This window comes from Ranitomeya imitator, chromosome 3 (assembly GCF_032444005.1).
Source record: "Ranitomeya imitator isolate aRanImi1 chromosome 3, aRanImi1.pri, whole genome shotgun sequence".
NCBI classification, from domain to species: domain Eukaryota; kingdom Metazoa; phylum Chordata; class Amphibia; order Anura; family Dendrobatidae; genus Ranitomeya; species Ranitomeya imitator.
The window spans coordinates 814,348,043-814,492,221 of record NC_091284.1 but is presented as its reverse complement, the minus strand read 5'-3'; the positions used below and the strand labels follow the sequence as shown (position 1 = coordinate 814,492,221).

The 144,179-nt window shown below is 42.5% G+C and overlaps 1 protein-coding gene across 1 annotated transcript; it reads right to left on the bottom strand.

The window, feature by feature from the left end:
* Nucleotides 1–22,865: 22,865 nt before the first annotated feature.
* Nucleotides 22,866–138,126, bottom strand: RAB30 (RAB30, member RAS oncogene family). Its single transcript, XM_069759338.1, has 5 exons — nucleotides 137,931–138,126; nucleotides 30,367–30,467; nucleotides 27,829–27,912; nucleotides 25,006–25,189; nucleotides 22,866–24,011 (listed from the first exon to the last, which is right to left on the bottom strand). Exons 2-5 carry the CDS (start codon nucleotides 30,457–30,459, stop codon nucleotides 23,761–23,763), a joined length of 612 nt encoding a protein of 203 aa, XP_069615439.1. The 5' UTR covers nucleotides 30,460–30,467; nucleotides 137,931–138,126; the 3' UTR covers nucleotides 22,866–23,760.
* Between the last annotated feature and the right edge of the window lie 6,053 nt (nucleotides 138,127–144,179).

The window sequence follows — 144,179 nt, the reverse complement described above, 5'->3', positions numbered from 1 at the left end:
TCACCTTCCCGGTTGCTCTAAGAATGAAGTGGGTGTTTGGAAATGGGTGGGTCTTGTGTCCGTCCTCGCAAAATCTGCCAAATTCTTGGTTTCTGTAAGTAAAACAAAGTGGTTGGCATCTATCCAAATGAACCAGTGCATTGATAACTCCAGGGAGGTCCCTCATGTGAGCAGATAAATTCTGCATTGGGTATCCTGCCAAACGGACTCACCAAAAACCTACCGGGCAACCGACTGTTGTGAATTCCGCTCTTGGGCTCCCTCCGGTGGTTGTAAGTGCCACTTTTGTGAGTTCTGCTCTTGGGCTCCCTCCGGTGGTTTTAAGTGGAATGGCTGTTCCTTGGATTTAGCAGTCTGCAGCTGCTTCCACTGATTGTCTTTCTGCTCGGCTATTTATGCCTGGCTCTTCCCTTCAGCCAGTGACACTTGTCAATGGTTCCTGGTTGAATTCACATCTCTCTTGGATTTCCCTGATATCCTGACCAGTTCAGCAAAGTTAAGTCCTTGCTTTGCTCTTTTCTGTCCACATGTTGTGGACTTATTCGTTCTGTGCATTCTATGTTTTGTCCAGCTTGTCAGTATGGATTAATTCAGTTAAGCTGGAAGCTCTGGGAAGCAGATTTACCCTCCACACCTTTAGTCAGGTGTGGAGATTTTTGTAAACTCTGTGTGGATTTTTGTAGTTTTTAATACTGACCGCACAGTATTCTATCCTGTCCTATCTATCTAGCTAGACTGGCCTCCTGTGCTACATCCTGGTTTCATTCTGTGTATGTCTTTTCCCTCTCCACTCACAGTCATTACTTGTGGGGGGCTATCTATCCTTTGGGGATTTTCTCTGAGGCAAGATAGTTTTCCTGTTTCTATCTTTAGGGGTAGTTTAGTCTCAGGCTGTGACGAGGTGCCTAGGGAGTGACAGGAGCATCCCACGGCTACTTCTAGTGTTGTGTTGAGCTTAGGGACTGCGGTCAGTACAGGTACCACCTCCTTCAGAGCTCATCCCATGTTGCTCCTAAACCACCAGTTCATAACACCGTCACTGCCCCGTGATCAGAGAGGCGGCATATATGTGCAGCTCAAAGCCAACAATCGGAAAAAACCTAGCCGCTGGGTCATCAATATCAATAAACATTTGCAACAGGTCTTCATGGGTCTGGTTTCTAGAATTTTGGGCAAAGAACCGATTTTGATGGTTGAAGTCTTGTCTGGCTGGACATGTTGTTACATGGTGCCCATTCGTGGACAACTCCAGTTCACCAAGCTTTTGATGGCTTCTTGGAGGAGGTTCCTGATCATAGGGGCATATGGACAGGTGTTAACAACCCCTTTAGGAAGGTGGACAGTCATCCTGGAGCACCTGTTGACTGTTTTTAGCACTTATGAGGCTGCATATATACTCCATTCCTTTATGGCTCGATCTCGCATGGTCTAGTAGGGTCTGCCATAAGCTCTCCCCATTCCTTTCATCTCATAAAAGCAGAGATTTTACTAAGTTCTCCAACTTTTTTGAAGTTTGCGGATATTTCTCTGGAGAGCAGGAAGCCATCATGGTTCCTGAATTTTACAGGAAGGCCTCCAAAGGAGCAATGGATGGTGGAACGTTGGGACTAACTTCTACAATTCTCTTTGGATACATCTATTATTTCTCGGGTCCAATTCAGCCACTACTTGGAAAGGGGAAAAAAAAATCTGACGTCTCCGGCTTTGCTCATGTGTGGTGGACCTGCTGCATATTAGTGTCTGGGTGCTGAAGATACAGAGAACATTTACGGCATTATCTCCTGATGCATCGTGGTGACAGCAGCGGATAGGTTGATATTATTGCATTATGTTGTCACATTGACCTTCAGACTGCATGAGTCAGATGTAGAGGCAGGAATCCTGGAGGCACCATGATGCCTCATGTGACATAGAGATCAGCCCGGAAAGGTTAATAGAATTTCACTTCACATGCAGCTTTGAATGGAATATGAGGAGGAGGAAACTAAGTATTAACACATTCAGTCCTACAATATGGATTCACCATGGCAATGGGCAGTGGGCATTGTCTGCACTAAGGAAAGAATGAATAGATGGACAACAAAAGTATATGAGGGTATATACACTAGACGTGTTACAGTAATTTCTGTAACCTTCCAGTTCATCTGAATAGGGATTGCAGAAATATATTTATGCAAAAATAATCCAATTAAATACACAAGAATATAACTACTATAATACTCCCCCTATGTACAAGAATATAACTACTATAATACTGCCCCCTATGTACAGGAATATAACTACTATAATACTGCCCCTATGTACACGAATATAACTACTATAATACTGCCCCTATGTACAGGAATATAACTACTATAATACTGCCCCTATGTGCACGGATATAACTACTATAATACTGCCCCTATGTACAAGAATATAACTACTATAATACTGCTCCTATGTACAAGAATATAACTACTGTAATACTGCCCCTATGTACAAGAATATAACTACTATAATACTGCCCCTATGTACAAGAATATAACTACTATAATACTGCTCCTATGTACAAGAATATAACTACTATAATACTGCCCCCTATGTACAGGAATATAACTACTATAATAATACCTCTATATACAAGAATATAACTACTATAATACTTCTCCTATGTACAAGAATATAACTGCTATAATACTGCTCCTATGTACAAGAATATAACTACTATAATACTGCTCCCATGTACAAGAATATAACTACTATAATACTGCTCCCATGTACAAGAATATAACTACTATAATACTGCTCCCATGTACAAGAATATAACTACTATAATACTGCTCCCATGTACAAGAATATAACTACTATAATACTGCTCCCATGTACAAGAATATAACTACTATAATACTGCTCCCATGTACAAGAATATAACTACTATAATACTGCTCCCATGTACAAGAATATAACTACTATAATACTGCTCCCATGTACAAGAATATAACTACTATAATACTGCTCCCATGTACAAGAATATAACTACTATAATACTGCTCCCATGTACAAGAATATAACTACTATAATACTGCCCATATGTACAATAATATAACTACTATAATACTGCCCCCTATGTACAGGAATATAACTACTATAATAATACCTCTATATACAAGAATATAACTACTATAATACTTCTCCTATGTACAAGAATATAACTGCTATAATACTGCTCCTGTGTACAAGAATATAACTACTATAATACTGCTCCCATGTACAAGAATATAACTACTATAATACTGCTCCCATATACAAGAATATAACTACTATAATACTGCTCCCATGTACAAGAATATAACTACTATAATACTGCTCCCATGTACAAGAATATAACTACTATAATACTGCTCCCATGTACAAGAATATAACTACTATAATATTGCTCCCATGTACAAGAATATAACTACTATAATACTGCCCCTATGTACAAGAATATAGCTACTATAATACTGCTCCCATGTACAAGAATATAACTGCTATAATACTGCTCCCATGTACAAGAATATAACTGCTATAATACTGCTCCCATGTACAAGAATATAACTACTATAATATTGCTCCCATGTACAAGAATATAACTACTATAATACTGCCCCTATGTACAAGAATATAACTACTATAATACTGCTCCTATGTACAAGAATATAACTACTATAACACTGTCCCTATGTACAAGAATATAACTACTATAACACTGCCCCTATGTACAAGAATATAACTACTATAATACTGCTCCCATGTACAAGAATATAACTACTATAATATTGCTCCCATGTACAAGAATATAACTACTATAATACTGCCCCTATGTACAAGAATATAACTACTATAATACTGCCCCTATGTACAAGAATATAACTACTATAATACTGCTCCTATGTACAAGAATATAACTACTATAACACTGTCCCTATGTACAAGAATATAACTACTATAACACTGCCCCTGTGTACAAGAATATAACTACTATAATATTGCTCCCATGTACAAGAATATAACTACTATAATATTGCTCCCATGTACAAGAATATAACTACTATAATACTGCCCCTATGTACAAGAATATAACTACTATAATACTGCCCCTATGTACAAGAATATAACTACTATAATACTGCCCCTATGTACAAGAATATAACTACTATAATACTGCTCCTATGTACAAGAATATAACTACTATAACACTGTCCCTATGTACAAGAATATAACTACTATAACACTGCCCCTATGTACAAGAATATAACTACTATAATACTGCCCCTATGTACAAGAATATAACTACTATAATACTGCCCCTATGTACAAGAATATAACTACTATAATACTGCCCCTATGTACAAGAATATAACTACTATAATACTGCTCCTATGTACAAGAATATAACTACTATAACACTGCCCCTATGTACAAGAATATAACTACTATAATACTGCTCCCATGTACAAGAATATAACTACTATAATACTGCCCCTATGTACAAGAATATAACTACTATAATACTGCTCCCATGTACAAGAATATAACTACTATAATACTGCTCCCATGTACAAGAATATAACTACTATAATACTGTTCCCATGTACAAGAATATAACTACTATAATACTGCTCCCATGTACAAGAATATAACTACTATAATACTGCTCCCATGTACAAGAATATAACTACTATAATACTGCTCCCATGTACAAGAATATAACTACTATAATACTGCTCCCATGTACAAGAATATAACTACTATAATACTGCTCCCATGTACAATAATATAACTACTATAATACTGCCCATATGTACAAGAATATAACTACTATAATACTGCCCCTATGTACAAGAATATAACTACTATAATACTGCTCCTATGTACAAGAATATAACTACTATAATATTGCTCCTATGTACAAGAATATAACTACTATAATACTGCCCCTATGTACAAGAATATAACTACTATAATACTGCTCCTATATACAAGAATATAACTACTATAATATTGCTCCTATGTACTATCACCTGAGAACTAGTTACCCTACTGTCATGTAATTCACCATATTCATAAGGTCTGTAACACCATCCCCACCACTGATTGGCAGTTTTCTGCCTGTACACAGGAAGCTGCCAATCAGTGGTGTGGGCGAGGTTATACAGAGCTCAGCATTCAGAGGACTGGCACATCTGCAGCAGATAAAGCTGATTTTATGGAAACTGAAGTCAGCAGCCCAGTAAGTAATACGCTGCTTACAAAAAAATAAAGGGAACACTTAAACAACAGAATATAACTCCAAGCAAATCAAACTTCTGTGAAATCAAACTGTCCACTTAGGAAGCAACACTGATTGACAATCAATTTCACATGCTGTTGTGCAAATGGAATAAACAGATGGAAATTATTGGCAATTATCAAGACTCCCTCAATAAAGGACCGGTTCTGCAAGTGGACACCACAGACCACATCTCAGTACCAATGCTTTCTGGCTGATGTTTTGGTCACATTTGAATGTTGGTTGTGCTTTCACACTCGTGGTAGCATGAGACGAACTTTACAACCCACACAAGTGGCTGAGGTAGTGCAGCCCATCCAGGATGGCACATCAATGTGAGCTGTGGCAAGAAGGTTTGCTGTCTGTCAGCTTTGTATCCAGTGTGTGAACATGTTCCTACAGACTTGTTCACTGTGCGGAGTAGCCCATGTGTTCCGGTTTCCATAATTGTTCTCTTGTGTCTACAAGACTAGGGAGTTACCCACCACTCCTCTTGGGCTGTCTGCACAAAAGCTGTTCCACTCAGCATGTCCACATGGACTTTTCCTCTCTGAACCCTGTTCACACAGGTTATATACAGATGATCAGGTTTTTAAATACATCAGATAGGGATTGCATACATCGGTTAGGACTGCTCTGATATAGGTATACCTTGACGATTGGTGGAGCAGCTTAGCATACATTTTTTGCAAATAACGTATCAACCAAATACCCTGTTTTTTACATCTGTTACTAGCACTTGCGGATTACTGTGATTTTTTGAAACTGAGTGTTTTTGGTTTTACTATTCTCTTTTGTGTCTTCAAGTTTCTTGGTGGTGTGTGAGCATGTTCCTACAGACTTGTTCACTGTGCAAGTAGCCCATGTGTTCCTGTGCATGTGTCTGCACAAACGGTTAGAAACTGACTCCATGAGGATGGTCTGAGTGCCCGACGTCCACAGATGGGGGATGTGCTCACAGCCCAACACCATGCAGGACGCTTGGCATTTGCCACAGAACACCAGGATTGGAAAATTCGTCACTGGCGCCCTGTGCTCTTCACAGATGAAAGCAGGTTCACACTGAGCACATGTGACAGAGTCTGGAGATGCCGTGGAGAGCGATCTGCTGCCTGCAACATCCTTCAGGATGACCGGTTTGGCAGTGGGTCAGTAATGGTGTGGGGTGGCATTTCTTTGGAGGGCCGCACAGCCCTCCCTGTGCTCGCCAGAGGTAGCCTGACTGCCATTAGGCACTGAGATGAGATCCGCAGACCCCTTGTGAGACCATATGCTGGTGCGGTTGGCCCTGGGTTCCTCCTAATGCAGGACAATGCCAGACCTCATGTGGCTGGAGTGTGTCAGCAGTTCCTGCAAGATTAAGGCATTGAAACTATGGACTGGCCCGCCCGTTCCCCAGACCTCAATCCGATTGAACACATCTGGGACATCATGTCTCGCTCCATCCACTAACGTCACGTTGCACCACAGACTGTCCAGGAGTTGGCAGATCCTTTAGTCCAGGTCTGGGAGGAGATCCCTCAGGAGACCATCCGCCGCCTCATCAGGAGCATGACCAGGCATTGTAGGGATACAGGCACATGGAGGCCACACACACTACTGAGCATCATTTCCTTGTCATGAGGCATTTCCACTGAAGTTGGATCAGCTTGTAATTTGATTTTCCACTTTGATTTTGAGTATCATTCCAAATCCAGACCTCCATGGGATATTCATTTTGCTTTACATTGATAATTGTTATGTTTCATTGTTATGAACATATTCCACTATGCAATGAATAAAAATTTGCAACTGGAATATTTCTTTCAGAGATATCTAGGATGTGGTATTTTAGTGTTCAATTTATTTATTTTTTTTTAGCAGCGTACATTGCTGGAATCAGGATCTCTGTCTCTACTTTATGCTGCTCTCAAATAGGGTAGCAAAAAGCTGGTGAAAAATTCCCTTTAAATTCAGATTACTCGAATAGTTGTGTAACAGAAGAATTCTGCAGGGTTGTTCCTTTTCCTAATGAATGATAGTGCGTCTTAGTCTCGCAATACAGATTTCTTTTAGTTTGCCAGGATCCTGACACATAAACAGTAAATGGAAATCACATGTGGAATACTCGGCCATAAGATCCCAGCGGCGCAGGCGTTGGAGGCTGCGGTTCTTGCAGGCGATTGTCCTGGCTGAGGTTGTGCAGTGTCTGCAGTTTGAGTTCCTTAATGACGGTTTCTCGGGGGGGAATAAGATCTGGGCATCGGAGGGTTTTTTGCTGATGTGCTAAGCTCATGAGGCTCCCTGCTGCCTTTCTTACCAGGGAAATATTTAATTTATAGACATATACATTTCACTCATGAGATTAAACCTTTCAAGTCTGTTCCTCCACATCTTCCTTATCTTTTTAATTTGTATGTAATAATTACATTTCTAATCAGAAAACTGAATCTTTTAAGCTGCTTAGCTAAGTCTAAGGCATCGCCCCATTCCTTCACCTAAACCTCCGCAATGAGATCTGACATTACTGGCGATTCTACTATCACGATGAACTAGATGGGAAGGAATGGAGATCATCAATGGATGGACAATCAGGGTAAATGATGTCTTTGAGTTGTCCAGGTCCAAACACGCTAATGCGCCACTTTACTTTCTGAGACCTCTGACAGTCATTTCCCACTTTTGTAGGGATTGGTGGAGTTGACCAAAAATAAAATTTGCAGGACTCTTGTCTAGTGGCCAGGTCATTAGTCCATTGCTACTAAACCAGAGCCCTGAAACTTCTTCTTACCTACCGGCATACACGGCACCTCTTCTGATCACTAGCACTGGCGAAACGTCATGAGCACGCTGCACCTGGCATACCAATCAGAAGAGGTACCCGAGATGCGTAAGTAGGAAGTTCACAGGGCTCAGTTCTAGCAGCCATGGACAACCAATGTGGCCTCTGGACTAGGGTCTGCAAATTTTTTGGATTACCATCCGGACTAGAGCCCTGCCAATCTCCTTCTACTTACCGTCATCCCCAGTACCTCTTCTGATTGGTTTGCCAGGTGCAGCATGTTCATGATATTGATCAGAAGAGGAGCCGGTTATACGAGAGATGAGTTAGGTGAGAGGAGATTTGCAGGCCTCTGGTCTAGCAGCCATGTACTATTAATGTGCACACTGGACCAGGGTCCTGCAAACATTTTAACTCGGCTATAGGAGTTGAGTATGCTGGTTGGTGCGCTGTGATGACCTCGGGGACCAGAGCAACTGAGGAAGCTTGATGAAACTGTCACTTGAGCCAAGTACCCTCTCCACTCTGGGCAGCCACAAGGTAGAATACTTGTAGGAAGCGCTGTGGAGATAATGGACTCCTATATACAGTAGCAGTGACTCAAGGAGGATATAGAAGTACACGCGCAATGTTGCACTAAGACACCCAAAGAATGATCGCTGATGGCAGCTGAAATATCATACGTAATAAGTTACCCTGCATGGCTAAGTTCTAAAGAAAAGATCTCTGTCATGACTCTTGTTTGGTGTCCTGGGACTTGGCCTCCTTCCCTGTTCCTAAGACTAGGGGCGCCCTAGCACGCTTTGTTACCCGGATTACACCTGATAGTGAAGACGCCGGGGCCACATAGGTTGCCTTAGCTCCTGAATCCACCCTCAGTCTGTACCCTTTCCCCACCCAGGAAAGAGAGGTGTAATAGTGTACTGTAATACACCAACCAGACTAACAAGGTAATACGAACAGGGATAAAGGAAAATACCAATAATACAAATATACTCCCATTAACAACAGAGGTAAACACCAGGAAGTGGAGGATGGAGAAAACCAAAAGAGGAGTATTAGCACACACCCAAAACCTATCAACAGTCTCATCCGTGCGCTGCTAAAAGAAACCTGCACCATTTAACTTGAAGGTGGAATGCTTCTAACCAGTGCAGGAGTAGGAGAAATCAGACGCTGCAGTCTTCTGCCTCCTCTCTGTTGCGGTAAACCTGTGACAATCTGTTCCTGAGCTAATACCACTGGGTCTATCCACATGAAACCTGGACCTCTGCTTAAAATCCAGTTTAGAAAACCCACGTCATTTACCAGGTAAATTCAAAGTAAATCGAGGTGGAGTCCCTAATTCGGGATCCTAGAATTGAGGACAGTAACACAGAGTGTCTCTCACCCTGGAAGACCAGTTCTGTCCTGCATTGAAAACAGACAGCCCAATAATATGAATTGACTCTGTGTAATGCTTCCTTTATCCTGTGGTGGCGCTGCAGGAAAATGGGACATTTGAAAGGTTGGAAATCAAAGCAGAGGGATTTGTGTGGTCAGACCTGATTCCATGAAGAATCCCTTTAACAAACTTTGTGGCCCCTTTATGGTAAGGATTAGTGGGGGTCCCGTTAGTCCTCCTATATGTCATCACTTTCTATGTTATCTTTTATTTTTCAGATAGGAATGGAGGAAAAATGTACTGCAACACCATGTATCCCAATGTATCTAAAAGGTGTAGTGATATGGAAAAGTACATAGATCAGTGACCCACAGAGGTATAATTAATGATATAGACCAAATTACAATAAATGAAGGAGCCGGAAAGCTGGGTTTCATGTTGCAGTCAAAAAAGACAACAACAATGATGTAAATTGCTTTTAAAAGTTGAAACATCCTCGGGATGGAGACTCGATGGGAGGCGTGAAGCTAAAGCTCGCCTCATTCCTTATGACAGAAAATTTACTCCAGTCAGGGACTGAAGTAAGATTACTGGTAAAGTGCACAGCAGTAGGCCTTACGGTATTGTATACGTACACATCCTTGTTGAACAAACGTTCCTCCTGAGCAGTTGTCTTGCGGGGTCTGCCGGACCTGGGCTTGTCAAACACATCTCCAGTCTCTTCACATCTTTTTTTCAATTCTTTGTACTTGACGCTGAGACACATTAAAGGGGCCAGCCACCTCTGCAGTGGATCTGGTCTTCAGCCTCTTGATAATCCAGGCTTTAGTCGCAGGGTGGATTTTTGGTATGTTGTCAGAGCTCAAGTTGCAGTTCAAGTGAAGGTCTGGGGTGCTGGGTTTCTTTTTATACACACACACTAATTAACTGATCACTTACTGAGCACAGGTGAGGATGTAAGCTAGGATTGGGTGCATTATATGACCAGGCGACAAAACTTTTGTCTTGCCAAAATCTGACCATTCTGTGTCCATTAACTGATCAATATTTCTGCATTGATGCAAATTTATTTTCTTAACCTAAACCACATTTTGGAGGGTTTCACCTTTCAGAAGAATAATTTATACAACCAATGGATGAATTTAACGTCAGGTTATAAGCTTTTATTTACATAACATGGATAAGCGACATAACTTCTGTCAGGGAGTGTACACATGAAGCCCTGATTCATCAAGATGGGCGATATTTAGGAACATCTGATAAGTGGCGTGCACCTCACCACAAGTCTTACTCCACTTCCTGGATATCCGGAGTAAGGAACTCCCGAGTTGCGCTCCCCATCTCATCCCAGCTCCGCCAATTTTGCCAAGGCTGGGAGACACTGGCTTGAAAACATCAAAAATAGCAACATTCTTGTGATTTTTCAAAGCTATTTATGACAGAATTCTGGAGAAATTGCTTTAATGAAAGGGCCCAAATATATAGAATGTCCGAAATCACACCAGTGAAAACTGGTTCCTTAGTTTAATGTGACGTCGAATAAACCCAAATAACTCATGTCACATACAAATGTAGTATTTTATAAGAATAAATGTGGCTGTAGGGTAAATACATTCTCCAAAGATGTCTTCTGTTGTGAATTCTGCTCTTGGGCTCCCTCCGGTGGTTATGAGTGGTAGTGCTGCGGTAGTTGGATCGCAGCATTTATCAGGTGTATCTATTTTTTGCAATTTGGGCTGGGCTATATAGCCTTGCTTGTTCCTTTAGTCAGTGCCAGTTGTCCATTGTTTTTGGAGGATTCACATCCCTTCTGGTCTCTCCTGTTCGCTGTGGTTTTCTTCAAAGATCAGTCCTGGCTTTGTTTTTGCTGTCCACCTGCTGTGGACCTTATAGTTCTGTGCATTTTTCATGTTTTGTCTTGTCCAGCTTTGTTGTGAAGGATTTTTTGCAGCCTAGCTGTGTCTCTGGAGATGCAGATATACCCTCCATGTCTTTAGTCAGATGTGGTGTTTTGTATTTTCTGTGGTGGATATTTTCTAGTGTTTTAATACTGACCGCATAGTACTCTGTTCTATCCTTTCTTTTTAGCTAGTATGGCCTCCTATGCTAAATCCTGATTTCATGTCTGCGTATGTTATTTCCCTCTCCTCTCACAGTCAATATTTGTGGGGGGCTATCTATCCTTTGGGGATTTTCTCTGAGGCAAGATAGGTTTCCTGTTTCTGTCTTTAGGGGTAGTTAATTCTTAGGCTGTGTCGAGGGTTCTAGGGAGCGTTAGGTACCCCCCACGGCTACTTCTAGTTGCGCTGCTAAGTTCAGGGTTTGCGGTCAGTACAGGTGCCACCTTCTCCAGAGTACGTCTCATGCTGCTCCAAGGCCACCAGATCATAACAGTCTTCATCTGCTGACAGAACCCCAGATGAAGGCAGATTGGCGAAACATGCATTGGGGTGGGAGACATTTCAACAGGTGACGGCCCCTCCTTGGAGTATGTATTATCTCTACATCCAGCTTTATTATTGTGACATAACACATTTGCACATAACATGAGTAATTTGGATTTACTCCATGTCACATTAAACTTTGGGATCAGTTAGAATCGGTAGCACTGTTTTCACTGGTGTGATTTCCGTCATTCTTATTTTTGATGTTTACATATACAATTCCATATATCTCTAATTTTCTATACTTGTTGCATGTATATTATATTGACTCGCGGCGTGCATTGTGCATTGTGCATTCTCCGTGTCCTCCCTGCTGATGTTGGACGCCATCTTACACTTTTCATGGCTGTTCTCTTTCTTGGCTGTGACATCTTATATTTTTCAGTACAGCCAGTCCCTTGTAGCAGAAAACCCCTTTAAATAACTGAGTACTTGGATCTGTAAGAACATTTCTTATAGTATTGGAGATAAGATAATTGATGTTGAACTCCTCAGGATGTCGTTGTTCTGGGTCCTGATACATCCGCGGAGTCGCATTACGGGGAGATGTTATTACGGAGCAGCTATTACATGTGCTGCAAAATGAGCAAGGAATACAGACTGGAATAATAACCTGTCACCCAGCGGAAAATGAGCTAATTTTACATTGCAGGCAGATTTATTACTAGTGATACACAAAACCTCATACTATTGGTAGACTGAAGATGACACATGGATCATAAGAAGGGTCATAATCCCATCCGTACCTCCATGAGGGTCATAATCTCATCCGAACCTCTATAAGGGTCATAATCTCATCCGAACCTCTATAAGGGTCATAATTCCATCCTAATGTCTATGAAGGTCATAATCTCATCCGAACCTCTATAAGGGTCATAATTCCATCCTAATGTCTATGAAGGTCATAATCTCATCCGAACCTCTATAAGGGTCATAATTCCATCCTAATGTCTATGAAGGTCATAATCTCATCCTGACTTCAATGAGGATCATAATCCAATCCGAACCTCTATGAGGGTTATAATCCCATCCTAACCTCTATGAGGGTCATAATTCCATCCTAATCTCTATGAAGGTCATAACCTCATCCTAACCTCTATGAGGGTCAGAATCTCAACCGTACCTCTATGAGGGTCATAATCTCATCCATACCTCCATGAGGGTCATAATGCCATCCTAACCTCTATGAATGTCATAATCCCATCCTAACCTCCATGAGGGTCATAATCCCATCCTAACCTCTATAAGGGTCATAATTCCATCCTAATCTCTATGAAGCTCATAATCTCATCCTAACCTCTATGAATGTCATAATCCCATCCGTACCTCCATGAGGGTCATAATGCCATCCTAACCTCTACGAGAGTTAGAATCCCATCCTAACCTCCATGAGGGTCATAATCCCATTTGAACCTCCATGAAGGTCATAATCCCATCCTAACCTCTCTGAGAGTCATCTTCCAATCCGAACCTCTATGGTAACAGGATCACAACAAGGTCCATGCCGGTGAGTTCCTCAGCTACCAAGAGGGTTTCAACAGTTTTACCTGCTATGAAGTCCATTTGAGTGGCATACTTTGTACTGCAACATTCCTTCATTTACCTCCTTACCTCATTTACCTCTTTACCTGCTGTAATGATCCTTCTCAAATAAACAGGAGCTCTCTTATTATCCCCTATTTGTTAGGCAATCCCTGCATGTGTTGCACCTGTTGAACGGCCGCGAGACATGCATCCACGGGGAATCAAGCACATTTTTCGAGCACGCCGAAGACACTCTGTTAGCACCCGAGCATGGTCTGATAACACCTTATCTCGGCACATTTCCTCATCACTAGGGCTCACTTTTAGTGTCTCTGCCCAAAGTTCTCTCTTTGTGCCTCAGTTTCCTATAAATAGTCACTGCCCACAAAATGCTAAACTGACTGGGCAGAGCTCTGCATTGCAAGTATAGAGCTACAGAGTGAACGTATAATTAATGCCCAGGGGCATGGGTGTAGGCCTGGCATAAAAGTGAGCAGCCTACTTTTCCATTCCTTGAGAGTGTACATCACGGCCTCCATTCTCAGACCTGCTTCTGTTGGGTAATAAAATGCCATAAATTTTCCAGATGAGACAACCCCTTTAATTGTTGGCAAAAGTTTCTTCTGATATTAAGGGGAAGGAGGGAGATGCTTCTGCAGTTTCTCTTCCTCATCCTGCCAACATAGCTCTTACACCACACCTGAGATTACTTATTTCGCCCATGCTTTGTCTAGACTCAAACAGTGCCCAGAAGGAACCATAAATTATCCACATATAGCCATAAATTAGCCACATAGAGCTACAAAATACCTAGTTATTACCATACTTTCCCCTCATATTTTCACTTACCAAAGTCCACAGTGATTCAATTAGTAGCCACCTCTAAACAATGCCTACATAAAGTCAAACATTGCCCTGAGAGTGCCATAAGTTGCCCACATGGAGCTACATAGTACCCAGTGTGTGCCATACTTTTCCCACGTAGTTCTGGAGAACCAAGAATCTAATACTTTCCCGGGATTAAGTCAGGGTGAAACAATAACAAAGTTTTGACAACGTTATGCTAGTCCCTAAAAAGTGCCCTTATTGAGTCCAATAGTGCCAGTTTTTGCCCAAGAAAGCATCACAGTCAGTTCGCCATATTCTTGGCCCACCGACTATTTAGCTCAGCCTCCTTGTTGCACTGTGAATGAAAGTTACACTGCCCCCGATGGCTGAAGATGGTAAAGCTCAATCAAATCTTTAATTTATTTTTTAATTAATATTTTGGCTTGTTTTTGTTTATTTTTAATTGAAAAAGTGGTAATGACAATTCTAATATTTTATGATCAGAATATTTTTATCTTTTAGGCATGCTAAACACCCGTCTTATAAAATTCACATCCTTGGTGTGCCTCGGTATTCACCTTCTATGCTGTATATAAAGACTTCAGTTCTCCGATGATGTTTTATAATATAGGATTTATGGCGTTTCAGCACGTTCACATAAAATTTCCACATAATAAGTGAATCTGTCACAATTATAATTTGTCGCCTCATTTCCCCGGAACAATCAATTTATTTAATGTTCATGGCTCTATTTTTATTCATGGTCACAGAGATCTGTAATTAATCCTGTTTTGTATTCTCGGGCAGCAGAAAACAAGCTTAATAGGACTGTAAATGGGATTTAACCGTGAGGCTTTCCGAGTCCGGAGTGTTACACTGATTACATTGTTCTCTGTCACTGCGTCATTTCGTCATATTACAAAAAAAAAGTTCAACTTTATTGCTAATCACTTATAATAGGAAAGTTTGGGAAAATCGTCTGGATAACTGGTCATTTCTAATTCACATTGTAGATATCATTACAAAAACAAGGCCACAATCCCTTTTTTTTTGCCAGTTGTAATACATTTTGGCTCCCCTCCTGATTTCTGTACATTGGGGGCGATGACTGGAATGTGGCTGGAGGTTCTCTTCTTCGTGTGGGTCAGCAAGGGGGAGCCGAACAGACTAACAGCTTTTATGTCATCCCAGAAAGAGCCTGCTAACTCAGCAGTCATGGAAGCCCAACTTTATAACTCTTCCCCTCTGTTTGCTATTAGTGTGACATTTGTATTGGTGCCTGCCCTTCCTGTCTCTGCTTCTGTCGCCATGCTCTTGTTCTAGGCTATAGTCCTAGTTCTGTGTCTTCTGGAACTTGTAGATCTGTCCATACTGGGAGATATAGAGTTGACTTCTGTCCATGTTTGCTGCCTGCTGTATGGTCTGGGTGAGGTTGCAAGCTATTTAACCTCCTGAAATCTTGCTGCTCACTGCCAGTTATTATCTGACTCGTTTCTGTGAACTTCTTGTTCACTTTTAACCTTGTTATTTAGTTATTATCTGAATTGTTTCTGTGAACTTCTTGTTCACTTTTAACCTTGTTATTTTCCCAATGGACATTCCTAAAATTGACCTCTGGTCTTGACTATTCTACTTCATTACGATTTTGTCCTTACACCGACCTCACGGTTCTGACCATTACCAGACCACTGTCTTGCTCTGGTTTGTTCCTCTAGACGGCAGCCCTTTCATGGATGATGGAAGCAACCATCGGACATCATTGTAAAACCAGATACCTATACAAGAGTTAAAGGGTGAAGGCCAGGGTTCTTCTGGTATCTGGCAGATGGAATGGCTTGAGCCAAGTCTGTCTGAGGTAGCCATTTTGAGCCTGAGGCCTCTGACAGATGTAACACTTAGGCCGGGGTCACACTTGCGAGAAACTCGCAGGAGTCTCGCGTCTCAATACCCAGCACTGCCGCCGGCACTCAGGACCGGAGTGTGCGGCTGCATGTATTTCTATGCAGCTAAGCGCTCCAGTCCGAGTGCCGGGTATTGAGACTCATGCGAGTTTCTGGCAAGTGTGGCCCCAGCCTTACTGTGTATAACTTTTTGAAAGTTTACAGAGAGCCTGTGAAAACATTGGACTACGAACTTCTTGGCCACTTTTTCCTTTTAAGATATATTACAAAGTTTTATATAGGATATTAATATATAGGAATGAATGAAGCTCAGCTGTTAAATATCATTGATTATTACAGTCTCCAGGAAGTGATTGGATAGAGTCCCCTCCCTCAGAAACCTGGGAGTGACAAGAGGGTGGCATACAGAGACTTATCAGTGTGTACAGTGTGCAACTATCCTGCCTTTTCTAAGCGTCCACCTATACAATAAAGCAGCCATTAACTCATCCACCTAATAATATTAATGAAATGACTCTGCTTACTCTGTCCCATTCTATACAACAAAACTGAAAAGAGACCTTTAGTAGCTAGCAGGAAAACTGCATTATATCAAGACCTTTTTGTGTGGATAGGTACATAAAAGTGACAAACAAACATTGTATAAATAACCAGATGGTTCCCAACATCAAGCTTTCTTTTTTTTCCTCCCTTTGGTACAGGACAATTTTAGCTGTACAACCGCTTGTTTTTTTTTTTGTGGGATAAATTGTAGTTTTGTATGATACCATTCACATTATTGTAAGATGAATTGGTGAAAAAAAAAAAACACAAAGTGCACCACAATTTTTAGGGTTTTATTGTTGTTTTCTTATATACATATATTTTACTAATTTAAACAAAATTCAAAATGTAAGAAAAAAATTGAGTTTGACCTATCCTGAGACTTGTTTTTTTTTAGTCGACGGAGCTGTATGATGAGTTTTTTTTTTGTACAGTTGTCATTTTGATTGACATACAACTTTTGGAATGGTTTTTATTGTTTTTTTTTTCCCTTATGAAATAAGGCGACCCCACCAAATAAAAAGCATAATGGCATTAATCATATAAGTCGAAAGGTAAAATGAAATATTTGGAAAAATTGGACATTTACGTATGCAGCGATAAGAAATATGGTTATTACATTTCTTGGGAATGGGAAAAAGAATGTGAAATAAACTATTAGATGTTTTCATATTTTGGAGAAAAAAAATCAAACTTTTTTTTTTTAGTTTTCCTCCAGAGCTTGAACCTGTGATCACCTGTACCAACCTGGCGCTAGCTATTACAATATTCCAAAAAATGAATCAGCAGACATTATCAGCGACTCACAAGCTTAATTGTGACTTTTTTTTATATTTTGATATCTATATATATATATATATATATATATATATATATAAACAATTGTGATCAAAGCTCCTAAGTAATACAGACAAATACATATCAAATACATTCATAATAAATGCAAAATAATACAAAGGATTTAACAGCTCGGTCTCTCGGAGTCCATCGCTCTCGGTGTGTTACTGGTAAATCGGTCGTTACACAAGCGCTAGAGTCCAAACGACGATGGTTTAATGGTCTGGACGATGCCGAATGTTAGGTAAGGAGGTAATTAATGGGAGAACAACACTGCGAAAGGTGCAGGAGGAACGCTGGACCCGTGCAATGTGGACAAATGGAGAATTATGTAAAATGTATATGTTGTAGTCCTAAGATTGTAGGCAGGTCTCGTCCGATTTGTTTAACCTCCCCAATGAGATGACATCAAAGGTTTTGGCCTAAAGTGATGAAGTTGGATGCACTGTGAGAGCCTGGTCAGTGGCCTTAAGGAGGTTGTTTAGGCTTGGGACTCAAGTCTTCAGTCATTCTATGGGACTGTAGACTTGTGAATCCTCACAAGTCATGTGACCGCAAGTTTGCACGCTTCTGGCCACATTCCGACTAGACGTGTCAGGTCTTGATCAATTGACTCATATCAAGAGATGCCGCACAAGTCTAGTCGGCATGTGACCGCACGTATACAAATCGCATACCTGTGCTCACTCAACCAGCTGCTCACTCCCAGCTCCGTCAATGTGACTGTAAACTTAAACCCCAAGTCTTGAGGATTTTAAAGAAGGAAAAATAAGAAGCTGACTATCCCATAGCCATTGAACTTTTTTCTGTTTTAAAAATGAATAATGGCACTAAAATAAAATAAAAATCACCTACTGGACCCCCATAAGTTCCTTTCTTCAGCTGCTTGTGGCCACAGACTGCGTGAAGCAGTGACCCTCCACCACCTGGGCCAGAAGATCATCGGGGAACAATGGTAGCAGTGCAGAGAAGCAGTGGGGGTCCAGTATGTATATGGTTTGGGCAGATTGTTTATTAAAAAATAAATAGTGGACAATCCCTTAAAGGCTACGGACTATTTTTTTTATTTTAAGAATGGGACCAGGACGACCCTTAAATTAAAAAAAAAAAACCTCATCTACCAGACCCAAGTTGTTCCTCGGCACTGTTGCCCGTGGCCACTGATTGGCTGCATCGTGACCTTACATCTGAGCCAATCCTTTCAAGGCTACGGACTATTATTTTTATTTTAAGAATGGGACCAGGATGACCCTTAAATGAAAAAAAAACCCTCATCTACCAGACCCAAGTTGTTCCTCGGCACTGTTGCCCGTGGCCACTGATTGGCTGCATCATGACTTTACATCTGAGCCTGAAAGATCGGCCTCCATCAGGAGACATGGTAGGCGGTGTAGAAGAACTGAGGGGATCAGATGGGTTAGTATAGGGTTTCCTTTAACTTTAAGGCCATTATTACTTTAAAGAAAAACACAGACTTAAGACTTTCCTATTAAAAATATTTTAGCAATGATAAAGTCCCGCGAAACCTCTTTAATGACAGCGAGACAACAGGACCGCATGGCCATAATGAAAATGCTTTTGCTTTCCAGCCATGGAACGGGGACTATACGGAAACGTTTGGCAGCTCAGGGTCAAGACTGAGTTCTTGTGGTGGGATCTGTTCATAGGACTAACCTGTGAGGAGAGTTGTCCACTTTTGGGGGGGGCAATGTTTTAGTTCTTACTTTAATACATGTATTTGGGGCTAAAAAAATCACTTTCGTTATTGGGTTTCATTAAAACTTTTGCACCATTTTGCTTTTACAAGTTCTTTGTTTTCCTCCACGTTCAACTTTGATGCAATCTGCGGTCATGAATCAGCGAGAGGAACAGAGAAAGGTAGACCATCATAATGAGCTCACGGAGGGAATCTCGGCTAACTAATTCTGGAGCCAGCTTTAGAGGTATAAAAAGCAAATGATGCAACATTTTTAATGGAACCCAATTGCAAAAATTATTTTTAGCCATAATTATGGGTAGTTAATTAACAATAAAAATGTCAGGAAAGCTGGAGAACCCCTGAAAGTGATTTTTTTGATAATGATCTTCGAAGCTCTATTTTGCACTACATTACTATGAAAGACATGGCATCAATTTGTGACATGCGCTAATGTGGATAATTTCCTTACTTGTGTAGATGCAGTAGATACACAATGATTTTTCCCACTGTTGAGATGTGTATCGATGATCCAAAGTAATGAGATATTGGCTAAAATTCCATTTTTCTGTAGCGCTCGTAAACAGTCTGTCGGTGGCGCTGTCGAGAACGGGCGCATCCACATGCTGTCTGGAGTAGAGAGACTAGCACACTTGAGGGGCTCTCTCCATTTTTTTTCTATGCACATTTGTGGATACCTCTACTTTACAGACATCTCAAAGGGTCTCCTTTCTCCAGATAGTGAGATAGGCCATAAACATGCCAGTTGGGAAGACCCCTTTAAAAAGCAAACCTATGCAGACGAAAGCGATCCTATCTGTTCCTGAACTCATCAGATACTTTCAATAAATTCCGTATTTTCTCCTTTGCTTCTTAGGCTTAAGGCTGAATGGATCTGGCAAATATTTGAAAACCATTTTTCTCAGAATTGTCCTAGGAAGAGTTGTCAGGTCTTGTCCTCTACAAACTAAAGGACGACAATACAACCAAGGGAAAAAAACTCCTTCCAGTAAGGAACGAGGAATTTTTCTTTTTTTTTTTTAGATATACAGTACAGACCAAAAGTTTGGACACACCTTCTCATTTAAAGATTTTTCTGTATTTTCATGACTATGAAAATTGTACATTCACACTGAAGGCATCAAAACCATGAATTAACACATGTGGAATTATATTCTTAACAAAAAAGTGTGAAACAACTGAAATTATGTCTTATATTCTAGGTTCTTCAAAGTAGCCACCTTTTGCTTTGATGATACAGAATAATCTTTAAATGAGAAGGTGTGTCCAAACTTTTGGTCTGCACTGTATGTTTAGGCTTTCTTAAATTGCTCAAAAATGTGTTGTAAACCTCTTGAGAACGTCAACCACCTCCAAAGTTAGGTACATGATCCAGTTGCTGGGCCAAACCAAAAATCGAGCAACGTGAAAACGAATTTTAGGGTTCCTGGGTCTAGACCTCTGACATTAAAAATTCTAAGAATGAGGCTCATTAATATGTCCCATTAAGGTATTTTTTATATGACCCCTTTGGTGTACATGGCTTCATGGGCAAGATTCATAAACGGGCAGTGATTCATTCCCAGTCTACAAAATCAAGCCCCAGGAATTGTTAACACCTCAGGCAGTCTATTCGGATTCCCTACCCCTTACAGAACCTTCATTGTTCTCTTCTAGTTATTTCTCATTAGCATACAATATAAAATATTTAATAAAAATTATCTTGGAGGCAGCAGATTGCATAGGTCTTTCGATTTTCCATCTTTGATTCAATACTGAACCAAAAAGTCAAAGAGAAACATGGTTGTAAGCTCCACTAAGGCAGGATTCAATTAGGATGGAGATATCAATAAGCGTGGGACTAGTTTTCGACAGGATGTCAATAGCTTGATAAAAATCTAGGGCTGCTTATATGGCTCTGAAAATTGAGACCTAGAAGACTTATGGAGATATTTGGCAATGGTTTCATAGCTTTTAAGGTTGAAGGTAGACATAAGTCCATTGAATTCAACCTATAGCCTAAGATGGTGATGGTAGACCGTAAAAGATGAGATCTACAAGAAGAACCTATGGTGGTCTATGAAGATGGAAGCTTAGGAGACGTATGAAGATGTATATCTTTGGTGGCCAACAAATGCTGAAGCCTAAAATAATTATCTATGATGGTCTAGGAATATTGAAGGTTAGAAGACTTATGGAGATATTTATCTATGATTGCCTACAAAAGATAAAGCCTAAAATAATAATCTATAATGGCCTATGAAGTTCAAAGCCTAAATGAGTTTAGGAGATGTTTATCTTTGGTGGCCTATGAAAGATGAAACCTTAAATAGTTATCTAAGGTTGGTTTATGAAGATTGAAGGCTAGAAGACTTATTGAGAAAATGTATTTGTGGTTTCCTACGAATCATGAAGCTTAGAATAGTTATTTATGATGGTCTATGAACACTGAAGCCTAAAAGATTTATGGAGAGTTTTATCTTTGGTGGCCTACGAAAGATGAAGCCTAGAATAGTTATCTATGATGATCTGTGAAGATTGAAGGCTATAAGACTTTTTAGGACATTAAACTATGGCGGCCTATGAAGGATTACGACTAGAGGATGTATCTATGATGGTCTATGAGGATCAGAGGCTAGAAGACTTATGGAGATGTTTGTTTATTGTGGACTATGAAGGATGACACATAGAATAGTCATCCATGGTTGTCTATGAAGATCAGATGCTAGAAGATTTTTGGAGAAAATGTGTCTATGGTTGCCTACGAAAGATCAAGCCTAGCATAGTTATCTGTGGTGGTCAATGACAATTGAAGCCAAAAGGACTTATGGAGATATCAATCTATGGTGGTTTACAAAATATGAAGCTTTGAATAGCTTTCTATGGTAGTTTATGAAGATCAAAGCCTAGAAAACTCATGGAAGCACATATATACAGCAGCCCTTGAAAAATGAAGTCTATAAGACATATAATGAAATAAGTCAAATGAACATATGAATACATATGAATATATGGGGGACTGTAAAGACTGACACCAAGATGACGTAAGAATCTAGGATGGCCAATGAATCTATGACAATTCGGGGGTAGAAGACTTACATAGACTTATGAATTTATGGTGGCCATCAAAGACTGAAGCCAAGATGACTATGTTTTCACGTAAGCCTAAAATGATATGTATATATAGGCATGTGTGATAGATAAGGAGCCTCTGAAGAATGGGAAGAAGCGAATTTATGATGGCTAATGAGGCTATGAAGACTATACTTAGAAGGCATATAAGTACACTTGCCATCTTTCTTGGAAAATCCAGAAGGTTACCAGAAAAGGGTGACACCTCCAACATTCCTGGAATATTTGGCAAGTCTCTCAGGCACCAAAGAAGCCTCAAAAATAGCTGTCCCTGAATTTTTTCTGTGTGTTCCATCAAGTTTCAGACCTACCCTCATTGAAAGGGCACGTCCTGCAAAAAAGCAGACTGAAGCCTAGAAGACATGACTATGATGACCCACGAGCCTATATAATTAAAGCAATAGTAAACATATAGACTATATGGTAGCCCAAAGAGAAAAGATTTTTTGTTTGCCATTCCACTAATGCTTATACTTGCTATCACCAAACCATGCATGTCAGATACATATTTCCTCTACAATGGTGGAGGGAGTCGAAGCCCACACAACTGTTTATTCATTAATTCAAGGGTATACCATTGTGAAATAGAAAAAAAAGACTTGTTTCTATGGGTTACAGTGTATAGTCCTCTTGCAAAATTCTACAGACATGATTAGGAAGGCTTGGTAGGTCCGCCCGTAAAACCATTAAATCCACCATCCCCTCTGTGGGATGATATTTTTGTACAAACAATGGCTCCTCTACTTAAGACCGTTCACAAAAGAACACATTTAATTCTTTTTGGCAAAAATAAAGATCCATACTGGCAGCCAAGATTTTATGCTGAATATCTTTTTGAAGAGTTATAAATGCAAAATAAAGAATAAAACGTTCATTCTTTTCCAGAGGAAGTCATGGAAAATTGCTCTTCTTTCTATCACTGTCATATGATATCCATAAAAATCGATGATTAAGATCTAAGAGAAGGTCTCGGTTGGGTCAAGGACCACCCTCTGTCTGAAAAAAGTTGCATTAAAAGTGGAGCTAGCATTCCAAATAATTATAATCTTCAGTTTTAGACTGCGACCGTTGTCTTCTGCTTCCTCGTTGATGCTTTTCTATCTACCATAAAAGAGAAATAAAAATGAACAAAAAATTCAAGAAGTAGAACATAATTTTCAAGCATGGTTCGCAGCATGTTGTTATATATGTATATTAGAGGGGTTATGTTCCAAGTTTGTATCGAAGACTTATCGACGGGACTCACAACTTTGTGTCCTCCTCTTGGCCGCCTGCCACCGAACCTTGGTGACTTGCGTATTGGTCCTCTGCCTCCGATGGCCAGAAATGAAGTAACATCAACCAGAGGGAATCCATCTGGTGAAAAGGCCTTCAGCCCATAGTGAATGTTTTTTTTCTTTTTTATTCTTTTTCCTGCCGATTAGTTGAAATTACAACAGTTCAAATAACTGATGGTTTTTCCTTCTCCCGGCAAAGAAGAGTCTACATTGTTCACCAACGCGTTTTGCCTGGCCTCGCTGATGAGGCGGCACGCTAAGTCCAGGAAGAGTTTCTCCACGTTGTCTGATTCTTTGGCCGAGGTTTCTAAGTAATACATGTTTTGGGATCCAGCAAATTCTTCAGCTCTTTGTTGGGAGACCTCCCTCCGCTCTGCCAGGTCAATCTTGTTTCCTGTATTTAGAGGTGAAGAACAAAGTGAGATGTGAAAATCTTTGTGGTCCATGAAGATCGGAACAAAATAAAAGTGTTAATGTGAGGGAATTAAATTCTGTACCTATTAACACAGAATAGTTTTTGCTCTACAAGATCTAGAAAACCAAGTAGTGAGAGTGATCAATGAGGGCAACAGGCGGCCACGAGAGGTGGTGAGTTCTCCTTCAATGGAAGGTTTCAAACAGAGGCTGGACAGTCCTCTTTCTGAGATGGTTTAGTGAATCCTGCTTTGAGCAGGGAGTTGGACACGATGACCCTGGAGGTCCCTTCCAACTCTAACATTCTAGGATTATATGAAATAGCCAAAAACTATCACAAAGCTGCTGTTGATGGAACTGTTTTAGTATAATTATCCTTATTTAGTACCTTGAGTACTCAAGGGTGTACTGAAGCAAAAAGGGCACACTTTAGATATCCATTTTCGAACCTATGTTATTTATTTTTTTTTTTTACAAAAGCCTATAAAATAATCTTAAATTAAAGGGCAGCAACACGTTTATAGACTTTTTTTTACTTAAATTCATGTATTCTTTGCTAAAAGCAAATTTAGCATTTCACTAAAAAATGTTGCGCTGTTTGGCTATTACAACGTATTACTTTCTGAAGAACAAGTAGACTAAAAATCTGTCAGTAAGCTCATTTTGACGTTCGTTTTTCTAACCCTTACCTGGCTCTTTCATAACTCTTCTATACTGTTTTATGACCACGGACCACATCAAAGTTGAGCTGAACTTTTATGTGGTCATAAATCAGTGCAGAGTAGCTCAGAAAAAGACAATCGTTACCAGCCCAACCATCAGATGGGCTCACTTATGTATGTCAATTAACTCATTCTACAGCCAGCAGTGTTCAGGGAAACAAAAGGGTGCAAAAATGGGAAGCAAGGGAGTGTTGGCATGGGAGAAGGTGGGGTATACAATATGGCGGTTTTAGGTTTAGGTTCCTGACTTACCCACTAGCACAGTGATGACTTCATTATTAGCGTACTGTTCAATCTCCCGCAGCCATTCCGGAAGGCAGCGAAAAGATTCCTCGCATGTAATGTCATAGGTTAAAATCAACGCGTTGGCACTGCGGTAATAACTTTGGGTGATGGAACGAAATCTTTCTTGGCCGGCGGTGTCCCATATCTGGAGCTAAGGAGCCCAAAAGAAGAGAAACGCAGAGGACCATTAGCATTGCCAAAATTAAGCGAGTCTGCTTGAATTAAAAATACACCGTAAGCTTCGACGGAAGTCCAGCTGGCAGAGATACTACGATCCAGCCGCTCTGTACCGCAAGATTTGCAGTGACTCTTAGGAAAACTTTGGACCAATTCAGCAAAACAACGAGCAACTCCTTTCAGATGTGCACAGAACAGGCAGGATCCGATCACAATTGCAAAATTGGACAGAAACCCCCATCAGCTCCCTGACGCCAGAATGAAAGACTCATCCAAAATAAAGCTGCATCTCTAGCGCCACCTATTGGACACAAATAATACATAATTTAAGCTACCTCCAATAGGTGGCACTGGAGAGAGAGCTTTCCTTCTTCTGGAGGAAGTGCTATTTTGCATCATTTTCCCAAGGAGCATTGCCTGACCAAGAATATTCACTACATCAGCTGGCGGTCTTTATTAAGAGGCATGAGGACAAGACTCAGTAAGGAGCCACAATCAGGTGTTCTTCTCTTCTTATAAGAAGTGTCAACACTAATGTCTTGATCTGTATAGTCAGAAAAGTTATGGTCCTGGCTCCAGCACCGAGCCTTGATCCCTTCTCCCATGACCGGCTCCCTCTGTACTAGTACGTGCCAGCTAACTCTAGTAACCTGTCAAGCAACTATGTTGTCTTCACCCAAGGCCTTTTACGGCTGACTCAGGCAGCCATGAGTTGCTGGAGTATTCAGGAAGTAAGCCTCCTTGCTACCATGGCTTTTTTTTTTGCAGGATTTAGCCTCGTCTTCCTCTTGACTGTGCTTCAGTCAGGTGGACATTTATCATCCCTCTGCAACTCCTGCCTGCTTTCCTAGTTCAGTCCAGTGACTATTGCAGCTATTGCTCTCTGGGCGCTACTGTGCTCATCTCTGCTATCAAGGTAGCAGTTTAGTTATTCCCTGCTGTTTTGTTGGTGCTTTTACACACTATTATTCTATTGTTGTCCTGTGGTTAACCATATCCCTGCTGCAAGATACCTGACTGCATATACGTCTCTGCTATTCCTGTGATTAACCGTTACCTGCTGCAAGATAACTACCTGCATATACGACTGTGCTATTCCTGTGGTTAACCGTTACCTGCTGCAAGATAACTACCTGCATATACGACTGTGCTATTCCTGTGGTTAACCAATACCTGATGCAAGATAACTACCTGCATATACGACTCTACTATTCCTGTGGTTAACCATATTCCTGCTGCATATACGTCTCTGCTATTCCTGTGATTAACCGTTACCTGCTGCAAGATAACTATCTGCATATACGACTACTATTGCTGTGGTTAACCAATACCTGATGCAAGATAACTACCTGCATATACGACTCTACTATTCCTGTGGTTAACCATATTCCTGCTGCAAGATACCTGATTGCATGCATGTACTTCTCTACTACTCTTGTATGTTTCTGTTGTATAGCTGCATCTAATGGTTGCTCATCTATATTCATGCATACTCTGCCATCAAGGTTTTCACTAATGTAAATGCCGTCAACCAAGTACTGCTCTCCTGCTACGCTGCATCATCTCCTATAGTCCTTGCTGCTCACCCTCACCTACAGTTTAGTGAATGCACCAAGGGCCCATAACACTCCTTGAAAACACTGCTCCTAAAAGGGGTTGTCCACTACTAGGACAACCCCTTCTCATTCTCCATGTTTACCCCTGTTAAAATAAAAACATTTATACTTGCCTTCAGTGCCGACACCGTTCTAGCGGTGAGGATGTTATGTCTTGTGAGCCATGCACCTAGTCGGTGCTGGCGTCACTGTGCCCTGGGGTGGTGAGTGCCGGCAATACAGGAATGGCACCGACACGGGAGGTGAGTATAAGTTTTTTTTATTTTAACAGGGGCAAACATAGGGATTGAGAAAGGTTTGTCCTAGTAGTGGACAACCCCTTTAACACACTGCTTAAAATTTAGAAAAGCGTGTCTGTTTTCTTCTAGAAACAGAACCACAACTATTCACCACTATACCGCAAAAAAAATAATACTGCTATACTATGCACATTAATTGTACCACTTTATAGTACAGATAATACCACTGCTAATGCATATGCAAAATTACTACCGCTCTACTGTAAACATTTGTGCATGATATGGCTATATTATTGATGTGTACAGTATAGTGTTACCATTTATATGTATGATAGAGCAGTATTATTGATAACACCGCTAACCCATTCACATAAATCGTACCACTATACTGTACACATCAATAGTACAACTATGCTAACATACACATAAAAATACCTGCCAAACTAAAATTGCTATCCCACACACAAATATAGTCACTATATCGTACATATCAATAGTAACACTGCATTGTATACATAACACAATTATTATATAAGTATAAATAATGCTGCTATATCAAGCACATATATTACACCGCCATCCTATAGAGAGAAATTTATATCGTAAGACTGTACATGGGTTGTCATGTATTGCAGCTCTGTTTCAAGAAGGTTTTTGTGCCTCTTTAAGGCAACTTTTTATAAGGAGGAGGGTCCTACATTTATATAATTTACCTATACAATATTGCATCATTTTCCTGATATAATCGGTAATCTTACCTTTATTTTTTCACCCTTAATTTCCACTGTTTTAATCATAAAATCTACCCCGATGGTGGCCCCCTGGCCTGGTGGGAAGAGACCCTGTAAATGAAACAGACAGGCTATTAATGATTGATGAGTGCAGGATGCCCCCTTTACTTCCATATACCATTATTATTATTATTATAAAACACATCAATCTGTACTTTTTCTATTATGTCCCTTATACAGGGACGAGTGGTACCTATGAGGGGGCATACTGTGCCCTTCCACTGCCAAATTATATCCAATGGCAAGAACAGCTTCTTCTCAGATAGACTGCTCCCTCGGCTGCTTTCGTAGCTGTTCCTATGCAGAGCGCAGCAATCAGGATAAGTTTGTCATCAGCTACTGTGCTCTGCATAGGCAGCGACTGAGAAGACAGGAGCTGAGCAAAACGGTACTTAATCATGCGCAATGTGTAAGGTTGCGGTTTGTTCTCCTGCAGCACATTGCTTCGCCTCGCACACAGAGACAGGGCAAGGACATACTGGGAGGACCGTGCCAAATTTAAAAGTGCCCATTATTTAAAAAAAAAAAACACACTCAATAAATTTTATGTTTTTACACACTTTTTCCAACGCTAACTTGGAGTAGGTCTTGGGATAGTGTTGGAATTACGGACAGGTTTAGGGCTAGGGTTGGGGCTAGAGTTAGGATTAAAACTGGGATTAGTGCTTGGGTTAGGGCTAGAGTTAGGGCTAGGATTATGGATAGGGATGAGCCACAATTAAGGCTAGGACTAAAGCTAGTGTTGGGCTACAGTTAGGGATTGGGATGAGCTACAATTAAGGCTTGAATTAGGGATAGGACTAGGGGTTGGGGCTACAGTTAGGGCTAGGATTAGGGATAAGGATGAGCTACAATTAAGGCTAGGACTAAAGCTAGTGTTGGGCTACAGTTAGGGATTGGGATGAGCTACAATTAAGGCTTGAATTAGGGATAGGACTAGGGGTTGGGGCTACAGTTAGGGCTAGGATTAGGGATAAGGATGAGCTACAATTAAGGCTTGGATTAGGGACAGGACTAGGGGTTGGGGCTACAGTTAGGGCTAGGATTAGGGATAGGGATGAGCTACAATTAAGGCTTTTTTTAGGAATAGGGCTAGGATTAGGGATAGGGATGAGCCACAATTAAGACTAGGATTAGAGCTAGTGTTGGGGCCACAGTTAGGATTAAGACTGGGATTAGTGCTAGGTTTGGGGCTACAGTTAGGGCTAGGATTAGGGATAGGGATGAGCTACAATTAAGGCTTAGATTAGGGATAGGGCTAGGGTTGGTGCTCCAGTTAGGGCTAGTTTTAGGGATAGGGATGTTCCACAATTAAGGGTAGGGTTAAAGATAGTGTTGGGGCTACATTTAGGATTAAGACTGGGATTAGTGCTAGGGTTGGGGCTACAGTTAGGGCTGGTTTTGGGATAGGGATGAACCACAATTAAGGCTAGGATTAAAGCTAGTGTTGGGGATACAGTTAGGATTAAGGCTGGGATTAGTGCTAGGGTTAGGACTACAGTTAGGGATAGGCTTGAGCTACAATTAAGGCTAGGATTAAGGGTAGCGCTAGGGTGGGGGCTACAGTTAGGGCTAGGATTAAGGCTAGGGCTAGAATTGGGATTAAAGGGAATCTGTCAGCAAGTTTTTGCTGTGTAATCTGAGGACAGCATTAGGTAGTGGTTAAAAACAGAATTAAGTGAGTTGTCATATCTAAGGCTCTGTGCTTCTGTTTATTCACAATGAAGGTTTTATCACTAGGACATTATCATTTGCTATGACTAGCTGGTGTACGAGCACTCGTCCAACTCCGCCCCCTCCTGTGATAAGCAGCTCATTGTCTACAGACAATGTACATACAAAGCCTGATGTCGGCGGGGACAGCTTTCTCAGCTCCGCTACATTGCTATATCTAAGAAATCATCCTGTGTCATAACTGTAAACTAAGTGATACATCATTGGATTCATCTTGTTCTCAGATCAGGTAGCAAAAACCTGCAGACAGATTCCCTTTAAGACTGGGATAAGGGTTAAGGTTTGGACTACAGTTAGGGGTAGGGCTAGGGCTGGGATTAGGGTTAGGATTACAATTAGAGCAAGGGTAATAAAGTATATCTATAAAAAAAACACAATTAATGGCATTAATAATAAAAAGTAAAGCAAATACAACAATGTCTAACTATTTATTCTTTTACATTTTATGTTGAATTATGCACACAAAAAAACCTAAAAGGGCAAACGATAATTACAAGTGCTTCAATACCTGACTGGTGGAAGGGACTCAGGGAGCACTAACTATTCACAGGTTAGGAGGTGCAAAATACTTGACACCCCGCACTATGCTGCGGGGACTCCCTCCTTCAGCATCAGACACCAACATATAACCGTAACATGGTGACAATAACATATGGCCATATCTAGTCATAAATTCAAGGGAAAAGTATAAACTATATTAATGCCGCGATTTTTACCACCATTGGCCAGTGTATAACCGCCAACCCTGGCAATATCCATCACGGTCCTTACCTGAGTAAACCGCCGCACCAGACAGGTCTTCCCTACGCCGGCGTTCCCTATGAGTACAATCTTGAATAGAAAGTCATAATCTTCCATACTCATTTACACAGCTGTGGAGGGAGAGAGGAGCTGTCAGTACATCGGCTACGGACTGAGCACACACTGCGTCATGCGGATGATGACTACGTCGCGTGGAAGATGACTACGTCGCGTGGATCATGACTACGTTGTGTGGATGATGACTACGTGTCGTCTAATTCTGGGGCTGTTGTGAAATTCGACTGGGAACTTTATCCCTCCAGACAAACAGGACAAAGGTCTCCCTCCGCATCGACGCGCGTCGTGGGATTGATTGCACAGCTATTTATTGCATGGGGTTAGGTCATTAGCACACATACGGCCTCAGGAGGTTTCAAACCTCCAGTACTGCGTTTGTCATCGATGATTGTGATAAAAAAAAAAAAGAGCATCGGCTTTTGGGAAAGATGGGTGACAATCAATATGGACGCTACTAGAGCCTCGAAAGGATTCACCAACCAACTTTCGAGTGGCAGAGATGCCCAGTTCTGCAGCTATATGTGAACACAGAGACGGAATAGCACATGTTGAAGTAAATTTGATGTTCAGGAGTCTGGGAAAGCTGGGTAACAATCAATATGGCAGCTACTACAGCCTCGACAGGATTCACCAGACAACTTTCGAATGGCAGAGATGCCCAGTTCAGCTATATGTGAACATAGAGGCGAAATACCACATGTTTAGGCAAAATTTGCTGTTCAGGAGTCTGGGAAAGTTGGGTAACAGTCAATATTATTGTCATTGTAGGTCGCACTAGACTAGTCACCCAGCATTCCTAGGTAAAAGGTGAAAATCTAACTAATCATGTAACAATATGGAAGCGTTGACCACATGATTAGGCAAATTTGCTGCTCCGGGAAAGCTGGGTGAGCGCACAATATGGCTATATAATGTTATAGGTCTCATAAAAACCGTCACCCAACTTTTCTAGATAAGCAAGTTGAAAATCTGTATTGTGTGTAGTTGATTTGGAAATGTTGGGTGTAAGATTACAAGATTAAACAAAGTTACTGTTCAGGAGTCTGGGAAAGCTGGGTGATAACAAATATGGTTGCCATTATAGGTCTCACGAGAGACTAGCCTAGTTAAAAGCTGAGTATCTGCCTAGTCACAAAGCAGTCTGGAAATGTTGGATGTATGTTTACATAAATGCTGTTCAGGAGTCTAGGAAAGCTGGGTGACAACCAATATGGCTACTATTATAGATGTTACAGAATCATCACCCAGCTTTTTTAGAAACCTAATTGGCAGAAATGCTTATTTTTGGTGGTGAGAGACCAACAACCACATAATTAGTCAAGTTTGCTCTTCAAGAGTCTGAGAAAGCTGGGTGACATACAATATTGTTGTTGTTAGAATGCCTGGCTGCAGTGGAAAATCCGTGAAGTCATTAATCTATATGAGAATAGAGAGATGCATCCCCAGGTGATTAGGCAAATTGCTTACATTTTGCTGTGAGGAGTCTGGGAAAGCTGGGTGACAACCACCATAGCCGCCATTATATCTCTCACAGGAATCGTCACCGAGTTTCCCTACATAACCAGAGTGACAAATGTGCCCAGGCATATAGCCATATGGAAGGGTCTCATGTATGACAAATTTGCTTTTCAGGAGTCTGGGAAAGCTTGGTGGCTACCATTATCCCGCTTTCTATATACTAGAGCAGCAAATCTGCCTAGCTGTATTGGGGAGAGGGGGATATATTCCCAAATATCTGGGCAAATGTACTATTCTGCAATCTGGGGAAGCTGGGTGATATCTCCTATGGGACATTCGGACATTTTGGATTCACCCAGCTTTTCCTAAAACAAATACAACTATTTAATGTCCAAACAAATCCATTTGGTCAGGGCAATACACCCATGAAGCTGTACGAGCGCTTGTTTTGCGCTTGTTTTTGCAGGAATTGTAGTAACTTTAAATGAGACCATTTATTTTACCATATAACGTACTGAAAATGAAAAAAAAAATTCCAAGTCCAGAAAAATGGTGAAAAAACCCCTCTGACATTGCTGTTCTGGGTTTTACAGAGTTCATTGTGCACTAAAAGTGACCCGGCAACATGATTCTCCAGGTTTATACAAATACGGCGATAACAAACGTGTCTAGTTTTTATTATTATTATTATTATTATTTTAGAAAAAAATAATTAGAATTTAAAAAATTTTTTTTTTTAAATTGTGTCGCCATTTTAAGAGAGCTCAAAGTTTCTTATTTGTTTCCCCACCAGAGGAGCGGTGTGAGGGCTTGTGTTTTGCTTGTTGAGCTGTAGATTTTATTGACACCATTTCAGAGTACCATATATTATTTTTCCTTACATTCATCACCATATGGATTAATTACTTTTATATACTGATAGATTGGACCGTTATGGATGGGGCAATACAGAATGTTTTATACATACATTGCAGTACGACGTCAAAATTAAAAGATAAAAGAAAAAAAAAACTTAAAGAAAATCCAAAATATATCAAAGTTAAAATATATAAATATATATATACATATACTGTATTTTTATTCCAAGTTCCATTTTCCAAGTTTAAAATAAGAAAAACATATGACATTAAAAAAATTAAAAATGCCTAAATTATATCACTGCAATAGTGATATAATATATATATATATATATATATATATATATACAACCATATACACAAACACACATTACTATTTCAGTTCGCAGTGCAGAATAAAGTAAAATTGAAAATAAAAACATAAAAATTCCAAATATATTAAAAAGGTTAAAATATATAAATATACAGTATACAGGTCCTTCTCAAAAAATTAGCATATAGTGTTAAATTTCATTATTTACCATAATGTAATGATTACAATTAAACTTTCATATATTATAGATTCATTATCCACCAACTGAAATTTGTCAGGTCTTTTATTGTTTTAATACTGATGATTTTGGCATACAACTCCTGATAACCCAAAAAACCTGTCTCAATAAATTAGCATATTTCACCCATCCAATCAAATAAAAGTGTTTTTTAAATAACAAACAAAAAAACCATCAAATAATAATGTTCAGTTATGCACTCAATACTTGGTCGGGAATCCTTTGGCAGAAATGACTGCTTCAATGCGGCGTGGCATGGAGGCAATCAGCCTGTGACACTGCTGAGATGTTATGGAGGCCCAGGATGCTTCAATAGCGGCCTTAAGCTCATCCAGAGTGTTGGGTCTTGCGTCTCTCAACTTTCTCTTCACAATATCCCACAGATTCTCTATGGGGTTCAGGTCAGGAGAGTTGGCAGGCCAATTGAGCACAGTAATACCATGGTCAGTAAACCATTTACCAGTGGTTTTGGCACTGTGAGCAGGTGCCAGGTCGTGCTGAAAAATGAAATCTTCATCTCCATAAAGCATTTCAGCCGATGGAAGCATGAAGTGCTCCAAAATCTCCTGATAGCTAGCTGCATTGACCCTGCCCTTGATGAAACACAGTGGACCAACACCAGCAGCTGACATGGCACCCCACACCATCACTGACTGTGGGTACTTGACACTGGACTTCAGGCATTTTGGCATTTCCTTCTCCCCAGTCTTCCTCCAGACTCTGGCACCTTGATTTCCGAATGACATGCAAAATTTGCTTTCATCAGAAAAAAGTACTTGGGACCACTTAGCAACAGTCCAGTGCTGCTTCTCTGTAGCCCAGGTCAGGCGCCTCTGCCGCTGTTTATGGTTCAAAAGTGGCTTTACCTGGGGAATGCGGCACCTGTAGCCCATTTCCTGCACACGCCTGTGCACGGTGGCTCTGGATGTTTCCACACCAGACTCAGTCCACTGCTTCCTCAGGTTCCCCAAGGTCTGGAATCGGTCCTTCTCCACAATCTTCCTCAGGGTCCGGTCTCCTCTTCTCGTTGTACAGCGTTTTCTGCCACATTGTTTCCTTCCAACAGACTTACCATTGAGGTGCCTTGATACAGCACTCTGGGAACAGCCTATTTGTTGAGAAATTTCTTTCTGGGTCTTACCCTCTTGCTTGAGGGTGTCAATGATGGCCTTCTTGACATCTGTCAGGTCGCTAGTCTTACCCATGATGGGGGTTTTGAGTAATGAACCAGGCAGGGAGTTTATAAAAGCCTCAGGTATCTTTTGCATGTGTTTAGAGTTAATTAGTTGATTCAGAAGATTAGGGTAATAGGTCGTTTAGAGAACCTTTTCTTGATATGCTAATTTATTGAGACAGGTTTTTTGGGTTATCAGGAGTTGTATGCCAAAATCATCAGTATTAAAACAATAAAAGACCTGACAAATTTCAGTTGGTGGATAATGAATCTATAATATATGAAAGTTTAATTGTAATCATTACATTATGGTAAATAATGAAATTTAACACTATATGCTAATTTTTTGAGAAGGACCTGTATATACACACACAATAAAATATATAACATATACACACATATAATACAACACACATATAATACACACACAAATATATACATATATATATATATATATATAAGCAAGGACTAAAATGGCAGCAACTGGGTACTTCTGCAGGCCTCCCGCTGCCATGGCAGCCCCTTATCACATAGTAGAGGTGCCAACAGTCACCTTTATCCCCTCCTTATATAAGAAGGTGAGCCACAAGAAATGAGAATCCTCATCGCTGTGCATCATTTGTGCAAGGAAACTCTGTCTACTGTCCAAGCAGGATTGGCCAAAGGGCCCCTATACACAGAGAGGCCCACTGATTACCCCTTTAGTATATGCTATAAGGGGTCTTCAGGGCTGCATGCGGTTTCACTTCTGGTAGCCGGTGACCAGACAGGAGAAAACGCAGAGAGCACGGCCGTAGTACACACCTGACTTCTGCCTGCGCGATGGAGCTTACAATTCAAATAACACTAGGTGGTGCTCAGAAGAAGAGACAAGGATAAGTGCAACTTTGCTTCTGTTCTCCTGCAATGCTCTTGCCCAGCGCAGCCTAGAGTAATTCACAGTTCCATAAGCGATGGCAGAGGCAGAAGCGGTCAGGCGGGTACCACTGACCAGTGCTATGGATCGGCTCTTGTTCTGGGATCTAGCCATCCATCCTCACTTTCACAGGTTTATAATCTATACTCTGTCCTGACCCCAGCGTTACTGCATTCACTTCATCCTGCTCCAGGACCTGTGGTGATATCGCAGTCACGTGACCGGTCATGTGATCTTAATGTCACCACAAGTCCTCTACCCGGCGGGAGTCTAGAGGTCATCAAGAAGAGGAGAGAGACTGGTAAGTATTCTACAGTGTCTGCCTGTCTATCTATATATCTATTGTCTATCAATTATCTATCTGCTCTGTGAGTATACATATATGTGTGATATATCGTTTATGTATGTGGCATCCACAGTTATAAATCCCGGCAGCGCAGATGTGAGCAGCGTACAGTGTAAGCTGCAGATGTACTGTATGGGGACAGATTGATCTATTCGTCTCTCCCGTTCATTCTTCCTCAGCCGGTTAAAGAGGCCGGGAAACAAGCGCCAAAGGACTTCAATATTGATGATTACATTTGTTTAACAGCCTGAACTCAGCGCATGTAAATGCAACATAAAGGCTTATATGATGGTGCAATACAGTATGTAGGCATTTGGGGCCCCACTTTAACCTTTTGTCCAGGGCCCCACTTGTCTAAAACCGGCCCTGCCAAGCATGACCCTGCGGAACTGGACAGAAGAGGGAGAGTTTTAGGAAGGAAGAGTTTAGATGGAACACTGGGTTACGTGACCTTGATGACGCAGTTCAGTATAAAAGGCCAGCACGCCAAAACGGGAGCAGATTTGATGCCAAGTCAAGGAACAGGTGAGACGTGTGTCAGGGGAGATTCTGAGGCCGAGATGACCGGCCATGGAAGAAAGTCCGAGGCAGCAGGTTTGTGGTGCGCCTGGAAGCAGAATCCAGGTGGCACCAGACGAGCCCCAGAACCTAGAATACAATGTTCAAGACCTAAAAACCAGACTTCTGCCGGTCAAGACCTGGAGTCCAGACTACACCAGTCAAGAGCCAGGTCTCTCCATTCATCTCACCGGGTACGAGACATTTGCCGTTGGACAAATATCGAAGATCCAGGAGGAGTCTCCTCTCGGAGTTGGATGCCTGTGGTGGTGAACGTGAGTGGAAAGTGATCCGGACTGTGGCTTTTAGCACTGACGTACGGTACAGGTGTTGGTCTGGGCTAGAACAACGGACAGGGCAGGGGCCGGTTGAAGTGAAGGTGGCCCAGCGATGAGGACTTGTCTTAGCCGCCATGTCTGCAGCCAGTACTGTATCACTGATTGTATATAATGTCACTAATAAGAGCAGACAAACTCCTCGTCAATAAGCCGCCCCGGAAAATCCCACTCGATCTGATTTCAATTAGTCTGCTAAGTAAATAGTTCGTATTACGCTGTCACTGTGATTAGTGTGATGAAGTACACGGCGCACCGTGTCATTTAATACGACAAATGTCGTCTCTCGGCAGGTAACCGTGGTAACAGTATTCAGAGGATGACGCCATCGGTATATAACACTGACAATACCCATCCAGAACAATGATGGAACTAAGCGGATGGATAGATATACAGATATCTTGGCCCTATTCTGGATTTCGTCATACCTAACTGACCGGACATTCAGCGTCTCCCACTCACACACCACCTCCTCACCTCGCCCCCTATCTGTCGGAGTCCCACAAGGTTCAGTCCTTGGGCACCTGCTCTTCTCCATTTACACCTTTGGCCTGGGACAGCTCATAGAGTCTCACAGCTTTCAGTATCATCTCTATGCTGATGACACACAGATCTACATCTCTGGACCAGATATCACCTCCCTACTAACCAGAATCCCACAATGTACAGTATGTCCGCTATTTCATCCTTCTTCTCCGCTAGATTTCTAAAACTTAACATGGACAAAACAGAATTCATTGTCTTTCCCCCATCTTACGTGACCCCCCCAACGAAACTATCCATTAGAGTAAACGGCTGCTCACTCTCACCAGTCCCACAAGCTCGCTGCCTCGGGGTAATCCTTGATGCTGATCTCTCCTTCAAACCACATATCCAAGCCCTTTGCACTTCCTGCCGCCTTCAACTCAAAATATTTCCCGGATCCGTACATTCCTAAACCAAGAATCTGCAAAAACCATAGTGCATGCCCTCATCATCTCCCGCCTCGACTACTGTAACCTCCTGCTCTGTGGCCTCCCCTCTAACACTCTTGCTCCCCTCCAATCTATTCTAAACTCTGCTGCCCGACTAATCCACCTGTCCCCCCGCTATTCCCCGGCCTCTCCTCTCTGTCAATTCCTTCACTGGCTCCCCATTACCCAGAGACTCCAGTACAAAAACCCTAACCATGACATACAAAGCCATCCACAACCTGTCTCCTCCATATTATTATTATTATTATTATTATTTATATAGCACCATTAATTCCATGGTGCTGTACATGAGAAGGGGTTACATCAAAATACAAATATCACTTACAGTAAACAAAACTAACAATGACAGACTGACACAGAGGGGCGAGGACCCTACCCTTGCGGGCTTACATTCTACAGGATTATGGGGAAGGAGACAGCAGGTCGAGGGTTGCAGTAGCTCCGATGATGTTGAGGTGGCCGTGTGGTCTTTACAGGCTGTAAGCTTCCTTGAAGAGGTGGGTTTTCAGGTTTCTTTTGAAGAATCCAAAAGTAGTGGATAACTGAATGTGTTGGGGCACTGAATTCCAGAGGATGGGGGATATTCGGGAGAAGTCTTGGAGGTGATTGGGTGAGGAGAGGAGAGGAGGAGGTCTTGGGAGGACCGGAGATTACGTGAGGGAAGATATTGAGAGATTAATGTGGAAATATACGGAGGAGAAAGGTTATGGATGGCTTTGTAGGTCAGTGTTAGTAGTTTAAACTGGATACGCTGGGAAACTGGGAGCCAGTGAAGGGATTTGCAAAGAGGGGAAGCAGGAGTGTAGCGAGGAGAGAGATTAATTAGTCGGGCAGCAGAGTTAAGGATGGACTGGAGGGGTGCGAGAGTGTTAGAAGGTAGGCCACAGAGGAGTATGTTGCAGTAGTCCAGGCGGGAGATGATTAGGGCATGCACGAGCATTTTGGTAGAGTGTGGGTTGAGGAAAGGACGGATTGTGGAAATATTTTTGAGCTGGAGGCGAAAGGAGGTGGCGAGAGCTTGGATATGTGGTTTGAAGGACAGGGCAGAGTCAAGGGTTACTCCGAGGCAGCGGATTTTGGGGACAGGGGAAAGTGTGATTTCATTTATTTTGATAGATAGATAAGGTAGGGAAGATATGTGAGATGGAAGAAAGATAATGAGTTCAGATTTGTCCACATTGAGCTTGAGGAAGCGAGAGGAGAAGAAGGAGGATATGGCCGATAGACACTCTGGGATTCTGGAGAGCAGAGAGATGACATCTGGGCCAGAGAGGTAGATCTGAGTGTTATCGGCATATAGATGGAACTGGAAGCCATAGGACCTTTTGAGTTGTCCCAGGCCGAGTGTATAGATTGAAAAGAGTAAGGGTCCTAGGACAGAGCCTTAGGGGACACCAACAGAGAGGGGGCGAGATGAGGTAGTATGGGAGTAGGAAACGCTAAATGTGTGGTTGGAAAGGTATGAGGAGATCCAAGATAGGGCAAGGCCTTTGACCCCAAAGGAAGAGAGGATCTGTAGTAGAAGGCAGTGGTCAACTGTGTCGAAGGCAGAGGACAGGTCTAGGAAGAGGAGTATAGAGAATTGTCTGTTAGCTTTGGCTGTAAGTAAGTCATTAGTAATTTTGGTCAGGGCAGTCTCAGTGGAATGGTGGGGACGGAAGCCAGATTGTAGGTTGTCGAACAGAGAGTTAGATGCAAAGTGAGAGGAGAGTTAGGCATGGACATGCTGCTCAAGGAGTTTGGAGGCAAATGGGAGCAAAGATATGGGGCGATAGCTGGACACAGCGCTTGGGTTAAGGGATGGCTTTTTGAGGATAGGTGTGATTGTGGTATGTTTGAATAGTAATAAATCACTTGGCACTCAAATGGTTTTTTTCAGATGAAAAAGTGAACATCCCATTTATTTGTGCATCCAGTTCAAAGATTATTTAAACGTTTTCGGTCAAATCACAAGACCTTCATCAGAAATATCTTTAACAAAACTGAAATACAGTTTTTTCCTTACCAAATGTTCACAGCGTCAGCCTTTGATTCAGATACCTTCACGACTCACGGAACACCATCCTGGATTTACTCTGACCGCCATGGTTGTTCACTTTTTCTGCATCACGTGATGGATGTATTCGTCATTAGAAACACCACGTATCCATTTTTCTCCTTTGTGTATCATATGAAGGATTGTCGCTAATCTGTATTTGATTTTTGTTTGTATTTCAGTTTTGTTAAAGATATTTCTGATGAAGGTCTTGTGATTTGACCGAAAACGTTTAAATAATCTTTGAACTGGATGCACAAATAAATGGGATGTTCACTTTTTCATCTGAAAGAAACCATTTGAGTGCCAAGTGATTTATTACTATTGGATTGACGGGCTGGAAACCTGACTTGAGCACCACACAGGATCCTTGAGTGCCGTGTGTTTTGTCTTTAAGTGGTATGTTTGAAGGCAGAGGGGAAGGTAGCAGAAGTTAGTGAAAGGTTGAAGAGATGGGTTAGGGATGGGATACATCTGTGACCTCGTCTCCCGGTACTTACCTGCACGCAACCTCCGATCCTCACAAGATCTCCTTCTCTACTCCCCTCTTATCTCCTCTTCCCACAATCGCATACAAGATTTCTCTCGCGCATCCCCCCTACTCTGGAACTCTCTACCACAACACATCAGACTCTCGCCTACCATCGAAACCTTCAAAAAGAACCTGAAGACCCACCTCTTCCGACAAGCCTACAACCTGCAGTAACCACCGATCGACCAAACCGCTGCATGACCAGCTCTATCCTCACCTGCTGTATCCTCACCCATCCCTTGTAGATTGTGAGCCTTCGCGGGCAGGGTCCTCTCTCCTCCTGTACCAGTTATGACTTGTATTGTTCATGATTATTGTACTTGTTTTTATTATGTATACCCCTCCTCACATGTAAAACGCCATAGAATAAATGGCGCTATAATAATAAATAATAATAATAATAATATAGATGGATATGGAAAGGACATTTTTTCCGGTGTTTTATTTTAGCTTGTCTGTTCTGAAAAACGCCTAAAAAAGCAAATCGGAAAATGCTTGAAAGACTCTTCCCATCCATTTCAGTTGAAAAATGTAATTGCCATTCATACATTACAGCTTTTGAGTGTTTTTTTAACTGCTTCAGGTTTCCAAAACAGCCAGAAGCGGATGAAAGAAGAGACCGGCCCATTCTTCTAACATTTTCCCGCTATGAAGCCGCACCTGGGCTTTCTTTTGAGCAGCAAAAATGATTTATTCGTCGATTAATGAATTTTAAAAAAATTGTAAGAAAATCTCACAAAAAAACGCAAAAAAAAAAGCATTCACAGACATTAAACTTCAAGAAAGATTAAGAAAGTGTTAAAAGAAAAATCTTTGGGACAAAAAAAAACCCTCAAGCTGTATCCACTTGATAAACTCATCATTTTTACCAAATTAACAAAACGTCATGTGAACATACCTTTATCGTTCACGAGTCCGATTTTATCATACGAGTTCTATTCGTGATAGCACTGATACTTATGATCGCCTATGGGGATGTCTCCCATTTTTTCCTCGGAAAGAACGGTCCATGGAAAATTTTGGAGACATGTCCGATCATATCAAAATCGGCAATACAAGTCTACGGGTCCATGAAAAAAAAAAAAAAATCGGACGGCACTCAGAAGTAATTCATCAGAAAGGAGAAGGTGGGGAATTTTTTTTTTCTCAACGTATACGAAAAACTGATGACACTCGGACCACACTCTGATCAAAGTCTGATCAGAATGATCGATCCTTCTACGTGGAATACACTGATGTCTGAATGAGCTGTCATCATTATTGCTAAAAATGACACATTTTGTTCTAAACCAGTTATTTATCTGCAAAAAAATTCTGCCTGAAGATTGCGGGATATCAAACAAAATTTCATTAAACCTTTCGAATCAGCCGGCTGCGGATACTTTCATACTAAGCCATCTACATCTGTACTTGTGACGTACTGTAACATTAACCCCTTTACCCCCAAGGGTGGTTTGCACATCAATGACCAGGCCAATTTTTACAATTCTGACCACTGTCCCTTTATGAGGTTATAACTCCGAAACGCTTCAACGGATCCTGGTGATTCTGACATTGTTTTCTCGTGACATATTGTACTTCATGATAGTGGTAAAATTTCTTTGATAGTACCTGCGTTTATTTGTGAAAAAAACGGAAATTTGGCGAAAATTTTGAAAATTTCGCAATTTTCAAACTTTGAATTTTTATGCAATTAAATCACAGAGATATGTCACACAAAATACTTAATAAGTAACATTTCCCACATGTCTCCTTTACATCAGCATAATTTTGGAACCAATTTTTTTTTTTGTTAGGGAGTTATAAGGGTTAAAAGTTGACCAGCAATTTCTCATTTTTACAACACCATTTTTTTTTTAGGGACCACGTCTCATTTGAAGTCATTTTGAGGGGTCTATATGATAGAAAATGCCCAAGTGTGACACCATTCTAAAAACTGCACCCCTCAAGGTGCTCAAAACCACATTCAAGAAGTTTATTAACCCTTCAGGTGTTTAATAGGAATTTTTGGAATGTTTAAATAAAAATGAACATTTAACTTTTTTACACAAAAAATTTACTTCAGCTCCAATTTGTTTTATTTTACCAAGGGTAACAGGAGAAATTGGACCCAAAAAGTTGTTGTCCAATTTGTCCTGAGTACGCTGATACCCCATATGTGGCAGTAAACCACTGTTTGGGCGCATGGGAGAGCTCGGAAGGGAAGGAGCGCTATTTGACTTTTCAATGCAAAATTGACAGGAATTGAGATGGGACGCCATGTTGCGTTTGGAGAGCCACTGATGTGCCTAAACATTGAAACCCCCCACAAGTGACACCATTTTGGAAAGTAGACCCCCTAAGGAACTTATCTGGATGTGTGGTGAGCACTTTGACCCACCAAGTGCTTCACAGAAGTTTATAATGCAGAACCGTAAAAATAAAAAATCATATTTTTTCACAAAAATTATATTTTTGCCCCCAATTTTTTATTTTTCCAAGGGTAAGAGAAGAAATTGGACCTCAAAAGTTGTTGTCCAATTTGTCCTGAGTACGCTGATACCCCATATGTGGCAGTAAACCACTGTTTGGGCGCATGGGAGAGCTCGGAAGGGAAGGAGCGCAGTTTGACTTTTCAATGCAAAATTGACAGAAATTGAGATGGGACGCCATGTTGCGTTTGGAGAGCCACTGATGTGCCTAAACATTGAAACCCCCCACAAGTGACACCATTTTGGAAAGTAGACCCCCTAAGGAACTTATCTAGAGGTGTGGTGAGCACTTTGACCCACCAAGTGCTTCACAGAAGTTTATAATGCAGAACCGTAAAAATAAAAAATCATATTTTTTCACAAAAATTATATTTTTGCCCCCAATTTTTTATTTTTCCAAGGGTAAGAGAAGAAATTGGACCTCAAAAGTTGTTGTCCAATTTGTCCCGAGTACGCTGATACCCCATATGTGGCAGTAAACCACTGTTTGGGCGCATGGGAGAGCTCGGAAGGGAAGGAGCGCCGTTTGACTTTTCAATGCAAAATTGACAGGAATTGAGATGGGACGCCATGTTGCGTTTGGAGAGCCACTGATGTGCCTAAACATTGAAACCCCCCACAAGTGACACCATTTTGGAAAGTAGACCCCCTAAGGAACTTATCTGGATGTGTGGTGAGCACTTTGACCCACCAAGGGCTTCACAGAAGTTTATAATGCAGAGCCATAAAAATAAAACAAATTTTTTTTCCCACAAAAATTATTTTTTAGCCCCCAGTTTTGTATTTTCCCTAGGGTAACAGGAGAAATTGGACCCCAAAAGTTGTTGTCCAATTTGTCCTGAGTACGCTGATACCCCATATGTGGGGGGGAACCACCGTTTGGGTGCATGGGAGGGCTCGGAAGGGAAGGAGCGCCATTTGGAATGCAGACTTAGATGGAATGGTCTGCAGGCGTCACATTGCGTTTGCAGAGCCCCTAATGTACCTAAACAGTAGAAACCGCCCACAAGTGACACCATTTTGGAAAGTAGACCCCCTAAGGAACTCATCTTGATGTGTTGTGAGAGCTTTGAACCCCCAAGTATTTCACTACAGTTTATAACGCAGAGCCATGCAAATAAAAAATATTTTTTTTTCCACAAAAATTATATTTTAGCCCCCAGTTTTGTATTTTTCCAAGGTTAGCAGGAGAAATTGGACCCTAAATGTTGTTGACCAATTTGTCCTGAGTACGCTGATAGCCGATATGTGGGGGGGAACCACCGTTTGGGCGCATGGGAGGGCTCGGAAGGGAAGGAGCATCATTTGGAATGCAGACTTAGATGGATTGGTCTGCAGGCGTCACATTGCGTTTGCAGAGCCCCTAATGTACCTAAACAGTAGAAACCCCCCACAAGTGACCCCATATTGGAAACTAGACCCCTCAATGAACTTATCTAGATGTGTTGTGAGAACTTTGAACCCCCAAGTGTTTCACTACAGTTTATAACGCAGAGCCGTGAAAATAAAAAATCTTTTTGTTTTCCCACAAAAATTATTTTTTAGCCCCCAGTTTTGTATTTTCCCAAGGGTAACAGGAGAAATTGGTCCACAAAAGTTGTTGTCCAATTTGTCCTGAGTACGCTGATACCCCATATGTTGGGGTAAACCCCTGTTTGGGCACACAGGAGAGCTCGGAAGGGAAGGAGCACTGTTTTACTTTTTCAACGCAGAATTGGCTGGAATTGAGATCGGACGCCATGTCGTGTTTGGAGAGCCCCTGATGTGCCGAAACAGTGGAAACCCCCCAATTATAACTGAAACCCTAATCTAAACACACCCCTAACCCTAATTCCAACGGTAACCCTAACCACACCTCTAACCCTGACACACCCCTAACCCTAATCCCAACCCTATTCCCAACTGTAAATGTAATCTAAACCCTAACCCTAACTTTAGCCCCAACCCTAACTGTAGCCCCAACCCTAACCCTAACCCTACCCCTAACCCTAGCCCTAACCCTAGCCCTAACCCTAGCCCTAACCCTAGCCCTAGCCCTAACCCTAACCCTAGCCCTAACCCTAGCCCTAGCCCTAACCCTAGCCCTAACCCTAGCCCTAACCCTAGCCCTAGCCCTAACCCTAGCCCTAACCCTAGCCCTAGCCCTAACCCTAGCCCTAACCCTAGCCCTAACCCTAGCCCTAGCCCTAACCCTAGCCCTAACCCTAGCCCTAATGGGAAAATGGAAATAAATACATTTTTTTTTATTTTTCCCTAACTAAGGGGGTGATGAAGGGGGGTTTGATTTACTTTTATAGCGAGTTTTTTAGCGGATTTTTATGATTGGCAGCCGTCACACACTGAAAGACCCTTTTTATTGCAAAAAATATTTTTTGCAATACCACATTTTGAGAGCTATAATTTTTCCATATTTTGGTCCACAGAGTCATGTGAGGTCTTGTTTTTTGCGGGACGAGTTGACGTTTTTATTGAAAACATTTTTGGGCACGTGACATTTTTTGATCGCTTTTTATTCCGATTTTTGTGAGGAAGAATGACCAAAAGCCAGCTATTCATGAATTTCTATTGGGGGAGGCGTTTATACCGTTCCGCGTTTGGTAAAATTGATAAATCAGTTTTATTCTTCGGGTCAGTACGATTACAGCGATACCTCATTTATATCATTTTTTTATGGTTTGGCGCTTTTATACGATAAAAACTATTTTACAGAAAAAATAATTATTTTTGCATCGCTTTATTCTCAGGACTATAACTTTTTTATTTTTTTGCTGATGATGCTGTATGGCGGCTCTTTTTTTGCGGGACAATATGACGCTTTCAGCGGTACCATGGTTATTTATATCTGTCCTTTTGATCGCGTGTTATTCCACTTTTTGTTCGGCGGTATGATAATAAAGCGTTGTTTTTTGCCTCGTTTTTTTTTTTTTTTTTCTTACGGTGTTTACTGAAGGGGTTAACTAGTGGGACAGTTTTATAGGTCGGGTCGTTACGGACGCGGCAATACTAAATATGTGTACTTTTATTGTTTTTTTTTTTTTATTTAGATGAAGAAATGTATTTATGGGAATAATATTTTTATTTTTTTTCATTATTTTGGAATATTTTTTTTTATTTTTTTTACACATTTGGAAATTTTTTTTTTTACTTTTTTACTTTGTCCCAGGGGGGGACATCACAGATCAGTGATCTGACAGTTTGCACAGCACTCTGTCAGATCACTGATCTGACATGCAGCGCTGCAGGCTTCACAGTGCCTGCTCTGAGCAGGCTCTGTGAAGCCACCTCCCTCCCTGCAGGACCCGGATCCGCGGCCATCTTGGATCCGGGGCTGGAGGGAGCAGGGAGGGAGGTGAGACCCTCGCAGCAACGCGATCACATCGCGTTGCTCCGGGGGTCTCAGGGAAGCCCGCAGGGAGCCCCCTCCCTGCGCGGTGCTTCCCTGCACCACCGGCACATCGCGATCATCTTTGATCGCGGTGTGCCAGGGGTTAATGTGCCGGGGGCGGTCCGTGACCGCTCCTGGCACATAGTGCCGGATGTCAGCTGCGATAAGCCGCTGACACCCGGCCGCGATCGGCCGCGCTCCCCCCGTGAGCGCGGCCGATCGGCTATGACGTACTATCCCGTCCAGGGTCAGATAAGTCAGGGCACCTCGACGGGATAGTACGTCTAAGGTCACAGAGGGGTTAAAGATGATCTGTAAGAAATCTCAGTCGCCCTCATTGTAACCACAGGCAGGATAAAGACTTCATGTCTGCTGCAATGACATAAAGAATATTCCTTGAAGATTATAAGGGCTGCACTAGGTTAGAAATGCATAGTCGATTCCTTTCAGAAAGAGCGCCACGCCTGTCCGTACACATAAATAGCACTGCAATCCTATAAACATAAATACTATTGCATCATACACGTAAGTAACACTGCTATCCAATACGCATAAATAGCACTGCAGTACTATAAACAAAGAGTACTGCAACCCTATCAACAAATAGTACTGCATCGTACACATAAATTACACTGCTGTCCAAAACACATAAATAGCACTGCAATCCTATAAAAATAAATAGTACTGTATTGTACACATAAATAAATAATTTTAAAAAACAGCGTGGGGACCCCTCTATTCTTGATAACCAGCCTTGCTGAAGCTGACAGCTGAGAGTTGCAGCCCCCAGCTGTGAGTTTTGCCTGGCTGGTTATAGAAAATACAGGGGAACCTACACCGAGGTTTTTCATTCATTTATTTAGTTATAGCGCAGGTGGAGGGTGAGGAATACCCCCATCATCCGCTCCTGCTGTCTCTGTTCTTAGCGGCAGCAGGTGTAGGTTGATGGGAGTAATAGTCCCAAAAGCCCCCACCTGCTGTCGTTGTTCTGACTTGAATATAACTCTCATCATTCTCCTCTGCTTGCACCGATCGCCGGCAGAGCAGAAGAGAATGAAGAGAGCGTCTTCAGCATCCGCCGCCGGGGAGCAGCGCTTACTGTAGCACTTGTTCCCCAGTGCCGATGCATGTCACAAGGATGACATCAATGTGAGCTTTCTCCTTGTGCACGTGTGCGGGAAGTTTTGCGGGCCGTGTTGACGGTAAAAAACGGAAATGACACGGATACACGGTCCATGGAAACACACAGACATGTGCACAGACCCATTCATTTGAATGGGTCTACGTGTGTCAGTGTCTCCGGTACGTGTAAAAACTGTCACCACACGTACCAGAGACACTGATGTGTGAAAGAGGTCTAATAGACGGAGACTCGTGGATGGAGGATGAGCCACGCGCCATGTTCCCAGCTGGGTCACAAGCATCTGATTTCTCCTTTAATGAATCAATGAAGCATTTCATAGAGCGAAAGAGTGTAAGGGTATAAATATCTTCCCGTAATTGCTAAACGGTGTCATGTAGCCGAGCGCGCGTCGCGCAGATTATGCCATGGCTGCCGTTATTTCTTAGCTCCTTTAATATATTGTAGTACAGCGGTAGCGCTCTATGCAGTGATGAGGCAGTGACCCAGCAAAGTTCCAACACAAAAGTCTCTTTAATGTTCAACTCACAGAAATACACAGCACACGATATCCTCCGGATCGCAGCCGGGGAACCATATCCTTCAGTTTGCAGCCGATAAACACGCCAGTCCACCTTTGAGACCAGTTGCTGTGGGCGACTACACCGCTGTGTTTGTTGTGGGTGCCAGGCCTTCCAGCTGCCTTAGCTGTTTGGCTCCGCTTGCCTGTGTTGCCTCACACAGGTGGAGCTCTGCAGAGCCTCCTGCTCTGTACTCCTGCAATCACCACACTAACACCGACTCTGAACCTGACACACCCAAACCCAATACCGCAGGGTTTTTAACTGGAATCTGTGGCCTTCAGCCACATGGAAAACCCGGGCTGGGAATGAAAAGGGCTGTATCAATACCATACTGTAGTCTGTTTCAAAACACAAAAACCCTAAACCTGCCTTGGACAACCAACATGTCCAAGACCTACACTCACTTTTTATTCCGCATTGCATGGCCTCAATACGCCTCTGTGCGCATCCTGGGGGGAACACACAGCGACCCCTACATGTGACACCGGTCACTGCCTCACAATATTTAATTGGAATACGCATAATTTACAATAGTATACACCCCCAAATAGTAACACTGACTGCAAATAATAGCAATTAAAGGGACTGTCAGCACAGAATGACTGTCCAAACCAAGCACAGGCACTTGGTGCACCATGGCGGAGCAAAATATCTAGGTGCAACTTCCCACCTGCTTTTTTTTCCTCCATCTGCACCACTCCCCCACCTCACCTCTTCTTTGATTGATAACTCTGGCTTCACAGAGAGGGGTTGAAGATAGATGGAAAACAAGCAGGTGGGAAAAATAGAGCTTAACTGCAATACCAGACAAGGCCACACAACATAGATGGCGCTGTGTCTCTCACTGCAGTAAAGCTGATTGCACCTGATGCCTGAGAGTCAAGTGGGTTGGCCACATTAGGGTGTGAGAGGGGGTAAAGAATTGCAGTTTCCAAAATGTATCCAGGGCACTCCTGGAAAACTTAGTTTGGTTTTAACATATTGGTAGACATCCAAATAAGTAACAATGTTCTTTGTGGTTTATCACACCAAGTGCAATCATTCCAGCCAATAGCCCGGCGAACCGGACCATAAACGGGTGAAATTTAGCAAAAACACACCCAAAAACTACGCATATTGGGGATTTACCTGGGTGGAGCTTAATGGTCTCAAAGTGGGAGTTATAAATGTCGGTAAATAGACACAATGTAGACACATGTCACAACCTTTTTGGGGTGAATTACTTAATTAGTAAGCGGGGGATATACAAGGTCCTTTTCCTTGTATACCTAGTTTTCCTGCTGACTTCCTGTCTGCTATGCACACATGGTTACATGTGTTCATATGGTAGTCACCCAAACAGGAAGTCAGGTGGGTCCCAGTCTTCTAGAACTACTGTAGCTCTCAGGGGGGCTCCAAGAAAAGGAATAAAGGTGGATCCCGGGCACATATGTGACCCTAAATAATCAGATTCTATGCGGTTACGTCAATGGAGTTCCACTTTAATAAATCCAGACATTCGTATCAGATAAGCACTAGGCATTAAACCTCAGGATGTAAGCCTTCACTCATCAGGGTTCTCATTATACCTCGACGAATAGTGATCATACCTTATAATTATTCTTCAGCACAGAGTGATCTCATTATGAAGTAGTTGCCTGGATACACACAATGCCGTACGTTCTACAATAAAAGGAACGTCGCACTGCGCTCTTAAAGGAGTCAAGAAATTCAATCTTCATGTGATTGATCCTATAGCAACGTTCATCAGGAGAGTGTAAAATGTGGAATACCTGGGATCTGACTGCATTTAATAATCCATCAAAAGATTGCAGCAAGCACTGCAGGAGCTAAGATATATGCAAACATTGAATATGTTAAATTTAAACTGTATTACTGCTCTACTTATAAAAGGAAGGAACTTATGGCCAAATCATGTGTGTGTGCCCATCAGCCATGACTAGACAGTGACCTTGTTGTGGCTGGTGGGCACACACATCATAACATGACAAAGTCACTGCCTTGTCTGGGCTGTTGGGTACAACACGATAAGGCAGAGACCACTAGCCACGACAAGGCAGCAACCTTTTTCTGCAGACCCCCAAACCATTTGGATCAGATATGTGTGGTGCCCCAGGACGTCACAGTAGCATTGCTTTCCTCACGGGGAGAGTGATGTTACGTTAGGAAGCGATGAAGGATAACTCTTATCAGGTAACCACAATACACACAACATGTTCACACTCCAGGCCAAAAGGGGGAGCTTTTGATCCTAATCCCTAGGTGACTCCCCTATATATATTGTGGTTTGGAGGGAAAGTGGGGAATTCTGTCAGAGGACAGAGGAGAATGCGGACCGACGTAGAGTGTCAGAACGTCTGAAGGGGCTGTGTAGTCTGATATACTACAGCTCCTAAAGAAAGATACATACAGAAGGAAAGACAATGTTCAGTGAGCATGCAGGAGAGCGAAGCACAGGAGAGGAGATATCAGGGGAGACCAGCTATGAGCAGGCTGCCTCCTTCTGAAGCGCAGATAACCGCTAGCCGGACCACCGAGGTTGTAAGGGACTCTGTAAGGGACTCTAAGACTTACAGCAGAGACCGGCAGGACAGCTGAACTGCAAGTTACCTGTCCGCCACACACACCTGAAGACACAGTAACACAGAGCCCAGGGCGTGATAAAGTCCCTGTAAAAAGGCTCGAGTTACTTGTCATACAGGTATTGTCCTATCCTATATGGGGACAGAGAGAAGAACTGTGAGGACCTTATCTGAAGCCATAGGCAGTAAGGGACTACAACACCACCGCGCTAGAGGAAGGATTTTAACTCCACCTGGTAAAGGGGACTCTGGATTCGCTTCCAAGCCGGCCGGACCCTGCCTGCCCTGTGGTCTGGTGCCCTGGACTGGGGCTGCCTGAAGTCGTCAGTAAACCAGGTAAAGAGACTGCAAACCTGTGTCCTCGTTCTTTACTGCATCATTCACCATCCACCATCTACACATTGGGAGTCCTGGGGATACACTTCACCTGTGGGAAGATATACCATCTAGCTGCTATAACATCACCCCAGCGGACCCCTTAAAGCAGCGTCGGTCACCACTGACCGAATACCACAGGTGGCGTCACGAACATAAACTTTATTCAATTTCCCCTTTTACATGGGCGCCCAGGGCCACGGAACGGGTCACCACCGTAACATCCCCCTGTGAACACCGGACCCGGTACCGAGTACCCCACGGCCCTGGCGGTTGACTCATATGCCTCTCCTGGGCCAAAAGTGTACAAATTTAAAGAGCAGGTTGTATCCAGCAATGATTAAAAAAAAAATTTAGGTTGATGGGAGAAGCTCAGCCAAAAATGGAGGCAGTCGTCATCACCAAATTTATACTACAAAAAACTGACCGGAACCAAACAGAATGAAACAATGAATGAATATATACAAACCATCGTATTCATTTTCTATATCATACAGTCAAGGCAGCTTGCACATCTTCACATTTGCTTCATCCTATCAGCTTTTTTTTCTTTCTTTGTATTTCATATCACCGACATCCTGACATTCCTTTTTTGTCTTCACCGATACATAAAGTTAAAGGGGTTTTCTATGACTGCCATCTATGATGCTGTGTATTGATAGTTTATGCTTAGCAGGGTACATGTGGGGGTTTCCTGGTTGCTAGGGAATCCCCACATGTAATCAAGCTGTCTAGTAGCCACATATCATTCAGCTGCGGCAAGGAAAACTAAATCTCCAAGCAAATACTCGGAGACCACCTGAGCGTGCTCGGGAAAACCCAAGCAACGAGTATATTCGCTCATCACTAGCAGTTATATTCTTGTACATAGAGGCAGTATTATAGTAGTTATATTCCTGTACATAGGGGCAGTATTATAGTAGTTATATTCTTGTACATAGAGGCAGTATTATAGTAGTTATATTCTTGTACATAGGGGCAGTATTATAGTAGTTATATTCTTGTACATAGGGGCAGTATTATAGTAGTTATATTCTTGTACATAGGGGCAGTATTATAGTAGTTATATTCTTGTACATAGGGGCAGTATTATAGTAGTTATATTCTTGTACATAGGGGCAGTATTATAGTAGTTATATTCTTGTACATAGGGGCAGTATTATAGTAGTTATATTCTTGTACATAGAGGCAGTATTATAGTAGCTATATTCTTGTACATAGGGGCAGTATTATAGTAGTTATATTCTTGTACATAGGGGCAGTATTATAGTAGTTATATTCTTGTACATAGGGGCAGTATTATAGTAGTTATATTCTTGTACATAGGGGCAGTATTATAGTAGTTATATTCTTGTACATAGGAGCAGTATTATAGTAGTTATATTCTTGTACATAGGAGCAGTATTATAGTAGTTATATTCTTGTACATAGGGGCAGTATTATAGTAGTTATATTCTTGTACATAGTAGTAGTATTATAGTAGTTATATTCTTGTACATAGGAGCAGTATTATAGTAGTTATATTCTTGTACATAGAGGCAGTATTATAGTAGTTATATTCTTGTACATAGGGGCAGTATTATAGTTATATTCCTGTACATAGGAGCAGTATTATAGTAGTTATATTCTTGTACATAGGAGCAGTATTATAGTAGTTATATTCTTGTACATAGGAGCAGTATTAAAGTAGTTATATTCTTGTACATAGTAGTAGTATTATAGTAGTTATATTCTTGTGCATAGGGAGCAGTATTATAGTAGTTATATTCTTGTACATAGGAGCAGTATTATAGTAGTTATATTCTTGTATATAGGAGCAGTATTATAGTAGTTATATTCTTGTACATAGGGGCAGTATTATAGTAGTTATATTCTTGTGCATAGGGAGCAGTATTATAGTAGTTATATTCTTGTACATAGGGACAGTATTATAGTAGTTATATTCTTGTACATAGGAGCAGTATTATAGTAGTTATATTCTTGTACATAGGAGCAGTATTATAGTAGTTATATTCTTGTATATAGGAGCAGTATTATAGTAGTTATATTCTTGTACATAGGGGCAATATTATAGTAGTTATATTCTTGTACATAGGGAGCAGTATTATATGGTAGTAGTTATATTCTTGTGGTGTAGTATATTAGCTGCTCAACAGGGGGCGACAAAGAACACATGAATTATAACATCTTTAGAAATGTTTTCTGCGTTACTAATGTTTACATCACTTGTGACATGAGCTGTGATATATATCAGCACCCAGCCTTTTTGATTAGTTCTAGGAGGAATAGTCCAAAAGATGAGGGTCAGTACATCCTAAGACACTGGGTGCGGGAGTGAAAGATTTTTTAGGCATGACAGTATGAACTGCCAGAGCCAGAGAGCTTGTATCTTATCTCCCGCCTGGGATGGACACATTCCTGATTCTACAAGTATTTCACTGCTGCCTGCAGCAGAACATGGAGTTTCCTCTGCCCTACATTCTTCTACAAGACCAATTACAGCATGTGGACTTCTTCCCTATCTTTTCTGCATTTTCCATATTGTCAGCATTTTCGTCTGGTCATTTTAATCTCTTTTCATAAATCAATAGCACACATGAAAATGCATTTTGTAATATATATATTTTTAGGGAAATCTGCTTCGTTTAACTCCTAGACTGTTTTTTCATTCTCAATTCACTGGTAAAATCTTTCTTCTGTGAATACAGTCTTTCCAATTAAGGAGATGAGAGATGCCAGTTGGTGTTTATAAAGTTCTATGGAAAAGTGTAACTGTTATTTCAGGAGAATTTGCAGTAGAGTGTGTTCCTATGTTCCTCCAGCTCCTCCCTAAAATGTCTGTTCCTCTAGCTCCTCCCTAGAATGACTGTGTTCCTCTAGCTCCTCCCTAGAATGTCTGTGTGTTCCTCTAGCTCCTCCCTAGAATGACTGTGTTCATCTAGCTCCTCCCTAGAATGTCTGTGTGTTCCTCTAGCTCCTCCCTAGAATGTCTTTGTTCCTCCAGCTCCTCCCTAGAATATCTGTGTTCCTCTAGCTCCTGCCTGGAATGTCTGTGTTTCTCTAGCTCCTCCCTAGAATGTCTGTGTGCTCCTCTAGCTCCTCCCTAGAATGTCTGTGTGTTCCTCTAGCTCCTGCCTGGAATATCTGTGTTCCTCTAGCTCCTCCATACAATGTCTGTGTTCCTCTAGCTCCTCCCTAGAATATCTGTGTGTTCCTCTAGCTCCTCCCTAGTATGTCTGTGTGTTCCTCTAGCTCCTCCTTAGAATGTCTGTGTTCCTCTAGCTCCTCCCTAGAATGACTGTGTTCCTCTAGCTCCTCCCTAGAATATCTGTGTTCCTCTAGCTCCTCCCTAGAATATCTGTGTTCCTCTAGCTCCTCCCTAGAATATCTGTGTTCCTCTAGCTCCTCCCTAGAATGTCTGTGTGTTCCCCTAGCTCCTCCCTAGAATGTCTGTGTTCCTCTAGCTCCTACCTAGAATGTGTGTGTTCCTCTAGCTCCTCCTAGAATGTCTGTGTGTTCCTCTAGCTCCTCCCTAGAATGTGTGTGTTCCTCTAGCTCCTACCTAGAATGTGTGTGTTCCCCTAGCTCCTCCCTAGAATATCTGTGTTCCTCTAGCTCCTACCTAGAATGTGTGTGTTCCTCTAGCTCCTCCCTAGAATGTCTGTGTGCTCCTCTAGCTCCTCCCTAAAATGTATGTGTGTTCCCCTAGCTCCTCCCTAGAATATCTGTGTTCCTCTAGCTCCTACCTAGAATGTCTGTGTGTTCCTCTAGCTCCTCCTAGAATGTCTGTGTGTTCCTCTAGCTCCTCCCTAGAATGTCTGTGTTCCTCTAGCTCCTATCTAGAATGTGTGTGTTCCTCTAGCTCCTCCCTAGAATGTCTGTGTTCCTCTAGCTCCTCCCTAGACTGTCTGTGTGTTCCTCTAGCTCCTCCCTAGAATGTGTGTGTTCCTCTAGCTCCTCCCTAGAATATCTGTGTTCCTCTAGCTCCTCCCTAGAATGTCTATGTGTTCCTCTAGCTCCTCCCTAGAATGTCTGTGTGTTCCTCTAGCTCCTCCCTAGAATGTCTATGTGTTCCTCTAGCTCCTCCCTAGAATGTCTGTGTGTTCCTCTAGGTCCTCCCTAGAATGTCTGTGTTCCTCTAGCTCCTACCTAAAATGTCTGTGTGTTCCTCTAGCTCCTCCCTAGAATGTCTTTGTTCCTCCAGCTCCTCCCTAGAATATCTGTGTTCCTCTAGCTCCTGCCTGGAATGTCTGTGTTCCTCTAGCTCCTCCCTAGAATGTCTGTGTGCTCCTCTAGCTCCTCCCTAGAATGTCTTTGTTCCTCCAGCTCCTCCCTAGAATATCTGTGTTCCTCTAGCTCCTGCCTGGAATGTCTGTGTTCCTCTAGCTCCTCCATACAATGTCTGTGTTCCTCTAGCTCCTCCCTAGAATATCTGTGTGTTCCTCTAGCTCCTCCCTAGTATGTCTGTGTTCCTCTAGCTCCTCCTTAGAATGTCTGTGTTCCTCTAGCTCCTCCCTAGAATGACTGTGTTCCTCTAGCTCCTCCATACAATGTCTGTGTTCCTCTAGCTCCTCCCTAGAATATCTGTGTGTTCCTCTAGCTCCTCCCTAGTATGTCTGTGTGTTCCTCTAGCTCCTCCTTAGAATGTCTGTGTTCCTCTAGCTCCTCCCTAGAATGACTGTGTTCCTCTAGCTCCTCCATACAATGTCTGTGTTCCTCTAGCTCCTCCCTAGAATATCTGTGTGTTCCTCTAGCTCCTCCCTAGTATGTCTGTGTGTTCCTCTAGCTCCTCCTTAGAATGTCTGTGTTCCTCTAGCTCCTCCCTAGAATGACTGTGTTCCTCTAGCTCCTCCCTAGAATATCTGTGTTCCTCTAGCTCCTCCCTAGAATATCTGTGTTCCTCTAGCTCCTCCCTAGAATGTCTGTGTGTTCCCCTAGCTCCTCCCTAGAATGTCTGTGTTCCTCTAGCTCCTACCTAGAATGTGTGTGTTCCTCTAGCTCCTCCTAGAATGTCTGTGTGTTCCTCTAGCTCCTCCCTAGAATGTGTGTGTTCCTCTAGCTCCTCCCTAGAATGTCTGTGTGTTCCCCTAGCTCCTCCCTAGAATATCTGTGTTCCTCTAGCTCCTACCTAGAATGTGTGTGTTCCTCTAGCTCCTCCCTAGAATGTCTGTGTGCTCCTCTAGCTCCTCCCTAGAATGTATGTGTGTTCCCCTAGCTCCTCCCTAGAATATCTGTGTTAGTCTAGCTCCTACCTAGAATGTCTGTGTGTTCCTCTAGCTCCTCCTAGAATGTCTGTGTGTTCTTCTAGCTCCTCCCTAGAATGTGTGTGTTCCTCTAGCTCCTACCTAGAATGTGTGTGTTCCCCTAGCTCCTCCCTAGAATGTCTGTGTTCCTCTAGCTCCTCCCTAGACTGTGTGTTTCTCTAGCTCCTCCCTAGAATGTGTGTGTTCCTCTAGCTCCTCCATAGAATATCTGTGTTCCTCTAGCTCCTCCCTAGAATGTCTGTGTGTTCCTCTAGCTCCTCCCTAGAATATCTGTGTTCCTCTAGCTCCTCCCTAGAATGTCTGTGTGTTCCTCTAGCTCCTACCTAGAATGTGTGTGTTCCTCTAGCTCCTCCCTAAAATGTCTGTGTGTTCCTCTAGCTCCTCCCTAGAATGTCTGTGTTCCTCTAGCTCCTCCCTAGAATGTCTGTGTGTTCCTCTAGCTCCTCCCTATAGTATCTGTGTGTTCCTCTAGCTCCTCCCTAGAATATCTGTGTTCCTCTAGCTCCTCCCTAGAATGTCTGTGTGTTCCCCTAGCTCCTCTCTAGAATGTCTGTGTTCCTCTAGCTCCTACCTAGAATGTGTGTGTTCCTCTAGCTCCTCCTAGAATGTCTGTGTGTTCCTCTAGCTCCTCCCTAGAATGTGTGTGTTCCTCTAGCTCCTCCCTAGAATGTCTGTGTGTTCCCCTAGCTCCTCCCTAGAATATCTGTGTTCCTCTAGCTCCTACCTAGAATGTGTGTGTTCCTCTAGCTCCTCCCTAGAATGTCTGTGTGCTCCTCTAGCTCCTCCCTAGAATGTATGTGTGTTCCCCTAGCTCCTCCCTAGAATATCTGTGTTCCTCTAGCTCCTACCTAGAATGTCTGTGTGTTCCTCTAGCTCCTCCTAGAATGTCTGTGTGTTCCTCTAGCTCCTCCCTAGAATGTGTGTGTTCCTCTAGCTCCTACCTAGAATGTGTGTGTTCCCCTAGCTCCTCCCTAGAATGTCTGTGTTCCTCTAGCTCCTCCCTAGACTGTGTGTTTCTCTAGCTCCTCCCTAGAATGTGTGTGTTCCTCTAGCTCCTCCCTAGAATATCTGTGTTCTTCTAGCTCCTCCCTAGAATGTCTGTGTGTTCCTCTAGCTCCTCCCTAGAATATCTGTGTTCCTCTAGCTCCTCCCTAGAATGTCTGTGTGTTCCTCTAGCTCCTACCTAGAATGTGTGTGTTCCTCTAGCTCCTCCCTAAAATGTCTGTGTGTTCCTCTAGCTCCTCCCTAGAATGTCTGTGTTCCTCTAGCTCCTCCCTAGAATGTCTGTGTGTTCCTCTAGCTCCTCCCTATAGTATCTGTGTGTTCCTGTAGCTCCTCCCTAGAATGTCTGTGTGCCACTGGCTCCTTCTCCTTCATAGAATTTTAAAAGCACCAACTGTCATGTCCTACCTCAGTATTGGGAAGATCCCTCTTCACTGTATGTAGATTTTACCCATACAATAAGAATGTAAGAAGTTCTGGAGGTGAAAAAACATAATTATTTGGTATAACTTATTGTCATGTACACCAGAAAGCTTCTTCAGGGTCTCAAGGTGCCATAAACTCAGCAAACATTACTGTCCGCTACCTGGACAACTCTTTTTGTAAAGTAGTCCTCCTTGTGAAATAAAAAATACCCTATCCTTGCCTCTCTTCTGCTGTTAGCCAACTGGGCAAGGATCTTTAGAAGAAGCCCACAAACAGATGAGGACCACTGTCACTTGGCTAAATAGACTAGATTTATATATCAGGGGAAAAGGGCCACACCTCAGGAATGGTGAGGTCACAGGAACAAAAGAAAAACAGAAGTAAAAATTCAAGTGAACAGCGCCATTTACACCAGACAAAAGTAAAATAACATATTTCTGGCAAATCAGAGGTCCTCTACAAAGTGTTCGCTAAATGATTCTCTGCCTGTAATGTTGCCTTCATCTTGGTTAGTCTCCATCCTGAGGACACAGGAAAGTAGAGGACAGGAGGGAAGATGAACTATGTTTGGCAACTGTAGGGAGGTTAACAAATCCTTCAAGCCTACAAAAGCCTCTCTGAACCATCCAGCAAGAAAAAAAGTTTCAGGAAAAGAACATCTCGCCTACCATTAAGCATGTGGGTGGCCCAATCAAGCTTTGGGATTGTGCTGCAGCTAATGGTGCAGGGAACATTTCATGGGTAGAGGGAAAAATGGATTTAATGAAATTTTAACAAATTCTTGATGCAAGCATAACGCCATCTGTAAAACAGGTGAAGGTGAAAAAAGGAAGAGGATGGCTTCTACAAATGGATAATGATCCTAACCACACATCAAATTCCACAATGGACGACCTCAAAAGACGCAAACTGAAGGTTTTACAATGGCCCTCACAGTCCTCTGATCTGAGCATCATTAATAACCTGTTCCTAGACATCAAAATAGCTGAGGATGCAAGACGACCCAAAACTGGACGTTGAGTCTGCACAAACCTGTCCGGATGCATGCATGATCATCAGGAATATCGCAGGCATCCTGACAAAGTATGTGCAACTGCGACATCATTAGCACTGCTCATCCCCTGATGCAGAAGTAAGCAATTCCGAACAACCCCCTTAAGAGAAACGTGCAACGCCTGCGATCATCCTCCAACCTAGGATGGATGAGAAGGGAGTGATAAATGCACCCCACTTCGTCCAATATGGCTTTACATAGGACTGCAAATAACCCTAGCAGTGCAGCCCCCTAAGGGTTACATGACACACTCAGCTCTGCTACATCTACATGCAGAGCCCTACTCCATCATTCTTTAGCCGTGACACTTTATATGTGACCTGGTGGAGTGATCAGGATGCCCTGGCATTAGCCGCTCACTCATGCGCTTGATTGCTATCTGTGTAAGTCGCTCCTGGGAGAAATTTCACCATTAAACACGTGAAAACGACCTGTCAACGCGCTCAATATTCACTCACTGCAGCGGATTGATCTGCGGTGGAGCAGGGAGCGACCGCAACCTTATGTGCAACGTATTTGGCATCCATACAGCCCCTTTTAACACCCCCAATTGTTGCAGACCCAAAGCCCCTATTAATCCAACGACTGGCTGTCCAGATTTCTTAAAGGGACAGTACCCCAAATCGATATTCAATGCAGCGTCCCTTAAACTGCCCGGAGAAGATTAAGTGAATCATTTCCCACATGGGGGCGCTTCTAGCACAGAAAGAGTTAAATGATTTGGACACCACCGCAGTTAGCACGCTAAGTGTCGAGGGATCAATACAGCAAATCAATAGGCATCTCCCTGCCTTTAAAGGCCAGTCATGGGCGAGAGGGTGGAAAATACATTTTCGCTGTGCGCTGTAGAGAAGTGCTGTACAAATTATGAGCGGTATTTACATCAGAGGTGTACCGGGGTGTCAACGGGGGTGAACCTGGGGCAGCTGGCAGGGGGGCGCACGGGCCACCTAATGCAGCAGTCCAATGTGTCTCCCATCGGCAGGTGCATTCTGGGTTGTAAACTTCTTGATTATGTTGTGCACAGTGGACAAAGGAATATCAAGATCTCTGGAGATGGACTTGTAACCTTGAGATTGTTGATATTTTTCTAGAATTTTGGTTCTCAAGTCCTCAGACAGTTCTCTTCTCTTCTTTCTGTTCTCCATGCTTAGTTTGACACACACAGACATACAATGCAAAGACTGAGTCAACTTCTCCCCTTTTTATCTGGTTTCAGGTGTGATTTTCATATTGCCCACACCTGTTACTCGCCACAGGTGAGTCTGAACAAGCATCACATGCTGGAAAAAAGTTGTTTAACCACAATTTTGGAGAGATGCTGTAAGGAAAACACACACGCCCCCTTACCCTCAGGTCAGTCAGGGAACTCCACCTAGGAGGATAATTAGTTGACGGAGAGGCTGTCCTCTCACATACTGGTTATTGGGGCACTCTGCACTGAGGGTGGTATATACATCATCAGTCCCAGGCCGGAAATATATATATATATATATATATATATATATATATATATATAAACATTCAGTCTGTCGCTGCCAGGATCCCCCAAATAACACCAGAACGGTATGCTGCCACCAGTTCCTCATTAGATATAAGACAGGTCTGTTAACAAGCTTATATGGAGTCAGAAACCAACCCCAGGTAGCGTATAAGTACTAGCTGGACTCAAGGCCTTAAGAAATCAGGTTTCGGGATAAAATTAAATTGATATTTTAATTTTAATAAATATATAGAGTAATATACAGATATTACAACCAGAAGTACTGATAAAAAATTAGGGTACAGGTTGGCGCTAGCAGTAAGCTGTATGTGTCACGCTACCGGTTCTTATTACTTGTGGATGGAGGGGAAGCGCTCGTATCCACAGGCACCTTCTTAGTTTCTGGTGCGTCTCCACACGTGACACGACGTGGCGTCCATGGCAGAACAAAGACGAAGACTAATTGTGTGTATCTAGCTTTTAACCCCTAGCTCGCCCCCTCCAATACTCGCCACGGCCCCTCTGGGTTGGACTGACCTCCTAGCTGAAATAATTCCCAATATCTAGGATGGGTCATAACTTCCTAGTTTGAGGTCCAAAAGGGACGACTGATGTCTCAATGGGTTAGTTGGGGCAGGACCGCTACAGGGAGTCCAAACTTGGGTCGCCTAAGTGGTCCTGGAGAGCCAGTCTCGATAGCTCATAATCTGGGAAAGCTAGAGAAATATGGGATGCAGGGGTGCATGCAGAGGGCTCCTAGGGTTCTGGTGGTATATTGGCCTTGACCCTGAGATGCACGGTGCTTTCATAATTCATCTCTAGATGTTGGTGCCAAAGAGTCTAGAGTTTTCCATTGAAGTATAATTGATGCTGGCCGCCTTGCACAAAGGACAGCAGGGGGTCTCAGCTTTACCCCCTGCCTTCATTAACATGTGGCCTCTAAGGGTACCGTCACACTATACGATTTACCTACGATCACGACCAGCGATATGACCTGGCCGTGATCGTAGGTAAATCGTAGTGTGGTCGCTGGGGAGCTGTCACACAGACAGCTCTCCAGCGACCAACGATGCCGAGGTCCCTGGGTAACCAGGGTAAACATCGGGTAACTAAGCGCAGGACCGCGCTTAGTTACCCGATGTTTACCCTGGTTACAAGCGTTAAACTAAAAAAAAACAAACAGCACATACTTACATTCTGGTGTCCGTCAGGTCCCTTGCAGTCTGCTTCCCGCATTCACTGACTGCCGGCCGTAAAGTGAAAGTGAAAGCACAGCCGCTGTGCTCTGCTTTCACTTTACGGCCGGCAGTCACAGTGCGGGAAGCAGAGACGGCAAGGGACCTGACGGACACCAGAATGTAAGTATGTGCTGTTTGGTTTTTTTTAGTTTAACGCTTGTAACCAGGGTAAACATCGGGTAACTAAGCGCGGTCCTGCGCTTAGTTACCCGATGTTTACCCTGGTTACATGCGAACGCATCGCTGGATCGCATCGCTAGATCGCCAGATCGGTGTCACACACACCGATCTAGCGATGACAGCGGGAGATCCAGCGATGAAAGAAAGTTCCATACGACCTGCTACGACGTACGATTCTCAGCAGGATCCCTGATCGCTGCTGCGTGTCAGACACAGCGATATCGTAACGATATCGCTGGAACGTCACGAATCGTACCGTCGTAGCGATCGAAATGTTATAGTGTGACGGTACCCGTTATAGTGTGACGGTAATTCTCTGGCCATTTTCTGGGGGGGGGGGGGCACAAATCAGAAGTGCAGGGAGATCTCTGGGTAATCTATGGGGCCTGAATTCATAAATCCAAAATGGCGTCTCCCTCGTCCTTCACAGATGCCAACAAATTTTTTCCCCCATTTTGGGGGTTTATGTATAATTATTTTCAATTTGCCTTTTTCGGCAATACACACAAAGGAAATAAACCTGTGTATAACAAAACATGTGTAAATGCCATAATGTTCTGGGAGAAATACTTCATTTTCTGGAACAATTTCAAGGGAGTCAACACTTTCGGACATGACTGTAGCTAAAATGTGAAAAACGTTTTTCAATATCTGAGCTACGATCCATTGAAGTTACAGGCTTGAAGCGTGAGGCTGCACCACTGAGAGATCCTCAGTAGTGCAGATTTTTAGCATTTCTGATTTCTACATATATCAATTACCGCACATACACACTAACAACGATCACACAGGCACCCCAGGAAGGATTTTGATATGATGTCATCAGAATGTCTCAGTGGTGCAGCCTCAGGCTTTCAACCTGTAATTTCCATTGATCAGATCTCAGAATAGAGCAGGTTTCCTTGATTTGTCATATAATTTGAAGCTTTATCTCAGATGCTGGTTCTTTCTCAACAGACATTTGCCCCAAACCCCTTTACTTAGGAATGAGGGAGAGTGCGTCTCCCACACATGGAAGTCGTAATAACATATTCTGAGATCACAGGACATAAAACAGGCCCACACCACCCCTAAAGCTAAGAGCAACATAACAAATCACACAGGGGAGGCGTAGAGGCTTATCTGAGGACTCCAGGCTTTAGGTAAAAGGACACGTAGAAGACATTCCCTACACTGCTCGATAGGACATATCATGGAGGCCCAGCAAAGGCCTTCATTTCCGAGGAGGACTCTAATGTACGGGTTTGGGTGCAATAACATTACTCCAGCTCTCTCCCTAAACTCAGGATAGTACAGAATAAGTAATGGACAGTAACTCCACCAACAGAATAGTGAGTGCAGCTCTGGAGTATAATATGGGATGTAACTCAAGATCAGTAATGTAATGTATGTACACAGTGACCGCACCAGCAGAATAGTGAGTGCAGCTCTGGAGTATAATACAGGATGTAACTCAGGATCAGTAATGTAATGTATGTATACAGTAACTCCACCAACAGAATAGTGAGTGCAGCTCTGGAGTATAATATGGGATGTAACTCAGGATCAGTACAGGATCAGTAATGTATGTACACAGTGACTGCACCAGCAGAATAGTGAGTGCAGCTCTGGAGGATAATACAGGATGTAACTCAGGATCAGTAATGTAATGTATGTACACAGTGACCGCACCAGCAGAATAGTGAGTGCAGCTCTGGAGTATAATACAGGATATAACTCAAGATCAGTAATGTAATGTATGTACACAGTGACCGCACCAGCAGAATAGTGAGTGCAGCTCTGGAGTATAATAGAGGATGTAACTCAGGATCAGTAATGTAATCTATGTACACAGTGACTGCACCAGCAGAATAGTGAGTGCAGCTCTAGGGTGATGTAACTCAGGATCAGTACAGGATCAGTAATGTAATGTATGTACACAGTGATTCCACCAGTAGAATAGTGAGTGCTGCTCTGAAGTATAATACAGGATATAACTCAGGATCAGTAATGTAATGTATGTACACAGTGACTGCACCAGCAGAATAGTGAGTGCAGCTCTGGAGTATAATACAGGATATAACTCAGGATCAGTAATGTAATGTATGTACACAGTGGCTGCACCAGCAGAATAGTGAGTGCAGCTCTGGAGTATAATACAGGATATAACTCAAGATCAGTAATGTAATGTATGTACATAGTGACTGCACCAGCAGAATAGTGAGTGCAGCTCTGGGGTATAATACAGGATGTAACTCAGGATCAGTAATGTAATGAATGTACACAGTGACTGCACCAGCAGAATAGTGAGTGCAGCTCCGGAGTATAATAGAGGATGTAACTCAAGATCAGTAATGTAATGTATGTACGCAGTGGCTGCACCAGCAGAATAGTGAGTGCAGCTCCGAAGTATAATACAGGATGTAACTCAGGATCAGTAGTGTAATGTATGTACACAGTGACTGCACCAGCAGAATAGTGAGTGCAGCTCTGGAGTATAATACAGGATATAACTCAAGATCAGTAATGTAATGTATATACACAGTGACCGCACCAGCAGAATAGTGAGTGCAGCTCTGGAGTATAATAGAGGATGTAACTCAAGATCAGTAATGTAATGTATGTACACAGTGACTGCACCAGCAGAATAGTGAGTGCAGCTCTGGAGTATAATAGAGGATGTAACTCAGGATCAGTAATGTAATGTATGCACACAGTGACTCCACCAGCAGAATAGTGAGTGCAGCTCTGGAGTATAGTACATCATCACAAGTCATGTTGGTGCAGGGTTGGGTATATGACATGATATTTTGCATTTCTACGTCTTCACTCATAACCAGGCCCCTGCCGTCTTCCTCTGCATTGCAGGCCCATGACTGTGCAGCGTGATTAATATTACATGTGCAGCAGTCAGGCGCTTCTATGACAAGGATCACACGGTGCTGTTGGGAACATCTCTCCATATCTGGTGTCATCCGCTGCTGATATAACCGGCCCCGACACTTATAACACACGGATTCCTTCTTCTCTCCTCTCTCCCTTTCTGCCATGTCAGGGCAATCACTGCACAATGCAGTAAGAGAAGACTACACCGCACGGGTACAAAGTGACGACTCTGGGGCCACCACACGGGTACAGAGTGACGACTCTGGGGCCACCGCGCGGGTACAAAGTGATGACTCTGGGGCCACCGCGTGGGTACAAAGTGACGACTCTGGGGCCACCGCGCGGGTACAAAGTGACGACTCTGGGGCCACCACGCGGGTACAAAGTGATGACTCTGGGGCCACTGCGCGGGTACAAAGTGACGACTCTGGGGCCACCGCGTGGGTACAAAGTGACGACTCTGGGGCCACTGCGCATGTACAAAGTGACGACTCTGGGGCTACTGCGCGGGTACAAAATGACGACTCTGGGGCCACTGCGCGGGTACAAAGTGACGACTCTGGTGCCACTGTACGGGTACAAAGTGACGACTCTGGGGCCACCACGCGGGTACAAAGTGGCGACTCTGGGGCCACACTTCCATTCTAGCAAATTAAAGGGAAACTGACATGGATACACTTAAGTGGAAAAAAACGTGTTCTTCCGGGAAAGTGAAGAGTGGGAAGGTGACGCTCCCATTGACAAGTACCATGTATTAACCCTTAAAGGGGATGTTATTAAAAGGCAATACTGGGGCCCCCCCACAGGGGTAAGAGTCAACGCTTGACTATATATGGGTGCTCTTCAAATGCAAGTGGATCCGACAGCTCTCCTGTGTAACTTAAAAAGCTAAAATTTTTGTACAACTCTGCATGGTGATGGTCCTCCGTTATTCCTCCTGGGAAGGCGTGTGCATAAACTAACAACGTGTTTTACCATGAACATGCAATTTTTTACGCGGTTTTGATGCATGTAATATGTGGTAGCAATAGGGTGTGTTTTCAGTGCATTTCTACTGCAATAAACATCCCCCTAAAAAGCATCAAAATCAGGAAAAAAAGAAACTCACAGCGAAAATAAAGCACATGATGCTTTTTCTAACACATAAAATACCACATGTGCACACTAGGCGCATTTTCTTGCTGAAAATACAAGCTTGTTGCAAGCAGATTCGAAGTGTTTTTTTTTTATTTTGCAGCAGAATCTGAGCCAAAAAAACTCCATCTGGACGTACCGCAACGGGTGGACGTACCGCAACAGGTGGACGTACCGCAACAGGTGGACGTACCGCAACGGGTGGACGTACCGCAATGGGTGGATGTACCGCAGCGAGTGGATGTACCACAACGGGTGGACATACCGCAATGGGTGGATGTACCACAACGGGTGGATGTACCGCAACAAGTGGACGTACCACAACGGGTAGAAGTACCGCAACGGGTGGATGTACCGCAATGAGTGGACGTACTGCAACGAGTGGACGTACCGCAATGGGTAGACGTACCGCAACAGGTGGATGTACTGCAACAGGTACCACAACGGGTGGACGTACCGCAACGGGTGGATGTACCGCAACGGGTGGATGTACCGCAATGGGTGAACGTACTGCAACAGGTGGATGTACCGCAACGGGTGGAGTACCGCAACGAGTGGATGTACCGCAACGAGTGGACGTACCACAACGGGTGGACATAGCGCAACGAGTGGACGTACCACATCAGGTGGATGTACCGCAACGGATGCATGTACTGCAATGGGTGGATGTACTGCAATGGATGGACGTACCGCAATGGGGGGACGTACCGCATCAGGTGGATGTACCGCATCGGGTGGATGTACCGCATTGAGTGGACGTACCGCAACAGGTGGATGTACCGCAATGGGTAGACGTACCGCAATGGGTGGATGTACTGCAATGGGTGGATGTACCGCATCGGGTGGATGTACCGCATCGGGTGGATGTACTGCATTGAGTGGACATACCGCAATGGGTGGATGTACCGCATCGGGTGGATGTACCGCATCGGGTGGATGTACTGCATTGAGTGGACATACCGCAATGGGGGGACGTACCGCATCAGGTGGATGTACTGCATCGGGTGGATGTACGGCATTGAGTGGACGTACCGCAACAGGTGGATGTACCGCAATGGGTAGACGAACCGCAATGGGTGGATGTACTGCAACGGGTGGATGTACCGCATCGGCTGGATGTACTGCAACGGGTGGATGTACCGCAACAGGCTGGAGGACTAAAGTTGGCTTTGTTGAATGAAATAAACACTTTTTACTAACCTATATACACTCTGCTTAATGAAAGAGGGGTGAGCAGGGGCTATGAATACTTACGAAGCCTGGGTGACTCTGAGACAAAATGATAGCGCCTTTGATACTAAAACTGGCTGCAGCTGGATCCACCTACCAGGAAATGAGGAGCAGAATCAACTGGTATAGAAGACGGGTGGCGGGTTTAGTAATCCTGATGCACCACTGACAACAAGAAATGCAGCCCTGACACCCTGGATTACCACAGTGTACAGGAACAGGCCTAATCGGTCTCTCCATCATGTCACATTGACCATTCAATTACTGCAGAAAGCGGTGGGCATTGTGTCAGAGTGTGGGAGGCAGACAATGCCATGAAGAGAAGGCACGCAGCACGCCCCGCGGTCACCAGTACATGACATCAAATACGCCTTCTGTATAGCACTATGGTTGGCCCAAGGCTCACCCTCACTCTCACATAGAAAATAAACTGTCCTTTTTGGGACCGGCATACCTGAAATTTGCAAAACCAGAACAGTCGTAGCAAATCCAGGATGGTTTACAATTTCAACTGAATTTCCAAAAATGAGTGTTACATATATATATATATATATGGTTTCTTGTAGACAGCATAAACCAAGCTTGGGAACGTAAACAGGGCCCTCTGGGCAAAACAGCAAATCAAAGAAACAAAAAAACACATTCCTTTTCCTAGCGGGGATCAACCCCCTCACAGGTAGCAATGTCCACGGTTCAGGTTTAGCACACACTTTCCTGGAGCGCTCTCTTTCCAGGCACATACTGAACACTGAAAGCTCTGGCCATCAGCCATTTAAGCCTAGACCATGTGACTTCTCCATTATGTGATTGATCACATGATCTCGACATCACACAGGTCCTGTCAGGACTCTGCAGGTGGAGATACGTGGACATTCTCCCTCCCGCTCTATGAATGTCCACTAAAACCAGCCCATAATATAACCTCCAATAAACCATCCCAACACATAGTGTGCTGGAGGAGATTATTCTGGTTTTATATCACTGATGCCATCATGCGCAGTGACAGGCATCTCCCCTCCATCACTTCACCAGTGAGTCAGTCACTATATATATATATATATATATATATATACAATTATATATGTATACACATAATAATATATATACAGTGGGGGAAATAAGTATTTAATCCCTCGCTGATTTTGTAAGTTTGACCACTGACAAAGACATGAACATGATGTGCGCAAACCTTATCATCAACTACAAGAAATGTCTGACTGCTGTGCTTGCCAACAAGGGTTTTGCCACCAAGTATTAAGTCTTGTTTGCCAGAGGGATCAAATACTTATTTCTCACTGCAAAATGTAAATATATTTATATAATTTATACAATGTGATTTTCTGTATTTTATTTTTAATATTCTATCTCTCAATGTTAAAATTAACCTACCCTTAAAATTATAGACGTTCATGTCTTTGTCAGTGGGAAAACTTACAAAATCAGGAAGGGATCAAGTACTTATTTCCCCCACTGTACATAATTTTTAGACAGGGCAACTGGCTAATTTTTAGACCTGACAGTCTTAAAATGTGCCAAATTTATCAAAGTGGTTCATGCGGTTTGATACATCTGCCTAATTTTAAGATTAGACTCAGGTCTACGTTTACACCAGCTATTAGTTAGCTTATCTTGTGCCAGAAATGTGTGGCTCAATTTTGGTGCATTGGGTCACTCAAAAAGTCAAGTCCTATTCACAATTGGCCATACCTATCTTCACCTAGGCCACGCTTCATAATTGAACAAATCATAAAAAGAGTCTTAAAAAAACATCACAAATCATGAAAGATGGGTTTTTAGCACAAATTACACCAGAAATATGACAAATTTAGCTTCATAAATTTGCACTGTAGTGTCTATAAACATTACATGCAGGAAATCCTCAGGAAATGTATTTTTACCCATTCAGAAAAAAAGTCTGTGCATCCATCTTCCCCATCTACTCACAGAAAGCTTGTGAGTCTGACCTTACCACCAGATGAGAAAGAAAGCTTGCGAGTCCTGTCCTCCGCTACCCAGAGAAAGCTTGTGAGTCCTGTCCTCCCCACTCATAGCCAAAGCTTGTGAGTCCTGTCCTCCCCAACTCATAGAGAAAGCTTGTGAGTCCTGTCCTCCCCCACTCATAGAGAAAGCTTGTGAGTCCTGTCCTCCCCCACTCATAGAGAAAGCTTGTGTGTTCTGTCCTCCCCAACTCATAGCCAAAGCTTGTGAGTCCTGTCCTCCCCAACTCATAGAGAAAGCTTGTGTGTTCTGTCCTCCCCAACTCATAGAGAAAGCTTGTGAGTCCTGTCCTCCCCCACTCATAGAGAAAGCTTGTGAGTCCTGTCCTCCCCCACTCATAGAGAAAGCTTGTGAGTCCTGTCCTCCCCCAGTCATAGAGAAAGCTTGTGAGTCCTGTCCTCCCCAACTCATAGCCAAAGCTTGTGAGTCCTGTCCTCCCCAACTCATAGAGAAAGCTTGTGTGTTCTGTCCTCCCCAACTCATAGAGAAAGCTTGTGAGTCCTGTCCTCCCCCACTCATAGAGAAAGCTTGTGAGTCCTGTCCTCCCCCACTCATAGAGAAAGCTTTTGTGTTCTGTCCTCCCCAACTCATAGCCAAAGCTTGTGAGTCCTGTCCTCCCCAACTCATAGAGAAAGCTTGTGTGTTCTGTCCTCCCCAACTCATAGAGAAAGCTTGTGAGTCCTGTCCTCCCCCACTCATAGAGAAAGCTTGTGAGTCCTGTCCTCCCCCACTCATAGAGAAAGCTTGTGTGTTCTGTCCTCCCCAACTCATAGCCAAAGCTTGTGAGTCCTGTCCTCCCCAACTCATAGAGAAAGCTTGTGTGTTCTGTCCTCCCCAACTCATAGAGAAAGCTTGTGAGTCCTGTCCTCCCCCACTCATAGAGAAAGCTTGTGAGTCCTGTCCTCCCCCAGTCATAGAGAAAGCTTGTGAGTCCTGTCCTCCCCCACTCATAGAGAAAGCTTATGAGTCCTGTCCTCCGCTACGCAGAGAAAGCTTGAGTCCTGTCCTCCCCCACTCAAAGAGAAAGCTTGTGAGTCCTGTCCTCACCCACTCAAAGAGAAAGCTTGTGAGTCCCGGCCTCCCCCACTCATAGAGAAAGGTTATGAGTCCTGTCATCCCCACTCATAGTCAAAGCTTGTGAGTCCTGTCCTCACCCACCCAGAGAAAGCTTGCAAGCAAGTAGGATCGAAGAACCTACCTAATTCCACAGACAAGTCTAGGAAGGACATTCCCTTTAAGATGAAGAATAGTTTTTTAAAATGATCCGACACTGTAATCAAAACTGAACTTTCACAATATAAACCACAAGGTGGCGCTGTATAAGAAACAGCCTCACTTTACAGCAGCTGGAAAGAGCTCTACCTGGCAGGACTATGATTGTAATTGTCTGCAGTTCTAATAATTACAAAAAATAAAGTATACACAGTATATACAGTGGGGCAAAAAAGTATTTAGTCAGTCAGCAATAGTGCAAGTTCCACTACTTAAAAAGATGAGAGGCGTCTGTAATTTACATCATAGGTAGACCTCAACTATGGGAGACAAACTGAGACAAAAAAAATCCAGAAAATCACATTGTCTGTTTTTTTATCATTTTTATTGCATTTTATGGTGGAAAATAAGTATTTGGTCAGAAACAAACAATCAAGATTTCTGGCTCTCACAGACCTGTAACTTCTTCTTTAAGAGTCTCCTCTTTCCTCCACTCATTACCTGTAGTAATGGCACCTGTTTAAACTTGTTATCAGTGTAAAAAGACACCTGTGCACACCCTCAAACAGTCTGACTCCAAACTCCACTATGGTGAAGACCAAAGAGCTGTCAAAGGACACCAGAAACAAAATTGTAGCCCTGCACCAGGCTGGGAAGACTGAATCTGCAATAGCCAACCAGCTTGGAGTGAAGAAATCAACAGTGGGAGCAATAATTAGAAAATGGAAGACATACTAGACCACTGATAATCTCCCTCGATCTGGGGCTCCACGCAAAATCCCACCCCGTGGGGTCAGAATGATCACAAGAACGGTGAGCAAAAATCCCAGAACCACGCGGGGGGACCTAGTGAATGAACTGCAGAGAGCTGGGACCAATGTAACAAGGCCTACCATAAGTAACACACTACGCCACCATGGACTCAGATCCTGCAGTGCCAGACGTGTCCCACTGCTTAAGCCAGTACATGTCCGGGCCCGTCTGAAGTTTGCTAGAGAGCATTTGGATGATCCAGAGGAGTTTTGGGAGAATGTCCTATGGTCTGATGAAACCAAACTGGAACTGTTTGGTAGAAACACAACTTGTCGTGTTCGGAGGAAAAAGAATACTGAGTTGCATCCATCAAACACCATACCTACTGTAAAGCATGGTGGTGGAAACATCATGCTTTGGGGCTGTTTCTCTGCAAAGGGGCCAGGACGACTGATCCGGCTACATGAAAGAATGAATGGGGCCATGTATCGTGAGATTTTGAGTGCAAACCTCCTTCCATCAGCAAGGGCATTGAAGATGAAACGTGGCTGGGTCTTTCAACATGACAATGATCCAAAGCACACTGCCAGGGCAACGAAGGAGTGGCTTCGTAAGAAGCATTTCAAGGTCCTGGAGTGGCCTAGCCAGTCTCCAGATCTCAACCCTATAGAAAACTTTTGGAGGGAGTTGAAAGTCCGTGTTGCCAAGCGAAAAGCCAAAAACATCACTGCTCTAGAGGAGATCTGCATGGAGGAATGGGCCAACATACCAACAACAGTGTGTGGCAACCTTGTGAAGACTTACAGAAAACGTTTGACCTCTGTAATTGCCAACAAAGTATATATTACAAAGTATTGAGATGAAATTTTGTTTCTGACCAAATACTTATTTTCCACCATAATATGCAAATAAAATGTTAAAAAAACAGACAATGTGATTTTCTGGATTTTTTTTTCTCAGTTTGTCTCCCATAGTTGAGGTCTACCTATGATGTAAATTACAGACGCCTCTCATCTTTTTAAATGGTGGAACTTGCACTATTGCTGACTGACTAAATACTTTTTTGCCCCACTGTATATATATATATATATATATATATATATATATATACACATACACATCTATATACTGTAAATCTTAGGGTCTCACTTCTTACTATTTCCCTTTTTTGTATATTCGTTCCCGTTAAGCAAGAACTTTTATAAGGAGCCGGTAGAATAATAAGACAGACAGCTCCTCAGGAGCGGGGACGGACGTGCTTCTCGCTTCACAGGCCACCAAACAAATAGCAGCCCGGGTTCATCAACATGACGACGGTGGTAAAACACAGAATATTTGGCTTCATTTCCGGTAAAAACCATAGGGGTCACTAATTATTTCTATTCATCCATGCAAAACGCTAACAAAAAAAGTAAAAGCAAAAAGGTTTATTGATTCATTTCACGGAGTCGGAGAAGCTGCCTGCAGGGAGCCCATGCTGCGGGGAGCCCATGCTGTGCAGAGTCGGGGCCGACACCAGTCAATGGGTAACAATGAATTTGGCCAAAATAACAGAGGGCATGTAATAAAGCGAATCCCACTAGAACAACATTTCACCATACAATGCTCTGTGTGTAATATTCTCTGCTCACATCCGAAGCAGAGCACAGCACACAGTGCAGCATGGCGGCATGCAACAAGAGCACGCTGAGCTGGCAGCCACCACTAGGGGGAGATAGCTATACATGTTTATGTGTCATCAGAAAACGACCTATTGTTTTTATGTTAAAGGGAACCTGTCACCCCGAAAATCGCGGGTGAGGTAAGCCCACCGGCATCAGGGGCTTATCTACAGCATTCTGCAGCATTATCTACGTTAGATTATACTCACCCAGGGGCGGTCCCGCTGCTGGTCCGGTCGGATGGGCGTCTCTGGTCCGCTGCGGCGCCTCCCATCTTCATTCCAAGGCGTCCTCTTCTCCCTGTTGAGGGCAGAGCTAAGTACTGCAGTGCGCAGGTGCTGGAAAAGGTCAGAGAGGCCCAGCGCCTGCGCACTTCAGTACTTTGCTCTGCCCTCAACAGGGAGATAAAGTACGCCTGCGCCGGAGCCGTAGCTGAAGATCAGAAGAGGACGTCTTGGAATGAAGATGGGAGGCGCCGCAGCGGACCAGAGACGCCCATCCGACCGGACCAGCAGTGGGACCGCCCCTGGGTGAGTATAATCTAACGTCTTTTTCTCCTCTTTCAGGTAACATCGGGGGCTTATCTACAGCATTACAGAATTACCTCACCCGGGATTTTCGGGGTGACAGGTTCCCTTTAATTTTTTTTTAAATGTAATTCAATTTTTCAATATCTTTATCAGTGTATATAAAAAAACATACACTGCTCAAAAAAGGGAACACAAAAAGCAGAATCTAACTCCAAGTAAATCAAACTTCTGTGAAATCAAACTGTCCACTTAGGAAGCAACACTGATTGACAATCAATTTCACATGCTGTTGTGCAAATAGGATAGACAACAGATGGAAATTATTGGCAATTATCAATAAAGGAGTGGTTCTGCAGGTAGGGACCACAGAAAAACATCTCAGTACCAATGCTTTCTGGCTGATGTTTTGGTCACTTTTGAATGTTGGTTGTGCTTTCACACTCGTGGTAGCATGAGACAGACTCTACAACCCACACAAGTGGCTCAAGTAGTGCAGCTCATCCAGGATGGCACATCAATGCGAGCTGTGGCAAGAAGGTTTGCTGTGTTAGTCAGCATAGTGTCCAGAGGCTGGAGGCGCTACCAGGAGACAGGCCAGTACACCAGGAGATATGGAGGGTGCTGTAGGAGGGCAACAACCCAGCAGCAGGACCGCTACCTCAGCCTTTGTGCAAGGAGGTACAGGAGGAGCACTGCCAGAGCCCTGCAAAATTACCTCCAGCAGGCCACAAATGTGCATGTGTCTGCACAAACGGTTAGAAACCGACTCCTTCAGGATGGTCTGAGTGCCTGACGTCCACAGATGGGGGTTGTGCTCTCAGCCCAACACCGTGCAGGACGCTTGGCATTTGCCACAGAACACCAGGATTGGCAAATTCACCACTGGCGCCCTGTGCTCTTCACAGATGAAAGCAGGTTCACACTGAGCACATGTGACAGACGTGACAGAGTCTGGAGACGCCGTGGAGAGCAATCTGCTGCCTGCAACATCCTTCAGCATGACTGGTTGGGCAGTGGGTCAGTAATGGTGTGGGGTGGCATTTCTTTGGAGGGCCGCACAGCCCTCCATGTGCTCGACAGAGGTAGCCTGACTGCTATTAGGTACCGAGATGAGATCCTCAGACCCCTTGTGAGACCATATGCTGATGCGGTTGGCCCTGGGTTCCTCCTAATGCAGGACAATGCCAGACCTCATGTGGCTGGAGTGTGTCAACAGTTCCTGCAAGATGAAGGCATTGAAGCTATGGACTGGCCCGCCCGTTCCCCAGACCTGAATCCAATTGAGCAAATCTGGGACATCATGTCTCGCTCCATCCACCGTCACGTTGCACCACAAACTGTCCAGGAGTTGGCGGATGCTTTAGTCCAGGTCTGGGAGGAGATCCCTCAGGAGACCATCAGCCGCCTCATTACGAGCATGCCCGCACATTGTAGGGAGCTCATACAGGCACGTGGAGGCCACACACACTACTGAGCATCTTGTCCTTATTGTGAGGCATTTCCACTGAAGTTGAATCAGCCTGCAATTTGATTTTCCACTTTGATTTTGAGCATCATTCCAAATCCAGACCTCCATGGGATATTTATTTTGATTGATAATTGTTAAGCTTTATTGTTCTGAACACATTCCACTATGCAATGAATAAAAATCTGCAACTGGAATATTTCATTCAGAGATACCTAGCATGTGGTATTTTAGTGTTCCCTATATTATTTTGAGCACTATACATTTTGCAATTTTCACACTGACAACTAAGACTTATACTAGATTCACAATTCCTAATATTTACAGAAGAATTTACAGACATCATATTATCATCACAGTCTGAATTACAATGACTGATAACACCTCTATAGACAGTAGATAACATGGGATCCGCCATTCACAATAAGTGATGTCACAGCTCACCTCCTCCTCCTGTACAATGACTGATAACACCTCTATATACAGTAGATAACACAGGATCCACCATTCACAATAGGTGATGTCACAGCTCACCTCCTCCTCCTGTACAATGACTGATAACACCTCTATATACAGTAGATAACACAGGATCCACCATTCACAATAGGTGATGTCACAGCTCACCACCTCCTCCTGTACAATGACTGATAACACCTCTACATACAGTAGATAACACAGGATCCACCATTCACAATAGGTAATATCACAGCTCACCTCCTCCTCCTGTACAATGACTGATAACATCTCTATATACAGTAGATAACACAGCATCCACCATTCACAATAGGTGATGTCACAGCTCACCACCTCCTCCTGTACAATGACTGATAACACCTCTATATACAGTAGATAACACAGGATCCACCATTCACAATAGGTGATGTCACAGCTCACTTCCTCCTCCTGTACAATGACTGATAACACCTCTATATACAGTAGATAACATAGGATCCACTATTCACAATAGGTGATATCACAGCTCACCACCTCCTCCTGTACAATGACTGATAACACCTCTATATACAGTAGATAACAGGATCCACCATTCACAATAGGTGATGTCACAGCTCACCTCCTCCTCCTCCTGTACAGTGACTGATAACACCTCTATATACAGTAGATAACAAAGGATCCACCATTCACAATAGGTGATATCACAGCTCACCTCCTCCTCCTGTACAATGACTGATAACACCTCTATATACAGTAGATAACACAGAATCCACCATTCACAATAGGTGATGTCACAGCTCACCTCCTCCTCCTGTACAATGACTGATAACACCTCTATATACAGTAGATAACACAGAATTCACCATTCACAATAGGTGATGTCACAGCTCACCTCCTCCTCCTGTACAATGACTGATAACACCTCTATGTACAGTAGATAACAAAGGATCCACCATTCACAATAGGTGATATCACAGCTCACCTCCTTCATTTCCGTTCACAATGACCGCTGCTCAGATTAGAGCATGCTCAGATGTTGCTATTATGACTTCTTTTTGTTGTTGGAGATCAGATAATAAAATAGTAATGACCGTCCCTGTAGTCCGCTGTCTTATATGGGATCACGAAAAGCTGAAATAGCCATACTGTATACCGTATATGGATGTTACTGCGCATGAGAGGTGTAAAAAAAAAAGTGATCAAAGGCGGCAGGGTTGTTTAGTTTATTTTTTTTTTAGTTTCTATAATTGCAAAGAAGACCATTATATTCAGCCTGAAATGACTGATAACAGGGAACAATAGATTACATTCATCTATACAGCAAGTAGAGAAAGCGGAAAATGTATTGAAACTTGTGTAAAGGATACCAGGAGGAGTCATCTATATCAACCTATCAGATTTCAGCTCTGAAGTCCATTTTTTTAATTAAATCTGGATGTGCAATGCTAAAACAAAAAAAAAAAAGAGAGTTCTCCTTTAAATAGATAAAAGGTATTAAATAATCAGGTCCCGGTGGAATCCGGCATCAGGAGAGATGACACGGCATGCTTAATGAGCGCTCTTTGGCTCCAACACCTTCTGGGAGTAATGCGATGGCTGTGCTGCTGCAGAACATCGCGTTTCGCTCAGATTGTTCCCAGAAGTGGTGACCCGTGCTGGGATGACTCACGGCCCTCATGTACTCAGTCCTCTTGTCTTAGTTCATCACCTAATGTTTCGGATAAAGGGACATGGGTTGAACTGTCTGATTCACCGTTGTTTTGTCTCTAAAGGGATGGCCTGGATTTATAGCTACCGTACCCTATGATATAATAATGGTGGGCCGTATCCAGATATAGAGCCAGATTCAGAAGGATCTACTGCAAACAGTTTGTAGTCACTGTCCTCCATGCCTAGAAAACCAGCTACCACTGTAGAGGTGGTCACTATCCTAGGTCTTTAATGGAGACCTCTTCTACAGTCATAGCTATCTACAGGGCACCACTCTTCGATAACCAAGTCTTCTACTCAACAGGTTACTGCCTACTTCCCTGCTATGTTCTACTGCACCACTAAATTGGTGAACACCAGCAACTACCAAGCTTCGTGCCCACACTTGGACATTTTTCTGGAACGTGAGGATCCCAGATAAAGAAATGAACTCTTGGAAAAGTTGCCAAACTTCTTGGGTACTTTAGAAACCTCCTGAAACATCTCAGAAGGTTTCCTACATGTGACGAATGGCATGCTCGATCTTCATACAGTCGTAGCGCCCAAACACACACTCAATGTTTGTGAACAAGGTTGGAAGATGTGGTCTGGATCGGATGGTGGCTATGCAAAAAAAAACAACATTACGCCACTCAAGAATTTCCCGCAAAGCAGGTAAAAAATGTTGGCAAGAAGTATGCATCTTCTCTACCTCAGATGGGGTTCAATGATCAAGATACTGGCAACTTGAAAAAAAATTGGACAATTCAAGGTTCCGAAATATGCAACAGGATCAGATCCAGGTATATGTGGTTCATTGGGCAACCAAAAGTTAACTGAAGGACATGGTCTACACAATCCAAAAAGACTTGGGTTGAGGCTATTCTCCAGATAAAGCAGTTGAACTTCTTCAGTACTGTCAAGGACCTAAGACTATTTAGATTTCCAAAACTGAACTCTATGGAAATGCCAAGGAATGAATAGAGAGATAGATAGATAGATAGATAGATAGATAGATAGATAGATAGATAGATAGATAGATAGATAGATAATAGATAGATAGATAATAGATAGATAGATAGATAGATAGATAGATAGATAGATAGATAGATAGATAGATAGATAATAGAAAGATAGATAGATAGATAATAGAAAGATAGATAGATGATAGATAGATAGATAGATAGATAATAGATAGATAGATAATAGATAGATAATAGATAGATAGATAGATAGATAGATAGATAGATAATAGATAGATAATAGATAGATAGATAATAGATAGATAGATAGATAGATAGATAGATAATAGAAAGATAGATAGATAGATAATAGAAAGATAGATAGATGATAGATAGATAGATAGATAGATAGAAGGATAGATAGATAGATAGATAGATAGATAGATAGATAATAGATAGATAGATAATAGATAGATAATAGATAGATAGATAGATAGATAGATAATAGATAGATAATAGATAGATAGATAGATAATAGATAGATGATAGATAGATAGATAGATAGATAGATAGATAGATAGATAATAGATAGATAGATAGATAGATAATAGATAGATAGATGATAGATAGATAATAGATAGATAGATAGATAGATAGATAGATAGATAGATAGATAGATAGATAGATAGATAGATAGATAGATATCCAGAGGATTTGGGAGCCAGGTAGATAAATGTTGGACCTACATGTGAAACGCTCTTTATCTCCTTTCTTCCCATAGAAGGCTATATATCGAGGCTTCTCGGAGAAGGCAGCGTGTTACAATTTCTCTTCTTCTATTCCCAGCACGGGCTTTACCTCATATCGAAGCAATAAAAAGACTCATTTTCACAATGTTTATACAGAGCAAGGAAAGAACTGAGCATAATTCTCCGGTAGCCGAGCTACAATCACAAAACCTGCTGCGACATCAATCTTCTAAACATAAAATACACAAAAAAAAATCCCGAAGTTGGAGACAAAACAATCGCACCAAAGCGTGAGAATATCAACATTAGACCGAAACTAGCCAACTGGAACTGCGGCTCAATGGGGACTATGTACAGAGCCGTCTTCTGATGTCCAATGTCTGTCTGCAAGGAAAGAACTAAACGTATTATAGAGAGTTACTTAAAGGGCACAAATTGGGGGGGGGGTTGTTTTTTCGCAAAATTCACTCCTGGACTTCACTGCTAACCATTTAGATACATACCCAAAGAGTTTACCAGAGGGAGATGGCTTCCTCTGTCAAGCCCAATGGTGACTGAATGATGCAGTGCAGATGTGTGGTGATTTAAGGCTGCAAAATCTGAGCTGAGAACTCTTGTCTCATTACTCTACACCATCTTTTCACCTTTTAAACCCTTTGCTGATGGATTGAGGTTTGTCTAAATAATGTAGCTCGTCTAACGGAAGTCTCTTCGATATCCCACATCTCTCCACTTAGGGTACAGCAGTCATTTTTGCAGCCATGGAGTTAGCCACTGGCCCGAACTGTGTGCTCTCCTCCCCCTGCTCCAAGCAGAGGAAGCTTTGCCTCTGCAGCATCGGAGGAGCACAGGTGGCTGTTATGGCTGGTAATTCAGTACCGCAATGGACATAGAAGTCAGAGCACATACAATGATCTGACAATAACCCAAAAACATAGAACGAGCTCTGAGACGTGGGAACTCTACTGACCGCAATCACTAATCCTCTCCAACCACACTAGAGGCAGCCGTGGATTGCGCCTAACGCTCCCTATGCAACTCGGCACAGCCTGAGAAACTAGCTAGCCTGAAGATAGAAAATAAGCCTACCTTGCCTCAGAGAAATACCCCAAAGGAAAAGGCAGCCCCCCACATTTTATGACTGTGAGTTAAGATGAAAAGACAAACGTAGAGATTAAATAGATTTAGCAAAGTGAGGCCCGACTTTCTGAACAGAGCGAGGATAGGAAAGGTAACTTTGCGGTCAACACAAAACCCTACAAACAACCACGCAAAGGGGGCAAAAAGACCCTCCGTACCGACTAACGGCACGGAGGTACACCCTCTGCGTCCCAGAGCTTCCAGCAAGCGAGAAAAAACAAATAAACAAGCTGGACAGAAAAAACAGCAAACAAAAATAACACAGGAGCAACTTAGCTATGCAGAGCAGCAGGCCACAGGAACGATCCAGGAGGAAGCAAGTCCAATATTAGAACATTGACTGGAGGCCAGGATCAAAGCACTAGGTGGAGTTAAATAGAGCAGCACCTAACGACTTCACCACATCACCTGAGGAAGGAAACTCAGAAGCCGCAGTACCACTCTCCTCCACCAACGGAAGCTCATAGAGAGAATCAGCCGAAGTACCACTTGTGACCACAGGAGGGAGCTCTGCCACAGAATTCACAACAGGTGGCACTAGTGAATCTGACCGGATCCGCCATTCTGGCCACTTTTAGGGCAGCGCTTACAAGCTGTATAGAAAAGAGCTTGTAAATTCTGCAGTGGTGGCCACAGGCCAGTCACAAAGTCACGCAGGTATCATGGAATGATCATATCTTCCTTGAGTCACCTCTACTCATTTTTTGTGGTTTCTCTTGTTAGATTTTACACTGACGCAACAGTCTACTAGACTTGAGTAGAAAATATTCACTCTCCAAAGTCACGGTCAATCCTCAGAATGGAAGAAAATGGAGACTTGAGACCTTTCTGGTTCCACTAAACCCCATACTCCCACCAGTATCTATCAGAACCCTAGTCCTGAACTTTAATCAAGTATTTGGTGCTCAAAAACTCTGCTGATTTGTGCAGGAAAAACACTAAAGCTAATTAGCTGGGCCTAGACCAATGGAGTATATATTCCCCTGGACAAGTCCAGCCTCCGATGCTGTAATCACAACCCCCTCGGAGCAGGGAGGAGATCATGGCTTCAGTGTAGGTTGGAAATCTGGCGCAGCTGTAGGAAAGACTAAGTGCAACATGAAGGGATAAGGGGAAGGGAATCCAACACTAAGGAAGGGGGGAGTGGGGAACACTAGGTAGATCTAACGTCACACTGTCTGCCACAAGCGTCTCTATATAGGTTCTGCACCTATCGCTGAGCAGGATACCTAACCTCTGCCTGACCCTGGTGATGATCCCTATATTGGGAAGGACAGGTATGAACTAGTCAATCCCCACTACCACTAAAGACAGATGGCACACACAAACAAGGGGAACACTTAGCTTGAGTAGACAGATAGAGCACAGAATTTTCCAAGCACCAAAGAGAAAGATAGCCGAATGCTATAGCTCCAAGCGTAAACTGAGAAATGGAAATATCACTAGCAACTCCCAGCAGCAACCTGGCAGTATATAAACACCCAGGTCCAGGTGTGTCAACTGGAGCCGGGGGAGGATGCCACTGGGTCCTAATGTGAGAAGCACTAAGAAGGAGTCTGCAAAGCCTACCGCTGAGACCTTCTGCAGCTAGATGCAGTGCGACTGTCTGCAGTCTGACACACCCGTGATAGTCATCTTGGAAGAAGAACTGTTTGTCATGGAACCTCCATACTAAGGAGGAATACCATGAGAACCTGACCACCAAAACAATGACATTATTCGTGCAATAGATATAACAAAAAAAAAAAAAAAAATATATATATATATATATATATATATATATATATATATATATATATATATACAGTGGGGCAAAAAAGTATTTAGTCAGTCAGCAATAGTGCAAGTTCCACCACTTAAGAAGATGAGAGGCGTCTGTAATTTACATCATAGGTAGACCTCAACTATGGGAGATAAACTGAGAAAAAAAAATCCAGAAAATCACATTGTCTGTTTTTTTAACATTTTATTTGCATATTATGGTGGAAAATAAGTATTTGGTCAGAAACAAAATTTCATCTCAATACTTTGTAATATATCCTTTGTTGGCAATGACAGAGGTCAAACGTTTTCTGTAAGTCTTCACAAGGTTGCCACACACTGTTGTTGGTATGTTGGCCCATTCCTCCATGCAGATCTCCTCTAGAGCAGTGATGTTTTCGGCTTTTCGCTTGGCAACACGGACTTTCAACTCCCTTCTACAGGGTTGAGATCTGGAGACTGGCTAGGCCACTCCAGGACCTTGAAATGCTTCTTACAAAGCCACTCCTTCGTTGCCCTGGCGGTGTGCTTTGGATCATTGTCATGTTGAAAGACCCAGCCACGTTTCATCTTCAATGCCCTTGCTGATGGAAGGAGGTTTGCACTCAAAATCTCACGATACATGGCCCCATTCATTCTTTCATGTACCCGGATCAGTCGTCCTGGCCCCTTTGCAGAGAAACTGCCCCAAAGCATGATGTTTCCACCACCATGCTTTACAGTAGGTATGGTGTTTGATGGATGCAACTCAGTATTCTTTTTCCTCCAAACACGACAAGTTGTGTTTCTACCAAACGGTTCCAGTTTGGTTTCATCAGACCATAGGACATTCTCCCAAAACTCCTCTGGATCATCCAAATGCTCTCTAGCAAACTTCAGACGGGCCCGGACATGTACTGGCTTAAGCAGTGGGACACGTCTGGCACTGCAGGATCTGAGTCCATGGTGGCGTAGTGTGTTACTTATGGTAGGCCTTGTTACATTGGTCCCAGCTCTCTGCAGTTCATTCACTAGGTCCCCCCGCGTGGTTCTGGGATTTTTGCTCACCGTTCTTATGATCATTCTGACAATACGGGGTGGGATTTTGCGTGGAGCCCCAGATCGAGGGAGATTATCAGTGGTCTTTTATGTCTTCCATTTTCTAATTATTGCTCCTACTGTTGATTTCTTCACTCCAAGCTGGTTGGCTATTGCAGATTCAGTCTTCCCAGCCTGGTGCAGGGCTACAATTTTGTTTCTGGTGTCCTTTGACAGCTCTTTGGTCTTCACCATAGTGGAGTTTGGAGTCAGACTGTTTGAGGGTGTGCACAGGTGTCTTTTTATACTGATAACAAGTTTAAACAGGTGCCATTACTACAGGTAATGAGTGGAGGAAAGAGGAGACTCTTAAAGAAGAAGTTACAGGTCTGTGAGAGCCAGAAATCTTGATTGTTTGTTTCTGACCAAATACTTATTTTCCACCATAATATGCAAATAAAATGTTAAAAAAACAGACAATGTGATTTTCTGGATTTTTTTTTCTCAGTTTGTCTCCCATAGTTGAAGACTACCTATGATGTAAATTACAGATGCCTCTCATCTGTGGAACTTGCACTATTGCTGACTGACTAAATACTTTTTTGCCCCACTGTATATATATATACACTGCTCAAAAAGATAAGGGGAACACTTAAACAACAGAATATAACTCCAAGTAAATCAAACTTCTGTAGGATGTTGTTAAAATATACAAGCTGGTATAAATGAAAGGCAAAACCAATTGAAGCAGAGGAAGTGATCTGTTAATGAAAAACAGCAGCTGTGTACGTGTTAGTGAAGAATAAATGGTTAATTCAATCAATATACACTGCTCAAAAAAAAAGGAAACACTTAGGCCGGCGTCACACACAGCGTAAAACAATACGGTCCGTATATTACGGCCGTAATACGCTGAAAAGTCCCGAAAAAAGTGGTCCGTAGCTCCTCCGTAGGCAGGGTGTGTCAGCGTTTTTTGCGCATGGCATCCTCCGTATGTAATCCGTATGGCATCCGTACTGCGTGGTTTTCTCGCAGGCTAGCAAAACCAACATACCGCTATAGAAGTGATCCATGTGTCCCAAAAAGAAAAGAAAATATATATATACTGTCTATATATATATATATATATATATATATATATGTGTCAGTAGACACATATATTAGAGAGAAAAGCCGGTAATTCAGTGCGGTGTACAGTAAAATCACACTGACAGCTTACAGTAGAATAGGTAGAATAAATGTGTACACATAGAATAGGTATATATATATATATATATGTCATTAGACACATATATGTATATATATTAATATTTATTCCAGCGCTAGACAGCTTGAAAGCCGGTAATTCAATTACCGGCTTTTTCCTTCTCCTTCCTAAAACCCGACATGATTTGAGACATGGTTTACATACAGTAAACCATGTCTTCTCTCCATTTTTTTTGCAGATTCCACACTACTAATGTCAGTAGTGTGTATCTGCAAAATTTGGCCGTTCTAGCTCTTAAAATAAAGGGTTAAATGGCGGAAAAAATTGGCGTGGGCTCCCGCGCAATTTTCTCCGCCAGAGTAGTAAAGCCAGTGACTGAGGGCAGATATTAATAGCCTGGAGAGGGTCCATGGTTATTGGCCCCCCCCTGGCTAAAAATATCTGCCCCCAGCCACCCCAGAAAAGGCACATCTGGAAGATGCGCCTATTCTGGCACTTGGCCACTCTCTTCCCATTCCCGTGTAGCGGTGGGATATGGGGTAATGAAGGGTTAATGCCACCTTGCTATTGTAAGGTGACATTAAGCCAGATTAATAATGGAGAGGCGTCAATTATGACACCTATCCATTATTAATCCAATACTAGTAAAGGGTTAAATAAAACACAAACACATTATTTAAAATTATTTTAATGAAATAAAAACAATGGTTGTTGCAGTATTTTATTCAACGCCCAATCCAGTCACTGAAGACCCTCGTTCTGTGAGTAAAAAAACATAATAAACCAACAATATACTTACCCTCCGCAGATCTGTAACGTCCAACGATGTAAATCCTTCTGAAGGGGTTAAAACATTTTGCAGCAAGGAGCTGTGCTAATGCACGCTGCTCCTCGCTGCAAAACCCCAGGGAATGAGGCTAAAAATAGATCAATGATCTATATTTAGCATCATTTGCGGTGAGGCGCCCTCTGCTGGCTGTTCATAGATCGTGGGAAATTACCTAGAAAGCCAGGGAGCTTTCTAGGTAATTTCCCACGATCTATGAACAGCCAGCAGAGGGCGCCTCACCGCAAATGATGCTAAATATAGATCATTGATCTATTTTTAGCCTCATTCCCTGGGGTTTTGCAGCGAGGAGCAGCGTGCATTAGCACAGCTCCTTGCTGCAAAATGTTTTAACCCCTTCAGAAGGATTTACATCGTTGGACGTTACAGATCTGCGGAGGGTAAGTATATTGTTGGTTTATTATGTTTTTTTACTCACAGAACGAGGGTCTTCAGTGACTGGATTGGGCGTTGAATAAAATACTGCAACAACCATTGTTTTTATTTCATTAAAATAATTTTAAATAATGTGTTTGTGTTTTATTTAACCCTTTACTAGTATTGGATTAATAATGGATAGGTGTCATAATTGACGCCTCTCCATTATTAATCTGGCTTAATGTCACCTTACAATAGCAAGGTGGCATTAACCCTTCATTACCCCATATCCCACCGCTACACGGGAATGGGAAGAGAGTGGCCAAGTGCCAGAATAGGCGCATCTTCCAGATGTGCCTTTTCTGGGGTGGCTGGGGGCAGATATTTTTAGCCAGGGGGGGGCCAATAACCATGGACCCTCTCCAGGCTATTAATATCTGCCCTCAGTCACTGGCTTTACTACTCTGGCGGAGAAAATTGCGCGGGAGCCCACGCCAATTTTTTCCGCCATTTAACCCTTTATTTTAAGAGCTAGAACGGCCAAATTTTGCAGATACACACTACTGACATTAGTAGTGTGGAATCTGCAAAAAAAATGGAGAGAAGACATGGTTTACTGTATGTAAACCATGTCTCAAATCATGTCGGGTTTTAGGAAGGAGAAGGAAAAAGCCGGTAATTGAATTACCGGCTTTCAAGCTGTCTAGCGCTGGAATAAATATTAATATATATACATATATGTGTCTAATGACATATATATATATATATATACCTATTCTATGTGTACACATTTATTCTACCTATTCTACTGTAAGCTGTCAGTGTGATTTTACTGTACACCGCACTGAATTACCGGCTTTTCTCTCTAACAGCGCTGCGTATTTCTCGCAAGTCACACTGCTTGTCCGTGTGTAATCCGTATTTTTCAGGCTTCCATAGACTTTCATTGGCGTATTTCTTGCGCAGTACGGTGACAAACGCAGCATGCTGCGATTTTATACGGCCGTAGAAAGCCGTATAATACTGATCAGTAAAATACGGCAAATAGGAGCAGGGGCATAGAGAATAATTGTGCCGTATTTTTTGCGAGTTTTACGGACGTAGATTCTGCGCTCTTACGTCCGTAAAACTCGCATGTGTGACGGCGGCCTTAAACAACAGAATCTAACTCCAAGTAAATCAAACTTCTGTGAAATCAAACTGTCCACTTAGGAAGCAACACTGATGACAATCAATTTCACATGCTGTTGTGCAAATGGAATAGAAAACAGATGGAAATTATTGGCAATTATCAAGATACCCTCAATAAAGGAGTGGTTCTGCAGGTGGGGACCACAGACCACTTCTCAGTACCAATGCTTTCTGGCTGATGGTTTGGTCACTTTTGAATGTTGGTTGTGCTTTCACGCTCGTGGTACAGTAGCATGAGACGGACTCTACAACCTACACAAGTAGCTCAGGTAGTGCAGCTCATCCAGGATGGCACATCAATGCAAGCTGTGGCAAGACGGTTTGCTGTGTCTGTCAGGGTAGTGTCCAGAGGCTGGAGGTGCTACCAGGATACATGTCAGTACACCAAGAGACGTGGAGGGGGCCGTAGGAGGGCAACAACCCAGCAGCAGGACCGCTCCCTCAGGCTTTGTGCAAGGAGGAACAGGAGGAGCACTGCCAGAGCCCTGCAAAATGACATCCAGCAGGCCACAAATGTGCATGTGTCTGCACAAACGGTTAGAAACCAACTCCATGAGGATGGTCTGAGTGCCCGATGTCCACAGATGGGACCATGCAGGATACTTGGCATTTGCCAAAAAACACCAGAATTGGCAAAGTTGCCACTGGCGCCCTGTGCTCTTCACAGATGAAAGCAGGTTCACACTGAGCACATGTGGCAGATGTGACAGAGTCTGGAGACGCCGTGGAGAGCGATTTGCTGCCTGCAACATCCTTCAGCATGACCGGTTTGGCAGTGGGTCAGTAATGGTGTGGGGTGGCGTTTCTTTGGAGGGCCGCACAGCCCTCCCTGTGCTCACCAGAGGTAGCCTGACTGCCAATAGGTACCGAGAAAAGATCCTCAGACCCCCTATGAGACCATATGCTGGTGCGGTTGGCCCTGGGTTCCTCCTAATGCAGGATAATGCCAGACCTCATGTGGCTGGAGTGTTTCAGCAGTTCCTGCAAGATGAAGGCATTGAAGCTATGGACTGGCCCGCCCGTTCCCCAGACCTGAATCCGATTGAACACATCCGGGACATCATGTCTCGCTCCATCCACCAATGTCACGTTGCACCACAGATTGTCCAGGAGTTGGCGGATGTTTTAGTCCAGGTCTGGGATGAGATCCCTCAGGAGACCATCCACCCCGTCATCAGGAGCATGCCAAGGCATTGTAGGGAGATCATACAGGCACGTGGAGGCCACACACACTGCTGAACATCATTTCCTTGTCTTGAGGCATTTCCACTGAAGTTGTATCAGCCTGTAACTTCATTTTCCACCTTGATTTTGAGCATCATTCCAACTCCAGACCTCCGTGGGATATTAGTTGTGATTTACATTGATCATTTTTAGCTTTTATTGTTCTCAACACATTCCACTATGTAATGAATAAGGATTTACAACTGGCATATTTCATTCAGTGATATCTAGGATGTAGGATTTTAGTGTTCCCTTTATTTTTTTGAGCAATGTATATCACCCATCATGGCAAGTTTTGACATCTTATAGAAAGCTTTCTAGCACCTCTTCACTTTCCTAGAGATGATGAGGTGGAGGGTCAAAAGGGGAAATAAGCGCATTCCAATTTTTTTTTTTATTGCGACCCCTTCTTCTTCCCCTCTAAGACTAACCCAAGGGACGCCTCCTGCTATCCACTATAAGGCCCTACACTATGACTCCTCACCAGATATGAACGAATTTCTAAAAATGTGATATGTTCGATTCATAGGAATAGGCCAAAGTATTTGAATAGGATGGTATTGATTCCTCAAGAATCATAAGTAACCCAAAAAGATATTTATTAATATTTGAGGTCTCTTCAGACCCCACAACACAATAAACTGAGGCGAAAGTAGGGGTTAAATAACAATTAACGACTATACTCACCTGTCCTACATCCATTCCCCACCTGTCCTACAGCTCAGCTTTTGGACCTACAGTCTTCCCTCCATCATTTGGTCTTTCACCTTCCATTCTTCGATTCTCCCAGTCTTGATTAAGTGTCACACAATTATATGGGTGCGGCCTACGTGACCGCTTAAGACCTAGTCATTGATAAAGGATCCATAGACTGTATTGCTGGAAGATTGGAAGACCCGATGACCGGACGATCCAAAGGACCATAGGTTGGAAGATCCAAAGAACAGAGGAGATCAGAAGACTGGAAGATCCAAACGAACTGGTGGACCAGGCTAAGGGCTGCTGGACAGGTGAAGATTTGCTGCCATTTTGCTATTTTTGAGCTAATGAAATCATGAAAAATTCTGGATTCTGTTAAATCTAAATTTTTCAGGAAATTTGTGACACAATTGATTAGTTGTGAATTGATTAACCCAGCTCTACTGACCATATATGGATGACAGGAAGGTTCCTGTGCTTCAGATTGTGCCCAATGTCTCTGGCCCTTCAAACTCAGGTGGTTACCCCTCAGTGCCTTAGCTAACATGACTTTACGGGCACATGGTGTTGGGTCCAGGTAAAGGTTTCCACATCTTTGGGCCTCTGGCACCATCTAAACTGGTCCCGTTAAATGTAATATATAACAACCAAACAGAAAAAACGGACATCTTGATCTCTCCCTGCTGTCATTATGACTGTTCTCGATAAAAGCCGCCACATGGTTTGTGCTGAGAACTGATGATTCATGTCTTTAATGAATATCTCTCGGAGCCTCGGCACAGGCTGCTGACGCACACGAAGCATACAAATGAGAAGGAAGATTTCACTGCGGAGCGAAAAGATGCTGCAAACACAAAATTACCGCCGCTATAAACATAATACGAGCAGAACGTATCTGTAAGTATGGTGGGTTCTGGGGCGATCGCGGCTCCGTGCAATCCTCTCACATACAGAACTTTCATTACTTTCCTTTCCTCATCAAATGAAAAGCAGCAGAAGAATAATTTTTTCCTTGAGATGAATAAACTCCTCCAAGCTCCTCGTCCAAATCCTTCTCCAGTTTCTGCAGGAGAAAAAAAGTGAATTTCCTGCCAAGATAAATGGCCTGAACCTTACACACTTCCCAGTAGAGGAAACAATAAAATAATCTTGAAAATGTCTTAAAGGAGATGGAATTCTTGGTCAAACCAGGATGCGGAAGGCTCATCAGCCACTTCAGCTCTAGGGGGACTGAAGATGAGGACCATCACAAATCTTAATGTTGTATAGCAGTAATATTTAGACGTTGTATAGCACTGGGCTATGTGTGAAAAGTTTAAAGCATTCCTATCATCTCACCAAAAACATATTCTTGTTGCCCTCATCCCAAACAAAAGGGTAAAAACTGCTGTTGGTGCACATACTAGTCTGATATATCCAGGAACATTCACAATTCTCATGCACTTTCAATTGCTATTTACTATTTTTCAGTGTTATTTTTTTTTTATTCTTAGGTTTTCTCCAGCACAATATGTGCTGGAACTTCCCATGTATTTATTCAGTATGCATTAGATCTGCTCTGGTCAAATACCTTACCTGCCCTAAACTGAAAGCCCACCTGTCACGCCGTTAACGGCGATAAAGGGGCAGGACGGCGTACTGGAACCCGCACCTGTCCCTGCCACTATAAAGATGCCCTGGCTTTCCCTTATCTCAGGGGTACCTATAATGGTTAGGAGGCCTGAGCCGTCAGCGTGTCCCTGTCTCCTGTGCAAGCCCTATCAGTGGCCCCCTCTCCCCCAAGGGAGGTGGACTGCACCAGTGTATAAATACGGCAATTAAACAGGGTATACAGACAAGGTAACTGTTGTGAATTCTGTGGCTGAATTCACTCCTGTGGTCACAAGTGGTACTGCAGCTTCTGAGCTTCCTCCCTCAGGTGTTCTGGTGAGCTCGTTAACTGCTTCATTACTTAACTCCGCCTGATGCTGCTATCCTTGCTCCTTGTCAATGTTTCAGTGTTGGATCTGAGCTTCTCCTGATTGTTCCTGTGACCTGCTGCTCTGTATAGCTAAGTGCTTTTTGCTTTTTTGTTGCTTTTTTTCTCTCCAGCTTGTCTTTTGTTTTGCTGGAAGCTCTGAGACGCAAAGGGTGTACCGCCGTGCCGTTAGTTCGGCACGGTGGGTTTTCTTTTTGCCCCCTTTGCGTGGTTTTGCTTTAGGGTTTTTTGTAGACTGCAAAGTTCGCTTTACTATCCTCGCTCTGTCCTAGAATATCGGGCCCCACTTTGCTGAATCTATTTCATCCCTACGTTTTGTCTTTTCATCTTACTCACAGTCATTATATGTGGGGGGCTGCCTTTTCCTTTGGGGAATTTCTCTGGGGCAAGTCAGGCCTATTTTTCTATCTTCAGGCTAGCTAGTTTCTTAGGCTGTGCCGAGTTGCCTAGGTAGTTGTTAGGCGCAATCCACAGCCGCTTTTAGTTGTGTTTAGGATAGGATCAGGTGTGCAGTCTACAGAGTTTCCACGTCTCAGAGCTCGTTCTTGTATTTTTGGGTATTTGTCAGATCACTGTGTGCGCTCTGATCGCTAAGCACACTGTGTTTCTGGATTGCCTTCATAACACCTGTCATTAGCAAACATAACAGTACAAGGAGCCTAACTAATGATTCTCAATAGAGGGAAAGAAAAAGTTCTGACATCACTTTTTTTTTTTTTCTGCTCTGTGTTCACTTTTTTTTTTTTCCCCTAGACATTTGGGTGATTCTGGACACAGGTGTGGACATGGATATTCAGGGTCTGTGCTCTTCAATGGATAATCTCGTTATAAATGTACAAAAAATTCAAGATACTATTGATCAGAAATCTATGTTAGAACCAAGAATTCCTATTCCTGATTTGTTTTTTGGAGATAGAACTAAGTTTCTAAGTTTCAAAAATAATTGTAAGCTATTTCTGGCCTTGAAACCTCATTCTTCTGGTAATCCTATTCAACAGGTTTTGATTATTATTTCTTTTTTGCGCGGCGACCCTCAAGACTGGGCATTTTCTCTTGCGCCAGGAGACCCTGCATTGAGTAGTGTCGATGCGTTTTTCCTGGCGCTCGGATTGCTGTACGATGAGCCTAATTCAGTGGATCAGGCTGAGAAAAATTTGCTGGCTTTGTGCCAGGGTCAGGATGATATAGAAGTATATTGTCAGAAATTTAGGAAATGGTCAGTACTCACTCAGTGGAATGAATCTGCGCTGGCAGCTTTGTTCAGAAAGGGTCTCTCTGAGGCTCTTAAGGATGTCATGGTGGGATTTCCTATGCCTGCTGGTTTGAATGAGTCTTTGTCTTTGGCCATTCAGATCGGTCGACGCTTGCGCGAGCGTAAATCTGTGCACCATTTGGCGGTACTGCCTGAGGTTAAACCTGAGCCTATGCAGTGCGATAGGACTATGACTAGAGTTGAACGGCAGGAATACAGACGTCTGAATGGTCTGTGTTTCTACTGTGGTGATTCCACTCATGCTATTTCTGATTGTCCTAAGCGCACTAAGCGGTCCGCTAGGTCTGCCGTCATTGGTACTGTACAGTCCAAATTCCTTCTGTCCATTACCTTGATATGCTCTTTGTCGTCGTTTTCTGTCATGGCGTTTGTGGATTCGGGCGCTGCCCTGAATCTGATGGATTTGGATTATGCTAAACGTTGTGGGTTTTTCTTGGAGCCTTTGCGGTGTCCTATTCCATTGAGAGGAATTGATGCTACACCTTTGGCCAAGAATAAACCTCAATACTGGGCCCAGCTGACCATGTGCATGGCTCCTGCACATCAGGAAGTTATTCGCTTTCTGGTGTTGCATAATCTGCATGATGTGGTCGTGTTGGGGTTGCCATGGCTACAAACCCATAATCCAGTATTGGATTGGAATTCCATGTCGGTATCCAGCTGGGGTTGTCAGGGGGTACATGGTGATGTTCCATTTTTGTCGATTTCGTCATCCACCCCTTCTGAGGTCCCAGAGTTCTTGTCTGATTATCAGGATGTATTTGAAGAGCCCAAGTCCGATGCTCTACCTCCGCATAGGGATTGTGATTGTGCTATCAATTTGATTCCTGGTAGTAAATTCCCTAAAGGTCGATTATTTAATTTATCCGTGCCCGAACACGCCGCTATGCGCAGTTATGTGAAGGAATCCCTGGAGAAGGGACATATTCGCCCATCGTCATCACCACTGGGAGCAGGGTTCTTCTTTGTAGCCAAGAAGGATGGTTCGCTGAGACCGTGTATTGATTATCGCCTTCTTAATAAGATCACTGTTAAATTTCAGTATCCCTTGCCATTGTTATCTGACTTGTTTGCTCGGATTAAGGGGGCTAGTTGGTTCACTAAGATAGATCTTCGTGGTGCGTATAATCTGGTGAGAATCAGGCAAGGAGATGAATGGAAAACTGCATTCAATACGCCCGAGGGTCATTTTGAGTATCTAGTGATGCCGTTCGGACTTGCCAATGCTCCATCTGTGTTTTAGTCTTTTATGCATGACATCTTCCGTGAGTATCTGGATAAATTCCTGATTGTTTACTTGGATGACATTTTGATCTTCTCAGATGATTGGGAGTCTCATGTGAAGCAGGTCAGAATGGTTTTTCAGGTCCTGCGTGCTAACTCTTTGTTTGTGAAGGGATCAAAGTGTCTCTTCGGTGTGCAGAAAGTTTCATTTTTGGGGTTCATCTTTACCCCTTCTACTATCGAGATGGATCCAGTTAAGGTCCAAGCCATCCAGGATTGGATTCAGCCGACATCTCTGAAAAGTCTGCAAAAGTTCCTGGGCTTTGCTAATTTTTATCGTCGCTTCATCTGTAATTTTTCTAGCATTGCCAAACCATTGACCGATTTGACCAAGAAGGGTGCTGATTTGGTTAATTGGTCTTCTGCTGCTGTGGAAGCTTTTCAGGAGTTGAAGCGTCGTTTTTGTTCTGCCCCTGTGTTGTGTCAGCCAGATGTTTCTCTTCCGTTCCAGGTCGAGGTTGATGCTTCTGAGATTGGAGCAGGGGCGGTTTTGTCACAGAGAGGTTCTGATTGCTCAGTGATGAAACCATGTGCTTTCTTTTCCAGGAAGTTTTCGCCCGCTGAGCGTAATTATGATGTGGGTAATCGAGAGTTGCTGGCCATGAAGTGGGCATTCGAGGAGTGGCGTCATTGGCTTGAAGGAGCTAAGCATCGCGTGGTGGTATTGACTGATCATAAGAACTTGACTTATCTCGAGTCTGCCAAGCGCTTGAATCCTAGACAGGCCCGTTGGTCGTTATTTTTTGCCCGCTTCGACTTTGTGATTTCGTACCTTCCGGGCTCTAAATATGTGAAGGCGGATGCTCTGTCTAGGAGTTTTGTGCCCGACTCTCCGGGTTTATCTGAGCCAGCGGGTATCCTCAAGGAAGGAGTCATTGTGTCTGCCATCTCCCCTGATTTGCGGCGGGTGCTGCAAAAATTTCAGGCGAATAAACCTGATCGTTGTCCAGCAGAGAAACTGTTCGTCCCTGATAGGTGGACTAATAAACTTATCTCTGAACTTCATTGTTCGGTGTTGGCTGGTCATCCTGGAATCTTTGGTACCAGAGAGTTAGTGGCTAGATCCTTCTGGTGGCCATCTCTGTCACGGGATGTACGTACTTTTGTGCAGTCCTGTGGGATTTGTGCTAGGGCTAAGCCCTGCTGTTCTCGTGCCAGTGGGTTGCTTTTGCTCTTGCCAGTCCCAAAGAGGCCTTGGACACATATTTCGATGGATTTCATTTCTGACCTTCCCGTTTCTCAAAAGATGTCAGTCATTTGGGTGGTCTGTGATCGCTTTTCTAAAATGGTCCATCTGGTGCCCTTGGCTAAATTGCCTTCCTCCTCTGATTTGGTACCTTTGTTCTTTCAGCATGTGGTTCGGTTGCATGGCATTCCTGAGAATATTGTTTCTGACAGAGGTTCCCAGTTTGTTTCAAGGTTCTGGCGAGCCTTTTGTGGTAGGATGGGCATTGACCTATCCTTTTCCTCGGCTTTCCATCCTCAGACTAATGGCCAGACCGAACGAACCAATCAGACCTTGGAAACATATCTGAGATGTTTTGTTTCTGCAGACCAGGATGATTGGGTGTCCTTTTTGCCGTTGGCTGAGTTCGCCCTTAATAATCGGGCCAGCTCGGCTACCTTGGTTTCTCCATTTTTTTGCAATTCTGGGTTCCATCCTCGTTTCTCTTCAGGACAGGTTGAGTCTTCGGACTGTCCTGGTGTGGATTCTGTGGTGGATAGGTTGCAGCAGATCTGGACTCAGGTAGTGGACAATTTGATCTTGTCCCAGGAGAAAGCTCAACTTTTCGCTAATCGCAGACGCCGTGTGGGTCCCCGACTTCGTGTTGGGGATCTGGTTTGGTTATCTTCTCGTCATATTCCTATGAAGGTTTCCTCTCCTAAATTTAAACCTCGTTTTATTGGTCCGTATAGGATTTCTGAGGTTCTCAATCCTGTGTCTTTTCGTTTGACCCTCCCAGACTCCTTTTCCATACATAATGTATTCCATAGGTCGTTGTTGCGGAGATACGTGGCACCTATGGTTCCATCTGTTGAGCCTCCTGCCCCGGTTTTGGTGGAGGGGGAATTGGAGTATATTGTGGAGAAGATTTTGGATTCTCGTGTTTCTAGACGGAAACTCCAGTATCTGGTTAAATGGAAGGGTTATGCTCAGGAAGATAATTCCTGGGTTTTTGCCTCTGATGTTCATGCTTCCGATCTTGTTCGTGCCTTTCATGCGGCTCATCCTGGTCGGCCTGGGGGCTCTGGTGAGGGTTCGGTGACCCCTCCTCAAGGGGGGGGTACTGTTGTGAATTCTGTGGCTGAATTCACTCCTGTGGTCACAAGTGGTACTGCAGCTTCTGAGCTTCCTCCCTCAGGTGTTCTGGTGAGCTCGTTAACTGCTTCATTACTTAACTCCGCCTGATGCTGCTATCCTTGCTCCTTGTCAATGTTTCAGTGTTGGATCTGAGCTTCTCCTGATTGTTCCTGTGACCTGCTGCTCTGTATAGCTAAGTGCTTTTTGCTTTTTTGTTGCTTTTTTTCTCTCCAGCTTGTCTTTTGTTTTGCTGGAAGCTCTGAGACGCAAAGGGTGTACCGCCGTGCCGTTAGTTCGGCACGGTGGTTTTTTTTTTTTGCCCCCTTTGCGTGGTTTTGCTTTAGGGTTTTTTGTAGACTGCAAAGTTCGCTTTACTATCCTCACTCTGTCCTAGAATATCGGGCCCCACTTTGCTGAATCTATTTCATCCCTACGTTTTGTCTTTTCATCTTACTCACAGTCATTATATGTGGGGGGCTGCCTTTTCCTTTGGGGAATTTCTCTGGGGCAAGTCAGGCCTATTTTTCTATCTTCAGGCTAGCTAGTTTCTTAGGCTGTGCCGAGTTGCCTAGGTAGTTGTTAGGCGCAATCCACAGCCGCTTTTAGTTGTGTTTAGGATAGGATCAGGTGTGCAGTCTACAGAGTTTCCACGTCTCAGAGCTCGTTCTTGTATTTTTGGGTATTTGTCAGATCACTGTGTGCGCTCTGATCGCTAAGCACACTGTGTTTCTGGATTGCCTTCATAACACCTGTCATTAGCAAACATAACAGGTAACTAAAAGTCTCAAACTCACCAAATGCTCACACAACCACAGAGGAAACACAGAGAAGGGAAGAGAAGGAAAAAACTAGGAAGGAAAACAGGTATAACATGCAACCAAAACAGCAGACACCAATCTCTGTAAATAAACCTCCGAGCTCCTAATATCACGCTCCTTCTCACTCCAAGCCAGGCAGCAGAACTGATCACTGACAACAGTTGTAGACAAAGCTGAGTCTATATAGGAGCGGAGATTACCAAAACCAAATCAGCTGAGAGACATAGCTCTCAGTAACAAGGTTTTATCTCCTGCCCTGCTGGCACAAGACAGCCAGGTGAGAATTCAGGAGAAGAGCTTCTGTTCATCGTGTGTGAATGAGGCCCAGGGCGCTGCAGTTCTCTGGAACCCCTCTGTCGCGGTAGCCCCGTGACAGTACCCCCCCTTCTATGAGGGACCTCCGGAACCTCAGGACCAGGTTTCTCAGGATGAGCTGAATGAAATGCCCGGACTAACCTAACTGCATGGACATCGGCTGCAGGTACCCACATCCTCTCCTCAGGACTGTACCCTTTCTAATGTATTAGATACTGTAGAGACCGGCGAACAAATCGAGAATCCATGACCCTGGCTATCTGGAACTCGAGATTTCCATCAACAAGGACCGGAGAGGGAGGTAAAGGTGATGGATTAGGTGATCACAAACCTCTTGAGTAAGGAGCCATGAAAAACATTATGAATCCTAAACGACTAAGGTAAAGCCAGCCGAAATGCAACAGCATTGACGACGGCCACAATCCTATAAGGGCCAATAAACCTAGGGCCTAATTTCCACGAGGGAACTCTCAGTTTAATATTTTTTGAGGACAACCAAACCCAATCACCCACACATAGGTCCGGACCTTTCATACGTCTCCGATCAGCCGTATTCTTATATCTTGAACCCATCCTCTTTAACTTATCAAGAACCCCTTGCCATACGGACGAGATGGACGAAGAAAACCTCTCCTCTTCAGGCACCCCCGAGGAATCCTTCCTATTAAATGAACTGAATTGAGGATGAAAACCATATGCCCCGAAAAACGGGGACTTACTAGTGGACACATGAGTACGGTTGTTTATTGCAAACTCTACCAACGGTAAGTACTTAACCCAGTGCTCCTGATTTTCTGAAATGAAACACCTGAGATAAGTTTCAAGATTTTGATTTACACGTTTTGTTTGACCATTAGATTGAGGATGAAAAGCTGAAGAAAACGACAAATGAATCCCCAGCCGGCTGCAAAAAGCCCTCCAAAACTTAGAAATAAACTGCACCCCACGGTCTGATACAATATCTGAAGGAACACCATGCAGTCTCACAACCTCCTTAATAAAGACCTGTGTCAGAGTCTTGGCATTAGGTAACGCGGGAAGGGCAATAAAATGTGACATCTTGCTAAATCTGTCAAATACGACTAAAATAACTGTATTACCCTCAGAAACCGGTAAGTCAGTGATGAAGTCTATTGACAAATGGGTCCAAGGTCTATTGGGAATCTCCAGAGGTTGGAGAGACTCAGATGGGCGAGTACGAGGGGTTTTGGAACGCGCACACACAGCAGGCATCGACATATTCCTGTACATCATGATTTACCCCAGACCACAAAAATGCTGAGTGAGAAGGTCCGTGGTACCTTTACTTCCAGGGTGTCCAGCCAGGAGCGAATCATGATGTTCATTAATGACCCTAAGACGAAGATTAGCAGGAGCATAAAGTTTACCTAAAGGACAGGCTGTTGGGGCATCCCCCTGCGCCTCTAGGACCTCTCTCTCAAGATCCGAATTAATTGCGGCGACAATTACACCCTTCTGAAGTATACGACCTGGCTCACAATTATCCCCACCCCCTGGAAAACAACGGGATAACGCATCAGCCTTGACATTCTTGCTTCCTGGCCTATATGTAATGTAGAAATTGAACCTGGCGAAAAACAGAGACCACCTAGCTTGCCTAGGTGTAAGACGCTTCGCAGATTCTAGATACAACAGATTCTTGTGATCTGTGATCACCATGACTGGGTGAAGTGCTCCCTCCAAAAAATGTCGCCGTTCTTCAAATGCCCATTTAATTGCCAACAGTTCCCTGTTACCAATATCATAATTCCTCTCAGTAGGAGATAATTTTTTTGAGAAAAATGCACATGGACGCCACTTACTCGGAGAAATCCCCTGTGACAATACAGCTCCCACCCCCACCTCAGAGGCATCCACCTCTACCACAAATGGCTGCGTGATGTCAGGCTGTATTAGTATGGGTGCGTACTGGACCAGACAGAGAAGTCTGTGCCTCTCTTGGTCATGTCTGTTAAAGGTTTGGCTACTACTGAAAAGTCTTTAATAAATTTGCGATAGTTTGCAAAACCTAAAAACCTCTGTAAGGCCTTAAGGTCCTCAAGACGCTCCCACTCCAAGACCGCCTTGACCTTAGCCGGATCCATACGAAATCCTGTGGAGCATAAGAAATAACCCAAAAACGGAATCTCTTTGACCGCAAACATGCATTTCTCAAGTTTGTCCATACATATAAAACCAGGGATTCAAGCTTCAGGAGGCTAATTTGCATATTCCAGGTGCCTTCTGGGAGAAGCGAAGTCTCCCTAAGCTAGAAGATCGTTGGGTACAGCCGGGACCAGCTGCTTCGAAAGCATCACCAAACCAGGGATTCAAGCTTCAGGAGGCTAATTTGCATATTCCAGGTGCCTTCTGGGAGAAGCGAAGTCTCCCTAAGCTAGAAGATCGTTGGGTACAGCCGGGACCAGCTGCTTCGAAAGCATCACCAAACCAGGGATTCAAGCTTCAGGAGGCTAATTTGCATATTCCAGGTGCCTTCTGGGAGAAGCGAAGTCTCCCTAAGCTAGAAGATCTTTGGGTACAGCCGGGACCAGCTGCTTCGAAAGCATCACCAAACCAGGGATTCAAGCTTCAGGAGGCTAATTTGCATATTCCAGGTGCCTTCTGGGAGAAGCGAAGTCTCCCTAAGCTAGAAGATCGTTGGGTACAGCCGGGACCAGCTGCTTCGAAAGCATCACCAAACCAGGGATTCAAGCTTCAGGAGGCTAATTTGCATATTCCAGGTGCCTTCTGGGAGAAGCGAAGTCTCCCTAAGCTAGAAGATCGTTGGGTACAGCCGGGACCAGCTGCTTCGAAAGCATCACCAAACCGCGCGCCGCAAGGCGCGCGAATTTTTGCCTGTAGGACATTATTGCAAGAGAGCTTGGCTGAGTAGATTACACAAGAAGGAAAACACACAGCAAGTCAGCAGGATCTAGGAGCAACATGGCAGATGTGACAACCTACATGGTGAGCTGCAGCATGTGCTACATGTTCACAGATCGACCAGAAGAAGAATCCAATTTCACCTGTCAGAAGTGTAGACTAGTGGCCCTTTTAGAAGAAAAGGTGCGGGGTCTGGAAGAAAGAATATCAACTTTGAAACTCATCAAAGAGAATGAAGACTTTCTAGACAGAACAGAAGCATCTCTACTGGTCACAGAAGGTGCAAAAAGTGTCAGAGAACCTCCAAAAGCAGATGAGTGGAAGCATGTGACCAAAAGAAGCAAGAAGACCATGGAGAAATCACCAACCACACAACTGAAGAACCGATATCAAATCTTTGTAGAGGATGAAGATGGCACACCTAAGAATGAAGCAATACCAGCAAGCAAAAAAGAAAAGGGCACACAGCAACAAGTGACAGCAAAAAGTACAGCCAAGAAGCAACGAAGAGTGGTGGTGGTGGGAGACTCACTACTGAGAGGCACCGAAGCAGCCATCTGCAGACCGGACATAACTGCAAGAGAAGTATGCTGCCTTCCAGGTGCGATGATCAAGGATGTGACCGATAGGATACCAAAGCTCTTCAGCTCCAAGGACGTCCACCCATTTCTTCTGATACATGTTGGCACCAATGACACGGCAAGGAAGGACCTACCGACAATCTGCAAGGACTTTGAAGAGTTGGGGAAGAAAGTAAAGGAACTGGATGCACAGGTAGTTTTTTCTTCTATCCTTCCAGTAGACGGGCATGGCACCAGGAGATGGAACAGGATCCTTGATGCAAACAACTGGCTAAGACGATGGTGCAGACAACAAGGATTTGGATTCCTGGACCACGGTGTGAATTACTGGTATGATGGACTCCTCGCCAGAGACGGACTACACCTCAACAAACCTGGGAAACACACATTCGCCAGAAGACTCGCTACACTCATCAGGAGGGCGTTAAACTAGAAGAAGAGGGGACGGGAAGAAAAACATTAGACTCGAACAAAGACGACCCAGGAAAACATACTCAGAAGGGAGGTAAGAACATTTCTAAAACAATCCACAGTGAGGAGATTGGAACAAAACAAAATCCTCTAAACTGCATGCTCGCAAACGCCAGAAGCCTGACAAACAAGATGGAAGAACTAGAAGCAGAAATATCTACAGGTAACTTTGACATAGTGGGAATAACCGAGACATGGTTAGATGAAAGCTATGACTGGGCAGTTAACTTACAGGGTTACAGTCTGTTTAGAAAGGATCGTAAAAATCGGAGAGGAGGAGGGGTTTGTCTCTATGTAAAGTCTTGTCTAAAGTCCACTTTAAGGGAGGATATTAGCGAAGGGAATGAGGATGTCGAGTCCATATGGGTTGAAATTCATGGAGGGAAAAATGGTAACAAAATTCTCATTGGGGTCTGTTACAAACCCCCAAATATAACAGAAAGCATGGAAAGTCTACTTCTAAAGCAGATAGATGAAGCTGCAACCCATAATGAGGTCCTGGTTATGGGGGACTTTAACTACCCGGATATTAACTGGGAAACAGAAACCTGTGAAACCCATAAAGGCAACAGGTTTCTGCTAATAACCAAGAAAAATTATCTTTCACAATTGGTGCAGAATCCAACCAGAGGAGCAGCACTTTTAGACCTAATACTATCTAATAGACCTGACAGAATAACAAATCTGCAGGTGGTTGGGCATTTAGGAAATAGCGACCACAATATTGTGCAGTTTCACCTGTCTTTCACTAGGGGGACTTGTCAGGGAGTCACAAAAACATTGAACTTTAGGAAGGCAAAGTTCGAACAGCTTAGAGATGCCCTTAATCTGGTAGACTGGGACAATATCCTCAGAAATGAGAATACAGATAATAAATGGGAAATGTTTAAGAACATCCTAAATAGGCAGTGTAAGCGGTTTATACCTTGTGGGAATAAAAGGACTAGAAATAGGAAAAACCCAATGTGGCTAAACAAAGAAGTAAGACAGGCAATTAACAGTAAAAAGAAAGCATTTGCACTACTAAAGCAGGATGGCACCATTGAAGCTCTAAAAAACTATAGGGAGAAAAATACTTTATCTAAAAAAATAATTAAAGCTGCCAAAAAGGAAACAGAGAAGCACATTGCTAAGGAGAGTAAAACTAATCCCAAACTGTTCTTCAACTATATCAATAGTAAAAGAATAAAAACTGAAAATGTAGGCCCCTTAAAAAATAGTGAGGAAAGAATGGTTGTAGATGACGAGGAAAAAGCTAACATATTAAACACCTTCTTCTCCACGGTATTCACGGTGGAAAATGAAATGCTAGGTGAAATCCCAAGAAACAATGAAAACCCTATATTAAGGGTCACCAATCTAACCCAAGAAGAGGTGCGAAACCGGCTAAATAAGATTAAAATAGATAAATCTCCGGGTCCGGATGGCATACACCCACGAGTACTAAGAGAACTAAGTAATGTAATAGATAAACCATTATTTCTTATTTTTAGTGACTCTATAGCGACAGGGTCTGTTCCGCAGGGCTGGCGCATAGCAAATGTGGTGCCAATATTCAAAAAGGGCTCTAAAAGTGAACCTGGAAATTATAGGCCAGTAAGTCTAACCTCTATTGTTGGTAAAATATTTGAAGGGTTTCTGAGGGATGTTATTCTGGATTATCTCAATGAGAATAACTGTTTAACTCCATATCAGCATGGGTTTATGAGAAATCGCTCCTGTCAAACCAATCTAATCAGTTTTTATAAAGAGGTAAGCTATAGACTGGACCACGGTGAGTCATTGGACGTGGTATATCTCGATTTTTCCAAAGCGTTTGATACCGTGCCGCACAAGAGGTTGGTACACAAAATGAGAATGCTTGGTCTGGGGGAAAATGTGTGTAAATGGGTTAGTAACTGGCTTAGTGATAGAAAGCAGAGGGTGGTTATAAATGGTATAGTCTCTAACTGGGTCGCTGTGACCAGTGGGGTACCGCAGGGGTCAGTATTGGGACCTGTTCTCTTCAACATATTCATTAATGATCTGGTAGAAGGTTTACACAGTAAAATATCGATATTTGCAGATGATACAAAACTATGTAAAGCAGTTAATACAAGAGAAGATAGTATTCTGCTACAGATGGATCTGGATAAGTTGGAAACTTGGGCTGAAAGGTGGCAGATGAGGTTTAACAATGATAAATGTAAGGTTATACACATGGGAAGAGGGAATCAATATCACCATTACACACTGAACAGGAAACCACTGGGTAAATCTGACAGGGAGAAGGACTTGGGGATCCTAGTTAATGATAAACTTACCTGGAGCAGCCAGTGCCAGGCAGCAGCTGCCAAGGCAAACAGGATCATGGGGTGCATTAAAAGAGGTCTGGATACACATGATGAGAGCATTATACTGCTTCTGTACAAATCCCTAGTTAGACCGCACATGGAGTACTGTGTCCAGTTTTGGGCACCGGTGCTCAGGAAGGATATAATGGAACTAGAGAGAGTACAAAGGAGGGCAACAAAATTAATAAAGGGGATGGGAGAACTACAATACCCAGATAGATTAGCGAAATTAGGATTATTTAGTCTAGAAAAAAGACGACTGAGGGGCGATCTAATAACCATGTATAAGTATATAAGGGGACAATACAAATATCTCGCTGAGGATCTGTTTATACCAAGGAAGGTGACGGGCACAAGGGGGCATTCTTTGCGTCTGGAGGAGAGAAGGTTTTTCCACCAACATAGAAGAGGATTCTTTACTGTTAGGGCAGTGAGAATCTGGAATTGCTTGCCTGAGGAGGTGGTGATGGCGAACTCAGTCGAGGGGTTCAAGAGAGGCCTGGATGTCTTCCTGGAGCAGAACAATATTGTATCATACAATTATTAGGTTCTGTAGAAGGACGTAGATCTGGGTATTTATTATGATGGAATATAGGCTGAACTGGATGGACAAATGTCTTTTTTCGGCCTTACTAACTATGTTACTATGTTACTATGTATAAATGACAGTCAAACATGGTATAATAGAAATTACTCATAATTTATAACCATGCTCTTGATAGGATTATTGTAGCCTATCATCAACTACTACATAGAACTCCAGATAAACGATGATCAGAAGGCAATAATACTCATACAAAAACATAATTTTATTGAAAAAATACATTAAAAACCATACTGCCAATATTAGGGAAATGGAACACCCGACAAATCTAACACCATCACTTAGTGTTGACGCACCGCCACTGTATCACACAGCACACAGCTTACTCCCCCATTGGGTATTAGTACAGAGGGGTATTAATTACAATAAATAGATAAAACCAATTGCGGATATACATACACATTATTTCACCCTCTATACCACCACTATAAATCAGTCAGGACCAACTTTCCATAATGTAACACCCCATCCAGACCTCATTAGGCCAGTGTAGGGGTTACGCAGTTGGGTAGCCACTTTGGTATATGTGGCACATGGTTTTACATCAAAACAGGATGTATTTTAGTGTCCATCATAAACTTTACTGCTCCAGAACGAAAGCAGCCTTCCTTCAGTATCAAAGGATAACATAAACAGTCCTTTATTTCAGGCAAAACTAAACATAAATGTAGCAGCCTCACCAACCTCGATATTGCCAGCAGCAGCTCACACTTGAATTAAACGTGTTCACCAAACAAACTCCTCTCCGTTTGGCTCCAGGACACCTCTTTTTGCAGAGCAGACTAACCAGTAGCTCTGCCTTTCTCCAGCCTTAACACACCTCACACTGCTGAGCTAACCCAGGTGTTGTTAATAGACCTGTAAACCCCGGACTGGATTCCATGATCGATTTTTTTCAAGTCAGGTTCGTTTCATTACTCAAAAAACCCCGACCCAAAATCCAGTCACATTAAACCCTTTCCATAACCTAGTATTACTGGTACAGGCAGCTTACATTACCAACACATTTCTACCATCCAGGACCTTACCTCCTGCTTTCCTACAGGACATTGCTATGGGGGCACTGTGGGTGGCTCAGTTGTGGAGCACTATGCCTGGTTTCGGTATGGGGACACTGGGGCTAGAGCACTATGAATGGTTCAGTGATAGGGTCACTGGGGCTAGCTCTGCTGTGGAGCACTATTCCTGGCTCAGTTATGGGGGTAAAATGGTTGGCTCTGCTGTGGAGCACTATGCCTGGCTCAGTTATGGGGGTACTATGGCTGGCTCTGTTGTGGAGCACTATTCCTGGCTCAGTTATGGGGGTAAAATGGTTGGCTCTGTTGTGGAGCACTATGCCTGGTTCAGTTATTCGGGCACTTTGGCTGGCTCTGTAGCGGGGTACTATGACTAGTTCAGTATTGGGGGCATTATGGCTGGCTCTGTTGTTGGGTACTCTGCTTGGCTCAGTTATGGGGGTACTGTGGCTGGCTCTGTTGTGGAGCACTATACTGGGTTCAGCAATGATGGCACTGTAGCTGGCTCTTTTGTGGGGCACTATGCCTGGTTCAGTTATGGGGGCACTGTGGCTGGCTCTGTTTTAGAGCACTATGCTTGGCTCAGTTATGGGGGCACTGGGCTGGCTCTGCTGTGGAGAGCTACTATACCTGTTTCAGTTATGGGTGTACTGGGGCTGGTTCTGTTGTGGGGCCCTATGTCTGATTCGGTTATGAGGGCATTTTGGCTGGCTATGTAGTGGGGCAATATGCCTAGTTCAGTAATGGGGGCACTGGGGCTGGCTCTGTTTTGGAGCACTATGCCTGGTTCAGTTATGGGAGCACTGTGGCTGGCTCTGTTGTGGAGCACTATGCCTGGTTCGGTTATGGGGGCATTATGGCTGGGCTGGCTCTGTTGTGGAACACTAGGCCTCGTTCAGTTATGGGGACACTTTGGCTGTCTCTGTTGTGGGGCACTATGCTTGTTTCAGTTGCGGGGGCACTGGGGCTGGCCCTTTTGTGGGGCACTAGACCTAGTTCGGTTATGGGGCACTATGGTTGTTGTGATGCACTATGCTTTATTCAGTTATAGGGGCACTATATCTGGCTCTATTGTGGGGCACTAGGCCTGGTTCAGTAATGGGAGTACTATGGCTGGCTCTATTGTGGGGCACTAGGTCTCGTTCAGTTACTGGGGTACTATGGCTGTCTCTGTTGTGGGGCACTATGTTTGATTCAGTTATGGGGGCACTATGGCTGGCTCTATTGTGATGCACTATGCTTTATTCAGTTATGGGGGAACTGTCTGGCTCTATTATGGGGCACTAGGCCTGGTTCAGTAATGGGGGCACTATGGCTGGCTCTATTGTGGGGCACTAGGCATTGTTCAGTTAGAGGGGCACTATGGCTGTCTCTGTTGTGATGCACTATGTTTTATTCAGTTATAGGGGCACTATATCTGGCTCTATTGTGGGGCACTAGGCCTGGTTCAGTAATGGGGGCACTATGGCTGGCTCTATTGTGGGGCACTAGGCCTCGCTCAGTTATAGCGGTACTATGGCTGTCTCTGTTGTGGGGCACTATGCTTGATTCAGTTATGGGGGCACTATGGCTGTCTCTGTTGTGAGGCACTATGCTTGGTTCAGTAATGGGGACACTATGTCTGGCTCTGTTGTGTGTGGAACACTAGGCCTCGTTCAGGTATGGGGACACTTTGGCTGTCTCTGTTGTGAGGCACTATGCTTGTTTCAGTTGCGGGGGCACTGTGGCTGGCCCTTTTGTGTGGCACTAGACCTAGTTCGATTATGGGGGCACCATGGCTGTCTCTGTTATGAGGCACTATGCTTTATTCAGTTATGGGGACACTATATCTGGCTCTATTGTGGGGCACTAGGCCTGGTTCAGTAATGGGGGTACTATGGTTGGCTCTGTTGTGGGGCACTATGCTTGGTTCAGTTATGGGGGCACTGGGGCTGGCTCTGTTGTGGGGCACTAGGCCTGGTTCAGTAATGGGGGTACTATGGTTGGCTCTGTTGTGGGGCACTATGCTTGGTTCAGTTATGGGGGCACTGGGGCTGGCTCTGTTGTGGGGCACTAGGCCTGGTTCAGTAATGGGGGTACTATGGTTGGCTCTGTTGTGGGGCACTATTCTTGGTTCAGTTATGGGGGCACTGGGGCTGGCTCTGTTGTGGGGCACTAGGCCTGGTTCAATAATGGGGGTACTATGGTTGGCTCTGTTGTAGGGCACTATGCTTGGTTCAGTTATGGGGGCACTGGGGCTGGCTCTGTTGTGGGGCACTAGGCCTGGTTCAATAATGGGGGTACTATGGTTGGCTCTGTTGTGGGGCACTATGCTTGGTTTAGTTATGGGGGCACTGGGGCTGGCTCTGTTGTGGGGCACTAGGCCTGGTTCAGTAATGGGGGCACTGGGGCTGGCTCTGTTGTGGGGCACTAGGCCTGGTTCAGTAATGGGGGTACTATGGTTGGCTCTGTTGTGGGGCACGAGGCCTGGTTCAGTAATGGAGGTACTATGGTTGGCTCTGTTGTGGGGCACTATGCTTGGTTCAGTTATGGGGGCACTGGGGCTGGCTCTGTTGTGGGGCACTAGGCCTGGTTCAGTAATGGGGGCACTGGGGCTGGCTCTGTTGTGGGGCACTAGGCCTGGTTCATTAATGTGGGCACTGGGGCTGGCTCTGTTGTGGGGCACTAGGCCTGGTTCAGTAATGGGGGCACTGGGGCTGGCTCTGTTGTGGGGCACTATGCTTGGTTCAGTTATGGGGGCACTGGGGCTGGCTCTGTTGTGGGGCACTAGGCCTGGTTCAGTAATGGGGGCACTGGGGCTGGCTCTGTTGTGGGGCACTAGGCCTGGTTCATTAATGTGGGCACTGGGGCTGGCTCTGTTGTGGGGCACTAGGCCTGGTTCAGTAATGGGGGCACTGGGGCTGGCTCTGTTGTGGGGCACTAGGCCTGGTTCAGTAATGGGGGCACTTTGGCTGGCCCTTTTGTGGGGCACTAGGCATGGTTCAGTTACGGGGGCACTATAGCTGGCTTTGCTATGTGGGTACCATGGCAGTCACAACATGAGACGCTGTGTTAAGGACTTGGCTCAGGTATGGGGTCACTGTGGTCACTGTTGGGGGGGCATTGCATGTCTGTGTCTATCTCTGATACTATAAGGGTGCAGTGACTTGTATTGGCAGGTGGCTTCGCCTTAATCCTATTGCTTCCACCTTACAAATGTATGACTAACCTGCTGACTGTCTCCACGCCCCTTTAAGCGCAGTGAGAGGGAATCTCTAGCAGGGATGTGATCAGCGTGGGGATTATTGACGGTTGCATGTATGAGTTCTTAAATATCTGGGTTAATAGCGGCGGCCTGCTGTGATGTGATGGGCTGGAAAGCAGTTCTAAAAATCGTTACGGCGCGGAGCGGTCACACAGATGTTAATGATTTCTGGCACATTACTATTGGCTTGACCTTGTCAAAAAGATTTTTTTAAAAATCCGGAGCAGCATAGTAACGAAAACAATGTGGATCAATGGGCTGATAAATCCCCCCAAAATAAATACAGATTTACCAACATTAAAAAATAAAAATATTTGCCTGTCCAATCCATCACCACTGTGGGGTCCCCACCGGTCTCTGTTTTCTTCTCAATATGGTTAATATCACATACATCCATGTGACTACAGCAGCCAATCACTGGCCTCAGTGGGCTGGTGCCACATCTGTGATTGACTGCAGCGGTCACGTGGAATTAAAGTGACTTTTTCAATTTTTCCTCTTGCAACTGCCAGAGGAAACGTATTATCAAAATTGTACGAAATCGTTAAAATTATTCTGACTGTTGTGCGCAAAATCATAATAGAGAGTTTTATTATTAACGGCCAACGTGGCGATGATCGTTAAGGGGTGAAAAAATTCAATTTTTATTCCGAGTGAAGAAATCCAAACATTTAGTCAAAAAGATTTTTTTTTTAGTGATCACGAGAAATTTTCTGATGAAAAAAATTTCTCTAGTCCATCCATGGTGAGAAGATGGAGAATCGGCCATAGAAAAGCTTCTGGAATGTCGGCATCTTTGGGTCTTCTCTGATGTTCCATAAAGGACAGGTTCTCTCACAACAATCGCTGGGAACATCTTGGCTTCACATGTGAAGGCAGACGAAAGTGTCACTCACACCTTCAAAGGGAACATTCTCAGGGGGGATGATGGGGGGTGACAGATTATTACCAGGTTCTGGTAATGTTTGGTCCCCGGGGCTGGAATGTCAGGAGCCGGGGGCGATGAAATCTCCTGTGTAATATCAGTATGATACTATGCGATGCTACAAAGGATTCTGATAACACCGGCTGTCCTACAGGTTCACACAAACTCAAGGCAGTAAATGAAGTATTTTCACACATAAAAGCAGGTGATATCAAGTATTTGTATAGAGGTTTACACCAAGAACATCATAAATCCAAAAAATTGAAAGATCTCAAAGATGTTCTCCATATATTTAAAATAGTTATTTGAATATAACTACTATAATACTGCTTGTTATTAGTAAGAAGAAAAATACTATAATAATACTGCCCCTATGTACAAGAATATAACTACTATAATACTGCTCCTATGTACAAGAATATAACTACTATAATACTGCTCCTATGTACAAGAATATAACTACTATAATACTGCTCCTATGTACAAGAATATAACTACTATAATACTGCTCCTATGTACAAGAATATAACTACTATAATACTGCTCCTATGTACAAGAATATAACTACTATAATACTGCCCCTATGTACAAGAATGTAACTACTATAATACTGCTCCTATGTACAAGAATATAACTACTATAATACTGCCACTATGTACAAGAATATAACTACTACAATACTGCCCCTATGTACAAGAATATAACTACTATAATACTGCTATGTACAGGAATATAACCACCATAATACTGCTCCTATGTACAAGAATATAACTACTATAGTACTGCCCCTATGTACAAGAATATAACTACTATAATACTGCCCCAATGTATAAGAATATAACTACTATAATACTGCTCCTATGTACAGGAATATAACCACCATAATACTGCTCCTATGTACAAGAATATAACTACTATAATACTGTCCCTATGTGTAAGAATATAACTACTATAATACTGCTATGTACAGGAATATAACCACCATAATACTGCTCCTATGTACAAGAATATAACTACTATAGTACTGCCCCTATGTACAAGAATAAAACTACTATAATACTGCCCCAATGTATAAGAATATAACTACTATAATACTGCTCCTATGTACAGGAATATAACTACTATAATACTGCCTCCTATGTACAAGAATATAACTGCAATAATACTGACCCCTATGTACAAGAATATGACTATAATACTGCTCCTATGTACAAGAATATAACTATTATAATACTGCTCCTATGTACCAGAATATAAGTACCATAATACTGCCCCTATGTACAAGAATATAACTACTATAATACTGCCCCTATGTACAAGAATATAACTACTATAATACTGCCCCTATGTACAAGAATATAATTACTATAATACTGCCCTATATACAAGAATATAACTACTATAATACTGCCCCTATGTACAAGAAAATAACTACTATAATACTGCTCCTATGTACAAGAATATAACTACTATAATACTGCTCCTATGTACAATAATATAACTACTATAATACTGCCTCCTATGTACAATAATATAACTACTATAATACTGCCCCTATGTACAAGAAAATAACTACTATAATACTGCCTCCTATGTACAAGAATATAACTACTATAATACTGCCTCCTATGTACAAGAATATAACTACTATAATACTGCCCCTATGTACAAGAATATAACTACTATAATACTGCTCCTATGTACAAGAATATAACTACTATAATACTGCCCCTGTGTACAAGAATATAACTACTATAATACTGCCCCTATATACAAGAATATAACTACTATAATACTGCTCCTATGTACAAGAATATAACTACTATAATACTGCCTCCTATGTACAAGAATATAACTACTATAATACTGCCCCTATGTACAAGAATATAACTACTATAATACTGCCCCTATGTACAAGAATATAACTACTATAATACTGCTCCCTATGTACAAGAATATAACCACTATAATACTGCTATGTACAGGAATATAACTACTATATTACTGCCCCTATGTACAAGAATATAACTACTATAATACAGCCCCTATGTACAAGAATATAACTACTATAATACTGCCCCTATGTACAAGAATATAATTACTATAATACTGCCCCTATATACAAGAATATAACTACTATAATACTGCTCCTATGTACAAGAATATAACTACTATAATACTGCCCCTATGTACAAGAATATAACTACTATAATACTGCTCCTATGTACAATAATATAACTACTATAATACTGCTCCTATGTACAAGAATATAACTACTATAATACTGCTCCTATGTTCAAGAATATAACTACTATAATACTGCTCCTATGTACAAGAATATAACTACTATAATACTGCTCCTATGTACAAGAATATATCTACTATAATACTTCCCCCTATGTACAAGAATATAACTACTATAATACTGCTCCTATGTACAAGAATATAACTACTATAATACTACTCCCTTTGGGGAAAATAAAGTTTAATTTTACAGATATTAAAATTGTTATTTCTATATTTATATTAATAACAGATTGTGGGAAGTCATTGAGGAGCCCAGTTTGTAGCGTAGTTGTAAACATTGCTGGACTCTAAATCATGTCCATACCGAACATAGCAGACCTGTGATAATCCCTGTAGTCCATTTCCCCTCCCTCTGATTATGGACATGTCTTGGATAGGGTTGAGCGAAACGGGTCGAAATTGTTCAAAAGTCGCCGACTTTTGGCAAGGTCGGGTTTCATGAAACCCGACCCGACCCCAGTGGGGGGTCGGCCATGAATCGGCGATCTTTTGAATCTGGAATCGGAATTCCGATCCCGATTCCCGATATGTTTAAGATATCGGGAATTGGTATCGGAATTCAGATTAAAGTGTAAAATATAGAATTAAAATAAAAAATATTGCAATACTTACCCTCTGACGCGCCCTGGTACTAACCGGCAGCCTTCCTCCTTCGAATCCGCGCTTCTAGGACCTTGCCGTGACGTCGCGGTGACGTTGCGGCTTGTGATTGGCCGCGCGGCCGCCCATGTGACCGCTCGCGCCGCCAATCACAAGCCGCGACGTCACCCGCGACGTCACCGAAGGTCCTGGAAGGGCTGATTCTTAGGAAGGAAGGCTGTCGGAAGGAAGCAGGGCGCTTCCGAGGGTGAGTATATACCTCCATAATACTGCTCCTATGTACAAGAATATAACTACTATAGTACTGCCCCTATGTACAAGAATAAAACTACTATAATACTGCCCCAATGTATAAGAATATAACTACTATAATACTGCTCCTATGTACAGGAATATAGCCACCATAATACTGCTCCTATGTACAAGAATATAACTACTATAATACTGCCTCCTATGTACAAGAATATAACTGCAATAATACTGACCCCTATGTACAAGAATATGACTATAATACTGCTCCTATGTACAAGAATATAACTATTATAATACTGCTCCTATGTACCAGAATATAAGTACCATAATACTGCCCCTATGTACAAGAATATAACTACTATAATACTGCCCCTATGTACAAGAATATAACTACTATAATACTGCCCCTATGTACAAGAATACCTAATAGGAATATACTCACCCTCGGAAGCGCCCTGCTTCCTTCCGACAGCCTTCCTTCCTAAGAATCAGCCCTTCCAGGACCTTCGGTGACGTCGCGGGTGACGTCGCGGCTTGTGATTGGCCGGGCGAGCGGTCACATGGGCGGCCGCGCGGCCAATCACAAGCCGCGACGTCACCCGCGACGTCACCGAAGGTCCTGGAAGGCTGATTCTAAGGAAGGAAGGTTCCCGGTTAGTACCAGGGCGCGTCAGAGGGTAAGTATAAGGATATTTTTTATTTTAATTCTATATTTTACACTTAAATATGGATCCCAGGGCCTGAAGGAGAGTTTCCGCTCCTTCAGACCCTGGGAACCATGGAAACCCAAAGCACTGCATTGGGTTTCGAGTTTCGGCCGACCCCGACCCCGACTTTTTTATAGGATCGGCCGATTTCACTCGACCCGACTTTTCCAAAAGTCGGGTTTCGTGAAACCGCACCCGATCCTATAAAAGTGAAGGTCGCTCAACCCTAGTCTTGGATGTTACATGGTGGACGACTTCTTCCAGTAGAATTATGATTGCGGTGACAGCGTTCCTATTTTATTGGAATGTAGTGTGCGCAGTTTCTAGGATAAATTTTCCGCCTGTCCTTACCCTGCTGCTTCATCGTCAGAGAGAAAGAAGCTTTTCTGCCAATAAATGCTCCGCGAATCGTTCTGCCAAAATTGTATTTTCATTCTAGATTTATTCTTCACAACCTTCTGAAGAAGATCTAATTAAGCAATTAGTAAGAGTAGTAACGATTAAGAAAATGGAAGAGGATAGACAAGGAGAGAACACAGCAGGATTAGTCTTCAAGAGGTGAAGGTGACTATGACCCCAAGGGCAGAGACAAGACACTTCGAGGATTGTATGGCCCTGATGACCAAAATTATGGGTTGACTAGAAATGTTGATGGATGGATACGTGACTCTTAGACTTGAATTATGGCACCTTCTACTGAATCAAGTGGCTCCAAACTGATCCAATGATGGTTCCTTAGAAGCACCCACAATTCTTACCATTCATTGGGAACACAATGGGGCTACACAACCGAGAAGGTATAATGCTTTTTCAGAGGATCTGACTTCTGGGGCCTCACCTTGAGTAGACAACGCACTTTCAGCCCTTTGGCTTGCTAAACTGACCAGTCATTGGATACTGGAGAAACTTCTGGTTTATTCTAACAATGCCAAGCAATCTTCTCGAGAGGCCATCAGAGAATCAACAATGGGGCTTCAGCTCCAAAAGCCCAACACTACTGTCTCCATGCTTGGCATCGTTTACTATTTGACATCATATGGACCTTCTAGAGAGAAAAGTCAAGGGACAATAACCTCAAAGCGAATGATCTGAGGCCATAATGTCTGCTTTGGTAAGGTCCAAGGGATACATGGATGCAAACGCCTTGGAGGCACTAGGTTTTGAACACAGGGGTTACGTTACATTGTGCTTTCCTCAACTTCAGGACCTCATGGCATCAGACGATTCATTTTTTTCCCATCTGTCCAACTATAAGGCTACCATGAGCATATTCATGACCAGCTTCATGGGGGTTACCAAAAAACAAATTTCATGCATGGGCTACTTATGTAGAAATTCTTGCAAAGTAGGTAGGCAATTATTAGGGGTCTGATTCATTATTGCATTTCTAGTTGTTTTTTTTCCCAGATTTTGGCGTTTTTAGGTTGTTGTAGTTTGTACCTGTATTAAAGTCTATTTTATATATGTTCAACTATTGCATTCCAAATGACAATCTAAATAACAAAAAGATGTATTGACCACATGACTGTACAAGGCGTACCAGAGTGATGGATGCCAGAAGGACGCTAGTCATTGACTAAAGAAAAAAGATACTCAAGGACTTTTATCTACCTACTTAGATGATAGATGCAGGTAAGATCTGGATCTCTACCCACAGCAGTGGTCTGCACAACCGGACCATTGTACATGTATTATTTCACATTTTGTTTTCTTGCTATTATTTTTTTTTTTTTTACCAGAGATCTCTGCGTCTCCCCCAGATCTACTGCATGTAAGAACCTGAAGAACCTATAAAGATTACCAAAGCAAGGAAACATTTCAAGCTGAAAAACATGTCTTTATATTACTGGAACAGATGTTCACAACGCTACTGAAATACCAAAGCTATCCAAATATACAACATATGTCCAACTGTGTATATAAGAGTATGTATAGAAACATGTAGATAAAAGTGCAACCGCTAAGTGCACACATTACACTACCGATCCTGAGTTACCTCCTGTATTATACCCCAGAGCTGCACTCACTATTCTGCTGGTGCAGTCACTGTGTACATACATTACATTACTGATCCTGAGTTACATCCTGTATTATACTCCAGAGCTGCACTCACTGTTCTGCTGGTGCAGTCAATGTGTACATTACATTACTGATCCTGAGTTCAATCCTGTATTATACCCCAGAGCTGCACTCACTATTCTGCTGGTGCAGTCAATGTGTACATTACATTACTGATCCTGAGTTCAATCCTGTATTATACCCCAGAGCTGCACTCACTATTCTGCTGGTGCAGTCACTGTGTACATACATTACATTACTGATCCTGAGTTACATCCTGTATTATACCCCAGAGCTGCACTCACTATTCTGCTGGTGCAGTCACTGTGTACATACATTACATTACTGATCCTGAGTTACCTCCTGTATTATACCCCAGAGCTGCACTCACTATTCTGCTGGTGCAGTCAATGTGTACATACAGTACATTATTTATCTTGTGCAAATTTTAAAATACAGCTATGATTATACTCTAGAAATAAAATTACAGTTCTGCAGACTTAAGAGCTGCATTTTCCTTGCCTTCACTATGTGTTTAGTTTATGCTCAGTTTTTCTTCTGCTGACTTGTACTCTGAGAAGTGTCAGCCATACACTGGGCAAAACAACAAGAAAAAATAAAGCAGTAGCTCTTAGTTCAGTCTCAGTTCTCAGGTTCTGTATCTCAGCTCTAATTCACTTCAATGGTGATGTCATGCTGTGCCGGACTTCATTAAAGAGGGGGGGGGGGCATCAAACTGTCCCTGGAACTGGGACACTAACTATTCCTGTCCCGGGGGGTACTCTTGAAGGTGGAGAGGCCCGAGTCTCCGACCTTACTATGCTCCTGTTAAACCCTGATCTCTCCCCTCCCCATGAGACATGGGACAGATGTGTAAGGTAAACAAGACGCAAAGACAAAACAGGGATAACAGAAAACCTCTATCATACAAAAGCACTAACCAACAATAAGGAGGAGGATAGGGACAGCGAGGAATATACTAAATGAGAACAGGGACCAGGAGATAATCACACATGTACTACAGTAAATCATAGAACATTACTACAACTCTACTCCAACCACTTAAGGTACCTTCACACATAACGATATCGTTGCAACGTCACGCTTTTTGTGACGTAGCAACGATCCTGCTAACGATCTCGTTGTGTGTGACAGTGACCAACGATCAGGCCCCTGCTGGGAGATCGTTGATCGTTGGGGAATGATCAGGACCTTTTTTTGGTCGCTGATCACCCGCTGTCATCGCTTGATCGGCGTGTGTGACGCCGATCCAGCGATGTGTTCACTTGTAACCAGGGTAAATATCGGGTTACTAAGCGCAGGGCCGCGCTTAGTAACCCGATATTTACCCTGGTTGCCATTGTAAAAGTAAAAAAAAAAAAAAACACTACATACTCACATTCCGATGTCTGTCACGTCCTCCGCTGTCAGCTTCCCTGCACTGACTGTCAGCGCTGGCCGTAAAGCAGAGCACAGCAGTGACGTCACCGCTGTGCTCTGCTTTATGGCCGGCGCTGACACAGTCAGTGCGGGAAGCTGACGGCGGGGGACGTGACAGACATCGGAATGTGAGTATGTAGTGTTTTTTTTTTTTTACTTTTACAATGGTAACTGTTATGATCTGGTGGCCTTGGAGCAGCATGAGACGTACTCTGGAGAAGGTGGTACCTGTACTGACCGCAAACCCTGAACTTAGCAGCGCAACTAGAAGTAGCCGTGGGGGGTACCTAACACTCCCTAGACCCCTCGACACAGCCTAAGAACTAACTACCCCTAAAGACAGAAACAGGAAACCTATCTTGCCTCAGAGAAAATCCCCAAAGGATAGACAGCCCCCCACAAATATTGACTGTGAGAGGAGAGGGAAATAACATACGCAGATATGAAATCAGGATTTAGCATAGGAGGCCATACTAGCTAAAAAGAAAGAATAGAACAGAGTACTATGCGGTCAGTATTAAAACACTAGAAAATATCCACCACAGAAAATACAAATCACCACATCTAACTAAAGACATGGGGGGTATATCTGCATCTCCAGAGACACAGCCTGGCTGCAAAAAATCCTTCACAGACAAAGCTGGACAAGACAAAACATGAAAATGCACAGAACTATAAGGTCCACAGCAGGTGGACAGCAAAAACAAAGCCAGGACTTATCTTTGAAGAAAAGCACAGCAAACAGGAGAGACCAGAAGGGATGTGAATCCTCCAAAAACAATGGACAACTGGCACTGACTAAAGGATCAAGCAGGACTAAATAGCTGAGTCCAAATTGAACACACCTGATAAATGCTGCGATCCACAGACAGCAGCACTACCACTCATAACCACCGGAGGGAGCCCAAGAGCAGAATTCACAACAGGTAACCAGGGTAAATATCGGGTTACTAAGCGCGGCCCTGCACTTAGTAACCCGATGTTTACCCTGGTTACCCGGGGACTTCGGCATCATTGAAGACAGTTTCAACGATGCTGAAGTCGTTCTCCGGATCGTTGGTCGCTGGAGAGAGCTGTCTGTATGACAGCTCCCCAGCGACCACACAACGACTTACCAACGATCACGGCCAGGTCGTATCGCTGGTCGTGATCGTTGGTAAGTCGTTTAGTGCAACGATACCTTTAGCTTTAGCACACAGCACAGGAAGATGAATCTTTCACCGGCAGGGACTAGAAGGTCTGACCAGTTTACATAGGAAGAGGCAGGGACCAGATCAGAAGCAGCTGAACTGGAGCTGCATGTTTCTAACCAGCATAAAAAGGGTCGTTAACTTCTTCAGCACCAAAGGAAACTAAATCCATTTAATAAGGACACAAATCACATCATCTCTAAAGAAGACCTGATGACCTATTCTATAAACCAGTCATCAATATATAAGTCCTGGAAAACTGTTATGATCTGGTGGTTTAGGAACAACATGAGACAAGCTCTGAAGGAGGTGGTATCTGTACTGACCGCAAACCCTGAACCTAGCAGCGCAACTAAAAATAGCCGTGGGGGGTACCTGACGCTCCCTAGACCCCTCGGCACAGCCTAAGATCTAACTTCCCCTAAAGATAGAAACAGGAAACCTATCTTGCCTCAGAGAAAATCCCCAAAGGAAAGATAGCCCCCCACAAATATTGACGGTGAGAGGAGGGGAAAATAACATACGCAGAAATGAAATCAGATTTTAGCATAGGAGGCCAGTCTAGCTTGATAGATAGGACAGGAAAGGCTACTGTGCGGTCAGTATAAAAACTACAAAAACAATCCACACAGAGTTTACAAAAATCTCCACACCTGACTAAAGGTGTGGAGGGTAAATCTGCTTCCCAGAGCTTCCAGCTAACAGAAATAATCCATACTGACAAGCTGGACAAAATATAGAATGCACAGAACAATAAGTCCACAACATGTGGACTGAAATGAGCAAAGCCAGGACTTGCAGAACTGGTCAGGAAACCAGGGAAATCCAAGCCGAGATGTGAATCCAGCCAGGAAACATTGACAAGTGGCACTGGCTGAAGGGAAGAGCCAGGAATAAAAGCCGAGCAGAAAGACAATTAGTGGAAACAGCTGCAGACTACTAAATCCAAGGAGCAGCCATTACACTTAAAACCACCGGAGGGAGCCCAAGAGCAGAATTCACAAAAGTGCCACTTACAACCATCGGAGGGAGCCCAAGAGCGGAATTCACAACAGAAAGCCTTTTCAACTCCTTTAAAGGGCTTGTCCGTCTTTAAGCTACAAGTCTGCAGTCACTCTGTCTAATTGCACCTGCAACATGACATAATAGTACATCATGGAGCGGTAAAGGGGTTAATGATAATACAGTCTACATTGAGCTCCCTCTAGTGGTGGCCCGCAGGAAATCAGAATCTTATCGTTTCGATCTCTCTATAAATGATAAAGTGTCTGTATCACAAATGGTTAATGTTTACCTTCCGGCAATACGTTGACGACGTTCAAGCTTGGTTTTATATCGACAATTTTCAGCTAAATCGAATCATTTTCAGCAAACAAACCCCCTAAACCAAATTAAAGGGAAATTACTGAGCGTTGCTCCCAGTGGTCTTCATTAGTTTTTCAAGCAGCGGTAATTTGTCAGCAGTCCTTTAATAAGAGGATCGTAGGTACAAGCACTTGGCACGGGGGCCTTCATGCCCAGAGCATATGGATAAAGAAACCAAGCCCTACAGACCACCATATGAAACGAATCCCCCATATTCTGCTTTCAGACTTTGCCTTTTTCAAACTGAAAAAAAAATATATAATTTCTATTCGGGCAGTATAAAATGCGCTTGCAGCCAGGTAAAAAAAATAACCTGAAGTCTGACAGATCTTGTTTTAAGAAAGCTTAAAATGTCCTGGACTTTATTCTATTCGATCCAGAATCTTGAAAACGTTACTGTTTTCTTTCAAACATAGCGCCACATCTGTCCACAGGTTGTGTGTGGTATTGCAGCTCAGTCTCAATTACTGCAAAGGAGTTGCTATACCACGCACAGGACAGGAAGAAAGCAGCCACATTTGTCTAATCGCGGACTATGCCTTTAAGGAGGATAACTTTAAGGGGAACTCCATTTCTGATCTCTCAAACATTCTACATTCAGTCCCGATAGAATTCACAAGAATTCCATTAACCCTTTAGGAATGTGGTACATTTTGACCCTTAAAACAAAGTGCATTTTACCTTTTTTTTTTGTGTTGCTTTTAAATTTACTTTTATTTTGTATATTACTATTATTGGAAAATCTATATATTCCAAAGCATTTCTGTCTGCGTGTAGCCAAGTATTAGGGAATAGGTCAAGAGATTTAAAGGGTTATTCCAACATATAACCAGTTATCCTTTACCTAAAGGATAGCAGATAACTTGCTCGTCACTGGAGGGCTTCAACCTCTGGGACCCCCCGTATCAAAGTTTTTGCAGAATGGAGCAGAGATGTGCATGTTCGGCCTCCGCTCCATTCATTCTCTATGGGAGTACAGCACTCGCCTATTTCCGAACACTGCTATATTTTCTTTGAGAAAGACTCTGCCATACTTCTCTGGCAGCGGCTTATCTTTCAGAAAACAAAAAGATCAACCTTTTTTCTTAAAATTCTGCTATGCTTCGTTCCTGTTATTAATCCTGGAAACGTATGAATAAGGCTAGGGTCACATTGCGTTAGTGCAACCCGTTTAGCGCTAGCGCTAACGGGTTGCGCTAACGCAATGTTTTTAATGTGGCCGCGTCCCGGGGTCGCGGTAACGTCCCCGCTCTCGCAGATCCCCGATCTGCGAGAGCGGGGAACGGACCGCGGGCGCGCCTCGGACGCTGCAAGCAGCGTCCGCGGCGCGCCAGGAAACACCGGCATAACAGAGGCACAACATATAAACAACTCATCTTATCAACCGCACTTCTCTAAGCCGTCACCTTTAAGTTTAAGTCCCTTTAAATTTCAAAATCGAAAAAAGATGTCTGATTTACAAATAAAGCGTGGAAGAAAATAACAGAGATGGCAGAAAGGAAATGAGAGCAGAGGTGAAAACACAGAGCTAATTTAGTAGGAAGGGAAGGAACTGGGGATGTCTTTGTAGGAGTGAATGTTGCCTGCAGATCTGTGAGTTACCAGCCCTAGGAACATTTCCTTCCAACCCAACCCCCAACACTGACCCATGAAGTGCCGCAATCTGCCGCATCCACTGCCAGGGTCGGTTCCTCCACTACATTGCCAAAAGCTTTGATAACATTCTATCCGTCTTATTGTATGGACCTCAGGGGAAGGTGAATAAACCGTTACCAGTTATAACTCAATTCAATATTATCTGAGGAACTCGCTCCAGTCACAGGTTACACTAATATCAATAACGCTGTAATCCATCCTAAATTACACGGTCAATACATTTGTGTGATAGTGTCATAAAACAGAATATACCACTATAATACTGCAACTAAGTGAAATATAACTACTATAACACTGCAACTAAGTGAAAGAATATAACTACTATAATACTGCCCCTATATACACAAGAATATAACTACTATAATACTGCAACCAAGTGAAAGAATATAACTACTATAATACTGGCTCTATGTACAAGAATAAAACTACGATAATACTGCTCCTATGCACAAGAATATAATAAGTATAATACTGCTCCTATGTACAAGAATATAACTACTATAATACTGCTCCTATGTACAAGAATATAACTACTATAATTCTGCTCCTATGTACAAGAATATAACTACTATAATACTGCTCCTATGCACAAGAATATAGCTACTATAATACTGCCCCTATGTACAAGAATATAACTACTATAATACTGCTCCTATGTACAAGAATATAACTACTATAATACTGCTCCTATGTACAAGAATATAACTACTATAATACTGCTCCTATGTACAAGAATATAACTACTATAATACTGCTCCTATGTACAAGAATATAACTACTATTATACTGCTCCTATGTACAAGAATATAACTACTATAATACTGCTCCTATGCACAAGAATATAGCTACTATAATACTGCCCCTATGTACAAGAATATAACTACTATAATACTGCTCCTATGTACAAGAATATAACTACTATAATACTGCTCCTATGTACAAGAATATAACTACTATAATACTGCAACAAAGTGAAAGAATATAACTACTATAATGCTACAACTAAGTGTAAGAATAAAACTACTATAATACTGCTCCTATGTACAAGAATATAACTACTATAATACTGCTCCTATGTACAAGAATATAACTACTATAATACTGCAACAAAGTGAAAGAATATAACTACTATAATGCTACAACTAAGTGTAAGAATAAAACTACTATAATACTGCAACTATGTACAAGAATATAACTACTATAATACTGCAACAAAGTGAAAGAATATAACTACTATAATACTGCAACTTTGTACAAGAATTTAACTACTATAATACTGCAACAAAGTGAAAGAATATAACTACTATAATACTGCAACTAAGTGCAAGAATATAACTACTATAATACTGCAACTATGTACAAGAATATAACTACTATAATACTGCTCCTATGTGCAAGAATATAACTACTATAATACTGCTCCTATGTACAAGAATATAACCACTATAATACTGCCCCTATGTACACGAATATAACTACTATAATACTGCCCCTATGTACAAGAATATAACTACTATAATACTGCTCCTATGTGCAAGAATATAACTACTATAATACTGCTCCTATGTACAAGAATATAACTATAATACTGCTCCTATGTACAAGAATATAACTACTATAATACTGCTCCTATGTACAAGAATATAACTACTATAATACTGCTCCTATGTACAAGAATATAACTACTATAATACTGCTCCTATGCACAAGAATATAGCTACTATAATACTGCCCCTATGTACAAGAATATAACTACTATAATACTGCTCCTATGTACAAGAATATAACTACTATAATACTGCTCCTATGTACAAGAATATAACTACTATAATACTGCAACAAAGTGAAAGAATATAACTACTATAATGCTACAACTAAGTGTAAGAATAAAACTACTATAATACTGCTCCTATGTACAAGAATATAACTACTATAATACTGCTCCTATGTACAAGAATATAACTACTATAATACTGCAACAAAGTGAAAGAATATAACTACTATAATGCTACAACTAAGTGTAAGAATAAAACTCCTATAATACTGCAACTATGTACAAGAATATAACTACTATAATACTGCAACAAAGTGAAAGAATATAACTACTATAATACTGCAACTAAGTGCAAGAATATAACTACTATAATACTGCAACTATGTACAAGAATATAACTACTATAATACTGCTCCTATGTGCAAGAATATAACTACTATAATACTGCTCCTATGTACAAGAATATAACCACTATAATACTGCCCCTATGTACACGAATATAACTACTATAATACTGCCCCTATGTACAAGAATATAACTACTATAATACTGCTCCTATGTACAAGAATGTAACTACTATAATGCTGCTCCTATGTACAAGAATATAACTACTATAATACTGCTCCTATGTACAAGAATATAACCACTATAATACTGCCCCTATGTACACGAATATAACTACTATAATATTGCCCCTATGTACAAGAATATAACTACTATAATACTGCTCCTATGTACAAGAATATAACTACTATAATGCTGCTCCTATGTACAAGAATATAACTACTATAATACTGCACCTATGTACAAGAATATAACTACTATAATACTGCTCCTATGTACAAGAATATAACTACTATAATACTACCACTATGTACAAGAATAAAACTACTATAATACTGCAACTAAGTGCAAGAATATAACTACTATAATACTGCAACTCTGTACAAGAATATAACTACTATAATACTGCCCCTATGTACAAGAATATAACTACTATAATACTGCTCCTATATACAAGAATATAACTGCTATAATCCTGCTCCTATGTACAAGAAGATAACTACTATAATACTGCCCCTATGTACAAGAATATCACTACTATAATACTGCTCCTATGTACAAGAATATAACTACTATAATACTGCCCCTATGTACAAGAATATAACTACTATAATTCTGCTCCTATGTACAAGAATATAACTACTATAATACTGCCCCTATGTACAAGAATATCACTACTATAATATTGCTCCTATATACAAGAATATCACTACTATAATACTGCCCCTATGTACAAGAATATAACTACTATAATACTGTTCCTATGTACAAGAATATAACTACTATAATTCCGCTCCTATGTACAAGAATATAACTACTATAATACTGCTCCTATGTACAAGAATATAACTACTATAATACTGCTCCTATGTACAAGAATATAACTACTGTAATACTGCCCCTATGTGCAAGAATATAACTACTATAATACTGCCCCTATGTACAAGAATATAACTACTATAATACTGCTCCTATGTACAAGAATATAACTACTATAATATTGCTTCTATATACAAGAATATCACTACTATAATACTGCCCCTATGTACAAGAATATAACTACTATAATACTGCTCCTATGTAGAAGAATATAACTACTATAATACTGCTCCTATGTAGAAGAATATAACTACTATAATACTGCTCCTATGTACAAGAATATAACTACTATAATACTGCCCCTATGTGCAAGAATATAACTACTATAATACCGCTCCTATGTACAAGAATATAACTACTATAATGCTGCTCCTATGCACAAGAATATAACTACTATAATACTGCACCTATGTACAAGAATATAACTACTATAATACTGCTCTTATGTACAAGAATATAACTACTATAATACTGCCCCTATGTACAAGAATATAACTACTATAGTACTGCTCCTATTTACAAGAATATAACTACTATAATACTGCTCCTATGTACAAGAATATAACTACTATAATACTGCTCCTATGTACAAGAATATAACTACTATAATACTGCTCCTATGTACAAGAATATAACTACTATAATACTGCCCCTATGTGCAAGAATATAACTACTATAATACCGCTCCTATGTACAAGAATATAACTACTATAATGCTGCTCCTATGCACAAGAATATAACTACTATAATACTGCACCTATGTACAAGAATATAACTACTATAATACTGCTCTTATGTACAACAATATAACTACTATAATACTGCCCCTATGTACAAGAATATAACTACTATAGTACTGCTCCTATTTACAAGAATATAACTACTATAATACTGCCCCTATGTTCAAGAATATAACTACTATAATATTGCTCCTATGTACAAGAATATAACTACTATAATACTGCTCCCTATGTACAATAATATAACTACTATAATACTGCCCCCTATGTACAAGAATATAACTACTATAGTACTGCTCCTATTTACAAGAATATAACTACTATAATACTGCCCCTATGTTGAAGAATATAACTACTATAATATTGCTCCTATGTACAAGAATATAACTACTATAATACTGCTCCCTATGTACAAGAATATAACTACTATAATACTGCCCCCTATGTACAAGAATATAACTACTATAATACTGCTCCCTATGTACAAGAATATAACTACTATAATACTGCTCCTATGTACAAGAATATAACTACTATAATACTGCTCCCTATGTACAAGAATATAACTACTATAATACTGCCCCCTATGTACAAGAATATAACTACTATAATACTGTTCCCTATGTACAAGAATATAACTACTATAATACTGCTCCTATGTACAAGAATATAACTACTATAATACTGCCCCTATGTTCAAGAATATAACTACTATAATAGTGCCCCTATGTACAAGAATATAACAACTATAATACTGCTCTCTATGTACAAGAATATAACTACTATAATACTGCTCCTATGTACAAGAATAGAATTACTATAAAACTTCACCATTGTGACAAGGATTTTCAAAATAATACAGTATCTTTATCAGTTCTAAGAGATCTATTTAGTAATCTAGCAACTTGCAGTATGAAATCTGATGACAGATCCACTTTAGATCACAATGTATGTTACTCTGATCCAATCACACATACATCCCAAGGCGACAAAGACTAACCCCTTACCTAAACAGTGCAACATGTAAGTGTACTCTGCATCAAGCCACGTTTCGCCACAGCTTTGTCAGGAGGCACAATACACAGGATATCAATCTGTCTATTCAGCTTCAGACTCCATAGAAAACATCTTCTTTGATGACATGGGATAATTGAAATAAAGTCTTGAAAATGGAGATGATGATGACACAAAGATTCTCTAAAGTGATGTAAGAGGAAACTTCAAACAAAATAATTCATGGGTAATTTCCTGGGTAAATATTACCATCCCTCTGTCCCATCAGTAAACTGAAGTCTATGAATTCTCTTTTTCTACAGTTGTTAACATTTCTTTTCTACTCACATCTGTTTCCCTGTAATTATTTAAGAAATGTTGGAACTACTAATTGCCTATCCTGATCCACAGTATGTACCATAAATATTTGATAGATGAATGTTCCACCACTGGGACCCACATCTATCTCGAGAACAAGGCCTTATCTAACAATGTGAGGAATGGAGAGGTTGCCGTGTGTATAGGAGTTCCAAAAATTACTGAGCCAGCTTGCTGATGATTTTCAGAACTCACATAGAAATTAGTAAAGAGCAGACCATGCGTGGTACCTCTCCATTCCTGGTGGTGCCCAAATCTCAGGAAAAATGCCAATTACATCAGTGGGACTTTCCCCCCAAAAAATAGCAATGAAGCCTATGGAGGGTGAAGGGGCGTGCTGCATATTTATTCTATATTGACCCTCCGGTGTGCCACCTCAACCCTGTGCCACCATTCCTGGACCTAAAGGGCATGGCTGGAGCTTAGTCCTCAGCAGAATTCTTAAGTACAGTGAATGTCTAGAACAACTCTAAAAGACTAAAGCTGGTCCTCATGGGTCATTTTTTGGTTTAATGAGCTCCATTATCACATCAGAGCCAGAGTTTATGGGAGAATGCTTGAGTCCTGTAGTGGATCAGTACATGACGTTTCGTTCACCTCAAAAACCTTATTTGTCTTGACGAGAACCTGGACCTATGAGTCTATATAATTTGGGTTGACCAGTTCTTCTATGGATGACCTTTGGTAGACCTCTAGTCTGGCTGGACAAGAGACATAGCAAGTCAAAACCTGAGTTTAGGGAAGATACAATAATTATTTTGGTGGGCCAGTACTATTCCTTAATGTTGACCTTCACCTCCTTCTCCTCACTCTCTTTCACCCCAATCTCTTCTTTGATGTTGACCTTCACTGCTGGACCTTTTGGGCCATGTTATGGCTGGATTGACTTTATTTTCTTGTGATGATCTTTAACTACACAAAGATCTTAAATTCTTTGGTGACCCAGTGCTACTCTGCCCAACCATGGATCTAAGGAGCAGTGTTGCAGTAGAGCGCCGATAGCAACATCAGAAAATTGTCCCTCAGGAGCAACCTTGGGTCCTATGTTGGTCCTCTAACCCAGCATAGCGAGGGCCAAAGATAAACCTGATTATACCGGACCTGATAGAAATAAAATTAATCATAATGCCCCAGAAGGATCTGAGGCCTTTTAAGAAATCACAACACATTCGTCAAAGCCTATTGTCGGTGCCGAGCGCCCTGCCGAGCTTCATAACGCGCCCACATTGTACCGTTTAATTATACATAAAATGTAAGCAGGTTACATTCCAAGCTGTCGGGATGCCACGAGCTCCGCACAGGATCCTAACTCTTCTAATATCACTTCTCTTAGATCCGTGCTGTCATCTGCTGCAACAAACTGTACATAATTCCTACACCGCAAGGTACTCAATATATCCGACAGATTACAAAGCGGAACATTTTGGGATTTTTGCATTTTAACTGCTGGGAAATTAAAGGGGAATTCTACTAATTCTTTAATACAAGTATGTTCCAAAATATGTCACATCTTTTCAGATAATATACCCTTCATCGTTGGACGCTTCAAACGAACACCCACCACGTCCTACAGATCCTCTACCTATACTGGTGGTTACCATTGGAAGATTGTAGATACAGAGTTCCATCCTCTAGGCTATTTTATTAGGAAACGATCAAGTTGGGGGCATCAATTTATTAAACGGAAAAAAAAAACACAACAATTTCCTGGACCATCAGGAGTGCCAAAGACATAATGGCACCTTCATTCTGGAATATAGTAATGGTCAGACTTCCGATTACTTAGACACTGGTGATATAGCTAATCAATATGCCGCCATGCCATGACGCTATTATACCGCTATATCCTTTTCTTAACTTGAGACCTCACATCTAAAGGGCAAGTCCTCATTCTGAAAATATCTACTGTACTTAAGGACTGATGTCGAGAATCACAGTCGTAGAATTCAGACAAAGACTACAGGTTGGTGTTCTGATTTTGAAAATATCTACTGTACTTGAGGACCGATGTCTAAAACCACAGTCCTAGAATTCAGACAAAGACTACAGGTTGGTGTCCTGATTCTGAAAATATCTAATGTACTTGAGGACCGATGTCTAGAACCACAGTCCTAGAATTCAAAGACTACAGGTTGGTGAAAACTCTTATCATATGATGACGCCTATCTGGAGACAACTTACATTGGCGGAAGTTCAATATGTCCGTAATATGGAACGCATGCAAATTTCTCAGCAAAACTCGGTATGGAGACCAAAGTCATGTGATGGTATAATAGATATGTGAAAGCAGCCAACTTGTTTTTTGTGGTAACGTTTACAGACTTGGGCTTTGCTCACCGTAGAGTTTTTGACCCGATTTCACCCTCTGAGGTCAACAATTCAGTTTTTAAGAAGAAATGGGCTCTGGTTCTATAAGTCAGCAACCCCTTGTGCTCATTTATGTCCAGGGATGCAGAAGGACAACTAAATCAGATCTTCTACTGAGGACCTAAACACCGTGGATCTCAGCTTTCTAAAAACTTATGAGTATAACACTGTTAGGACAGGAATTCGGGTCAACTTATTTTCAAGGTCATACAACTGTGCGCCATTTTAAGGTCTGTATTACAGCCATGATTGTTGGCCCAACTGATGACCTTAGGACCTGGACTTACAGCAGCATAAAGCTAGATCTACCAGAGAGGACCAAAAAAAACCTATGTCTAGTATCTCAGCTTTCTAGACACTCCTGAGCATGACATTGCTAGATTAGGAGTTCATGCTGCAATTTAGGGTCTGTATAGGAGCCACCATTCTTGGTCTACCTGGTGACCTTAGGACCTGTACTTACAGCAACATAGAGCTACATCTACTAGGGAGAATTGGAAAAAAAAAACAGTGTCTCATATCTCAGCTTTCTAGACACTCCTGAGCATGACATTGGTAGATAATAGATTAGGAGTTCATGCTGCATTTTAGGGTCGGTATTGCAGCCACGATTCTTGGTCCACCTGATGACCTTAGGACCTGTACTTACAGCAGCATAGAGCTAGATCTACTAGAGAGGACCGGAAAAAATGACAGTGTCTTATATCCCAGCTTTCTAAACACTCTTGAGCATGACATTGGTAGATTAGGAATTCATGCTGCATTTTAGGGTCGGTATTGGAGCCAAAATTCTTGGTCCACCTGATGACCTTAGGACCTGTACTTACAGCAGCATAGCGCTAGATCTACTAAAGAAGACAGAATAAAAAACAGTGTCTCATATCTCAGCTTTCTAGACACTCGTAAGCGTGACATTGGTAGATTAGGAATTCATGCTGCATTTTAGGGTTTGCATGACAGCCATGATTAATGACCTGACCACGGATGTGTTGTCCTGAACTTACAGCAGCATAGGCATAGGTATAAGATGCTGTAAATTCAGATCAAGTAACGGGAGACAAAATTCGGCCACATTTTGGTCGCCTGCCCTATCAGAGATTCTAGTGTTATTTTTGGCTATAGGTACAGGTTCAACATCTCACGTGCCATCTTCTCCGTGGGTTTACCACGAGTTTCTTGAGGTTGTCTTAATGTCCTCTGTGGTTTGCCACTAGAACACCACTAATCACAACTTTGCTGTAGAGTTTCCTGTGGAGCTACAATTAGGAAGCAGGAAACGTGCTGGACGGGAACCATGTAACGCCGCCATCGCAGATAGATGAATGTCCGACGTACAGCTAAAGCCGAATGACATTTGTCTTTCTCAGGCAACATGAACCCATTTTTGGGTGAAGTTTCTGCTTTTTCTACTCTGGTTTTTACGTTTAATATGATTTTATTTAATTTTTTTCCATCCCAGGCCGATATAGATCAGGAAATGCCCCAAATTAAGTGTAACACCTAAAAGGAAAAGTCACTGAGAAATAGGAGGAAAGAGCAGAGCGGAGCCCGGGTGACCCTGTGACAATGATACAGTTTTCAAAGATGGAGGCCGTAATTTCAATACTCCATGTACCCAGCTAGAAAGCCAAGAGGCCAATGGTAAACTGGCTGATGATACAGGTAAGCATATACTGTATGAACAATTTGTACGGGTTTGCAAATTACACAAGGTGATAAATAAATATTCGACAACAGGATCTATTGAGGGATCATATAGAGAAATGGTGCATAAAAGATCAGATCGCAAAAAGAATTATTTAAGAAGCAGAAATCTTTATTACACAAATCACGTATAAAATATTCACAGCTGGACCAAAAAATCTGGGAAGAATAGGCTGTGTCCCTGCATCGCTTGCGAGCTCTGGCGATGAGCCCGCATGTTTTCTGGCAAAGCTGACAAGTGCCCCTAACAGCCGCGGGTGGAATCGCAATCCATCCGGAGCTGTTAACATGTTAAATGCTGTCAATCTTCGACAGCGGCATTTAACATGGCCACGCCTGAAGCACGTGACTAAATCTGCTCGTCGGCGCCCATGTCACATGACCACCGATGGGAGAGCATGACAACCCGGGGTCTTCAGGAGACCACTGCAATTGTCATTGCTGATCTGCTACGAGCGCCGCCAACGGCAAAACTGGCAGCTCAGCCGCTTCACGAAAAAGGCTCGACAAATTTTTACTGCAGCAGCTTTGACTAAAAAAACCACCGGCGTCTTAAAGACGCTTTGTGAGCATACCCTATAGGTATACAATATAGTATTTTTTGGGTGAGTGTTCTTTTTAGAGGAAGCTGAGCAGAACTTCCAAGTTTTTGATTTTTGAGAAGGATCTTAGCTTCTTCTCCAGGTCCACATAGCCAGGGAACGGAAACTGAGAGAAAACTTTTCAAATCCTCCTCCGAATCTCAAAACTCTTCAAAAACTTGAGTTTCCATTCAGTTTCTGCTTCAAAAACTCAGTAAAAAGACCCAAGGGTCAAGGGTATGTGAACACTTAGTCTTTTTGCTGATTTTTCAGGACAAAAACTGAACAGAATCTCCAAGTTTTTGAGGAGCATTGCATTTTTTTTTAGCAGGATTTGTGGAATTTCCTATTAGTTTCTGCTCCGAAAAGACTCTGGGTACATAACCACTCTCCAAATTCCTACTCAAAACTCAACTAAAAATTTGGCATTTTCTCTCAGTTGCAGCTCCAGCTAAGAGACTCAGTTTTAACAAATCCGTAAAGGGGTTGACAGCAATTCCATAAATTAGGACCAAATGGTGATCAGTTGATGATTGTAGATATTGTGCATGAAAATCGCCTATGATCAGACGTTACTACCAAGAGAATCTGCAGATGGCTGAGTGTTTTTCCTACAGTGGCCACTACAGGAGAAATGAGGTGTTGCATGCAATTTCTTTAAATGATTGGGCAAGGAAAACATGATGGGATGGGTCCACCAACAAAGTACTAATGGAAAAGGGTCATAAAGTGTGAACCCTCCTCTACAACTTTCATGTGCTACAGACATGGAATGGAAAAAAAACACTTAAAACTTAACATTTTTTATTTTTGAGTGCTTCCTTGATGTGATCAGAAATCTCTAGATCCTGAAAAGAGATGTAACTGCCTCCATGGTGCCGCATATATACGAGAATAGATTGGATTAGAATAAATTAAAATTTGATTTTCTTTTCTGCATCTCTTTCATTCCCTAATTGTACAGTCAGGGAGACACCACGCGTTTCAGGTTCCCTTAAATGTTCTGCACATGTCCGAACAAGAAATGCAGTTTACAGGACAACGTGATTTTGTGAATTGCCTTACTTTAGAATTTCACCGAGGGTACATCAAGAATTTTACTGGGGGAGGGGGATTGGATTTAACATTATTTTGTACCTATAGAAGTAACAGATCCGAATCAACGCTTTCTGACTGCACGGAATGAGGACTATTACAAGTTATCCAACCTTCCAATATAATTTGTGTTTGCAAACATTCTCGCTGAAAGGGTTACTCCCAACTTCATAAATGGATATTGATGGATTGTACTTGTAGATACAAGCAATTTTGTAATTTACTGCTTATTAAAATTTTCAGTCATTTTTGAGATATTGACACTTTTCTTATGTTTACAGCTCGTTGGCATGGACACCGACCACCGCTGCTAGACCGCTGAACATGCGCAGTGCTTATAAGCTCTTTTCGACAGCTTCTACGCACTCTTTCTAGAGCTCGTACGCACTCTTTCTACAGCTTGTACGCACTCTTTCTACAGCTTGTACGCACTCTTTCTACAGCTTGTACACCCTCTTTCTAGAGCTTGTACGCATTTTCTAGAGCTTGTATGCACTCTTTGTACAACTTGTACGCACTCTTTCTACAGCTTGAACACTCTCTTTCTGGAGCTTGTACGCTCTCTTTCTACAGCTTGTACACCCTCTTTCTAGAGCTTGTACGCTCTCTTTCTACAGCTTGTATGCACTCTTTCTACAGCTTGTACACACTCTTTCTACAGCTTGGACGCCCTCTTTCTAGAGCTTGTACGCACTCTTTCTACAGCTTGTACGCACTCTTTCTACAGCTTGTACACCCTCTTTCTAGAGCTTGTACGCATTTTCTAGAGCTTGTATGCACTCTTTGTACAACTTGTACGCACTCTTTCTACAGCTTGAACACTCTCTTTCTGGAGCTTGTACGCTCTCTTTCTACAGCTTGTACACCCTCTTTCTAGAGCTTGTACGCTCTCTTTCTACAGCTTGTACGCACTCTTTCTACAGCTTGTACGCACTCTTTCTACAGCTTGCATGCCCTCTTTCTAGATCTTGTATGCACTCTTTCTAGAGCTTGTACGCACTCTTTCTAGAGCTTGTAAGCACTCTAATAAAGATTTTAAAAAAGTACACATATTTGGTATTGCTGTGTTCAGAAAAGTCTGAGCTATCAAAATAGAAAAACAATTAAACCGATCATAAAAAACTGTAAACTGAAAAAACTCAAGAACCCCAAAATTAGGTTTTTTGGTCGCAGTTTAGAGGTATTTGGTAATATTATTACACCTACTACATTTTGGGAAAGGGTCTTGGAGATGGGAATATCCTTTAAGTAAGCGTCCCCATACTCTGATATTGAGGGGGATCCCAGTGAGTAAACTTGATCATGTTTTGGGGGAGATGGAGCGGGGGGGGTGGGGGGGGTTATAATTTTTTTCTAAAAAAAATTACAAAGAAAAGTAGAAAAAATTGCTTCAATTGCCTTTAATAGTAGTTTGATCTTAGAATTGAATCCATGCCTTTATATATATTTATCTTATGATGTTACTTAATTTAGCAATTTTTATTTTACAAGCCCAGCCCTGACAGTCTACACAAAATCGCTCGTACGTGCTCGCTGGTGTTTACAAAAGGCCGCCATTTTGATGTTGGACCCAGTTGATGCATCCATGGCAACCAATCAGATTCCTCCTTTCATTTTTGCCATGCAGGTTAGAAAATAACAGCAATTATCTGATTGGTTGCTATGGGTAACCCTTTCACTGTTTAGCAACCATAGCAAATGTAGGCCTAGTGTGTCAGGAATAGTCGTAATTGATAACACTCCAGACTTTCACGCCACCGTTCAAGAAAACCAGGCCGTAACAGGGAACATATCTGAGTTAATTTGGAATAAAATTGTATTTCCAATAATTTTTTTTAAACTTTTTTTAGGGTGTGTATTAAAAATAGAAGGAGAGTTAAATCTTTATAATAGTTTATGTAAATTTCTGAATTTCTCCATTGATATAATTGTCAAAATTTTTCTGTCGTCCTCGGAAGCAGACTTTATTTTTGCTCCACCCACTGACCTGTGGCATGTCAGTGATACGCACCGAACGGGTCACACAGACCCCACCGCTGCCACCATTTTGTCAAGGAACTGCTCCCTATCGTCAGGACAATTACATAATTGACTGATGAATGATGGATGAGTACGTGGCTGCTTCCACTAATTGGCCGGTTATTAGGGAATTCACAGTGAGCGTATGGTATATACACCTCCAATTCCAGCTCATGGAATACATATATACCCCAGTACGGTCACTGCTATCTCCATGAAACCAAAATGAACTACTAGCTGCCACCACCACTCGTTTATACAGGCCAATTAGACACCCGTGACAGATAGAGTATGGCTTCAGGGGTGCGGTTTACAGAGCAAGAGGAACATTTTATATAGTTAATCCGGAAAGGCAGGCAATGTTTATAAAAAATATACCAAAGACGTTACAAAATGGTAACATACGGTATATACAATTACATAAAAACAAAAAGGATAACAAAAGAAAATTATTAAACCTTATGTCACGGAAATGGCTCACAGCTTAGCGAAGTGCTTCTTAGGAAAACGGACTGAACACACAGCAAGCTATATTTTCCAAGACTAATGAATGACCCAAACCCAAATATGGCTTTTTAATAGCTCAAGGGTTATGCCCACATGTGTGATGTGATAGGTCTGTTAGAATTTTATGAGATCCTCAACTTACATAATACCTTCGCCCCTAACGGTCCCATGTAGTAGATATTGTCATCATGTTTCTTATCGCGATTTCATCTGTACGTAGAAATGAAAATGGCCTGGATAGCATGATCCATCAGACCATTATTAAGTTGGAGGGATTCTGCCGGCCTTACGGTGATGTGTGTGAATGTTTGGCCAAGATCTGAATCTGAGCATGCGCCGCCCCCAGAGACCATTTTCCTGGAGGCCATTGCATAGCAGGAATGGATCCGCGCGGGTTTCCGGGCATTTACGAAATGCCGGCAGAGCCCTGCAGCCCCACAGAACACCACCACCATCACCCCATTCCACAAAGCATCGACACCCAACAGGCCACGGCCACCCAACAGGACACCGCAGCCCCACAGAGCACCACCGTCCCACAGAGCACCTGTTGCAAAATGCCGGCGGAGCCCCGCCACACCACAGAGCAACACCACACCAGCCTGGAATGCGATTTCCTGGAGGCCAGCACACCAGCCTGGACCACCGAACAACCCCTGTGACCACTCCTCCACCTGTGCCAAAACCCCTCCCCGGTAAGCTGAATTCGGACTGTAAGAAGGACCCCCATTTGACACATTTTTTTCCTCCCTATTTTCCATCTGAAAATTTGGGGTGCGTCTTATAGTCTGAAAAACAAGGTATATCGGATTGATGCAAACTCCAATATTCATCACTGACCACTGGCTCCAAAAGGTCTGGGAGCCGTGCTTTGATCAGAGGAAGCTTATGCCTGGGAAACGTACTTCCCCACCTTTGCGTAGATAAATCTCAGTCTTGGTGTCTTCCTCCCAGGAAATCTCCCTGCTGTAATTACCTGGTCACTGCAGGTTTCCCTTACTTCAATGGAGATGTAAGAGTCAGCTCTCTCTCAATTTCCCCTGCTTTAATTAGCTTCTCTCTTCCTCAGTTATAATTAATCCCATAAGTTTAATGTGAAGGTGATATGTCCCCTGTCTGGAGATGTATTTATGGATTTTAATTTTTCCTCTATAATATGACCTAATGACAGCGTTCCCACAATACACTGCTCTATAATAAAAGTAGCCCATTACATCTCAGAATTAGCTTTATAAATGAATGTGTTATGTCTCTTACACAAGTCGCCATATTGTGCCGGCGCTATAAAGTTACTGCAATTTCCGTGGAATGCAACTTTCATGGGGTTCAAAAGGTTCATTAAGTGGAAGACCTCCCACCATATGGCTGCGGAGAGGAAACTTATTCTGCAGAGACTTCAGGGGGTTAATTGGTTGCAGATTTTTGCTTGTCTGCTCACTAAAGACTATTTCATGCAGAGGAAAAAAAAGAAAAATAATGAAAAAAATCTAAAATAATAACGAACTAATAAAACAATAAATAAATAATGAAATAAATATAACAAAAAATACAATAAAACAAATATAGAATTATAAAAACTAATTAATAATAGATACAAAATAATAAAACAATATAGAAATTAAAAATTAATTCCAATGTCAAATGGGATTAGCAGAAATTCCGGATTAGAAGACAGTCATAGAAACATATAAAAAAGCCGCTTTTACGGTGAAGAACTTAGTTGTTGTGTATTTAGTGAAAGAAATCTGCCGCGTTTCTGCATCAAAAATCAGAGTATATTTTCACACTTTGCTCCCCGATTTATCAGAACTTTTAACAGTAAAAAAGTTGGAAAAATAAAATAATTTAAAATGATGCGACTTTTGGCGTTCTTGCGCCGCCTTCGCCCAGCTCCGACAAAGTGTAGTGACAAAGGTTTTTAAGTCCACAGAATGTTAGTTCCCCATAGACTTTACCCAGAAAGAGAAATCAGCAGCAAAATCCGCAACAGATTTTTTTTTTTCCCATCACATGTGGACTTATTATCATTACAGCTTTTTTGTTTACAAACACAAACAGCAGAATTCTGAATGCAGCTCCGGATGTAAATAGAGAAAAACAATATGAGATAAAGTATCTGAAAACTCTAAGGGAATAAAATAAACACATTTTTCTCATAAACCTACAAAAATCTCACTCCATCTCAGGTTTCACCCTCAGGCAGCAAATAGTTTGGAACCTATTTGAGACAGACCAAAAAATGTGCAATTCTAGAACCTATGGGCGCGATTGATCATTTGAAAAAAACAAACAAACATTTTTTGTTACTTTTTTTTAAGACTTGTGACATTCGTTGCCTTTATTCTTCAAAATGGCGCACGTGATTTATGAATTGTATCTTTTTTGCGCCTTTTAAAAATCAAAACGTGGCACAATGCGTTATAATGTCGCACGCGATTCTAATTTTTGCGCATAAATTTCTGCTGTACAAAAAAAAAAAAACACCTAAGGATCGGGTGGCGAGGGGGTGGAGTACATTTGTCCCCCCCCAAAAAAAGTTTGTAACTTTTAAAAAAGTTGCTAGAAATATTTGAAATACATTAAAAATCGTCAGAACTTTAAAAAAAAAAAAAAGTTTGGCGCAAAACAAAACAAACAAAAGAGAAATAAAAAGGAGATAAAAAATAGATTCAGGTGCAATAATTAATCGGGCGCGATATTTTACCGGATTGTACCTGTGTTTTCTGCTCCGTGAGATAATAATCCAGTAATTCTAGGTAAATTTATCCAACTCCGGGAATAACACGCGACCAGCTCAGCTACATCCAATTGTGCGGTATTAATAATTACGGTATTATTATTCGCGGTTCCGTAAATAAATCGAAAGCTTTTTCGGGACACACAAGTATTCAAACTATGCAACATAAAAATAAAATACGCAAATCTCGGGGGCCACAGCTCTAGGGAAGGGGGGATGGGGAAGTCAATGTTTGTTTATCTACACAAAGCGTCCATAGACAGTATGTAGCAGAGCTGATTGTGCAACGTTGGGGGCGGTTTTACATGTTTCAGAAAATCACACATGGAGGCAGATACAGGGCAGAGAGTCGATAGCGGAGCACTCCTTAAAGGGATTGTCTCATCAGCTGCAGTGGAAAAATATACGGCGAGCATCCATTTATTTAAAGGGAACCTGCCAGTACGTTGTTACATATAAAAATATCAGCATCGCTTTTCCACTGGTTAAAATGAGACCTATTTTGTAAAGATCCGATGTTCCAGTCATGAGATATCCAATGTAGAAGCCATATGGGATGCAAATCAGGCCTGGGGGCGTGTCAAGGATTAGTTCACGCCCCCAAGAGCACTTCCAGCCTGATTTGCATATGTCTTTTATTCTCAATTTCTCCGGACTGGTGCATCACATTTCTAGAAAAAATATATCATTTTTTAATGATGGACAATGGCCTTTCCACCCATACATCTACTTCCATAGTAATAAAAACTTTCCCTTTAAGGATTAGTAGAATCAGGACCCCCCACTGATTAATATAATGAAAGGCCCATCCATCTATTATGGAGCACTGTGGCCCCAGCTGTCGGCCCTCCATCAATCTTTTGATTGTTGAGGGTCCTTGCATTTGGACCCCATCAATCAAATTGTCACTCATTTAAAGGGATGTTCCTCTTTAAGCCAGTGAGAAACCTGAAGATCAAAACTAAGGACAGGAACTTATGGGGGACACATAATCGCCCAAAGAGTCAGGATACTAGAGAAAACAATAATAATAATAATTATATTATTATAAAAAAAAAAGTAAAATAATGAGTAAACACAATAAAAAATAATCATAAAAAAATAACTGATGAATGTGGCAACAGGTTTATTTGCCCTATTACCTGTCACAACTCACTTTGAAGTTCCCATAAAGTCACAAAGCCTCGCAATAATAGAAAAGAATATGTGCAAAAATCATTTACAACACATTATGAACAAATAAAAATAAAATGATAATAAAGAAAAAATAAAAAATAATTACAGAAAAATAAAAAAATAGTTATATATAACACAGAGAAATAAAATAAATAGTAATATATTTTTTATTTTCCTGTATTTTTTTTTCTTTATTAAATCTTTCTGCAATGTATTGTATGTTTATATATATATATATATATATATATATATATATGAATATATATATATATATATATATATATATATATATATAGTAAAATAAAAAATTATATATGTGTGTAAATATATAGATAATTATAATAAAAATAATAATTACCCATAAGAATAATAACATAATAATAGCAATAAAATAATTTGTAAATAAATAAAATCATGGTAAAGAAAAAATATAAAATAATAAAATTAGCAAAACGTACAGTATACAAAAAAATAGTCTATCAGAAACAATAATCGTAATAATGGTCACAAACTAAAATGAAATAATTGATGATAAAGGAAAAATATAAAATAATAAAGAAAAATAAAAATAAATTAGAATATACACTATCAAAAATATATAGCAAAATAATCATTAAAAAAAATAATTTGTCATTAAGGAAAATATAAAATAATAATAATTATTACTATAATAAAAAATATATATATATATTATAAATATTTTTTTAAAAATTCAAACAAATTGAAGAATAATAACGAATGTCATAATAGTACATGATTGAACGATATTGAAGGTTACATGGGGGCTCGTTGTAAGGGATACTATTAAAAGTCAATGGAATACTACACCTAATAATATAAATATACATATATATGCATACATATATATACACACACACACACACATATATATATATATATATATATATATATATATATATATATACATATATCTTCAAAGAGGAGGATACAGAATCCCCGTTTAGGTTCACTGTAGGATCGGCCACAGCCCCGAATGCCCAGCCTTACCATGAACACTAACCCTCCGGCCCATAAAGTGCACTATATATATATAACAGTACCTGTCGGTAAGTAGGTGCCCCCCTGATCCTATGATAACACCAATAATACCAATGTGACAGCCTAAGGGTATCCAGATGCCGCTCTCCTCCAAGGATCCTGCAGCCAAATATTTTTCCGCCTGTCGAAAATAGGAACAGCAGCGAATGGCCAGCGCCGGCTCGTGCAGCATTGCGGAGGGCAGCGGCTGGCACCTGGAAGTTGGCAGGCATCACTGACCGGGGTGACATGTCCTGCAAGGGCAACGTAGCAGCATCATTGCATGCGAAATGCAAGAAGACAAAGGCATGGACTCACCTTGAGTGGGATGCATACACGGCGTGAAGAATAGGGCGTAAGATGATGGGATCAGCAGGTCATGGGGCAACAAGAAGGTTCCAGCCTACAGGGACAATGCTGGACTATGAGGTGCTGCAAGCCCAGTCCTCTGCTCCATGCACAATGACTGCCCTGGAGTTCTCTCTCTCTCTCTCCTCTGCTTTCTTGTAATGACATCATTCCTCAGGACCACAGGCCAATCAATGTGCTAAGGGAGAAGCCTGCCGCACTGCATTGTGGGAGCTGTAGTCCTGCAAGGCTGGAATTCCTAGTCTGGCCTATGGGAGGATGGAGACTGGAAGACTACACTTCCCAGGGGGAGGCCCAGACTTGGCAGCATTAGGCACCCTGACAGCAGGAGGAGGCATGGAGATTTGGGACAGGGAGAGGATCCACAGGAAAAGCTGGGAAGTTTCCTGATATAGAAGCAGGAGAGAATATAAGGGATTTATAAGAGGCATCCAAGGACAATTCCTTTAAAATAAATATTTAAAATAAATATGTAAACATAAGACATTGAGCCGCCATTACCGGTCCTACATCCAGGGCACACTCGGCGTTCCTAAATTCTCCACAAATTCGATTTAGCAGTTTCTTGATTCTGTCCGATCCTGGGAAAGCTGAGAGAGCGTTAGTACATTTTATATATGTCGTCACTCAGCTTTCCCAGTGTCGTCACTCAGCTTTCCCAGTGTCGTCACTCGGCTTTCCCAGTGTCGTCACTCGGCTTTCCCAGTGTCGTCACTCGGCTTTCCCAGTGTCGTCACTTAGCTTTCCCAGTGTCGTCACTCGGCTTTCCCAGTGTCGTCACTCGGCTTTCCCAGTGTCGTCACTCAGCTTTCCCAGTGTCGTCACTCGGCTTTCCCAGTGTCGTCACTCGGCTTTCCCAGTGTCGTCACTCAGCTTTCCCAGTGTCGTCACTCAGCTTTCCCAGTGTCGTCACTCGGCTTTCCCAGTGTCGTCACTCGGCTTTCCCAGTGTCGTCACTCGGCTTTCCCAGTGTCGTCACTTAGCTTTCCCAGTGTCGTCATTCGGCTTTCCCAGTGTCGTCACTCGGCTTTCCCAGTGTCGTCACTCGGCTTTCCCAGTGTCGTCACTCGGCTTTCCCAGTGTCGTCACTCGGCTTTCCCAGTGTCGTCACTCGGCTTTCCCAGTGTCGTCACTCGGCTTTCCCAGTGTCGTCACTCGGCTTTCCCAGTGTCGTCACTCGGCTTTCCCAGTGTCGTCAATCGGCTTTCCCAGTGTCGTCACTTAGCTTTCCCAGTGTCGTCATTCGGCTTTCCCAGTGTCGTCACTCAGCTTTCCCAGTGTCGTCACTCTGCTTTCCCAGTGTCGTCACTCGGCTTTCCCAGTGTCGTCAATCAGCTTTCCCAGTGTCGTCACTCTGCTTTCCCAGTGTCGTCAATCAGCTTTCCCAGTGTCATCACTCGGCTTTCCCAGTGTCGTCAATCAGCTTTCCCAGTGTCGTCACTTAGCTTTCCCAGTGTCGTCACTCAGCTTTCCCAGTGTCATCACTCGGCTTTCCCAGTGGCATCACTCGGCTTTCCCAGTGTCGTCAATCGGCTTTCCCAGTGTCATCACTCGGCTTTCCCAGTGTCGTCACTCGGCTTTCCCAGTGTCGTCACTCTGCTTTCCCAGTGTCGTCACTCTGCTTTCCCAGTGTCGTCACTCGGCTTTCCCAGTGTCGTCACTCTGCTTTCCCAGTGTCGTCAATCAGCTTTCCCAGTGTCGTCACTTAGCTTTCCCAGTGTCATCACTCGGCTTTCCCAGTGGCGTCACTCAGCTTTCCCAGTGTCGTCACTCGGCTTTCCCAGTGTCGTCACTCAGCTTTCCCAGTGTCGTCACTTAGCTTTCCCAGTGTCGTCACTCGGCTTTCCCAGTATCGTCACTCGGCTTTCCCAGTGTCGTCACTCGGCTTTCCCAGTGTCGTCACTCGGCTTTCCCAGTGTCGTCACTCGGCTTTCCCAGTGTCGTCACTTAGCTTTCCCAGTGTCGTCATTCGGCTTTCCCAGTGTCATCACTCGGCTTTCCCAGTGTCGTCACTCGGCTTTCCCAGTGTCGTCACTCGGCTTTCCCAGTGTCGTCACTCGGCTTTCCCAGTGTCGTCACTTAGCTTTCCCAGTGTCGTCACTCGGCTTTCCCAGTGTCGTCACTCGGCTTTCCCAGTGTCGTCACTCGGCTTTCCCAGTGTCGTCAATCAGCTTTCCCAGTGTCATCACTCGGCTTTCCCAGTGTCGTCACTTAGCTTTCCCAGTGTCATCACTCGGCTTTCCCACTGTCGTCACTCGGCTTTCCCAGTGTCCTCACTCGGCTTTCCCAGTGTCGTCAATCAGCTTTCCCAGTGTCATCACTCGGCTTTCCCAGTGTCGTCACTCGGCTTTCCCAGTGTCGTCACTCGGCTTTCCCAGTGTCGTCAATCAGCTTTCCCAGTGTCATCACTCGGCTTTCCCAGTGTCGTCACTTAGCTTTCCCAGTGTCGTCATTCGGCTTTCCCAGTGTCGTCACTCAGCTTTCCCAGTGTCGTCACTCGGCTTTCCCAGTGTCGTCAATCAGCTTTCCCAGTGTCATCACTCGGCTTTCCCAGTGTCGTCACTCGGCTTTCCCAGTGTCGTCACTCTGCTTTCCCAGTGTCGTCACTCGGCTTTCCCAGTGTCGTCAATCAGCTTTCCCAGTGTCGTCACTCTGCTTTCCCAGTGTCGTCAATCAGCTTTCCCAGTGTCATCACTCGGCTTTCCCAGTGTCGTCAATCAGCTTTCCCAGTGTCGTCACTTAGCTTTCCCAGTGTCGTCACTCAGCTTTCCCAGTGTCATCACTCGGCTTTCCCAGTGGCATCACTCGGCTTTCCCAGTGTCGTCAATCGGCTTTCCCAGTGTCATCACTCGGCTTTCCCAGTGTCGTCACTCGGCTTTCCCAGTGTCGTCACTCTGCTTTCCCAGTGTCGTCACTCTGCTTTCCCAGTGTCGTCACTCGGCTTTCCCAGTGTCGTCACTCTGCTTTCCCAGTGTCGTCAATCAGCTTTCCCAGTGTCGTCACTTAGCTTTCCCAGTGTCATCACTCGGCTTTCCCAGTGGCGTCACTCGGCTTTCCCAGTGTCGTCAATCAGCTTTCCCAGTGTCATCACTCGGCTTTCCCAGTGTCGTCACTCGACTTTCCCAGTGTCGTCACTCAGCTTTCCCAGTGTCGTCACTCGGCTTTCCCAGTGTCGTCAGCTATTTTCTGAGACTCATACTTTTTTTTTAAAGTGTGTGATGAAGTCTTTACAGAGTTTTTATCGGTACCAGTTTACGATACATAGGACGTTTTCATCCATTTTTATTTTTCTGGAATGAGGTGGTGGCGATCTAAAACAGAAATTCAGGGGTTTCCAATTTTTTGCTTCCTTCCTACCACATTTACCTTATGTGTTAAATAATGACATATTTTTGGATAGATCGGACTTTTGCCATTACGATCAACGGAATAATCATACACATGATATTTTACAATGAAAAAAACCCCCAAAAAAATATATATATATTCACTTTTTAAACCCCAAAAATCACTTTACAGCATAAACTAAAGTCTTTGGTAAAAAATAAATAATAATAATAATAATAAATTCAGGGCAAAATCAATTTTTTTTTTCATAATCTGTTTAAAAAAAATAATTATTATAACTTAAATGCTAAAATTTACACACAAAAAATAAAAAAAAAAAGTGGAAAATAAGACAGAAGATGGGGCCAGATGGCGGTATAACACATGCAGACTGACTTTCATCCTCACAGATTGGATATAGTACAATATAGTATAATATAGTACAATTACGGTATCAGAACCGACCAGTCTGATGGATTATGCAGCTATGAAGGTATTACGTGGACACTGTATAGAAGTATTATGTGAGCACTGCACACAATTATGATTTGGTCACTGTACGGAAGTATTACACGGGTTCAGTCTAGAAGTTTAATGTGGGCACTGTATGGAAGTATTTTATGGCCACTGTATTGAAGTATTATGTGAGCCCTATGTGGAACTATTATCTGGGAACTGTACAGAAGTGTAATGTGGGTATTGTATGCAAGTATTATATTGTCACTGTATAGAAGTATTATCGCGTAGAATTCTACTATGTAGAATTGTGATTTGTAAAATGTATAAAGTATTATGTGAGCACTGTACAGAAGTGTTATGTGGACATTGAATAGTATTATCTGGGCATTCTATATAAATATTTTCTGGGCACTGTATAGAAGTATTATCTGGGCACTGCATAGATATATTATCTGGGCATTATATAGAAGTATCTGGGCATTGTATAGAAGTTTTTTCTGGGCATTGTATAGATATATTATCTGGGCACTACATAGATTATCTGGGCACTATATAAATATATCATCTGGGCACTACATAGATATATTATCTGGGCACTGTATAGATATATTATCTGGGCACTCCATGGATATATTATCTGGGCACTGTATAGATATATTATCTGGGCACTCCTTTGATATATTATCTGGGCACTGCATGGAAGTATTATCTGGGCACTGTAGAGACATATTATCTGGGCACTGTATAGAAGTATTATCTGGGCACTGTAAAGAAGGGTTAAGTGTGCACTATATAGAAGTATTATGTGAGTACTGGACATTTGAATTATCTGGGAACTGTATAGAAGTGTTATGTGGGCACTATATATAAGTATTATCTGGATACAGAAGTGTTTTGTGGTCAGTGTGTTGAATTATCATTTGGGCACTATATAGAAGAGTTGTGTGAATTGTATGGAAGCATTATTTGGCCATTGTATAAAAGTATTATGCTGTCACTGCATAGAAGGATTATGTGGGCACTGTACAGAGGTATTATCTGGACACTGTATAGTGGTATTATGCAGGAACTATATAGAAATATTATCTTGACACTGTATAGAAGTGGTTTGTGAGCACTGCATATAGGTATTATGCAGACACTGTATAGAAGTATTATGTTGGCCCTATATTACAGAATTATGTGTGCACTGTATAGAATTATTATCTGGGTACTGTGTAGAAGTATTATGTGTGCACTGTATGGAAGTATTATGTGTGCACTGTGTAGAATTATTATCTGGGTACTGTGTAGAAGTATTATGTGTGCACTGTATAGAAGTATTATGTGTGCACTGTATAGAATTATTATCTGGGTACTGTGTAGAAGTATTATGTGTGCACTGTATGGAAGTATTATGTGTGCACTGTGTAGAATTATTATCTGGGTACTGTGTAGAAGTATTATGTGTGCACTGTATAGAAGTATTATGTGTGCACTGTATAGAATTATCTGAGTACTGTGTAGATGTATTATGTGTTTGACGTTTATAAGTGTCATGTGGGCACAGTTCTGATTCGCACTGTTACGTACCCTACTATGGTGGTTTTACTTTTCATTGCTCTCTTTAAAATAAGCCAGAATAGTTTTCAGTGAATCTTTACCGTCTTTGTATTGAATTTGTACTCATTAGCCTTCTGACTGAGCACTCCGCCTTTTAGCCTCAGGTGTTTTTAATCACAGCAGGACCCTACCCCTCCGCAGAGATATAAATTTCAGTCTAAGAGAATTCACATTAGGTTCCCATACAGATGAAGAGAGGAACGGCATTGTTAGGTCCTGGAAACAAGAAACGCCTTAACGTGGCTTCCAGGTACACATGAATTGGCCAATTTAGGCGCTAAGCATTCTCAATTTTTCATATTTCTAGTGCAGTAATGCAATTCAATTTTCATATTTGCATGCTATGGCGCTACAGAGTGCTGCTTTATTTGTTTGACTGTTTACTGTATTACGGTCCCTTAATGATTGATCAGTCAGCAGTGGAGATAACTGCAATCAGTGCAGCCTGTAATGGCTGATAACAGGGAACAATAGGCTATATTCAATTGAACGGCATCAGTGACACATAAGGTTAAGAGGTTCTTCACGGAATGAAAGAAATTAGAGATGATGACAATAAGTAGTGCTGGAAAACGTTTGCTGTAACATGGCTGACGTGTGCAGTATTCACAGGATCTGCGTCTGATGGAAGCTCTTATCTAATACAACGAGCTGATATTTATCTGTGCGATGTCTGAACACGGCCACATCTGAGCATCAAAGAAATGTGACGCATCCCGAAGAGACGCCTGAAGTCACATAACAGAACTGTTGTGATATCTGCGCTGAGGATCACTGTGAGAGATTCAGGATCTGGAAGATTCTCCTCCA

Bases quoted from the DNA above. Each gene is read 5' to 3' on its own strand.
- RAB30 (XM_069759338.1), bottom strand. From the start codon at position 30,459: ATGAGTATGGAAGATTATGACTTTCTATTCAAGATTGTACTCATAGGG. The intron at 25,190-27,828 runs GTAAGATTACCG...TGGGCTCCTTAG, and splicing joins TTAAGGGTGAAAAAATAAAG to CTCCAGATATGGGACACCGC. The intron at 24,012-25,005 runs GTAAGTCAGGAA...CTCTAAATACAG, and splicing joins AGTCATCACTGTGCTAGTGG to GAAACAAGATTGACCTGGCA.